Source organism: Lemur catta, chromosome 1, assembly GCF_020740605.2.
Source record: "Lemur catta isolate mLemCat1 chromosome 1, mLemCat1.pri, whole genome shotgun sequence".
In the NCBI taxonomy this organism is placed as follows: Eukaryota; Metazoa; Chordata; class Mammalia; order Primates; family Lemuridae; genus Lemur; species Lemur catta.
This window is the reverse complement of record NC_059128.1, coordinates 8,529,142-8,673,320: the sequence shown is the minus strand read 5'-3', so window position 1 is coordinate 8,673,320 and position 144,179 is coordinate 8,529,142. Positions and strand designations below refer to the sequence as shown.

General features: G+C 48.6%; 1 protein-coding gene and 1 long non-coding RNA gene across 2 annotated transcripts; one reads left to right on the top strand and one right to left on the bottom strand.

Moving 5' to 3' along the window:
* Positions 1 to 38,412: 38,412 nt before the first annotated feature.
* On the bottom strand, positions 38,413 to 46,488 carry LOC123644891. The gene is made up of 3 exons (XR_006737297.1): positions 46,322 to 46,488; positions 42,359 to 42,493; positions 38,413 to 39,956 (listed from the first exon to the last, which is right to left on the bottom strand). It is a non-coding gene; the product is annotated as an uncharacterized LOC123644891 (long non-coding RNA).
* A 26-nt stretch (positions 46,489 to 46,514) lies between these two features.
* Positions 46,515 to 89,735, top strand: C1H14orf132 (chromosome 1 C14orf132 homolog). The gene is made up of 3 exons (XM_045539191.1): positions 46,515 to 46,558; positions 46,659 to 46,893; positions 88,442 to 89,735. The coding sequence occupies exons 1-3, from the start codon at positions 46,515 to 46,517 to the stop codon at positions 88,664 to 88,666; spliced, it is 504 nt and encodes a 167-aa protein (XP_045395147.1). The 3' UTR covers positions 88,667 to 89,735.
* Positions 89,736 to 144,179: the final 54,444 nt, after the last annotated feature.

Sequence of the window (144,179 nt, the reverse complement as noted above, 5' to 3'; positions counted from 1 at the left end):
GCCGGACTTGGGGGCGTTATTTATGACTTCCCACTATGAAGTTTAACCCTCTTTCCCCAGCTCCTATACCCACCATGTAGACAATTCCTGCCTTCATCCTCCCCACAGGGTTGTGTGGTCCTTTTATTTAGACTGGCAGCCAGCACGGCACAATTGTGACTATGCAAATGCTACACCAAGACAAGCCATGCGGTGTGCATTATGTTTCCATTGGTGTGATGGCCACAAAACCCCAACCACTCAGATGTCTTCCTGTGGGGAGTCCAATGACTGACAGCCCCAGCTGCTGGCCAGGGTCCATCTCCGGTGGTCACATAGAATGACAAGCATGAAATAATCCAAATTCCCTACTGTATCTTTGGTCTCTCATTGTCAATTTGGAGTCTCCTGTACAAATGCAGGAACATGCAACACCACAGGGATGGGGACCCAGGTCACGCTCAAAGAAGTTGGAACAGATCTAAATGTTAGCAACTTACTCTCAAATGAATGCATGTTGCTGGGTTCACATGTGCTGGGGGTTCTTCCGGTTAAATTCTTTGTAGAACAAAATGCTTATTAAAGGGTGAATGAGCTCTAGAAATTTCACCCCAAAATATGACTCCCTAGTATAAAAAATATTTTGAATTAAAAGCTCTTAGAGATTAACAGGCCCTTAGAAGAGGCCTTCCCTCTATCTGCATAAACTGACCTGATCAAAAGATCAAAGGGGACAAATGGACTTCCCTTCCTCTCCCAGCTGTCTTAATGTAGTGCCCAAAGGAAGATCAAGAATGCAAACAGACCTGGCCCAAATTATTTTAAACACAGTACCTGTCTTTTACATTAATTTAATTTGCAAAGAGAATCATTTGCAAGTCAATCTTTCCCACTCCACCCCCATTCATCCTCCCTAGCCACCGTTTATGGCCCCTAAACAGAATTAACTATACTTCTCATTTTCTCCCCTCCCCTCTAAAAAGCATCTGAATTTCATTGAGACATTGGGTAATCACTCTGTGATTTCTTTCCCTGCACACAGTAAATAAATCTTTTCTCTTATTAATCTGACTTAATTGTGACTTGATCTTTCAGCAAACTTTCGGGGAAAGGGGCAGATCCTTCCACCACCTGCCCTTGGTACTTCTCCAGCTTCCCGTATGCAGCGCTTAGCAAATCCACTGTTTTCTGCCATTGTACCCTTGGCATCCAGAGACCCCCTCTTTACCCTCTGTCGGGAATAAGGCTCCACCCTCTGCTGGAGTGGGAAAGGGTCATGCCTGGGGCATGAAGTGGCAAAGGAAGCTGGAAGTCTAACCGCTTCTCGAACTTTGAACCAATCCTTCTGTTTCTAGCCCCAGATCACCCACTTTTCCAAAAGTGCAGTGCCACCACTTCCAGAGGCTTTGGGGTGTTCTGTGATGTTCATCCATTGTTTCTCAGGCCCGTTTTGGCTTAGGATTTAGTGCCTCCAATGTGCTGAGTTGGTTACCTCTCAGCCACCACTTTCCATCCTCCAGTCGCAGATTCCAAATCTGCTGCTCTCTCCTCTCCTTCTCTTTGGCCTCAAGGGTCTAAGCCTTCTTAAAAATCCCTATATAGTAATTTTGGTGAGATTTCACAAAGGAGCAAAACTAAACACGTGTTCAATCTGCCGTCTTTAACAGGCCTTTACTGGACTTTAATATGCATTATTTCACTTAAATGTTACTACAATAGATGAAATTAAAGACAAGGCTCTGAGCTGTTGATGGAGGTGAAGGGGGCATGTGGAAGTCTAGGGAGGACCAGCCAATGTAGCAAAGAGTGTCACTAAAATCTCCTCAAGGAGGTGACTTGGAAACTGAGTTGCGCAGGAGAAGTAAGAGTGGTTCATTTCACACCTGTCCTGTGCTGACAGCAGAGGCATAAAGCTTTCATTCGTTTATTGTCCCTCATCCAAATGGACACTTAGTAGCTCCCACCACAGGCCAGGCCCCTTGTAAATGCTGCTGAGTCCCCAGCACATCAAAGCAGCCCAGGGTCTACCCTTGTGCCCTCGGTTCTCTGAAACTACCCCACTCAGAGGCCACCTGCTTTCTGCGGTCTGGTGTCACGCACCCTGCTTCCACATGCTCGTGAATCTCCCAGATGCCCCTGACTGTCCGAGTGGCCCGTGTGTAACAAAAGCACCACAGTCTGACGTCTATAAAATGTCTAGAAAGTCTCTCCCTCCTCTCTCAAGTACGGAGGGTTACATAAAGGCCACACAGAAGATCTTTGACGAAATAGTGTGAGTGTGCAGAATTCATTATCAGTGACAACGAAACCCAGGACAGTTAATCCTGGAGGAGGCATCAGGACTGGCTTGAATCTCTGCCCACAGAGAGGGGATCTAGAATGCAGCCTGTGACCTTGAGTAAGATTTCAGTCCACTCCTGGGCTGAGCACCAACAGCACATAATTAATTGGAAACGAGGTCCTTATGACTGACAGGTTGGCAGTGATTAATTATCTTCGTATTTGCTCTGGGCTCTGAAGATATGAGAAGTGATTAAAGAGGGGTTTTGGAAACAGTGACTTGTTTGTTCTCTGTCCCCTAATTGTTTGCTAAATGATTCACCATAATTATGTGTAACATCTCCATGCTCCCCTAGGTAATACTTGCATAATATGGAAACAAAACTGAAATTCCTAAATCACAAACACAGCGGGGGTTGGGGGTGGACTGAGAAATTCCAGAAGGCATCACATATATAATGTGCCAATCCAAGGCTCCGATCTTGTGTATTGCCCTGATGTGTAGACTAAGCTGAACAGCGGCTCACACAGCTTTGGAGCAGTGTTGTTTCACAGTAGGATATCCATGCAGTGATTAAGAGACAGGCATGTGACAGCAGGGTGGGGAAGGGAGTTAGCTTCAGTGATGCCAGGAGACCAGGTTCTAAACCTGATATTGCCACTTTGAGTGTAGGAAAAGAATTAGAGGCACAGAAAGTCAGACCGAGTCACCAGGGGTCTTCCTAAGCTGAGGGCTCTGATCCACCCCCAGGCCTCTCAGCTGCGGGACCCCAGGCTTCCCTGCACAAACAGACCCAAGTCCTGGACCCGCCCTTCTCCTCTGATGTGCAAGGGAAGCCCCCGCCTCTCCCACCCTCCAGCCTCCACTGCTTGCCCACTCCAGCCACTGCTGGGCCCAGAGGGGGTCAGTTGATTGGGGTGAGGAGTCATGGGGAGCATCGAGACAGATGTTGGGGCTGTTAAATTCCTATAGGAAGCCCCATCCTGATTTCAGCATGCCTTTACCCGTCAGTACCAAGGACAGCGACAGTTACTTGTGGTTCCTGAAAACAAGACTCAAAGACACTAGATCAGGGAGGGTCTAAGAGCTCATGAAGTCCAGACTGTCCCCTTACAGATGAGGACTCAGACCTAGGGATCAGTGGGCATCTGCCAGCATCAAGCTGAGCCTCCCAGGCTCTTGGGAGAAGCAAGATCTAGCTGTTCATGGTGTGTGCTACACCTGGGATGCTGCCATTCTGCCTGGACTCTGGGTTCCTTGAAGGTGGTGGCTGGACCTAACTCACCTGTGTCTCCAGAACCCAGCACAGGGCTGGGAACAGGGGAGATGCTCAGTGTGCAGTTTTAACGTCTCTGTCAATCCAAATCCTCCCAGGCACATCCCCATAGGTCCAGGCCAAGGAACACCATCACCCCCTCAACTCCGGGAGACTGCTCCATCATGGTGGAGAAGGTTTCTGCGGCTTACAGCTGGCATCACCATTTCACACCAGCAAATCTTCTGTGTGTTATTGCTGCTTTTTATTCAACTATGCAGACTGTCTCCTCGATTGAGAATTGTGAATTCATAGTCTTTGGATCTTTAAAAACACCTGGCACAGACATTTGTAAGGTATCCCCATGAAATACTGTCTCAACAGGCAGAGAGAGAAAGGGAGGGGGAGAAAGGAGGAGGAAACAGTTAGAGGAACAGAGACTTGGAGAGGCAGAGACACTAAGAATAAAATGAGAAAAACACTATGCACCACGGAGTCACTACTGTTGTCCAGTGGCCCACAGAGAAAAAGAGGACCCCTGTGAGCAGGCAAGCAGGTAGGGATCACCGGGCAGAATTAAGACTGTGCTTCATGTGTCTGACCCGGAGGAGAAAGGAAACATCATGACTCACTGCTGGTGTAAAATCAGCTCCCCCACCCCAAAACCCAAAGCACAGGACAAGTATTGATTCTATTAATCTTCCCTCCAGTATACACTCTGGGCAACACCTTTGCATCCACACATTCGTCACTGACTGTCATTTCCGTCACTTCCCGGTGGTGGAGGAACACGCTGCTCAGTAAAGCTTCACAACAGGGAGCTTGACATCAGATCTGCAGAAGCAGCTGGCCGTGTGAGTCACAAATCGGGCCCTTGGGACTCTCCTGCAGATGGGCTGCTTGGTGGACACATGCAAGTGTTGGCAAAGTGAAGGACGACCAAGTCAGGACAGATGAGCCTTCTGCCACCCTTGGGAACTCTGCCTAGATGGTCAAATAAGGATCTCCAGGCACCCAAGAGGAAGTGTGGTTTTGTAAGTACACTGATCTGATCGTGTTTGCTTACTGCTGGCGGCCACGTGGCTCTGCTTTGCTCACCAGGTCAAGGCCAGGCTGCTCAACCAGAACGGCAGAGCACTGAGGTCTGTGTCACCTGTGACTGTGGACTTGCCTTCTTCTACCTTCCACCCCGCTGTTGCTCCAGCCCAGCTGAACTACTCAGCTGGGCACACCTCACATGGCCTTCTCAAACCTCTGTGCCTTGCCTCTGCTCTCCCTGCTAGGCATGCCTTCCCACCCTTCCTGCACTCTCCAGCTCCCCAATCAGCTGGGGACTCCAGGTGTCTTTGAGGACCCCAGGCTGAGTCAGCCATCAATCACTCCTCTGTGCCCCAGAGGCGGGCCTCATGTGGCTCTCTATCAGCTCCTGCACTAGAGTGACTTTTGCTCCCTCCATTAGGTTGTGGATCCTTGAGGACTGAGAGTCTGCGTGGTGGACACTGGCCAGCTGCCGACTGCCCCTGCCATCCCCGTGCCCCCCACTACACAGCAGAAGGAAATCTGAGGCTCAGATTCCAGGCCCAGGGCATGTGTTAGCCCAGGCCACCGTGGTAACCTCATCCCCTTTAGTGGTGACTGGTCATGAACCCAGGGCTCAGCCAATCGTTGCAGGGCACTGCCCTGGAGGTGGCAGTTGGTCAGGGGCTCCTGTGGCATGAGAGCCGGTCCAGTCAGGAAGACAAGGGCTTTGCCAGTAGAGTTGGTGGGGAAGAACTCTCTCTTTCTCCACTGGCCGTGAATGAGGAAGCACCATGGCTCGATGGCTCCAGGGCTGCGTGGGGAGCCAGCCTGAGTGTGCACATGGCACTGTGGGTGCCAGAAGACAAGGTGCTCAATTCCTGCTGCTGGTCAGGAAAGGAGTGAATGAAGAGGAGGAGAGAAGGTGGCCAAGGGCTGTGAGACCGTCACTCAAACCTGGGATGGACCAAGAGCAGGTAATAACAACTCTGTGCAGGTAATAACACCTGTGCAGATTCCACAGGGCAGCCGGCACCCACCTTGGTCTCCCTAGCCCCAGCGCCTGACTTATCTCTCCCATTGTCCTGCCTGGGACCCCAGGGAGGGCGCTACTGGGTGCATTGTGTATTCCACAGTCAAGGTGTTTTGTCAGAAAATGCTTTAAAGGTGTATTTTAATACTGGCTCGAGTAATACTGCTGTATATTCTTCTTTGGACTTCAGCATCACATAAAAATACAATTCAAAACTCCTTTATCCTAACGCAACAATCAGTCATATCCCTCCCGGTCCTCTGCCGCTCATTATCCTCACATCAACATTGTTTTTCTGTCTTTGTAATCAATATGTATTTCTTTTTCCTAAGTTTTCCACTTAACTGTTTCATTGACAGGTAGCAAAGGACCTTGTCTATATGATCATCATATTTATCATTTTAGGTGTCTGCACCCTGTTCCACCATGGTAATAGCTTGATTTTTCAGCCTCTGATGGTTGGGCATGAGGACTGTCCCTGGTTTTCACTGGAATAATCCGTCTGCACTCACAGAGCAGCGGCCACCCTGGAGATGCTAACTGCAGAATGAGAAGAAGGATCCCAGGCCCCTGCCACTCGTCTGTTTCAATCAGGGTGCATCTGTGTGCAAGGGACTGAAACGCACTCGAGCTGCCATGAGTAAAGAGGAGCTCAGTGGAGGGACAGAGCAGGACATTTGGGGACCGAGAGACAGGCCTCAGGGGACCTGCTAGGAACCATCTCTACAGTTTTTCTGTTCACCCCGTCTCTGTCTCTGTGTCTCTGTGTCTCTAGATGAGTCTCCATGACCACCAGGCCCCAAATCCACACTGCCCTGCTGGCCCAGTGCCTGCCACCAATTAACCCTGGGCTGAAATTCCCACAGGGCTGTGCTCATCTGTGGCCAATGGGGTGTCACGTGCTATAAACCTACCAGCTGACTTCGTCTCTTCAACCAGGACTGGGCAGGGCAGTTTCCAGAGAAGGGAGCTCTAGGCAAGGAAAGCCACCATCAGCCACTCTGCCACCCGCTGCTCTCTGGCCTTGGGTACGATGTGCCTCAGGAGTGAGCTAGATATATTCAAGCCAACAAACATTGACTGTGCTTAGCTGACGTTAATTGAGCACTTACTATATGCCAAGCACAGTATAAGCACTTCAGATGAATTAACTCAGCGAATCTTCTGAGATGAGAAAAGAGAGGCACGAAAAGATGAAGTAAGCAGGTCTGGATCAAACAGCTAGTTCAGTATGCATAGATGCAAATCAAAAAAGCACCACTTTCCATTCACCAGGTTGGCCAAATGAGAAAGTTGCAGGCATGGATGTGAGCAAGGTGGAGCTCTCCTGCAACACAGCTACGCGTGGAACTTGGAACAGTCATTCTGGAGAGCCCCTGGCCGTGTTTACACCGGGTGTGTTTACATTCAATGACCCAGCAGTTCCACTTTCATGCTCAAATCCCAGAGAAACTCCCCACAATACCCAAGGGAACATAGTCAAAGATGTTCATTGTGTGACTGTTTAGCAAAAGACCAATCACTGAGGAAATGAAAATAAAATGTACCATACCCATCTACATAGCTCTCAGTTTCATTTCAAAACCAGAATGTGGCATGAAAACTGTGAAGAAAACAAAGCCTAACTTAGTATCCATATTGTAACCAATATGCTTAAATCCCCAAATGATTGCGTATGTATCAGATAGACGTGTGCACACATTTCCCCAGATTGTACCACTTTCTTGAGATATATGACCAAGTAAATGTCTGGCAGGACATGATACGTGAGGATGCATGTGCACGGGAGGAGACGACACTTGGATCATGACTAGAGGATAAAGGGGAAGAAATAAAAATAAAATAGAACCACACTGGGAGTCACCCTGAGAACTCGGCTTCCCGGGGCTTCGGAGCATCACCTGGCAGGAGCGGAGCTGCCGCAGACGCCAGGTCAGTCCTCCTGACCTGGGAGATGAGGAGTCCGTCCAAGGTCAATGTCTCAGGGCCCCGTCCTCCCCATCCGTCCTCTGAAGGAGGCATTTCGCAGTCTGCTTGCTATGCTTGGCTGCCGCCTCGTGCTATTGTAAGTCCTTTTACCCACGTTTTGGAATATTTGACAATTTAGCAAACACTTAAAAATCTACTTTCTAGTTAGAAAAGAATGCAAACTGCTCATTTTTCACATTTTATGACTCCTCCAGGAGACCTGGTTGGAATGGAGACCTAAGGGGAAAATGAGACCTCTGGGAAAAGACGCTTTGGGAGAGCTTTGTGCTGTCCCAGCCCAGGGGCCCGTGTTGCCAGGAGGAGGACTCTTTTCATAACCTGTCCCCGTTCTCTGCCCCCAGAGGCAAAGTGTGGCCCTGCCCTCCGGCACTGCAGCATCGCATCAGCGGGGACAGCACCTGCTCCAGCCCCACGTCCCAGCTGGTGGAAGCTGAGGCCTGGAGAGGGGACGTGGGTGCAGTGGGTTGAATGGTGCCCCTAAGAAGACATGTCTGCATAGAACATGTGCATGCGACTTCGTTTGGAAAAAGAGTCTTTGAAGATAGGAGGAAGTTAAGGATCTTGAGATGAGATTATCCTGGACTAGGGTGGGCCCTAAATCCATGATAAGTATCCAGGGAAGGGAGGGAAGAGAAGGGAGGAAGACAGGGACACTGAAGAGAAGGCCACGGGAAGGCAGAGATTGGAGTCCACGAGCAGAGGAGGGCCGAGGAGCCACAGCCAGAGGAGACATGGGGGCTCATTTACTCCCTCAGAGCTGCCAGAAGGAGCCGACCCTGCAACTCCTTGACTTTGGATTCCAGCCTCCTGAACTGAGAGAACACACTGCTGCTGTTCTAAGCCCTTTGGTGTGTGAACCAGGAGACCAGTACAGAGGTCTACACGGCAAATGGTCTGACCATCCCTCCTCCTTCGAGCCGGAGGCTGGCAGTTCCGATGGATGGACACAGAGGCCTGACCACAAGGAGTGCCCCAATACAGGGGCATGAGTGAGACACAGGAGTGACAGAGCGAGAGCCCCTGGGCTTGGGCATGAGGAGTGGGGCTTGGTCAAACCCAGAGTGCACAGGAGGGCTTCTCGGAGGAGGTGATGCCTGGCGGAAGAGAATTTCAGGCAGAGACTGTGAGAGCCAGAGAAGGGCATCTGAGGGAACTGCAGGCCATGTGGTATGGCTGGAAAACAAAGCCCATCACATCAGGAAGCAATGGGAGAAATTATGAGGCATAAACCAGCCCCTTCCTCAGCACAGCTCACGGTAGCTCAGGACGTGATGCGGGCAGCCCTCCCGGGTAGATTCACCCCGAGCCCTGCAGGGAGAGGCCCTTGCCGCTGGCTTGCTTTCTGTGATGCAGGTGTTAGAAGGGGTGGCTGTCATGCCACCAGACCACCATCCCACCCACAAGCCATCGTCCCTTGCCCACACCCCACCTGTGGCGTGAGCTTTCCAGGGCAGTGATCCCTGGGCTCCTGGCGTTCGTGCACTCCTTGCTCATCCAATGTTTGTCAAATGGATGAAAAACTCTGAGGACTAAATAAGATGCTGTTTTAAACATTTCTGAATGCCAGTGTGTGTCTGTGAATTGTTTATTCACTATTATTAATAACAAGCACCTCCTAAGAACTCTGAATCTAGCCCCACAGCACAAGACAGTCTGGAGCGAGAGGCTCCCCGCATGTCCTCCTAGACTCTGGGCAGCGTTTCTCAGACCCGGGTCCCCCTGCACCAGAGCCCCCTGGGGCTGGCTAAAGAGCACATGCCCAGGCACCTCCCCTGGCCTTCTGCCTCTCGGGGGGTGGGTGTTGGCGTGTTGAACAGCTCCCAGGAGAGCCTGTGGGTGCCGAAGTTTGAGGACCTGGCTGAAGAATCCCCCACAGCTTAGTTAGGGTGTGGCCACCTTAGCAGGGCAGGCAAGCCCCACACCAGGGAACGGGCCCTTGATGCCCTGGCTGGCGTCTGCCAGAGTGACAGCCATTGAGAGAGAGCAGGTGGCCACCCATCCCAGTCTGCCCAGACACAGGCGCTTCAGTGCCCAAACCAGGAAGTCTTGGGCAAGCCCAGGAGGGGTCCCCGCCTGCACCTCATTAACCTGCAGCCCAGGCCATGGAGAGACTCCTGGAGCCTCCCGCTTCCACTAGAGCTTTGCGTCCCCTGCACCTCGGGAGGCTGATGAGGTTGATATAGCAGCTCTAGGACAAGAGGGCAGCACCTACAGAGGAAATTTCCACGGAGAAGTAAAGGAATTGTGATGATTTTTACCCTGGAAATTTCTGAAGTATTCCCCCTACACACACCTTCCTCCATCAAAATGTGGGGCCCCCAATACTCAAGGGGGCTCTAGGGCCGGAGAGAGCGTTTGGAAGCACAGTCACTTGTCACCCAATATTTGCCTTTCCCTCAGGGCAAAGGGCATGCGTGTGCATGCACGTGTGCACACGGTCACACACCGATCAACTGCTGCACTAAAGCGCCTCATTCTGGCTGCTTTTATTGCAACATTTTCTTCTAAGAAATGACTTCCGATCCTAATAACAATTACAGCCATTATTACAGTGTTACGGAGTGCTCACTGTGTGCTGGGCACTGGAATACATGTTTCTCATGCATTGTTGTGTTGCATTTAACTCTTGAAACCATCTCCATTTTTCATGTGTGTACCCCAAGGTTCAGAAAGGTGAATAACTCTCTTCAGCTAACACAGCTGGCGGCGGTGAGGCCAGGACTCACAGCCTGCATCCTTAAGGACTACATTAGGGGTTCTCTGGAGGGGGCCTCACAATGGTCTGGGGGTCTGGAGGAAACATGTTAATAGATTGCTGGGCCCACCCCCAGGACTTCTGGCTCAGTAGTCTGGGCGGGGTCAGGGAATTTGCGTTTCTAACAAGTTCCCAGGTGACGCTGATGCTGCCAGTCCTGGGACCACACTTGGCGAACCAGAGCATGACACTGTATTGCCTCCATTGAGCCAGAAAGGCTGTTATATAGTAACAGTAACAATAATGAAAATCAGATGCTTTCCTAGTACTTAACTATATTCCAGCCACTATTCTAAGCCCATTAAATAGATTAGTTCATCTAATCCTCATAACCACCCCATGATACCTATATGGTCATTATCCTCATTTTACATATGAGAACATTGAGACCAGAGAGGGTGAGTAACTTGCCCAAGGCCACACAGTCCGGAAGTAGTAAAGACAGGATGCCATCTATCTAATTGCACATTAAATTGACCTACAATTACCTGCTGTGGTTTCAGACTTCCTCCTGACTTGACCTGACCAGCTGCCATTCTGTTTTCCAACCTGTTCTCTAGCTTTTCATCTGGTCTTGCGATCTGATGGACCCAACACGTATCTGTGTTTCACATATCCGTGAAACAGAAAGCTCTGTTTAAACAATGCAGGCTAGGGCATTAACCCATGACTGTAGATTAATTTATCAGAAAGAAAAGTCACCTTAGAGGTAAACTAGAGGTACAGACTCTTCTGAGACCCTGGTGAAAACAGTAACCCTCTCCCCAGGAAAGGTAAATGCTCATATACACCCCAAATGCTGCATTTAACGTAAAGACAGTGGTGGGTCTTCTGAAGCCCATTCAAGATCTGTGTGCCCCAGTTAAGACTCTGCCTTGGAAAGCAAAAAACCAAAGCTGAAGCAAATGGTTTCCCCAAGTTCAGTTCCTCTTTCCCTGAGTGCAGCTCTGACCACGTGGATCATGTGGCCTTAAGGTCCCCTCTGCCTACAAAACAGTGTCCAACCCTCAGCCCGAGGGTACAAAGCTCTCCTGACCTGGGAATCACCCACCTCCCTGCAGCTTCACCCCAGAAGGATCTCAGGCTACCTTCTGACCCCAAAGACAGTCTAATTTCCACTGGTCTTTGGAGCATCCTGTTAAAAATGCAAATGCCCCAAGAAGGGAGCGTTGAGCACAGCTGGCCCTAATACAGATACAGAGTGTTATGAAATTTTATGAGCTTTTGGAACTTGAAGCTGATTATAAGGAGAAAGGAGGCATCTGCTTAATTCCAGTCATCTCGGGCCTCTGTGATTGATGCTGCAACGGGTATCTTTGCCCATACGAGCTTACGCGCTAGTGGTTTCATTTCCGTGGAATACATTCCTGAGAATGGGATTGCTCAGTCAAAGTTCACACGAGTTTTTAATTTTAACAGATGTTGGTAGATTATTTTTCTGAAAGGTTCTAACTGCACACTTCTACTCACAATGTAGGAGAGAGCCTTTGGCTCCCGTGGCCTCTGGCAGTATTTATCATTCTTTTAGATTTTTGCCAGGCTTTGAGATAGAAATGATATGTCATTGCAACTTTAATGTCTATATAGTACTTAAGCATTTTTCTTAACTGCTAGAGAATTTTCATGTAATTCATGGCCACTTGGATTTGCTGTTGTATATACCACATATTCATATAGCTTTCCCTTTTTTCTCTTGTGCTGTTTGTCCTTATCAAATTTCAAAGCACCATATATATCTTGTGTGTGTATATACGTAGACTGTTGCTTGTGCTACAAATATTCCTTCCAAACCTGAAATTTTTCTATTTACTTTGTTCGTTATGTGTACTTTTTCTTTTTTAGCATCCAGGTTTCTGCTCCTGGTTCTGAAGGTTTCATTCACCCCTTGATGGATTATATAAATGCATACAGTGTGTCTTGCAGATTTTTAATTTTATCTTTTTTAACATGAGTCTGTAATCCATCTACATTTTTTGGTTGATTTATTCAATTTGGTTTCCTTCCAAATGGCGAACCAGCTGTTCCAGTGCCATTTGTTCAAGTATCCACTTTCCTTACCATGTTGAGCCGCCATGTTTATTATATAATAAAATCTCATAGTAAGTGGATCAAGGCATGCTCTCTTCTCTTCCACTGATCTACTTATCTAGTCCTAAACCAGTGCCAGATTGATTTGATTACCATGGCTTTTCAGGAATTCTGATATCAGGCAAGCTGAGTTGTTCATTCTCCATCTGCACCTTTGACATGGTCAAGGGCTGGCCCACGGTCAGGCCCACACACATCTGGTATATGTGTGGAGACAGTTATCAGGCATTTATTTTTCCATATAAATGTATATATTATTTTATTCAATAACCTACTTCAGAATAAAAAAACAGCCTTTGAAATTCTAATCAAAATTTTATTTCATTTACATATTTATTTTAAGTGAACTGACACTGGAATGATGACATCATTTTATAATTCACTATGTCCTTTCATTTGATCAGATCTTGGTTTTATATCCCTCAAGAAGATTTTTTAATGTTCTTCATATATGTCCTTTCCTTTTTTACTATATTTATTTCTAAATATTTTAGGGTTCTTTACCATTGGTGCAAATTAAATATTTCTCCTCATTTCCATTTCCAGATGCTTATTACTGGAAGAGAGAAAGACTATTGATTTTTATATTCTTATCTTATAACCATTCCACCTTACTAAATTCTTTTTGCCATCCCTTTTGCATTAAACATTTATTACTGTCTTAAGCATAGCTTTTTGAACTCAGCATGTGGTTGGATTTTATTTTTTTTTAAACCAATATGAAAGTCTCTGCCTTCAGGTGGACAAATCAGCCGTTCACATTTAGTGTGATTTGCTCTATTATGTGTAACTTGTTTTATGTTTAGTATTAATATTGCTTCATTATTGCTTGCTTATTTCAGGTTGAATGAAATAAGAAACCTCACATTATTACTTCACATTATTACTCACCTTATTTCTTCCCACTGTTAATTTGGAAGCTGCCCTGTCTGCTTCCATCCCAGTAGTGCAGACTTTCCCTTTGTCCACTCTATTCACTGGGTGTACATTTTTGAAAATTAAGATGTTAACCATTCTCTTCCTCACCAAAGACGTGTCCCCACCAAGAAGTGCTGTGTTACCTACACTCGCTCCTCAGCCAGGAAGGTGGCTCCTGGAGATATCTTCATTCCTCTGTCAGCTTGATCCTCCTCTCTGCACCCTCCTCTTCATCTCCCCCGTCTCTCAGTGGGTTCATTTATCATTTTATGAACATTATTATCAAGTCCTTTTTCTGATGGATCATGTGAGCATATACTTCTGGCGAAGGACACCTTTGGCTGAGTCTGGGCTTTGCTGTCTCCATCCCTTTCACCCCTGCTAAGGCTCCTGGTGACAGAGTCCTCCCTGCTTTCAAGGCCTCCTGTGCCATCCAACCCTCAAGGGCAGGCAGAACTTTGCCCGCTGCTTCATCAACTTCTTCAGCACTCGATGTCCACGGGGACCAGGCCCATCATGTCGGTGAATGCCGGCCTTTCCTTTCATCCCCACCCCAAAGCCCTGGAAATCCTCAGACCTCTAAAGCTCAAGTTCTTTCCACTGGGTGTTACAAAATGCCTAGTCCTCATCCTGGAACTCCAAGAAGGTGATCCCTGGGTCCTTGCTCAACTCCGCAGGGGATAAGGCTGCAGACAGACACACCATCACCACAATGCCCAGGACCCCATGAGCACACAGCAGCCTCTGGATGTCACAGCCACGGCAAATAGAATGGGGAAGGGAGACACGGCACGGGCACGGCCAGATCACGTATGTCTGGATTCTCCCTCTTTATCATTATTAGTATTAAATATTAGAGGGAGGGAGGTTGACAAAGGGAAAAGAGCAGGACCAAGAAGCATTTTGCAATTCACAACACTTGGGAATTTAGAACTAATATCTATTAAGCATCTACTATGTGCCTGTCAGACATCAATACTTTTGTACATTATCTGACTTCATTCTCCCATCAACCCTATAATGCGACACATTTATCCCCAATTATAGATGAGACAATAGTTACGGAAGAGACTCAGGTAGATTAAATATCTTGCCCAAAGTCCAACAGCTAGAAGTGGCAGAGATGGGATTGAAACCCAGGTCTCCTGTATTCCAAGGTCATGATCTTTGTACTAAACCATGCTGAGCACAGGTACTTTTAAATTGTTTTCTTAAAAACAAAACAAACCAAGCCACACTGTCCAGGAGTGCCTGGTTATTTCATAATACTTTATAACAGTCACATCTCCCGGTGGTGATACTAGTTGGAATGAGCTTGCTATTTCTGAGCAGGGACAGTGTTCATTTTCCTTTTTTAAGAATCTGCTAGAACTAAGAATAGGCCAGGGATGACGTGTGTATTTAACAATGCTCCAGGTCTGGAATGCCAGCCTGGTGAAGCACCACCTTGGCCAATGGGATGCTTAGCCAAGGTGACAGGGAAGACGGGGAAGGGAGGCAGAGAGAAGGCTGTGGTCTCCACATTGAGGCAAGGCTGGGACCACCTGGACTTGCCCCTCAGGGGTGCTAGACACATGCTGACAAATACATGCACACACAAGCTGCTGTAAGGTCATCAGCATGGGGCCCCCATGGCAGGATTGGTGGCTTTATAAGAAGAGGATGAGAGACCTGAACTGGCACCCGTGCTCTGTCTCTCCATGTGACACCTCTCACCATGTCATGATGCAGCAAGAAGGTCCTCATCAGATGCTGGCGCCATGCTCTTGGGCTTCCAGCCTCCAGAACCCTGAGCTAAATAAAACTCTATTCTTATAAATTACTCCAGTCTGTGGTATTCAGTTATAGCAACAGAAAAAGAACTAAGACACATGCATACACACATACCATGCATACATACACTACACATACATACACACATACCACACATCACACATGCATACACATGTACTGTACATACACACACCACAAATACATACACACATACCACACACACACACATATAGTACACACATACACATGTATCACACATACACATGTACACATATCACACATACACACAAATGCACACACCACACACACAAACAAAACACACACACACACCATACACACACATATGCATACAACATACACACACCACACACATACACATACCATACACAGTCACACTGCACATATACATACACATACACACATGCCATTCACACACCCCACACACATACACATATGCCACATATACACACCACACATATTCACACTGCACATATACATATATATACACACACCACACACATACATACAAGTGCACATATACACACCATACATGCATACACATGCACACATATACACACATACAAATACACACATGATGTACAGTTTAATACTTTCTTCAATTTGAATGTATGCTGAACTCTAGTGAAACAGCTTTGGCATGGGAACAAAGAATAAGAACTTTCCCATTAAAGCTTTTGTATTAAAAAAAAAACTAGTCTTTTTTTACTCCTGGTTTTTATGTATTGTGCAAGCAGCTTTGTGCTGGCAATAAAGAGAATGAGAAAGACAGGAAAACATTGACCCAGAATCCCTCTGGCCCAGTCTGGTGCCTTAATTCTTCCATGTCCCTCTGCGTCCCTTGTCAGATGAAGACATATTTTTGCAAAGCTCAGATCATGTTTCATTTAGTCTTTTCCTGTGTTGCAGCATTATTTTTGGAATTATTGTTGTTATCAGCCAAAATTTATTCCATCAAGTGGAGATATCTTAGTTTACTTTGCTGTGTAAACATCTCTACTGCTGTATCTTGTTAGTTGTTTGCTAATTTTGCTGCCGTACTTTGCTGCAGTACAAAGAACGTTTTCATGGAGAGGGCGTCTACAGTTTAGGCGTATTTGGCAAGGCTGGCTGGCTGGATCTGTGGGTAGGGGGTGGGAGAGGTTGGACTAAAGCTGTATTTTACCAACTTCATCACTGTGGGACCCTCAGAGAAACGCAGAGATGGTGTGAGCTGCTCACAGAGTGGGAGGCTGAGCTGGGAGGATCCGGCCAGCCCCCTCCGCTCCAGTCAGAGCCTTGCTTGCGTCTCTAAGATGTGAGACTTCTCCATACAATTTTGTTTCAAAAAAGGGTGGCCTTGCTAAGCACGTTTGAGACTCAGAGGTCAGGATTATCCCTAAGAACATTCCCACCCAGCTCCCATTTGTTCATTAATGCAGATTTTCATTCATTAATGGGCATTTTCATTTAATCAATCATTCATCCAGCACTTTCTGAAGATCCATTCTGTACCAGGTTAGACGCCAAAGGTAAAAACATGAACAGGGAGTCCCTGCTTTATTGGGCCACAATTTAGTAGGAGAGAGAGAGAGAGAGAGAGACTCTAATAACGATCAGGATGATAAAAGTTCACATTTGCTGAGCTTTTGATAGTCACCAGTACATTATCTTGTTTAATTTGCACAAGAGCCTTTATAGGTGTTACCTGTGATATGCCCATTTTACAGATGAGGAGATCAAGGCTTAGTAAGGAATCAAAGGTCCCACAGCTAAGAAGTGCCATGCTGAGCTCTCTACTGCCATGCAGCCCTGTGTCTCCTACAGAGGTGACTTGTCAAACCACAGGACAGCTGCAGCACTATGCAGTATAAACCACGGGCTATGAGAGCCCCAAAAGGAAGGCAAGAGAGTTGGGGAGACCCAGAGGGTAAGTGGCTACAGCAAAGTTTCCTTCCTACAGAGGGAGGGAGCTGAAGCTGGACTCCAGAGCTCCTGCTGCGTCAGCAGGAGAGGCCCAGGCTCCTGTGCCCTCAGGCAGAATTGGGGGCGGGATGCACCCTATGCCACGGAGGTTCCCCAGACATGATGTACTTTCCAGGGCAAAAACAGCAGAAGTGACAAGGAGGAGAAATTTCCCTGACAAAGGACAATAGAAATGTGGGATTTTAAGCACGCAAATCCTCCTGGGCTCTTTGAAAACTGGGTCAGCTCCCTGAACACCATCTTTGCTTGGAGTTTGCTACCTGTAACCAGGTTTCACACACCGCAGACGTCATTACTGCCCCCGGCCCCTGGGGACTGAATGGTCTGACAGTGCTGCCCAAAGTTAATGATCAAAATTATGTGAAATCTCAAGGAAACCAGCGTCAGGGAAATTGTCTCTCCCTCTTTGCCACCCTCCTTCCCTCTGGGGCTAAAGTTCTGAGACATGAAAAACAATCCACCTTAACACAAACCCCATGGAAGCTTCTGGAAAGGATGAAAAGGGCTGCACTTGAAAGGAGATGAAAGAAGGCCAGGCGGGTCGTCTTTAGCTCAGTGTTCTCGCTGCGACAGACTTCTGAAAAGGCGTCATGTGGGGAACAGGAACGAGCCCAGGATCCACTTATCAACTCACAGTGTGACCTTGGGTGTGTCACTTCCCCTCCCGGCACTTGGTCTCTCCTAAGAAGTGCTGGGTGCAACAGTCAAGGCTGTTCAGAGAAACCCAGCCAGCGGGAGCTCACGTGTACCTTACGTTTAGATGCGAATCTCTAAACCGTGTGTGTACACACACACACACACACACACACACACACCCCTCTTAAAGATATTTACTTTAGGTATATCTTTATATAACTATCGTCCGTCTATATCCACATCTGTACAGAGACATAGACATCTTTATATATGTGTATGTTACCTATTTTATATATGCATATATAATACTTATTTTATTTTAATATACTTGCATGCATACATATTTGCATACATATTTTATATACTATGTATTTACAATTTATTTACGTGTATATGTGTGTGTATATATATAAACACATATATAAAGGGATTTATTTGGAGGAATTGGCACACACCATGGTCGTGGGGGCACCGGTCTGAAACCTGCAGGCCACCAGCAGGCTGGACACTGAGGCAGGGTCGATGCTACCGCCTTGAGGCCAAATTTCTTCTTCTCCAAGAAGCTTCAGTTTTTACTCTCAGGCCTTCAGCTGACTGGAGGAGGCCAACCCATATTGTGGAGGGTAATCTCTTTTGCTTGAAGTCACTTGATTGTGGATGTGAACCATGTCTACAAAGTATCTTCACAGCCACCAGTGCTCAGATTGTATTGGATTAAACAAGTGAGTACGAGAGCCCAGCCAAGCTGACACACAAGGCTGACACCACAGTGGGCGGGGATCAGGTGGAGACTAAGGTCCCTTCCAGCTGAGAAATGTCAGGGCCTTGCTGATGCCCTGGGCCCAGCAGTACACGGGGAAGCAAGGAGCCCCCGGGGGTGGCTGCATTTAGGCCCCTTCCTTTCTCCTGTCTCCAGATACACTGAGCCCAGTGCAGGCTCCACAGCAGACAGCCCGGCCCCAGCCCAGCTCTGCTGCCTCCAGCCAGGAGCTGCTCACCTGTCAACCGGGCCATAAAGGGTCCCCACCCCAGTGGCCCTCAAGGGTTAAAGGAAATGGTACTTAGCAGAGTGGCAGGCACATCGAAAGTGCTCAAGGGATCTGTGGTCAATAACCCAATGCTCCCGGCCTTCGATTCGTCTGCTCTTGTTCTCTCTTAAACCCCCTGCTATCAGGCTCACCCCCTGCCCCGAAGCCGCTGTGCAGGCCCTTAGCAGCATCTCCTCTGTCCCTCGCCTGCTCCTGGGAACACCCCCCTGCTTCGGTGGCCTGCGTCCCACACGTGGCCTCCTCCTCCTGCTTCCCCGCTGCTCCCTGCCCCTTTCCCTTCGTCGGTTCTCCTTCGTCACCCCCACCCTGCACCCTCACACCACTCCCCTGCATAGTTTTTTCCACTGTTATATGGAACTTGTTTATTTTGCTGGACTCCCCCCACCGTGAGTCCATGAAGGCAGGTAGTTTGACTGTTTGTTGATTGTTTTATCCTGGTACCTAGAAGAGCGCCTGCCACATAGACACTCACCTGTGGATGAACTGATAAATGTGAGTGACGATGACAATGATGACAGCAGTGATGATATGACTAAGTGTGCAAGTACCCATAGACGCAGCTTGAACTACACCCAATTCGGACAGGACAAAGATGTGCAGCAGAAATGACATAAACACACTGTGGTCACATCTCAGTTCTCACCCCAGGCCCATCACTTAATAGCAAGTACCTTAACCCACTTGATCCTGATTCATCCCAAAGACTTAGAAGATGCTCAGCCCAAGAACCAAGAGACAGTCATACTCTGCCTTGGACTGGCTGCCACACCCCACGAGGGAAATTTCAGCTCAAAAAACAGGCAGGCAAACAGGCTTTCATGACAAGCTGAGACCCCGGCTTTCAAACCTGATGAAGGTGATGCACCCACCATCCCCAGAGAATTCCTTCTCTGAGCTCAGTTGGCTGGACAGCCCTTGAGCCGGGGTGGCCTGCTCTGTGCCCACACCCCGCCCGCTGACGGCGTGTCACCTCTCTGCGTCCCCTGCCCTGCTGCTCGCCCCCTCATCTGCTTCCCCAGCCCCTCAGAGACGTTGCTCCCGGCCCTATCCTTCCCATTCCATGTCTCTCCCTGCCTTGTTTCGCCTGCACGTGTGCTGTACTCATTTTAATTACAGTGAGCTTAAGGTTTTGAATTCTACTTTCACTCTTAATGTCACGGCCTCCACACTGTACTTAGTCGCAGCATGTCCTCCTTTTTATGCCCCAGTAAGTGGCTGATTGGATTGTTCGTAACATGCTAAGTGCTGCACTTGGGCACTGGGCTAGGTCCATCTCAGCTTCCAGCGAGCTTGCAGCCTGGACTCACGATTTCACACCCACACTTACTCAAATATTCCTTGTTATTGGGTGTTTGGGATTTGTTCAGATTTCCCCTTTTGTAAATGATTCTAGGATGAATACCTTTGGGCATAAGAGTCTTCCCAGTTAGGGGATCGTTCACTTCTTCAACCTTCCATGGACACTGTCAGGTGGTCTGTTGTCAACTGGGCAACGTCCCTGCCCGTCCCCTTCTCTCCTGCATCATAGCCAAATGTCCCAGGATCTTCTTCCAGTATGGTTTCTGTTTTGTTTCTACAGATGAGAGTCCCTTGCGTGAGATATGGAAAAGAGAGACGAAGCCATTATTATTCGAAGGAACCTGGGGGCAGGCGGCTGGGGTCCTCCGTACCAAATGCCCTTTGCTTCTGCGAGTCCACTGGGGTCTTTCTGCTCCCAGGTGTGGGCAGCTGGAATCACTGATGGTGACTTTGCTGTGAAACACTCGTAACCCTCACTGGGACTTGCCCTCCCAGCAGGGTATGGCCCCACCCGAGGTTACATCCTGGCCAAGGGAATGGCCAACAGCCAGTGGTGGCCAGTGCTGGACACAAAGGCCCAGCCTCTTTCTCCAGTTTGAGACAGTGCTGAAGGACGATCCCAGAGTGCCCCACAAAATTGGCTGAGGCATCACAGCAACCACATTCGAGTAGGCTTCTCCCCTCTGCCCAATCCTTCCTTCCTCGTTTCCTTGCTGGTCTGTCCCCAAGAGCACCCTGCAGTAAACTTCTGTACACAACCGCCCTGCTCTGAGCTGTTTCCAGGAAACCCAATCTACAACACTGATCTCTGCGGTCTGAGCCCGTGCAATGATTGCAGAAGCCGTGTGATTTTAGGGCTTATTTGCTGTGGCAACTGCACTAATTATCTTGACTAAAACAGAAGCTGGGACTGGAAGTGGAGTCCTGCCATTGCAACAAACTTAAAATATGTGACACTTGCTTCACTGGGGGGTGACGGGCATTGAGGAAAATTATAACTTAGGATGGAAATATGTCAATTCGTGTTGTCATAAAATATGACACTGCATATGGTGAAACCTGCCTACGGTTATTCAGGAGGCAGGCCACATGCTTACTGAATTGACAGCTCCAGGGCAGGGCTTGCAAAACGTATCTATAAGGGTGTGTGCTGCTTGCTACTGGCTGCATTTGATAAGGTATTATAAGAAGAGATGAGCTCAGAGCTCAGGGAGATAGAGTCCAGAAATGTGGAGATTGCAGGGATGAAAACCCAACTGCTTCTAGATCCCAAACAGGAAGACATAGGATCAAAGACACTTTAAGGCACGAAAGCCCATAAAGATTAAATTCACAGCAAAGCTCAGAGTGAGGGTGTGGGTTTCCCACCTACTGCTCCAGGTCACCCCGATGGAGCCTCCATTTAATTGCATAGGGCACAGGGCAAGAGAGAGAAGAAATAATGTAGATTGGGAACTAGTTTCAAAAGAAATTTTGGGTGCAGTTACTTGGCTGGCAGCAAATAAATCAGAAGTGACAGGCACATCTCAGAGATATTGTGGGTTTAGTTCTAGAGCATGCAATAAGGTGACTATCACAATAAAGTGGGTCACGTGAACTTTTTTGTTTCCTAGTGCATATAAAACTTATGTTTACATATATAGTAGTCTAGTAAGTGTGCAACAGCATTATGTCTAAAAAATGTACATACCATAATTTAAAAATAATTTATTACTAGAAATGCTAATGATCATCTGAGTTTGCAGTGAGTCAGAATTTTTTTGCCGGTGAGTCTTGCCTTGATGTTGATAGCTGTTGACCGATCAAGGTGGTGGCTGCTGGAGTTTGGGGTGGCTGTGGCAATTTCACAAAATAAGACAAAAATGACGTTTGCCACATTGATTAAACTTTTCCTTTCATGAAATATTTCTCTATAGTAGTCAATGTTGTTTGATAGCCTTTTACCTCCAGTAGAACTTCTTTCAGAATTGGAGTCAACCGTCTCAAACCTTGCCACTGCTTTAACAAGTAAGTTTATGTAATATTCTAAATACCTCATCGTCATTTCAATAATGTTCACAGCATCTTCAGTGACTGTAGATTCCATCTCAAGAGATTGTAGCAATTCAGTCATATCTTCAGGTTTCACTTCTCTTGCTATTTCCACCACATCTGCAGTTCTTTCCTCCACTGAAGTCTTGAATCCCTCAAAGTCATCCGTGAGGGTTGGAATCAACTTCTTTCAAACTACTGTTAATGTTCATATTTCAAGCTCCTCCCATGAATCATGAATGTTCTTAATAACATCTAGAATGGTGAATCCTTTCATAAGGTTCTCAATTTACTTTGTCCAGATCCATCAGAGGAATCATTATCTATGGCAACCATAACCTTAAAAATGTATTTATTAAATAACAAGACTTGAAAGTCTATCCACAGGCTGCAGAGTGGATGTTGTATTAGCAGGCATGAAAACAACATTAATCTCTTTGTACATCTCCATCAGAGCTCTTAGGTGACTAGGTGCATTGCTAATATTTTGAAAAAAAGATTTTTTTTTCTGAGCAGTAGGTCTCAATAGTAGACTTAAAATACTCAGCAAACCATGCTATAAACAGATGTGCCATAATCCAGGCTTTGTTGTTTTATTTATAGAATGTAGGCAGAGTGATATAGCATAATTTTTGAGGGCCCTAAGGATTTTCATCATGTTAAATGAACATTGGCTTCAACTTAAAGTCACCAGCTGTGTTAGTCCTTAACAATGGAGTCAGCTTGTCGTTTGAAACTTTAAAGCCATTGACTTCTCCTCTCTAGCTATGAAAGTCCCAGATGGCATTTCTTCATCAGAAGGCTGTTTCATCTACACTGAAAATCTATTGTTGAGTGTAGCCACCTTCATCAATGATCTTAGCTAGATCTTCCGGATAACTTGCTGCAGCTTCTACATCAGCACTTTCTGCTTCACCTTGCACTTTTATATTATGGAGATGGCTTCTTTCCTTAAACCTCATGAACCAACCTCTCCTAGCTTCAAACTTTTCTTCTGCAGCGTTGTCACCTCTCTCAGCCTTCACAGAAGTAAAGACAACGAACTGGGGACTTGCTCTGAGTCATGCTTTGGCTTAAGGGAACATTGTGGCTGGTTTGATCCTCTATTCAGACCACAAAAACTCTATGTCAGCAATAAGGCTGTTCTGCTTTCTTATCCTTCACGTGTTCACTGGAGTAGCACTTTTCAAAATTTCTTTCAAGAAGTTTTCCTTTAGATTCACAACTTGGCTCACTGCTTGGCCCAAGAGGCCTAATTTTGGCCAGTCTTGGCTTCTGACATGCCTCCCTCACTAAGCTTAATCATTTCTAGCTTTTGATTTAGAGTAAGAGACATGAGACTCATCCTTTCACTTAACACTTAGAGGCCGTTGTAGGGTTATTAATGGGCCTAATTGCAATACTGTTGTGTCTCAGGGAGTAGGAAGGCCTGAAGAGACGGAGAGAGAGGGAGAAATGGCTGGTCAGTGGAGCAGTCAGAACACCACACACATTTGTCAAGTTTTCCATCTTATGTGGGTGTTGTCCATGGCACCCCCAAACAATTGCAGTAGTAACATCAAAGATCACTGACCACAGATCACCACAACAGACATAATAATGAAAAGTTTGAAATATTGTGAGACTGACGAAATGTGACGTAGAGACATAAAGTGATCATATGCTGTTAGAAAAGTGACACCAGTAGACTTACCCAATACAAGGCTGCCACAAACTTTCAATTTATAAAAAAAATGCAGTATCTGTGAAGCGCAATCAAGTGAAATGCAATAAAACGAGGTATGGCTGTACTAAGTTTTCAAGGGTCATTTTACCAAAGAAACCACACAGCCAGACTGAATGAGCCTTCACAGTTCAAGTCTTTTTTTTTTTGATAAAATGATTTCTTTTTTTAAAATTTCAGAGTATTATGGGGGTACAAACGTTTTGGTTACATGAATTACTTTTGTACAGTTTGAGTCAAAGTTATAAGTGTGTCCATCGCCCAGATGGTGTGCACTGGCCCTGTTAGGTGTGAATTTACCCATCTCCTCCTCCCCCCTCCCACCTGCTTGATTTCCATTGAATTTTACTACCGTATGTATACCATGGAGTATTAATCAGCCATTAAAAAATGGTGAACTAATACCTTTGGTAACAACCTGGATGGAACTGGAGACCATCCTCCTAAGTGAAGTATCACAAGAATGAAAAAACAAACACCACATGTACTCACTAATACATTGGAACTAAATGATCAACACTGTTCAAGTCTTAACACATCCGTGCACCAAACTTCTAGAACAGCATGCGGGCCAAAGAGCCAAGAGGCCCTCAAGAAAGGCTTATTTCTCAATGCCCAGTTCACACACTACCAAGGAGGCTCACAAACAAGGAAGAACGTTCCAGTGGTGGAACCAGGGCCCATGGGGAACAATGAACAAAGAAGCATCTCTCGGAGAGCAGGGTCAGGACACAACCACAGACACCTACGACAGGGGCTTTCAGGATGTCTTCCCAGTGGGTACCAGAACCACCATGGACCGTGACTCTGTGTACCCCACACCCTTCCCCTTTCCAAATGTGAGTGCATATGGGGGTCACATTGTCTCATTTCCATCCTTATATATTAATGTGTGGTTGGTAGGTGACTTTGTTTTTCAGCTCAGAGATCCTGGGACCAAGAGGAGCCACATGTGGATGTGATGGGAGGAGGCTAGACATCACCTAGAGCTGTGCGTGTGGACTGGATGCAGTGACTGGGAGGGAGTTCAAAGGAGGGGTTGAGTGAACTCTGTGTGGGGAGAAGGGAAGGAAGGGATAGTGATGAGAAGAGCACACTTGGCAGGGATGGTGCTCGCCAAGGATTCCATGTGCTCCCCTGTATCCAAGCCACCCTTGCGGTTGGGTTGGGGCCATGTGACTAGCTATGGCCAAAGGTCTGCAAATGCAAGTGACATGTGGCTTTCTCTCTTACAGAGGCAGTCTGCCCCAAGTGACATACTACAGGGTGGAAGAGGGCCCCATGAGCACATTGAACTTTACGTAAGAAATAAAATAAACCTTTATTGCCTTAAGTCATAGAGAGCCCTGGGTTGGTTTGTTTCTGCAGCAGACCCTAGCCTGTCCTGGCTAATATTCTGACTCTGTTGATTTTCCTCAAGTCACTGAGTAGAAATAGGTATTGAATAGCAAAGTAACAATTTAAGTAGTCATAATGTTTTCAAAATTTACAAAATTTTGATGATGCTGGTTCCTGGACTTCTAGAACCTCTTCTGAACCAGTCTTCAGGTATGGCTGGATTTATTTTTTCTGCTTTTATTTCCAAGTATGAGGGAGGGGCTGGGGGACCCCTGATATCCCTCTCCCCTTCCTGACTCAGCCCTTCAGTGTGGGCCAGATTTTATTTTATTGCTTTGATTTATATTTTTAAATTTACTAGAACACTGTGTATAAAATGTCCTATCATTTTAGAGGACAAACTCGCCTGTTTCCACTGCACTCCCCACTCCCACACTGGCCACATTCAGGCTGGAGGTTCCCTGTGGGACCAGGTTGTTTCAGTCCTCCCTGCTGTGGCTGCAGCACCTGCTCTCTCTGGACACGCCCCTCCCTCTTCCCCCTTGCCCCAAACTCACCTGATGTACAGATGTCCATTTTTCCAAATTGGAAAAGCAAACAGTGACTAATTATTATCTTTATTTTTAGCTAGGCCTTTGCCGTAGTTCTCGCCTTGTGCCCGGTTATTGAAGGGCGGTTTCAGAGGCAGTGTCCGCGGACAGCACCCTGACCCAACCCCACCTTGGCCAGCCATGCTTGGTGGCGTTTATTCTATCATCTCCTAAAATCAAGCTTCAGGGCCCCTGTGAAAATAAGGTCCTGGCTCATGGTGCGCCTCACTCAGAGACAAGGCTCCCACAGGGGAGCCTGCCAGCCGTCGTGGCCCATGTCCGCCAGAGGCAGAGCTGGGATTGGAAGCCTCGCTCTTTCCCTGAGCCACAGGGCCAAGGCCACAGCCAAGACAATTGCAGAAAAGTCGTCAGGCAGGGCAGGTGAGCTGATAGAGCCCCTGCTGTTTTTCCTGCAGGGCATTTTAACTGAATAAAGCGCTCTGGGAGCCCTGGAATGAATCTGCAGGTGCTGTGAGCAGAGAGAGTTGGGGGCAGAGAAGTTCCTTCCCGCAAGGGAGCAAGGGAAGAATCATAGCACAAAAGAGTTAGTCATCGCTGAGAAAATTTGAACAAAGAATGTCATTAAGCACTTTGCATCTTCAAGAGGGTCTTTAAGTACACTCACATATATGAAGCCACCCTGGAGTGGCATTAATGGTCAGACCTTGGCTCTACCAAAGGCTGATAGAAGTGTTCTGGGAGCCTCTGAGCTCTTCCAGCAACAGGAAGCTCACCATTCCTTAAGACGGGGATACTCCAGAGTGGAATTGAAACTCCTCTTCCCCAGACCCTTTAGACACGGTCTCTAGACCATCCACAGCAGAAAGAGGCCTTTCCCCCTGTGGACTTCAGTCAGGAGCTTGGGAGAGTCACTGTGTTCACAGAGAGCAACTATTTATTGGGGGAAACAGCCAATTAGCAGAGGCCCATTTCTTATGCACCAGAGCCCTCTGCTGGCTATATATAATATCAATCTTGCTGGTCCTACAGAAGGACCTTCTAGCATTGTTTTAATTTGCTAAAGCACTTTTTGTTCATATATTTACTGATTTATCCCCCCATATTTTGTGATTTACCTAGTCAAATTCTTTGCTCCTCTTCCTACTAAATAACTCTGGTTTCCCTTTAAAGTGGGAGTTTGCATAACAACCAATCTACAAACGTTACTTGGGAGCAAAATGTAAGTTGAAGGCTGGGTTTTCTTCCATAATCATCGTTATGAACCTTTCTAAGGATATTCTTAAGAACTTAAAAACTGTACATTCTAATTCATTCTTTCCCTCCATTCTAACCAGTTATATTTAATTTTTATTTCATTTTCTTCCTTTTTCTTAAAAGCCTGAAGGTAATATCTTTGATAAATGCTGGCTGGTACCTGCTGAAATGATAGTCAAATTTTTTTGAGAGAAATTTATCTTTTTTCAAAAAAGCATTTAGTTCCACTTGTCGATTTTCCAAAATCTAGGTACGATTTCTGAATATTTTAGATCCCTAAAAGTTCACATGAACATGCCTCAAAAAAAAAAAAAGCCATATATTTTTAAAGATCACTTCCCTGGAAAAAATCATCATGTTATCAAGACATGAGACTTTTCTTTATAATGAACATAAATTTCACGTGTTGGTGTAGTGAAAGAGTTTGGAGAAATACTATTGCTAAAACAGCCTCAAATAGGCTGAAACTGTGAAAATCACCTCCCTCTAAGTAAAAGACCATCGACGATTCAAGATAGAAATAACGAAGCTTTCCATTTTTCACATCCATTTAATTCAAGTCACAAGTAACTGTTCAGTGTCCACCCTCTGGAAGCTACCAGGCTGAGCTTGGGGGATTCGTGTCCATCTTCCTCAACACGCATTCAAGGCCTTCATGTTCCTGCTCAATCTATGGTTCTAGATTCTTCTCCAGCCACATCCACCGTGCCCCTTACAATGCAGCCACACAGGACACTGGGTGGCCCCAGAATGTGTCTCCGGCTTCCCACACACTGTGTTAGTTGATGGAAGTCCCTCCACCTTCCCCCTTCTCTATCCCGGAGCCACCGCTGAGATTCCAAGCTGCAGCTCAAACCTTCTTTTCTGAGTCACTGTTCACTTGCCCTCTGTCCCCAGCAAAAGCTCCCCTGCCTTCCTTAGGTGTCTACAGTACTTTGTCCAGCGTCAACCATGGCCTTTCTGCAGCTTTTGACAAGTGTTCTCTCCCACACCTATGAGGCCACGCAAGAGGGAGTTGTGCCTCCAATAGTGCAACCTGCAGCCTATGGGCACCATAACGAACGTGTGTGAACGGACAGATGAATAGATCTGGAAAGCACTTTGTAGTGTACAAAATATTTGAGGCAATTTAATCATCACAATAGCTCTGCAGGCTTGATACTGTTGTGTCTCATATACCCCATTTTATGTTTGAAATGAGAGAGAAAGAGAGAGAATATTAAATAGGCCCCTGCCCTCAAGAGGTTTACAAGCTAGTGAGGGAGACAGAGATATAGTAAGCACTGAACAGTAATAAAAATCTAAATGAGATACTTCAAAATCAGACGTGGGGTCAAGAGGTAAAAGAGATGACTTCCAATTTAAGGAACAAATAAATAAATATCCACTTTGGTTTTTTTCTGAGTGAGACAATTCCTAGCAATAACCTCAACACACCACACAGGGGCAGAAGAAGCCCATTATAATTAGGATCTAGTATTCCTCACCAAGCATGTGCCTGCTCATAATTCTACATTGGGTGGAGACACAGGAGGAAATAAGGGTCCTCAAATTTATTAAGTGCCTTCTGTATACCAGAGAGTTTACACGGGATGAATCACTTAATCCGTTCGCACAATTAATCCTGTAAAGGATTCTTACCTGTCTTCCCCATCTCCTCCCCAGAACTTCTCCCCTCTCCCCCTTCCCCCCACCGTGATTTGGCTTGTCCAAGGTCACACACATGGCCAGCAGTAGAGCTTACCTGTGGCTAATGTCACCAGACACTGGTAAGAAAAAGTCAGCTAAAATGTTTAACAAATTGCTCAAGGATAAATATGGGCAGGTGAAGGATGTAGAACGAATGAGGATCCCGGGCACAAGGGGATGCACCTGCTAGCAAGCCATTCTGCAAGGAATCATTGTGTGAAGAAAGATGGAAGCAGAGCACGAACCCTGGCAGGCGTCCCTGGTGGTGCAGACCCAGGAGAAAGGCACGGGAGCCACAGTGACAAAGGCGTGAACCCCCATCTGGACTCTTTCCTTTATGTCTCCTACAGAACAAATGCCTTAAACCACCCAGGAAGGGCAATATACACTCTGCCACCCTTAGGACAATATAATATTTTCAGCCATGAAAAGAAATAGTGACACACACTGCAACACTGATGAACCTCGAAAACAAGCTAAGTGAAAGAAGTCAGATACGGGTGACATATTTTGAGTCCGTTTATACGAAATATCCTAAATAGGAAAATGAATAGAGACAGAAAATGGATTAGTGGTTGCCACGGGCTGGGGGGAGGAGGAAATCAGGAGTAAGTGCTAATGGATATGGGGTTTCTTACTGGTGTGATTAGACAGTGGTCGTGGTTGCACAATTCTCTGAATAAAGTAAAAACTACTAAATTGTGCAGTTTAAAATAATGCATTTTAAGATATGTGAGTTATTGCTCAGTTTTTTAAAAATCTGTCTATGAATGTTTATAGTGGTTTATTTGTAAGCCAAAGTAGGAAGAGGAGGGGGCAAGGGAGGGGGGAAGAGAGAGAGGGAGAGAGGTGGGGGAGGGGGAGAGAACAACCTCAAGTTCCTCAAGTGGGAAATGGATAAACAAACCAGAAACCAGGACATTCATGGAATGGAATATTCCTCAGCAGTATAAAAAAGAATGAACTATTGAAACACACAACAACACGATTGTATCTCAGATTCATTATATTAATACTAAGTGAAAGTAGCGAGACTCAAAAGGCTACATGCTGTGTAATTCCGTTTCCATGACATTCCTGCAAGACCAGATCATAGAGATAGATTACCCAACCGTGGTTGCTTGTGGCTGGGCTTGACGACAAAGGAACGCGGGGGAGGCACTTCAGAGGGGGCGGCGGAACTCTTTTATATCTTCATAGTGTGGTAGCGATTACACAACTGCCTGCATTTCTCAAAACTCACAGAATTGTATCCTAAAAAGGGTAAATTCTACTTTATGTGCATTATACCTTGGAAAACATGGGTGATTTTTCTGTAACGTCTTAGATTTCTTACATGGCAGTACATGGAGTACTACCTCCTTTTTAGAGTGCTGCATAGATGCCACACTATAGGTATATCCTAGTTTATTTATCTATGTTTTAATTGATTGTCACTGAGGTTATTTCTTTTGGTTCTTTTTCTTTCATTGTCTCGCTGTTGTACCATTGCTTCAGTAAATATTTCTGCACTTGCCTCCTTATGCCGTATGTTTTTATTTCTCCAGGACACACATCTACAAACGGAACTCCTAGGTCAAGTCTTACCCTTAGTGTTCTACTGAACACGGACAACCCTAAGGGACTCTTCTCCCCAGTGGCAGCTGGGACCTTTCCCCTGCAGCCCAACGGGGGGCTGAACACTGGGTACCGCTGCTCAGCGTTTCATCATCTAAGAATCAGTTACTTTTTGACTCAGAACCTTGTCTCCAGCATCTTTGCCCTGTTTGGTGAATTGAACTGGCTGATAAATGTCCCTTCTGTGGCTCATTTATCTTGTTTTCCAACAATCCTCCCTTTCAGAGGTGGCCGATAGATTTGATTCTAAAGCTACACAGTATTTCTTTGGCAGAAATATTGATGATTTTTTGAAGCAACGCTGAACAACCTTATGATTTATGCCACAATCAATGTCCGTCTTTACTTTGTACAGAGGACTCATGCATTTGCCTGCGTGTGAGTGTCTGTGTGTCTAATTGGAAAGAGGGGAAGCAATGATTTCCCACAGCAATGTAAATACTGTATCTTCTTTTGTATAGTGTTACCCTATACAAAAGGGTACCACTAGGTCACCACTAGACCCAAAGGGAAGGAGCCATGGTTAAAGTATTCGCTGTGGAACACTCAGTGTCTAGCAGTCCCTGGCGTTCAGTGGGTAGGAGGTCAGTGTTGAATATACAATCCCTCCGTCATTCCGTCTGATCCAGCCAGACCATTTGAGTATTTGCACCCACAGGGTTTGGAATCAGACAACTGCTGTAGCCTGGCAACTCCCACATCTCTTTCTCCACCCTTGGATTCTCTTGTGAGCCCTGGAACCGCAGGACTGCCTGCCTACCAGGATCTCCACTGGGCTGGCCCAGCTGTACCTCAACTGCCACACGTACAAAACTGGACTTGGTTTCCCCTGTCTGCTCCTGCTCCAGCTTCCTCACCTCAGGAAATGACAAAACCACCCACTTCATTGGCCAAACCAGAAGCCTGGGCATCGTCCTCCTAGGTCACCCCTGGCACCCAACCAGTTCTCAGTCCTCTGGAAACCATGGACTCCTGTACATCCCATCACCACAGCCACTTCCAAGCCGTGTCCCAGAATAACTACAGCCTCTTCTCAGCTGATCGCTTAATTGACGTCTTCCTTTTTGCCATTCTCTAATGAGCAAGGGTGTTAACTTTTGACAGGAGCCTGATTAGCACCCATAAACACCATCCTTAGAATAAAGTCCCAACTCCTTCCTGTGTCCTCCCAGTCTGCTGCCATCTGTCCCTTGTCTGCCTCTCTGGCCTCAGTCCACACCCATCTGCCTTCCTCCCTCCCTCCCTGTCTGCCTTCACCTTCGTCTTCACCCAGTCAGCTTTCAGGTCTCACTTAGATATTTCTTTCTCCAAGAGGCCTTTGCTGTCCCCTAATTTTGGGTTATTTGCCTGCCTTATTTGCTCTTGTAACCCCTGGCACATTCTAGCTCTTTTCACAACATATTGTAATTGCTTATTTCATTATTTGGTTCTTCCACTTAACTATGAGCTCTATGAGGGCAGAGAGCAGAGTGTGTCCTTAGTAATTTCATCTCCGTAAGTTACTACAATTCCTCTCAGAGTAAGTAATAATAATGTAGTAATTGGAAGAGGAGGAGAAGGAAAAAGAAGGGGGGAAAGCAGCAAAAAGGAGGAGGAGAAAGAGATGAAAGAGGGGTAGGAAAAGAAGAAGGGGGAGAAAAAGTACTCAAAAATATTTATTGGGTAGACAGATGAATGGATGGGTGGATGGGTGGGTGGATGGGTGGATGGGTGGGTGGAGGGGTGGGTGGATGGATGGGTGGGTGGATGGATGGGTGGGTGGGTAGATGGATGGATGAATGGATGGATGGATGGGTGGATGGATGGATAAATGGATGGATGGATGGACAGATGGATGAATGAATGAATGAATGGATGGACAGATCTGGATTTTGAATCCCTGATTGGCCACTTACTAATCATTGGAATGTGATGGTCATTGGTGCCATGCTACTCATGGATACCCAGCTTTCTCCTTTTTCTGGCTATCTGGTAGAGACCATACTTCCTGGCTTTCTGTGGTTAGACGGGGCCATGTAGCTACTTCTCGTCAATGAGTTCTGAGAAGGGATCTATATCACTTTTGTTCCAGAGCAGTGTGAAATCTAATGTCCCCTTCCATCTGGCATGGCAACTGGCAACATTCAAGATAGTGGTTGCTCCATCAGTCTAGATCTTTGGGTTCTACTTCTCCTCCTCCTCCTTGATAAGCAGAACTCCCCTGATGATTTCCTATGAATATGTAGTATTAATGAGAAATGCCATTTATTGTTTGAAGGCACTGAGACTTTGCAGTTGTTTGCAGCATAGCCTACCCTGTCCCGGTACATACAGAGCCTGAGTGAGGCAGCTAAACTTTGTTGAATCACAACTTCCTATTCTGTGAATGGGAATAATAATAAAGCCATAAGGATTGAATAAAGCAATTCTATATGGTACGTAACCCAGTGCCTTTGCTGCTCTACCCTCCGGGGCCTTCTCTCTTCTCTCCAAGGGCTGCCGTCTGCCTGGGTTACTCTTGGGGAGCCAGTCACGGGTTCACAGGTTCTGGGATCTCCCCAAAACCTCTCAGAAACATCAATACTCCGCTGCCCCAGCCCTAGCCAACATGTCATTAAGTCTCTCCGGACGCTTCTTTCCCTTGCCCGTCGATTTTATCTGCTTTTGTCCAGAAACTAGGTCTCATATCACCCTGCATTCTTCCAATTTCCACTGTTTATGAGATACTGTCTGTGTACCGAGTCTTTCAGGTTTTGACTCTTAATGTTCAAAGACAAACTTTAAGAACTTCAATAAAAACACAATGGATTGAAGCTTTGGTTTTCACAACTGTTTTGTCAGCTAAGAGTGTAAGAATAATGGACTTAGAAACCCGATTGACAGCTTTGTCCTCCCAGAAATCGGTCATTCCTTTGAGGCTATAAGCCTTAGCTGCCTAGTCTACTCTTAGTATTGGAAGACTGTGGGCAAAGAGGAATTAGCTAGAATAAAAAATATACGTGTCGATATTTCAAAATAAGAGCCGCCATCCGATTTGGCGGTAGACGGATAAACAGCATCAGTCCACGTCCACGTAACGGACAAGATGAGCCTGATGCCTGAGCTGAGACACTCAGTTCCGCTGAGCGTCTTCACCATGGCAGGTCCGTTTCTGATTCTGTTTTCAATTGTGGAAGAAAAACTTAAATTTGATAAAATCTGATCCATTCATATTTTTCCCCCTAAGAATTAGGATGTGCTGGAGACATATTGACTTCAGGGAATAGAAACCTACTCAGATGACTCAAATACAAATGGACTTACTGAAGTGGCCAAGGGCAGCTCGCAGATATAAAGCACAGGGAGCGTCTGGAAACTGAAAGGCACCAGCCTCCTGCTTCCCACCAGCCAGTGCACAGACCTAGTGGGGCTGCCTCTTGCACCGAGTGGCTGAGGGCAGTGCCAAGGGAGTGACAAGACGGACGAGGCCTGGACCCCAGTGACTTGGCAAGTAGACCCCAGCAAACCAAGTCCTCCCCAGTGTGGAACGGACAGATGTGCTGGCAGGTGTGGAAAGGTACTTATGATGACAATGCAGGCTCCCTTGAATTGAACGCAGCGGTAGATATCCAGAGTGATAATTTTCAGCCTGGGAAACCATTAGCTAATTAGCATAATTATCCATCACTGGAAATCAAGGTCATTGCCCTGGGATTCTCTTCTCCTGCTGCCAGGCCTCCTGGGGTGTACAACTCTGAGAGAAGGCAGGGTGCCCATGGAACCTGCTTGTGCCCTACCAGGGAGGGAGCTCCTCCCAAAACGATGCAAGCTGGAGCCTCTCTGGCAATGTCAGTGGTGCAAACACTCGTGCCCAAGCCCACCCCTCTCGACTAGGTGGTGTCAAGCTTGGTTTACTCCAGGTGTGAGACAAAGAGCTCCCTAAGGACAGTAATGATTTGTGGTGGCCTGGGCATTCACTGGGGGCATCTGGCCATCGAATACTCTGAGCCAAAGACCACAAAGTGGGTCCAGCAGGCTGTACGCTTTAAACACATTGAAAAGAACAAAGGCCTGGAGCCCCATGAATGAATCAAAAAGTCAGTCAATTAACTACTAAACTAAGAATAGTAATAGCCTATTTTGCTGGATGTGTGCTGTGCACAGGTACTGGGACTGGCACTTTCCATTTAATTTCCATGACAACTCTGTGATGTGCTATCCTTGTCCCCACTGTAGGAAGGAGGAAACTCTCCGAGTTCTAGGTCTTGAGATGTTTCCACTTCTACACCCAGGGGTAGGCATGGTGATGCCACATGTCTAATCTCAGCATAATATGTTTATAAAATACGGAAAATTCCATATGCCTTTGGACATCCCTCTTCAACAAGAGAACTCTTTTTTAAAAAAAACCCTATATGCCAGGTATAAATAGCCCCCCAGGACACACATGACCACAAAATTTCATACTTAGAAAATCAAACTTTAGAAAATCAAATCAGATCCTGCTCTGGGCTCCTCTCATAAAAGTTTCCAAGAAGTCCAGTGTCCAACACTGGAGGATTCTCTCTCCCTCCCTGCAGTTACAGTAGAGTCCCCACCGCCTACTCAGGCCATAAAGCTGGGGAGACTTGCTCTCTCCTTTGTGGTACCCGTGCTCACTACGCCCACCCACGGTGGCTGTTTGTAGGAACAGAGCCCAGCCATCCTCCTCTCCAGGGATACCTCAAATCAGCCCCTGCCTAAGCTCAGGGCCACTCCACACCCTTCCCCAGAGCTCAGAAATAAACAACTCCCCCCTTTATGAGAAGAACCAGCTTAATCATGAAACAAAAAGCTATAAATTCTCTTTGAGGCAGGAGAGCTTCTTACTTGGAACCGAAAGCCTGGCCGCCACGCCACTGGGGTGCGGCCGGAGACAAATCCATTTTCACTTTCATGGCAGAGTCTTCAGCAGCCAAGAAGCCAAACACCAATTAATTTCTCACTCACTCACTCTGTCACATCTGTCTTGTCCATGGGGCTTCTTTGAACGAAGTGTACCATAGGCAAAAATGAACTGGTTGAAACAACTGGGCCCACGGTTTGCACCTTGTAGATGAGAGACCAAGAGTTACCCTGAGACCTCTGAGCTGCCAGAGAAGCTCATCACATCCAAACGCTGCCCGAAGCTAGAGCAGCAGTTACTAGATCTTGGTTTTTAAATACCAATCCCACTAAAGGAAACCAAGCCTCCTTGGAAAAATGACAGTCCCCAGGCCAGGAAAAGAAACGTACGATATGGGCCTGTAACATCTAATTGTGTCTCAAGAGCAAATGCTAAAAATAAAAATAAAAAAAAAAGATGGGAACATTTAAAAAGGACACAGAAACAAACTTGAATCAATTAGAAGGGGTTCACAATGTGAGCATCAAAACAATGATAGTTGCTGTGGACTGAATTGTGCCCTCCCTCCAAGTTCTTTTGTAGGAGCCCTAATATTCAATGTGATGGTATTTGGAGATGGGGCCTTTGGGAGGTAATTAGGTTTATATGAGGTCATGAAGGTGGGGCCCTCAAGATGGGATTAGTGCACTTATGAGAAGAGACACACCAGAGAGTTTTCTGTCTCTCTCTGCCCTGTGAGGACACGTTAGGACGTGGCCATCTGCAACCCAACCATGCTGGCGCCTGGATCTTGAACTTCTAGTTTTCAGAACAGTGAGAAAATAAATTGCTGATGTTTAAGCCACCCAGTCTGTGGTATTGGGTTATGGCAGCCCAAGCCGAGTAAGACAATAGTGAAAGACTGTAATCCGTTGACTAAAATAAGAATCCGAGAGTCCATACAGATAGGAAAGGAAACCAGCCAGGAATTCCAAAGAAAGCATTGCTCGACTCTTATTGCAAAAATGTGTCTTTCCCTGATAGATTGTGGATATAATCAGGTCGTGAAGTGACCCCTAAGACTGAGAAGTTGGGAGGTGGAGGAGTTGTCAACTTGGTCTGACCACTCTGTGTGACCATTGGGAAAGTCTGTCCCCCAAGAGAAAAGCAGGTTTTTAGAGCAGAAAAGGCAAGGATGGCTGTTAGGCAGACAAAAACAACAGACATCAACTACATCCTGCCCTCGGACTGCCCAACTTCCATGTATCGCCTTCTCCACATACCTTCAAAAGTGCCTGCACCTAAGAGCGTATAACAAATTGTGTACAATCAAACACAGCCCTCTCTCCCACCCCGAAATAGAGACAACCTAAAATCATGTCCATATCCATGTCCAAATCCATGATCTCTGCGAGAATGTTGTTAATTTCGGTTAGATCTGAATGCAGTTTCTGCAGGTCCAGCAACCTACGGCTGAATAATAAACTAACTCCTCCACTTAACATATTTCTTGTACAACAGTGGAGAGTAAAAAAAAAATTGTAACAAAAATCCCTTTGGGAAAGGGAAGAGAAGGAAACAACATAAGACTGCCACTTGGCATTATCTAGCTCATGCCTAAGGGCGAGGACTCCCTCCTGGCCATGGGTAAGTCCCTTGGGTAGCCACTTCGGGCTCTTCCTGCTCCTGCCACCTCCATCATCTGCTGACCGTCACTGCTGGAACATGAAGGATGTTCTTGGACAGCTACCTGTCTTTGGCAATCCAATTCCCCTTGGTGTAGGTTCAAGGCTTCCTGATTGCCATGATGGCCTCGGGGGTTGAGGAACTCAAGCTTTTCGTTTCCCGGGATTGGGGTTTCTCTAGAAGTCCGTTGACCTGTGAGCTCATTAAGATTCTGGTCTACTTGGTTTAGGATAACTCATCGGACCAACACTCAAAGCTAGAACTCCGTTTGAGGTGTAGTCCTTGCACCCAAGCCACGGCTTGGGAAATTCTACAGATTAGAGCCAGGCGTCCCTCTACTCTCTGTCTATCCCAACCCTCCGTCAGCGATGTGGCCTCCACCTTGGCCAGGTGGCCTAGCAAACAAAGCAGGGAGGTGAGTGTGCTCATCTGCTCTGTGTCCAGGCTAAGTCCTAGTGATGGCTCTTTTCCTGGGGCAACTCTCACCTTTGTCAGTGGCACATGTGGGACATGAAGGTGATACTTGAGAGGGATTGTGGGGTGAGGCGGATGTTACACTTTTCGGGGATATCTACATGTCTTGCTCTGTTTACTTTTCCCAAATTAACTTGAGAATGAGAAAGAGCAGGCTTTTCTAATTCTGTAAGGAGGAAGATTACCTAACTCTCAGTCAACTTGGGTTATTGACCACAGGCAGAAAAAGCCTTTTTTAAGAAAGCAAACTTCATTCTCTCTCATCACTTGGACGTGCCAGCTTCCACCAAAGCTCATCTCTTTCTTGTAAGAACTTACTAAGGTCCACAATATGCATCCAGCGTATTCTGAGGTCCTTTCTCCTGCCACGTCTCTTAAGGTCCAACGCCAGCAGGCACATGGCCCCCAGTTTCAGCACAAGCCAGCAGCTCTCAGCCTGCCGATTTGCTCCTGCATAAGGGACTGCCAACTTCCCAGCTGCGGATGGGGAAATTATCTTTGTTGTATACCATTCCCCATCCAGCTGATTCCTCATCTCAGATTCTATCACTTGCGACACCCCATTTCTGCTACCAAATTTAATGAGTCAGATCTTTTGGTTGCAGGAGATAAAACTCTAATTTATTTTCTCTGGTAACCGAAAAGTCCAGGGTTAGCTATGCCTTCAGGCACCATAGGATCCAGGTGCTCAAATGATGCTACTGAGAACTGTCTTCAGCTCTTAACTCTGCTTTCCTATGTCTTTTGTAGAAATATGGCTACTAGCAGCTCCCAATTTATATCCTACCAGGTTAGCAACTTCACACAAAGACAGCTTCTCTGTCCAGTCAAAATTCTAGGGCTAACTTTCATTTGGGGTTATGTGTCCACCCCCAAATCTAATTCCCGTGGTAGGGGGGAGGGGATCAGCCTCAGCAGAGCCCCATGGACAAAGAGCCGGGCTTGGGGAGAATGAATGCTTGACAGGCACAAACAACACACGGCCAATGTAAGTGTCCAGACTTAAATGGCAGCTGTGCTTGGAGAGCACAAAGAAGCAGGGAATGAGTGATTTTGGAACATGTACTATGTGTCTTTCATCTGCTGATTTTTTCAACATAAATTTTTGAGCACCTATTATTACAAATAACAATAGAAGCTAATTCTTACATAGCATTTATTGTCTACCGGGCTTCACACCATTATTAATAACCCGTTTAATCCTCCCAGCTCCACAAGGTAAGTATCGCAATCTTCATCCTCATTTGACAGGAAACGGCAGCACAGAACACAAGCAAATCATCACCGATTACGTAGTATCTGTTGCAGAGCCAGGTCTCAGTATTGGCTTCCCAGGGTTACTGTAACCAAATATCGTGAACTGGATGGCTTAAAATGCAGAAATTCGTTCCCCACATTTCTGGAGGCTAGAAGTCCCAGATGAAGGTGTCAGCAGAGCTATGCTTCCCCTGCCACCCTGGGTGGCATCCTTCCTGCCTCTTCCTTGCCCTTGGTGGTGGCCGGCAGTCCTCGGCGTTCCTCAGCTTGCAGCCGCATCAGTCCCACCTCTGCTGTCACGATCACGCGGGCTTCTCCTTGTGTGTCTGCTTTTCCTCTTCTTATAAGGACACCAGTCATATTGGATTAGGGCCCACACTAATGACCTTATTTTAACTTTATTACATCTGCAAGATCCTATTGCCAAGTTGGGTCACGTTCACAGGTACTGGGGGTTTGAACTTCAGCATGTCTTTGTGAGGCACACATCGCAGCATCCAAGCCAGGCCTGGTTCCAGAGCCTTTGCTCACCTCCAGCCCCCGGTCAGTGAGACAGCTATTGGGGTCCCCAGGGTGAGGAAACCAGAGTGTACCTTCCAGGGACTTTCACAGTGTGGGGAGATGTACATGGCATGGTAAGCAAAGAGACCTCCACGCAGGGCAGGCACAGAAACCAGGCACCCACCCAGCCCTGGGCAGGTTCTAGGGGAGGTGAGGAGGCAGCAGCTGGGGTGGGGAGGAGGAAGAGTGGGCTCCAGGGGGAAGGGACATCATGCCACAGGCCAGGGGGCAAAAGGGATTTAGTCAAATCAGTTCAAAGGGACATCAAAGAGGGCAATGGGAGAGAGGACCCTGAAGAGGTGGCAGGGGCAGAGCCCTCAGGGCGGGGTTGCTGTGCTGAGGAGCTTGGATGTCAAAATGTCAGGATGGCATGTCCGGGACATCGTGAGGGACCATCCCATCGGGGGCAAGCGAGGGGCTCGAGCAGAGGCACTGATGTCTTGATCACATCCTCACTGTGCTGTGAGGTCAGAGGTGCTAGCACCGTATTATGCAATGTAGAAAGAAACTGAGGCTCCCAGAGATCAAGTCAGGTAGGTCTAGAGGCAGAGGCAGAATCTGGCCCAGGCTCTCACCCTGCAAGGTTCCCATGGGACTTGTCATACTCCAGGGAGTTGAGGGACAGGTGGCAATGGGCAGGTCACCAGGCCGGATGCTGAGTTCAAGTCCTGCCCTTCCACTCATTAGAGTGGGGCTTAAGGAAAGTTGCTTTTCCTTTGTGAGTGCAGACACCTCGCCCTGGCTTGGGCTGCTCTGGGAGTCCCCAAGAGGTGAATGAGGAGGGCCTTGGGGAAGTGACATGCAGGACGACAGGAGCAGCCTGGAGACGGAAGCATTCCTACAGTCATTGTCATCGTTCTGTGGGATGACGGGATGTGGCTGCCCCGGGCAGGCAGAGCTGGAGAAAGAAGGACCTTCCAATTAGCTTCCTGCCTCACCACGCTGCCACCCCCCAGCAGGGCTGCATGTTCTCCCATCGTCTCCTCCCAGTGCAATCAGCGCTTTCATTAAAATGAGCTCATCAGACTCTTCAGAGGCGCAGCCAACAAAGGAAGCAAAACCAGCAATTATCTTCTGGGGACAGAGCCTGGAGATTGGAAGTTTCCAAGGAAGAAGAGCAAGTGTGGGTGGCACGGAAGGATTTAGCTGGGGGTTTGGAGAAAGGGAGACACTCTCCTCTCCGTGTGAGAGATGCTGGCAGACACGCAGATGGATTTCTGAGGGGCACGTGGGATTTCTAGGGTGGGTGTTCCACATTCCCGCTCCCGGTGGAGGCCCGGGGACTGGGCCTGGGATGCCAGGGAAGGAGACTGCTCTCTTCCCCACGAGCAAAATGAGGTGGCTGGGCTTGAAATGACTCTCTGCTTTGTCTACTTGGGAAACAGGGGCCTAATTTGGGTTAGAATTGCCCGTGCCTGGCCCCTTGCTGGAGTATCTTGTCTGTCCCCCACTCACCTGCTCCCAACCAGCCATCCCTGAGGGCCACAGAGCCTGCCCGGACCCCTCCAGCTTCCCTACACCCCAGCCCAACCTCACAGCCGAGCTGTGCGCTCTGGGTGGACTAGGCCAGTATTGTCAATGGAAACAGGGCGCAAGACATGTACACAATTTCAAATGTTCTAGTAGCCACGTTAAAAAAAGTAAAAAGAAACAGATTAAATTGATTTTTATAGTATTTCATTTAGCCTAGTATATCCAAAGTATTGTTATTCAACATGTAATCAATATTAAAAATCATTACATTTTTTTATACTAGGTCTCCCAAGTCCTGCGTGTATTTTGCACTTACCTCTCAATTCAGATGAGCCATATTGCAAGGGCCCATGTGGCCAGTGGACACACTGTGTGCACACATTGTCTGCACTGTGTGTTAGTGGTGGGTGGAGGCCTCGGTTCCATTTCTCAACTTGGTGCATTTCCCTCCTGTGGAACTGTGGCCCAGGAGGGTGTATTCACCCCTCAGGGAGCATGGCACGGGTCCTCGTTCTTGGTGGGAACTTTGAAATTGTTTTGGAGTGAACGAATGATTGCGGTGAGAGTCCCTCTGCCCTCAAAGTAAGAAATGATTCTTGGAGATGTGAGCTTCTAATTCTCTGGGCATCCTGCTCCACGTTCCCTTTTCTTTCTTAAGCTGCGGGAACCCAGCACCAGTGAGGAAACCATGGGACCAACAAGGGAGCTTCTGTCCATCTGACAGTCGCTTATAACAAATACCAGCCCAGACAGGTGTGCACAGGCAAAGGAAAGCAGATGAGGCCATCGAGGGGGACAGAGGAAGACGGTTTACTTTCTACATCCTTCTACTTACTTTCGTCCACTCATTTACTCAACCATAAATGCTTATTAGCTCATGAGTTTGCTCATTCAGGAAACATTCCCAGAGCCCTCCATTTAAGCCCGGCGTCTGCTAGATGCTGGTGTGTTTGGTGGGCAAACTAGAAACCATCCCACCTCACTCTGTAATCCTCTGATGCAGTTCTTCTAGCAGAGCATTTGTTAAAACTAGAGCAAACATAAGCACATGAGCAATCCCTGTACACAACGACACCCTCCCTTCCCCCCACACACTCTAACTAACCTTCCTTCTCTCCTCCCACCCACAGCGTGCCTACTCAGTGCCAAGCGCAGCACTAGGCACTCTTGCCATCATCTCTTCAACACTCCACTTTTAAGGATGAAAAAGCTCTGGCTCAGAAAGGCTAAGTAGCTTGCTTGGTGTCATCAGCTACCAGGGGCAGAGCCAAGATGCAAACCTGAATCTTCAGCCTCCCAACACAAGCAGCTTTTGGCCACACTTCAGGTCCTTGTCATAGCCGTGGAAACTCTTCGCAGCTCTGGCCACCCCTTCCAGGCACACAGTGCCCATACAGCACATAGTAGGTGCTCAGAAAACATGTACTGAATAGATGAATTAAAGGACGAATGGATGGATGAATGAAATAATTCTCCCTCCCTTTATAATTATTTGTGTTTTTGCACTGGTCTGACTAAAATGTAGGAACTGTAGCATGAAAGGCAGATGGGCTTTGGAACCATCCGGGTCTGGATTCACACCCTGGCGCTGCCCATATTTGCTGAGTGACCTGAGCAAGGTTAACCTCTCTGAGCCTGTTTTTTGTGGTTTAGAGCGGACGTATGTGAGATACGATGCCTGTGTGTGGCATAGTGTTAGGAGCTCGGGAAATTTGAGTAGCAATTGAATTGAATTGAATTGCAGTTTCATAGCAGAGTGCTAGGGAGCCCCAGAGAAGAGAAGGTTTAATTTGGGTTGGGAGAAAGATGCCAGGGCATTAAACTCACCTGGGCAACGTGTAGAATCCAGATTGCACAGCCCCCTTCCAGAGAATCTAGTTTGGGAAGAATCTGCATTTTAACGAGGTCCCTGTGATCCAGTTACTAGCAGTCCAGGGGTCACATCTGTCCCTGGGGGAGATCCTGTAGTGAATGATCAGAAAGAAAGGTGTTTTACTGAGTGGACAGAGGACAGAGCACTGGGGCCAGGCCTCAATGGACAGCAGGGTTTTCTGTTCATTTTGCTGCCCCTGCAGGCCCCCAATTTTCCAGCCTGTTAAAAAGGGGTGGGTCCTGGGCCATGTCCAGTCCCGTGATACGCCTTGAATAATTTATCAAGTCTCTCAGCAAAAAGCTCATGAAATCTTAAACCCTTTCAAGGCTTCCCGGGAAGGGCAGGCATTCACCGGAGGTCTCTGTGCACCCCACCTTCTCCATCTGGGTCCCAGATGAGGCGAGGTGACAAGGTCATGCCCCCCTGCTGTGGCCTTCAGGCCAAGAGCCTTTAAGGAACAGAATGTTCCTTCTCGCTGGGTCTCAAGTTCTCTGCACACATGAATTATGTATCTAGTACTTGGCAAAACAACAGCCTGGAGACTGTTCCCGGAACCCAGAGTCACTCCCCTCACTCCATCCCCACGCCACGATGCCAGCACCGACACCATGCAGGTGGCCGCCACCTGAGTCCCGGCTCCAGGGCACTTTCCTCTTGCTGCTAGTCCTCACCAGCTCTGTGTGGCCGGGTTAAGTCACCTCACTGCTCCTGGCCTCAGGTGGGGATTGTCAGACCTCCGGCCTGACCGCTGTGAGCACGGTCAGCCAGCGCAGGGCCTCGTGCACATCAAGGACTATCACTCCTGACATCTCACTGTCACTCCTGACAGTTCTCCCTGCGCCCCTATGTCCCCAGGGAGGTGACGCTGGGCCCATAACAGTGTCACACACGCAGTGGGCAACATGGAGCCTCGAGGATTCATGGCGCTGAAAGTAAAGCAGTGAGCAAGTCTGACCTGTGTCCGAGAGGAGATATGACCTGGCTCCCTCTAGGTTACTGGCTAAAAACACGATCCTGAAAAACAGCCTCAGGAAAAGAACCACCAGAGCCTTGCGTTCTTGCTGTCCCCTGTAAGAATGTGCAGGAATGCTCAGGACCCACGGCGGAGTGAGGTGATGAATTTAAATGTCCTGTATCTTTGCCATGTCAATGCCAACATCCTGGTGCAGATATTGTGTAATTTTGCAAGATGTTACCATTGGGGTCAACTATGTAGAGGGTACATGAGACACATGAGATCTCTGTATTATTTCTTACAACTCCACGTGAATCTACAATCATCTCAAAATAAAAGTTTTAATTGAAAATCATAATGAAATATTTCAGCAAAAGATTTGCAAGATCCTAACATTAAAATATTAAACAACAGTTAAGTATGTAAAGAAATATACCTTGTTCTTGAAGAGATATATTTTTTATCTTTAAGACATCAATTTTCCACAAAAAGAGTTAATATAATTGCGATCAAGTTCAGGTTATTTCAGGGAGCTGACGAGGTAATTCTGAAATGTATCCAGGAGAGCAAAGAGGCAAGGGTAAGTAGCAAGGAAACTCCTAAAAAAGAACAGAGAGGAAACTTGCCCTACTATATATCAACTAGTATGAAGCTATAGTGTCTAAATCAGAATAGCATTAGTGCTGGGATAGAGGAACAATCAATGGAACAGAACAACCTAGAAACAGACCCATACCTAGATGGACACCTGACAAATTTGGTCTTGCAGATCAACAAGAAGGAGCTGGTCTGCCAATAAGGGCTGAGATAATTGAATATTAATATAGAGGAAGTAAAATTGTTTCTTTACCCCATACTAAGAAAAATCAGTTATCAAAGGGCTGAAATATGAAAAGAAACAATGTTTTAATTATCACTAAAAAACTATAGAAGAGTATCTTTATGGACTCAAGCTGGGAAATGATTTCTTAAACAAGGACTAACTGCAAAGGAAAATATTAATACATTTTGGTCGAAATAAAATTAAGAACTTCTGTTCATCAAAATATACAACAGAATGAAATAAAACGTAAAAATGAAAGAAGATATTTAAACACCTATAACCAGCACAATTAGTATCTATAATATATAGATACTTTTAGAAAAAGTCAATAAGAAAAACATCAACAACCGCATTTTTAAAAAGAGCACAAAGACCTTGTGACAGGCATTTCTCATCAAAGGAAATGGGACTGATCAACAGATGTATAAAAAGATGCTTAATGTCATTAGTAATTATAGAAATAAGAATTAAATTCAAATGAAACACATTTTATCATATTTGCAAAAATTTTAAAATCTAACAATACAAAGTGTTGGTGAAAATTCAGAGCAATAAGAACATCTGCATACTCTAGGTAGGACAGTAAAATGGATAAAACCTCCTTGGAAACAGGAAATTGGAAAGCAATGAGCATCACTTAGCGAAAATGCAGATGAGCTGACCACACGGCCCTACAGGTCCATCCCTAGCATATTCCCTGAGAGCCCCTTGTACCTGTGCATTGGGAGACACGTTTGAGAACGTTCATAGCATCAGTGTTTGCTGCAGCAGAAAACCTGGAGATGACCAAAATATCCACCAAAGGCCTAGTGCATAGATACACTGTGATACAGACATGCACACGGGACATTGTATAGCAGTGAAAAACAACAGACATCAGCTACACAAACAATGCCGAATAAAAAGGGGGAGGGGAAGTCACCTAACAGCAATTTTATTTTATAAAGATTTGAAACAGGTAACCTGTAAAGGCAAAACTCTAAAGAAAAGCAAGAGAACAATTAACATGACAACTTAGGATGGAGGTGACCCTGGAAAGGAAGCGGGGAAGAGATGCCTTTGGAGAGAGACACACAAGGACTTGAAGACTGTTGCTCATTGTTCTCGTTCTTAAACTGCAAGGGGCTTTCTTATTCTTTAAACTGTACATACACAACATACACGTCCTTTTGCACAGATGAGACTTCAAGATAAACGTACATAATATTTTCACAGCAAACAAGGAGCCATGAAAGGTCCTGAGCAGGCTGATGGGCCACTGGACACAGGAAGGATGGGACCGAGGGAGGCAGCTTTTGCCGTGGTCTGTCTGGGCAGGCACATGGGCTAGGCTGGGGGGCGGCAGGATGATGGGTGTGGAGGCACAGGATTGGCTAAGGCCGGGGAGGGGAGGGAGGGCCAGGGGACTGGAAGGTTTTGAGACCCATGAAGAAAAGGAGGGCACAAGCAAGGTGAGAAAGGAGAAAGGCAGGAAGAGAGAAGCAAGGAAGAAAAAAGAGCAAAAGAGAGAAAGAAAGAAAGGGGCAGAGAAAAGGAGAGAGAAAGAAAGGGAGAAGAAAAAAATCCAGGGAAGATAAGACATCTTGAAAGCCCTCTGTGGGTCAGTGAGGTCCTGGTCCCATTCCCACAGCCCCTCCTGAGCCCCCAGCTGCTGGGTGACCTTGAATAAACCTGTCCATATCTCTGTGCCAGAGCTTCCTTGCCTGTGACAAAGTCTGGGAGTCCTGGGCTGCAATAGGCCCCTTAGGGCATCTCTGCTGTTCTCATTTTAGCTATGGCATCTGCATGGTTTTGGATACTTGTTTGAGGTAAGAGAAAGTCATAACAGAGCCACACAGTACCAGTTGTGCAAGTTGTGCACTGTGCAATCCTAGAAGACAACATTCACAGGTTGGTCTCCATTATATCATTAGCCATGTTAGTGCTCACATTTATTGAGTACACCCACGTGCCATACATGTTATCTCATTTAATTCTTAGGTTTTGTTACCCTTATTTTACATTATAAGAAATCTAGGCTCAAAGAGACACTAACTTGCACAACAAAGTAGAGCTGGGATTTAAACCCCGTTCTGCCCAGTTCCAGAGCCAGGAGCACCCCTGACTCTGGGAGTAGAGTTGGCATGGAAAGCCGCTCACCCTGATCCTGGTCCTCAGCCGTCAGGGCAAGGCAGGCCAGCCTCAGGAAAGCGCTGCCCACAGCCCCAGGCGCACTCAGCTAAGCTGCATGCGTCGGGCGCTAACAGAGCTGCACCTGGGTTCTAGGCTGGTTCTTCCACCAACCAGCTGGGAGACCCGGGCCTCAGTTTTCCCTTGCAGCCCACCCAGGGAGATGATTGCGAGCGCTCAGGGATTCTGGCTGGCCCCGCCCCGGGGGTGGGGCTAGGAGTGGTCACGTGGAGGGGCTCCCAGTTCCCCCGAGCCCCGCCCCGCCCCGCCCACCGCTCGGGCCCCTCCGCCCAGTCTGTGTCTGGAGCCCCGAGCCCAGAGCCGCCCCAGGGCACCGTGCAGGCTCGGGACGCACCGCCACGCCAGGGCTGGTGAGGTCGCCGCCGCCGCCACCGCCACTGGGGCCTGGGCGCGCCTGCTCACTGCTCGGCCCGCTCCCGGCCAGCTGTGCAGGTGGCTGGACCAGCAGCAGCAGCAGCAGCGAGGACTCGAGCGCGGGCGGCAGCAGCGACACCATGGATCTCTCCTTTATGGCTGCGCAGGTAACGGGCGCTTTCGCCACGCGCTCTGGGCCGCCAAGTTTGGGGAGATTCGGGGCCACCGTCTTTCCCTCCCCGCCGGACTGGGCGCACTGGGAGGGCTCTGGCTGGCCAGTGACACACGCCCGGGATCCTGTCCTGGTCCTTTGTCCCAAGCCGGGCACCCCCACCTGGTGCGCGCGTCGGGGGCGGCGAGCTCAGCTGTCCCCAGGTGGGGCCGGCGGTGCACCCTACGCGCCCGCAGCTCGGGCTCTTCCCACCTGGGGTGCAGGGAGGCTGCGAGGAGCCTGGGCGCCCGAGTCGCCCCCTCCCGGCCCATCCCCCACCGGACATCCCCCTTCCTGTGTCCTGGAGCCCTCCAAGGCCGGGCAGCCCAGACCCGCGCGGACACGGGTGGGTGCACGTCCTGGCTCTTCTACGCTGGTTCCCCGAGGCGCCGGTAATTGTCACTTGCTGGTAACCTCGGATGCCCCCCGACCACTTTTCTACCCTGTGGGTGGGGACCGTAGCCCCTGCCGCCTGAGGAAAGCTGTGAGACCCGTGATGTGTGACAGGCCAAGCATCGAAGTGCAGCGGTGGTTTTATCCCTGTTCGCTTTGTGCTGAGGCTAAACAGCCAGCAGTTCCCATCGCGACTATAACCCGTCCCTCCACGCAAAACAGGCTCCCCATGGCAGCAAAAACAAATGACCTCTCACTGCTTGGTTTTTGTTCCGCAAGAATCCCTTTGAGTTCTGGGCTTGGGTGGTCATTGTGTTTCTGTGCCTTAACTCTCTTGAGCCAGAACGAAGATGAACACCCAATTTCTCGTGCTTTGGTGGCCGTTGGGAAGACCCAGTGTTAACCACAGCCTGGCTCTAGGAAAGGGCTGCATTTGGTTTGGGAGAATAAGTCCCAGGGTACCAAATTCAGACCTTGCACCTTCCCCGGTTATGTGGGTCGGTTATGTTGGAAGCGGAGAGGTAGGGAGGCCACCCAGGCTCCCTTCTGTCTCCTGGGGGTATGGCAGGGACCCCACTGGCTGCTGTTTTCTTTTACAAGGAATGAAGTTTGAGGGGACACTTTCCTCTTCCCCAAACTTCACCAGTGGTGGAAGCCTGTTTAAAAAGTAACAGCAAAATCCAGACTGTGTGTGGACATTGAGTCCCCAAACAAAGGCATAAAAGGATGCAGAAGCCCCAAGTTGGCTCCAGGGAACCCAGATCCCAGCTCTTTGGCGGCCTCCCAACAAGTTGTCAATAATGCTAATCGCTCTCTGAGTGTTGCAGGCCCTTTTTTGCCTGATTTTCCATCTCCTGTTTTTAAACCCGTGCTTATAAATATTGCCGTGCAGACACCATTTTCAGTGGCCGCGTGATAACTGAGGAGGCTTTCCAGAATTTATTTCTAGAGGGGAAAAGAGTGCACACAATGTCTGTCTCTGCCTCCCCCCTCTGGATCCTGCTGAAATACTGGAGTTTCCATGGCTACAAGATAAATTGATCATTGCTAACCCTGGGGCTGGCTGGAGCATCAGGAGTTGCTATGGTAACTCAACAAAATAAACAGGGCTTTGTAGCGCTTTCAGCAGAACCTGCACAGAGACTGGGTTCTTATTTTTCTTTTTTGTTTACAATCCAAATTCCACCTGGTCAATATATTCCCCTTGACAGATGTTTGGCGTTGGTTACATTCTCAGTACTGTGCTAACTGCAGGGAACAGAAACATGAAGTAGCACACAATGGGAACAGGTGCTCAGGTTTGCTGAGCACCTACTGTGTGCTAGACCCTGGGCACTTGGCACTTTGTTACAGGAAATTCTTACAAGTCTGTGACGTAGGCCCGGTTTTGGATACTAAACTTAAACTAGATTAAATAATTTGCCCAAGGACACACCATTAGTAAGGAGAACTGGGTTTCCAATCTGGGCCCGAGTATTTTTCCACCTTATTGTTTCATCCAGAGAAAGACACAGTACAAGGGATGGGACAGACATGTTTTGAAATGGTTCATCTCTTCCCCCACCCCCCAGGAGGTAGTCCTGCTGTTGTGCCTCTCTCTCCTAGCCCCTGCCGAGTTGTACTCTAGTGCATTGCTTTCTGGTGTTGGGTCTGTCCCTGCTCATCCCCATAAGGGTGGGAACTGTCATTCCTTTCTCTGCAGCACTTAGCAGTGCTTGGCCAGAGTGAGTGCTAAGCACCTGCTCTGGGTGTGCACAAGGACCACCAGGTGTGTGTGATAGTCACTGCCCCCCCACCACAGTCTTTCTCTCGGCAGAGGGCAGTTCCCAGAGAAGTGTTAGTGGACCCACGCACTTGTTCAGCAAGTGCTGAGTGCCTGCCTGTGCCAAGCTCTGTGGCAGGCACTGGGACAAGGACGCGGGGGGACAAAGTTGAATGGGATGTAGATTTTCTTTCTGGGTGCTTTAGAGAATTGGAGAAATGATGGCCCAGGCCAAGGCCAGTGAGGGGAAGGGCTCAAGTGCTGGCCGGGCAAGGGACCTGGCACATAGTAGGTTCTCAACAAGTACTTGTTGGATGATTGGATGAGGACGAGACAAGATGTATGTTCATAAAAAGACATTAATGGGAAAAGACAGTGGATTCGAGGTGTCAGATGCCCTCCCCACTGACACCTGTCATCGTCAGGACTTTGAGAATGAGGGCTCTAGATGGATTGGAACTACAGCAGATTCCCCCTGGTGGGCCTGGGAATTAGAATATTCTAGGTGGAGTGGCATGGAGTTAGGGCAGCCCAGAGCCCTTCAGAGAGCTGGACGGTTGGGGGCACAGGAGGGCTGAGAGGGAGAGAGAGGCCAGGGCCAGGTTAGAAAAGGTGCTGACTGTTGGGGTGAGAAGTTCCCATGTAATCAGTAGGCAGTGGGAGCCATTGCAGGTTATTGAGCAGGGGAATGGCACATATATTACTAGTTGACACAGTGCCTTGGGAAGGCCAGGCTCCTGTAGGGGATAGAAGCTGGAGGGATGAGCGAGGTCGGGAGTGCATTGTTGGGTGAATGAAACCAGATCCACGTGATTCCAAAGCCCAAGCTGCTTCTCCCTCCCTATATCATTAAATGTGATTCCTGTTTTGGGCTTAAGACCCAGAGAGCGTATAAACCATTCTAGAAAGGTTTCGTCTCAGATGCTAAGCATTAAAAAGACACCCTTCGTGGATGAATATAGCAGACACCAGTTATTGGCAAGTCCTCCTGTGCAGAGGTGCCCTCCCTGGCACTGCACACGAGGCTGTGTGCGAGGCGTGGGACAGGGCGTGGACACTGATGGTGTGAACATGCAGCTGGTGGACCCCACCTCGCCCCAGAGCCTGGAGGCTCCCAGTGGCCCTTTGCCCCACCCGGGAAGCACTCCAACCCCCCTCCACACAGCCCCGGGGCCCCTGGAGACCCTCGAGGGTGTGAACAATGAAAGGGGCCATTGTTTCTCTATGGCCAGAAGTGGCCAGGAGGGCAGGGCCACCCAGGCCCCCAGGAGGCTGGGGAAAGGGGCAGTATCACAGACTTAAAACTGAGCCCAAAACCCTTGTGTCACTGTTGGGGGAGGCTGTGTCCAAAGACAGCCACCTTCCATTCCTTCCCTCCCTCCTGCGCTCACAGACTGCCCTCCCCCTCCATCAAGAGTCATAGTCTGACTCCCCTCCCCTAATGACCTCATCTTAACTTGATCACATATTCAGAGACTTTATTTCCAAATAAGGACACATTTAAAAGTACCAAGGATTAGAATTTCATCATATCTTTTGAGGGGACACAATTCAACCCATAACGGGTTCTGAAGACCCATATTAAGATAAGGATCTTGGCCCTTGTGTTAGCAGCTGCTGGTCTTGGAGAGGCAGTGATCAGAGCACTTTCGGAAACCTTCATTTCATCACCTGTGGCATGGGGACAAAACCACCTTCATCGTGGAACTGTTCACTTAGTCATTCAGCAAACATTTCCGGTGTGCCAGGCCCTCCCTACGTGGAGTGCTCAGGAAGGGGGTGTGCCACAGGCCCTGCAGGTGACACATGAGAGGATGGGGGTACACACAGGGCCCCGGGAGCCCAGAGGTCAGGGAAGGCTTCTGGAGGTTTGACTTGAGCTGAGTTTGAAGGGTGCATAGCTGTTCTGCAGACCTAAGACTAAGGACATTCCAGGCAGAGGAACTGCGTGCACAAAGGCAAGGGGGCTTGAAGCAGTGTCTCCTGTTGGCGGTGAGAGTTGCAAGTAGCCATTTGGCTGGAGCAAAGGAGGCAGGTGGTGAGGGAGTGGGGGATGAGGCCAGGGGACCAGGGAGCCTGAGGCCAGCCAGGTGAACTCAAGGAGTAGAGCAGGGTGTGGTGGGGGCTAGGGTGCCCTGGAGAGCTGGGCCTGGCCTAGAGGGGGCCCCCCCGAACTCCAGCCCCTTATATGTGCCCTGCAGACACGCAGGCCTATGGCTGCAGGTGCTTCTGGATTTTAAAGAAAGCTGAGATTCTGGTTTTCACATGCAGTCTGGATTTTTTAATGTTGGCAACTAATTAGAAATTTTAACAAACCATCCAACCGTGATGTGGACTGTTGCAGTTACTTACTGCTTATTATTTCAGTTACTTAGTGGCTTACAGCAATGATTGATTTTGCTCATGATTTTGTGGGACCAGAATTCAGGAAGGACTCGGCTAGACGGTTTGTTTTTGCTCCGGTTGCATCAGATGGAACAGCCAGGGCTGGAGTTTAGGCTTCCAGCATGAGTCTTCCTCACACTCTCCACTTGGGATTTCATCCTGCAAGGGTTTCTTCAGGCGTCTTGGGCTTCCTCCCAGTATGGAGGTCTCAGGGTGATTGCACTTCTCGTATGGCACTAGCTTCCCCCAGAGCCAATAGTGCCAGGTGCAAGCTGCAGGCTTCTTAGGACCTAGCCCTGGATGTCCCAGAATGTCGCTAACATTACATTCTCTCGGTCAAGAAACTCCTAAGGCCAGCCCAGACTTAAAGGGAGGGGCGTCGGATTCCAGCTTGGTGTAGGGGGCAGTGTGCACGTCCAGGAGGGAGGGCCGGACTGGACAGTGGCCGTGTTTGGAGACTGGCTACTACCCGGACCAATCAGAACAGTTGTGTGGGCTGGATTCGTGCTGGGGCTGCCGGTGTGTTATCTCTAGACTGGACAGGTGTGGTAGAGGTTGGTAAAACCTTGTATACTGCCATGCCCAGGAGAGAGGGAGGTAGGCCATGACTTCATTAGGCTGAACCATATGAAATTGCTGATATTTGACCTACAAAATGATAGTTTCATTTGGTTCAACATCATATCAGGGAGATCTGAGAAGTATTTCTGTGTTTGAAGAGCTGGGAATACCCCCTCTTCTCCCCCTCAGCCCACCTCTCAGAACCTTGGCCTGCTAGGTAGGAGGACACAGTCACACCTGGAACGGCATGTTAACACTGGCCCTGTCCTTCTGGAAGGTGCTATGTGTGAGTGTGCTCATAGCTGAGTCACCAATAAATCCCCTGCCAGCCCTTCCCATCTCCCGACTTCCAGACCTGAGAGACTCACAGTTAATTTGTACTTTTTTTTTTGAGACAGTCTAGCTCTGTCATCCCAGCTACAGTGCAGTGGCATCTTTGTAGCTCACTGCAACTTCAAACTCCTGTGCTCATGCAATTCTCCTGCCTCAGCCTCCCGAGTAGCTGGGACTACAGGCCTGTGCCACCACGCCTGGCTAATTTTCTACTTTTTGTAGAGACGGTGTCTTGCATTTGCTCAGACTGGTCTCGAACTCCTGAGCTCAAATGATCCTCCCACCTCCACCTCCCAGAGTGCTAGGCTTACAGGCGTGAGCCACCACGTTGGGTCTCTAGTTTGCATTTTTAATAATTTTTCACAGAGGGGAAAATATCACAAAAGACATCTGGTAGTACTGAAGAAGCGATTCTCTTATCTCTTGAAACAGTCTTAGCCGCCCTTGAGGGCCTGTGGGATCATTGTGACAGATCTATAAGAAACTAGCAGTTTTCAGTCCCCAGAGAACACTCCACTACCCAGAAAAACAGAGTTCCGGGAGTCTGGCAATCTACTGCTTAGAGAATGTTTTCCTCGGGCAGTGGGTGCTCCTGTTTCTTAAAGCAAGAATCATCATTAAAATACAAATTGTCTATTATTTCAAATGTTTTTAACCAAACGGCCTGTGTCGTTGTGCTTCCAATTCCCATTGCAGATATTTAAGTATTTTATCATTCTAATTAAATTTGCTTCAGGAGAGGGTGTAAAGCTACATTTTTGCAGGGGTGTAATGAGCAGTTAAGGAAGAAGAAAAAATCCTGGTGATTTTTGTAGACCGCATTTCTAGATAGCGTTTTAAGATGCCGGACTTGAAACAATGGAATCTCACAGAGCTAAGGGAAGTGGGGCATCTGGAGGTGGATTGAAAGTCTCCAATGAAATGCTCGAGTGCTTATGGAGGCCCTGCTGTGCACTCCATCCTCCTCTGGGGCCTGAACCCCCGCTCCTTCTATGCTGAAGTGGTGGAGACCCATCTCTGTTCACTCCCTCCCCCTCCTGGCCCTACAGGATGTCCCTGTGCCTTCCCATCACAGCTGCCATTTAACAAATGCATTTGGGTACCAGGCAAGCCCTGTATTTAACAATACACAGAATCTCACCCAATCCTTGCAATGGCCCCATGGAATAGGCACTTTCAGATCCATTTTAGAGGTGAGGAAACAGGCTTAGACTGGCAGAGTCCCTTGCACAGGTCTCTGTGCCACTTGAGGCTATTCTTTACAGGCTTTTGTTTTTCTTTTAGAGAATTTTTAGGTTCACAGAAACATCGAGAGGAAGATACAAAGATTCCCCATAGACCCTCTGTCCCCACACATACACAGCTCTCCCACTGTCAGCATCCCCACCAGAGTGGCACATTTGCTGTAACTGATGAACCTACATGGACACGTCATTGTCACCCAAAGCCCATAGTTTACATTAGGGTTCACTCTGGGTGTCGTACATTATGTGGGCTTAGACAAATGTCTAATGACAGGTATCCACCATTGTGGTATCACGTAGAGTATTGCCACTCCCCTAAAAATCCAGTGCACCATCTGTTTATCTTTTCCTCCCTTTAGTCCCTGGCAGTCACTGATCTTCTTACTGTCTCCATAGTTTTGTCTCTTCCAGAGTGTCATAAAATTAGCATCATATAATATGTAGCCTTTTCAGATTGGCCTCTTTCACTTAGTAATATGCACTGAAGTTTCCTCCAAGTTTTTTCAGGGTTTGATGGCCCATTTCTTTTTAGTGCTGAATAATATTCCATTGTCTAGATGTACCGCAGTTTATTAAGCCATTCACTTACTGAAGGACATCATGGTTGCTTCCAAGTTTTGACAGTTATGAATAAAGCTGTTATAAACATCTGTTTTGCAGGTTTTTTATGGGGACATAAGTTTCCAAGAGCCTATTTTAAAATCCAATCTGACAATCTGCTTTTTAATTGGAGTGTTTGAACCATTTACATTTAATGTGATTATTGATGTAGTTGAGTTTAAATCTGCTATCTTTTATATGTGTTTTCTATTTTTCCTACCTGTTCTTTGTTCTCTTTTTCCTCCTTTTCTGCCACTTTTTGGGTTAGTTGAGAAATTTTTATTTTTCCATGTTATCTCCTATGTTGGCTTATTAAACACAACCATTTTATTGTTTGAGTGGCTGCTTTAGTATTGACAGAATAGATCTTTAACTTATCACAGCCTGTCTGCTAGTGATATCATACCACTGCACATATGGTAAGAACTTTACAACAGTATACTTCTATTTCTCCCTTCTCGGTTTTTGTGCTATTGTTGTTACATATTTTAACTATACATCTGTTATAGAACTCACATTACATTGTTATTATTTTTGTTTGAAGTCAGTTTTCTTGTAAATGATTTAAATAGTAAGGAAAAAATACCTTGTATTTTCTCATGCAGTTATTTTACTTCCAGTGCTCTTCCTTCCATTGTGTAGATACGTATTTCTATATAGTATCATTTTCCTTCCACCCGAAAGACTTCAACATTTCTAGTAATGCAGAAGTGCCAGTGATGTATTCTTTCATCTTTTGTATGTTTGGGGAAAAAAAGGCTTTTTTTCTTTTGCTTTCATTTTTGAACTGTATTTTTTACTGGGCATAGAATTCTAAGCTGCCAGTTTGTTTAAAGATATCTTCTGGCTTCCAGTGAGAAATCTACTGCCATCCTTATTTTGTTCTCTGAACATGATGTGTCTTTTTGCCCTCTGGCTGCTTTTAAGATTTTCTCTTCATCACTAAATTTGAGCAATTTGATTATGATGAACCTTAGTGTCGTTTCTTCAAGCTTCTTGTGCTTGGAGTTTGGACAGTATTTTGCATTCATGAGTTTATACTCATGAAAAAGTTCGGAAGCTTTTCTGCTATTATTTCTTTACACTTTTTTTCTGCTCCCCATTCTCTGTCCTCTCCTTCTGAACTCCATTTACACATATATTAGGATGCTTGAAGTTGTATCACAGTTCACTGATGCTCTGTTCATTTTTTTTTTGTCTTTTCTGTTTGTGTGTCATTTAGATAGTTAGTATTGTCATGTCATCAAGTTCACCAGGTTTTTTTCTGCAATATCTAATCTGCTGATAATCCCATCTAATGTATTTTTAACCTTAGACATTGAGTTTTCATCTCTAGAAGCTAATTTGGGTCTTTTAAAAAAATATTTCTCTTCCATTCTTTCTTTAATATGTTCAGTGTTTCCTCTAGCTTTTTGAACATATGGAGTATAGTTATAACAACTGTTTTAATGTCTTCATCTACTCATTCTAAATCCAGGTCTGTTCTGGGTTGGTCTTGATTGATTGCCTTTTCTACCCATATGGTTTATACTTTCTTGCTGCTTTACGTGCATAATAATTCTTCACTGGATGCCAAACATTATGAATTTTAGCTTGCTGGGTAATAGATATTTTTGTATTCCTATAAACATTCTTGAGCTTTGTTCCAGGATGTAGTTATTTGGGAATCATTTAAATTTGGGGGGGTGGGGAATATTGCTTTTAATATTTGTTAAGCAGGACCAAACCATATTTAATCTAATTATTCCCCACTACTGCAGCAAGGCTGTTGTGAATATTCAACTCAATGCCCCATGAATTATGAGATTTTCAAAATGGCTAGGGGAAACAGGCCCAATTTCTGGCCATGCATGGGTGCCAGGCACTGTTCCCTGTAATCCTTCTGGGGGATTCTTTCCCTGTCTCGGGTAGTTTCAGCACATGCATGCACTCAGCAGTTCTCTGTTAAATGTGTGAGTGGTCCTCTGCAGACCTCAGGGCTCTTTCTCTGTGCAGCTGTCTTCTCTCCGTGCTCTGACCTGCAGCGTCTGACTGCCCTGAGCTCCCCAAACTCTCAGTTCCATTTCTCCAAGTCAGGGGGTCCACTGAGCTCTGCCTGAGTTCCCTGCTTCCTGGCCTGGACACCTTCCAGGAGCAGTAAACTGGAGCAGTTGTATGGCTCACTTGGCTTAGTTTCCACCTCTCAAGGGCCGTTGTCCTTCACTGTCTGATGTCCAGTGTCTTGAAAACCATTTTCATATATTATGTCTAAGTTTTCAGTCGTTTCGGTTGAGAGGGTATATCTAGCCCCTATTACTGCATCTTGGCTAGAAGTGGAATTTTTTTAAGCTTGTGTTTTTAACAACTGTATTGCCACCTTTTCTCCTTTCCTTCTGTTGTGGAAAAAGGAATGCGACACTTGAGTCTAAATCTGGACCACTGTCCCCACCTCCCAGCTCTGAAGCCTTGGTGCAGCCCTTCCCTCCCTCTTCCCAATGCCGTGAAATGTGCGTAACACACGTGCGTACCTTGCACGTGAGCCTGGGAACACCAGGCTGGAAAGTCACACCACGCACGACTGGCCAAATCCTTTTCTGGCCTGCCATTGCCACCCGGGGCTCCTTCATGTGTCCTGTGACAGGACGTTCCCCGAGACATTGAGGGAGCCAGTCTGTGTGCCGGCAGCCAGAAGTCAGGCAGCTTGGTGAGCAGATCTGGGTTTCTTTAGGCCTCCGTCCCAGGCACCTGGACCCGAGGAATCCTTGTTCCCCACAAGGATGAAAGCGAGGGCTGGGGTGGGAGCGGGCTGTTCCGGCCCGAGGCCACCCAGGTGGCAGCCCCGGTTCAGCCAGCAGCTGGAGCCCTGCTCTTCTCCACCAGGCCCCGTGAGGACCCCTCGTCCATCTCCTGTGCATGAAGTTCTGGAAGCTGATCAGAAATGCAGTGGCTTCCAGTGGCTTTGAGGGAGACCTGAGAGGGCTTGACTAAGGTGCTCTCCTGGTTGCCCTGCGCCCCCGCCTCCCTCCACAGACATAGCAGCGCCGCCTGGGTCTCCTGCCTCCTCTCTGACTTCCTGCCAATCCTCTTCCCTCCCATGAAAGCCCCACCTGGGCCCCAGTGTGCATTTAAATAATCGAATCCATCAGGAGGGCCACCCAGGCAGGCTGTGTTGGGGAGTGTTGGGAAGCCAAAAAGAAGCTACTGCCAGCCTTCGTCATCTTTGTCATCCTCCCCAATGTCATAAGAGCAGGCATTACACACAGAGCATCGTTATTAGGCATGAGACTAGTGGGGCAGGAGCCCCAGCCTCAGGTGGAAGAAGGGGACAGAGGGTGTGGATGAATTTGAGCACCTGCTGAGCCCCAGGCTGTGTGCTGCACACCCTCCTGTGAGGGTGGTACTATATGCATGCCGCTTTTAGAGAAGAGGATACCGAGGTTCAGAGATCCCTAGGGTCTTGCCCAAAGTCATCCAGGTAGTAAGAGGCTAAGCTGGGGTCAAGGCTAGATCTGAGCCCAGAGCCAGGTACCAGCTGAGTCACAGCTGATGGATCTCAGAGTGTTGGGGTGAGGGAGATTGGAGCCCCAGACGGTGTGGTTCTGTCACAGCCCTCTCCAGCCCACCCTCTCTGGAGCCTGTGTGGGCAGAGTGGATTGTGGCTCAGACAGGCTGGTGCCGGAGGTGGGAGGGAGCCCACAGGAGGCTGAGAGAGCCGCAGGGGTGTGGGAGGAAGGGAAGCTTGCTCCCCACACCGGAGGGCTCGTCTCTGCCCCCAGCTCTGTCCAGCTCTCATCAGAGCATCCCCTCTGTCTGATGTTCCCTAAGGGCAAAGCTTCTCGTTCTCATCTTGTTTATGTCAGAATTGCTGCTGCCCAGCCTGGGGCTAGACCCGGTAGATATTTAACAAATGAATCTAGAGAGAGCAGGGAATCAGTAAAAGCACAAGAGAAACTGGATAGAAAACCACAGCTTGCGTGACCTCCTCTTTGGATGTGGATTATAGCTGTCCCCAAGGCCACTGTTTCCTGACAGCACCAGGGCCCCACCCTCATCCCATATCCTGTCCCTCAAGCACCCGTCCTTCGTCCCCTGCAGGGTACGCGTGCCAGGCCTGGCACTACAGGCTTCGCAGACAGCGTTTGTTTCACCCTCCGACAGTCCCGCGGTGTGCACCTGGGATCATTCCCAGTTTACTGACAAGGAGCATGGAGCCCAGAGAGGTTAAGACACTTGCCCAAGGTCTTGCAGCAGATAGACTTGAGGCTTGTATTTAAGACAGGGCCGACCCCTCTAAACCTCTGGACTTCACTGTCAAAATGGTGACTCGAAGGTAAGGTGACCAACCACCCTGGTTTGCTGAGACCTGAGGGGCCTCCCGGACTGGGGACTCTCAGCACCAAAATTGAGACAGCTCCAGGCAGACCTGGACGGTGGGTCACTCTACTCAGAGGCCATCTGGGATTCAGAAGGCTTTTAGGATCCCTCGGGGAAGACAGAAATGCTGTTCCAGGGTTTTGTGCACATCACTTTGTGTTTTGCTAATATTTTTCTTGCTCTTTAAAAATGGGGATGATTGAAATGTTTCCTGAATCAGCCCCTTCCCCCACCCCATTCATTCTCAAATGTTAACTGGCACCGCCTGTGGGTCACATGCTGTTCTGGGCCCTGCAGACCCTGGGGAACAAGCACTAAAGTCCCTGCTCTCCCTGAGGGTGCCTCGTCCTGACACCTGATCACCTCCCATGAGAGGGGGCCAAAGATGGGGGATACCATACAGCCCTGCTGTCCACTCTCCTCTGTGTCCCTGCAGCCATCCAGAGGGGTGCCCGGTAGGTGTTGACTATGATAAATCCACTGGGAAGGCGGCAGAGGGTGAGCAGGACCTGGGCAGCGTGGAGCAGCAGGCACCCCCTCTTCTGCAGTCCTAGAAATCCCAGACTGAGCCCCGACAGCAGGTGGTGGTCTCATGGGGGGAGCAGAGACCCACCTCCGTGGTGGCCCCTGGCTCCTTCCATCTCCTCCTGGCCACCTGCCATGCAGAAGCCTCCCAGTGTTGTGGAGCACTGTTAGGGGAGCACGCCCAGCCAGTTCACCTTGTCGGTCCCCAGCAGCCCATCTGAGGAGGAAGTCCCAAAACAAGGAAGGACGTCATCCCAGTCGTGAGGCCTTGTGGGGAGAGCATCCCAGGCAGGTTGCACACGGCCCCCACCATAGCACTCAAGCCTGTGTCCCCCCTCTGTCTGTACAAGTGCGTCTGCCTTCCCTCTGTCCAGGGGACCCTCAGAGGCTAATGGAGCAAGCTGGGCTCTCTTTAGAGCCCCAGGGCCTGGCCCAAGGAGGGTGCTAAATAAATGCCCTTGCAGTGGCATAATGAGCCCCGCCTTGGGCAGCCGGGTGTGAGTTCTGACTGGCTTGTTCTCATTGCTGTAGGACCTGGCGAACCACCCATGTAGAACCATGGGCTGTCATGTGCCAGATTCCTCCCCGGCACTCCTTATGAAGGGTGAGTCACCCACTGTCGTATCTTCAGCTCTGGGGGACTCACCACCTCACAAAACAGCGACTTCCATTGGAGTCGGGTCGCCCTGGGCTCGCATGTGGCCTTGCCGCTGTGCTGCCACTGCCAGGGAAGTCAGTTAACCACTCCAAGCCGCGGCAAGCTGTGCAGTGATGGTAGTTATGACAAGTTCTGACGAGCCTTAGCATTTGGAGGCTTAAATGTGATAATGTGGCACCTTGGAATGGTCAAAACATTGGAATTATTCAGTACAATCTTCCTTTCTTCAGCCAAAAATCTTCTCTTTAGAGAAGAAGAGATTCTTCTCTAAAGAGAAGATTTCTTCTCTTTCTCTTCTTCTTCTCTGTCCATCGGTCCTAGGAAACAGGTCTGACCCTGCTGGCACATGGTAGCAAGTCCTGGGACTGCCCAGGGCTGTGGACAGCACCCGAGGTGGGAAAGCAGGAGGCCCCAGCACCAAGCCTGGCTCTGCCACGCCTGCCTTGGAGCAAGGTGCTTACCTTCTTGGAGCCTCAGTTTCTTTGTCTGTTAAGTGGGAACAGTAATAACTAGCTATAGGGTGGGTGAGAATCATGTGGGATGATGGATGTAAAAGCACAAACTCTGCAGAACTGCACAAATGCCAGTAATTATCATAAATATCCTCCCTCTGCATCTTCCTTTTTTTTGGAATAAATGTAGCCCCTTCCCTCAATTATATTCCCAAGTGCATACTCTGTCTGGAATCTTCACCAATCTTCTGGTCTGTCAATAATCTTATGAAACAGTTTTCTCAGAACAGGATATGATACTCGAGGAAACTCCATCACCTCCTTGGATCTAGTCCTGATACACTCATTGATGTGGCCAGTGAGAGACGAATCTCGCCTTGCATAATGCTGAGCCTTGCTTAGACTCCTTCTGATGGGAGGGCTCTCCTTCCTGAGTGCTGCGGCTCAGCCACGTCTCTCCCCCAGAGTGTGTGCAGCTGATATTTTTGAACCTTGGCACAGATATGTCAAGAATTATGAAGGGTCTGGAATTTTACTCGGCTTTCAAGTTAGCCTGCTGCAATTTCAAAGATGCTGACAGAACACGCGAGACTCCTGGATTAGAGTCAGAGGACTTTATTCCTCACGCCACAGCGAGCAGCTTGAGTGTCGTGTTCACATCGGTGCCTCTGCTCCGCAAGTCCCATGGGGGCGACGCACGGCGGCCTGGGTGGGTTCCGGGCACTCAGTGTGTTTGCGTGACCGCTGAGGAAGCTCTGCTTAGGAAACCCCAGGCTTTTAAAGGAGGCTGCAGATACACTGTACAGCCTTTGCCTCAGAGGGAGAGATGTCATCTTTATTGTCCTACTCTGGAAACCCATGTGCCCTCTGCCCCAGCAGGGACACTATTTCATTCATCAGGGCTGTTTACTGTACAGACGTCTTTGAAAGAATAGATAGTCCAGGACAAAAGCTATACATCCGTGCCTTCCCCCAGAAGGCATGCAGGACAGGAGAGACCCACTGTCTTCCAGCAGTGTGTTTATGCTCACGTCTCACAATGCAGCTGCACAAACCTGGGCTTGCAGCTCTGCCCAGCCACTCCTGAGCTGTTTGTCCTTGGGAAAACTCCTTAACCTCTCTGGTCCTCGGTTTTCACAGCCTGCAGAGGAGGTATAATTCCTCTCTTTCAGAAGTGCTGTAAGGGATTCCTTCAGGTAGCGTTTATGAAGCCTCCTCCCCATGCCTGGTACGGAATAGACCATGGAGAGAAGGCAGGTGGACAGAGGTCACTGTAATTTGGAGCCCATCCCCCGACCACTTAATTCCCTACCCTGTTTGGGGCTCCAGCCCCTTCCCTGTCAAATGGGGCAGAGTCACCCTTGAGGCCCGAAGCCCACTGGGTGGCTAGTATTGGAAGGCCGGCAGCAGAGAGCTCAGAGCCTGAGTCACACCTGGGCTCCAGGACCAGTTTCTGAGCCTCAGTTTCCTCATCTGTGACACAGAACCCACCTCCTGGGATTTAAGGAGGAATTAAAGGAAATAACAAACATGGAAGGTTTGGAATGTTCCTGCATATGACAGGAGCTCAGGGAAGCCATTCTGATGCCATTTGGGTAGTCTGAGCCTCAGGGAAGGTGCGAATGGGGCCCGTCTAGCTGCTCCCTGGAGGGAACTCCGTAGGAAAAGCAAAACGATTTGCCAGCCTCTGGCAGATCGCCCAGCCTGCTGGTGGCTCCCTGCTTGGGGAATGCAGACTCACCCAACGGCCCTTACTGGGGAGGCCGGATGGGGAGCTGGGCTTCTTTGCTTTTGACAGTGATGTTTACACATTGTGTGACCCTCAGGGAGAGGTGAGTGGTGACCAGTGTCCTCTCTCTGAGCTTTGCTCAGGGGTTCAGCACAGCACGGTGATTAGGGGTTTGAGATGCAGAGTCAGACAGACCTAGGTTTGAATCCTGAGCTCGAAACCAGCTGGGTGACTCAAGCACATCATGTGTCTTCCTGAAGCTCAGTTTCCTCATCTGTAAAGTGGGAATAGTGACCTTTCCTGCCTTGTGGAGCTATGAGAATTAGGCCATGCGTGTGCAGAGCCTGGCCGGTAAATAGCGCCTGTTACAATGTTGCATTATTTTCTGTTTCTTGGTCTGCAAAATGCGGGTTGAGTGGGTAGGACCATAGGAGCTCTTACTGCATGGAGAGATGGGAAAAATCCTGGAATCGCAGCCGGAAAATCCCAGTCCACATTCTCTTTAGCCTCCCCCTGGTCGTGTGTGACTTGGGAAGTCACATGATTTCTCTGCACCTCACCTGTCAATGGCACCAGCTAATCACCTCTCCTGTGATGGATGGCAAAAACACTGGTCACCGTGCCTGGCATGGACTTTGGTCGGTGCCCAGGGTCCCTCTCTGCTCCAAGGTTGTCAGTCACCAGGGCTGGTGGCCTCAAACAATGCCCCGTCTAATCAGGGCTCAGCCAGTATGAAGGTTGTTCAAACGCCAGACACTTGGTAGGGCCCAGGAGGCACCTGGGCACAGGGTTCTCCTGTGCTTTGAATGTTTGTGCTTCCTGCAAAGCTGATGTTGGAACTTGATCCCCAATGCAACAGTATGAAGAGGGGGCCTGCAGGTGGTGATTAGGCAGTGAGGGCTCCACTCTCATGAATGGGTTAGTGCCTTATAAAAGGGCTTGAGGGGGTGGATCGCCCCTTCTGTCCCTTCCACCTTGTGGGGACACAGCAATCGCCCCCTCGGGAGGATGCAGCCTCACGGCACAGAAGTAGAGAGCAGAGGCCGCCCTCACCAGACCCCAGACCTGCTGGCACCTTGATCTTGGACTTCCCAGCCCCTGGAAATGCGAGAAATAAATTTGTGTTGATTATCAGTTACCCAGACTGTGATATTTTGTTATAGTAGGTCAAGTGGACTAAGAGGTTCCGGTGGCTGGAGCTGCCCAGTGCTGTGTTCCGATGCCTGGGATTCGTCCCTGGGATGCCCACTGGTGCGGCTTAGGCTGACGGAGCTCATTGCACCCCGCAGCACGCAGGGTGGACCGGCCCATTGGCAGACTCCTTCTGCCAAACGCTGCAGGAGGTGCAATGTCTTCTGCAAAGGGGGAGTTTGTTCGGCCTCCTGTTGAGGAATGATGTCTATTGGCCCTCGGAGGTGGAGTTCGTTTTTGTTAATTTTGGTCGGGAAAATTAAGTGGTGCTTATGGCCATTCTGAGGAGGAGCATGGGGGCTGCTGTGTTTCACTTCGCAAGCTGCCTCCACTCCCGGGATCCCTTGGTGGAGAGCAGCATGAAGCCACCAAAGCTGCTTCCGCCTCTGGGTTCACACCACGGAGGTTGGAGGTGTTAACCTTTCCTCTGGTCACCATAGCAGTGCCGACCACAATAATGCCGGCCTTCTGCCAGGCTCCCTGCTGAGTTCTTTACCAACGTAGCTAAGCCTTATCTCCATGCTCTGAAGTAGAAACTACAATTAAGCCCATTTTTCAGATGAAGTAACTGAGGCCTGGGGAGGTGAAGTGACATTCAGTGGCAGAACTGGGATTTCACTGGCCACCTGGCTCCCACGTGCTCTTCCTCGGGGCTCACTCCCTCAGCTCAGGGCCTCTGCTCTCTGCTCTGCTCCCCTCCCTGCCAGCAGTTTTTGGGGCACATCCTCCTCGCTCAATCACTCAACACCTCTGCATGCAGCTTACTCACAAACACATTTGTGGATCCTGCCTGCTGGCCTACTGCTCTCTTACTCCACGGGCAGAAAGTCCCTCAATGACACCATTTCTACCTCCCCCCTTCCCTGACTCCCACTCCCAACTCCTCCTTCTTTAAAAATCCTGTGGACATTGGCTTATTTAAATTGATGCCCCTTATCAGGCCTCCCAAAGGGTTCTTGCTGGAGACTTCTTAAAAGGCTCCAATCCCTCACCTGCTCTGAGAACGTTTCAAGCAAAGCAGGGTGCATTGCAATGTTAATTGAAGTTAACACTGGTTTTTCCCACCCAGCCAGACACTCCAGTGTGTTGGAGAGATTAACACGTGAGGTTGGAAAAGGCTTCCCTGAGTCTGTGCTCTGGAGCAGCAAGCAGCAGCCCCGGGCTCACGCTCAGACAGGATGGAGCCAAACAGGGAGTCGGGAGGACCAGCCCTCCCAGGTGCCTCTGCGCCACAGCTGCAGGGCTGAGAGCAACTGGCAGGCTCTTCATCTGCCACAGGGGTGGCCACAGGTTTCCCAGGGGACTCTGACTTCTGGTCCTGGCTCTTCCAGGTCCCGCCTGGGTGTCCCAGGAAAGCCATGACTCCAAGTCCGTTTGCATATCTGAGGAGGGGCTCACTAATTCCTGCCCCAGGAGTTTATTTTGAACATCGGATGGGCTAATGTGGGCAAGCAGCTTTGCAAATACAACAGATAGTAATCATTGTGCAACTGGACATTTATATTGGGCACTCATGAAGGACCGGGCACTGCTCCCAGCACTTTATGTGTGTTATATATATGCTAATGTGATAAGTACTCTATCATCATTGTCATTCTACAGATGAGGAAACTGAGGCCCCAGGGTTACGTCACTTGCCCAAGTCACACAAGGCGCAAGTGGCAGGGGGATTTGAGGGTCTGTGGCTGGGCATCTTTGCTTTCAGACACCGTGCTGTGCTTGCTCACCTGTCACACTGCAGCACAGTTCATGGAATATTCTTTAACCTGGGGGTAGTTTCCACTGGAGGCACCCTAGCCAGGTCGGGTATTTCTTGACATGGAAACGTCCATCCCCAAATTCCCACGCCACTGTGGCAGCCCTTGGCCAAGCCTGCTTTCCTACCTGCACCAGTGCAGGTGCCTCTCCCCCCGGGTCTGTCTCCAGTAGCTTCCTGCTCTGTTTGCCTTTCCTCATCCTTGCCAGAGGGAGCTTCCTCTTGCTCAGGGTCTTCAGTGCCCCCATCCGTAAGATAAGGTGCCACGTCCTTGGGCTGACTTTTTTCCCACGACCAAACCTGGGTCTCTAAGCCTGGCCGCAAATGCGCCTTCCAGGCCCCCACACCAGCCAGGCTGAGACACGTACAGCTCCCCGCGGTGGTGGCCCGAGCTTTGTCCTTGGGATACCCCTGTCTCCCCTTCAAAGCCAGATTCGGAAACCCTCTCCCAAGAAGCCAGGTGCCCTAGACCCCACACTCTAAGATATTGTCCTTTATTCTGAGGACCAGCCCTCTTCTGTGGCATTCTCGTGGCCTTCTCCCTTCCTGCCTGCTAGGTCGTCATTTGTGCAGATGACTTTGCAGGTTCTTGTGTGTCTCCGCCTAGCATGGGTCACAGGGCTGGTAGGAGTCGATTCTGCACGGACGGTGCAGCAGGTGAGACTGGGGTTGCAGGCCCATGTCTGAGCTGTCCCCCACACTTGCCATGGGGACTTTGGCAAGCCACCATCTCCTCAGTGCTAAGATTGGATTGATGGCCATCCCCATTGATGCAGCCAGCACTGGACAAGCCGGGCGGCCGAGACGTGCTCCATGAAGTGTAGAGTTCCGGTATTGTCCATGCTTGTTGGTCGAGTGGATAAACAGAATGTTGAATTTATTCAAGCAGGTTGTTTCCATACTCTGCACCCTCATTCTCATGCTACTGGCTGGGGATTCAGGGCTCAGCACCCCCGCCGAGCAGTGTCCTTCTTCACTCTGTCTCATGCTCCTCCCGCCCCACCCACCCACCAGATTTTCTCCCCAGCCGCCCCCAGTTCCCCTGCTGCCTGCAAGGAAGAGGCAGGAGCTCCACCCCCATCCCTTGAGCCAGGGCATCTTCCCTCCCACCCACACGCAGCACCAGGGACTCTGCCCACCACCAGCAAATTCAGCAAACACATCTGTCGGAAAGGAATGAGCCCCGTGCCCCTTGCACCAAACATCCGAGGAGCCAAGAGGGGAGGGGCCTGGGCAAAGGGTTCTCTGATCCCCAAACACACACCCTGCCCATTTCTCTAGTCCATTGCATATTTGTAGACTCTTGAGTTGAAAGGAAAACATTAAGCTCATAATTCCAGAGTTTGAAAAAGTTCTTTCCAGAACATGCATCATCTTAAAGCAGTGAAAATAAAGATACTGCCACCACCAACTACTACTAACACCACTAACACTAAGATAGATGGTAGTTTATTAAACTATTATTTGGCTGGTGCTAGAGACTCTGTATCATGTGCTGGGCCTTATGCTCCAGTCTTTATATCTATCAGCTCAAGAAGTTCTCCCAGCACCCCAAGGAGGGAAATATTCTCATTAGCCTCATTTACAGATAAGAAGAAGAAGGCACAGAGAGGGTGAGGAGTTAATCCACAGTCACACAGCTCCTTGGTAGCCAAGTCAGACTTGGAGTACGACGGCCCACCTCCCTGTCCCTGCACTTTCTCTCCATTGGAGTAGTAGGGGTGGGTATTTCCTGTTGCCATTGGGAGTGTACATCGGCACCCCTTATTTTGGTTCATAAGTTCACTTAAGGAACTGCCGGGGGTGTTTGACAAATAGCAAAAGTGGCTGCCTGTCGTTACTAGAGCTGTGTGTGGTGAACTAAAGCTGTGTGTGGTGAATGTCTGGCCTGCAGGAGTAGCTGTGACTCCCTGGGGGTCCAACTGGTGTGTGTGTGTGTGTGTGTGTGTGTAACTTACTGTATTTTGTTTTAAGCAGCACTTGTTAGCCACCAAGTAAGCAGCATGTAACAGATGATGCATGCCCTTGGGTGAGCAAGATTTTAAGAAATAAACATCTCAGCATAATCCCAACGCTCTCTCATTAATCCTCAACAGAACAATTTTTCTAGCACAGCATCTTCTGTCTCGGTCGCCACATTCCTCCTTAATGAGGACTTGCTCAAACTTCCCAAGGACAAAGCGTATCTCCGGCTGGCCTGGCCCCGCAGCACAATTTGAAAGTCAAAGCCCTCACAGGCAGTTTTTCTTGTCTGTTCGAGGCTTTTCTCCAGCAAGTCTCTGCACTGATTGAGTGCCTGCTGTATGCACATGTCATCTCTGAACCTTCCGCGGTCTGCCAGCCAGGGTGTTTAACCACGGGCCAGGCAAAGAAATGGGTAGTGTGTCTGTGGCTACACTGCCAGTGGGTGACAGAGCCCCGAATTTGCCCCCTGGCCTGAACCCCCAGGTCTTTCCACCTCAACCGCGGCGTGAGCTCCACCTTCTCTAAAAGCTGCCAATTAATGAAGAGAACGGAAGCAGGACCAGGGATCTTTGTGTTTTCATTTCGTTCATCTACTCTTCTTTCTTCCCTGCCTGCTACAAAAGCTGACATAGAGCTGACAGCCGTCCACATGTGACCCTATGTTGATAAGCTGAAACACCAGCACTGTCTTCTCCCGGTGGGCAGGAAGCATTTTCTAGCCTGTCTGAGGGAGAAGCCTCCTGCCCGGCTCCCTGCCAGCTGCCACTAGCGCTCCCGTGCTCTCAGCGCCACTTCTCTGAGCAGCGTCCTTGTCAGACCCCTCGGGGGACAGGCCCAGATCCCTTTCCCAAACATTTCTCTGGATCTGGACGAGGCTTTTTCAACAGAGGATTAGAAAATCTGCCCCCCAGGCTGGCAAGCAGATCTTTTCTTGGGGTGTCCCGAGCCCTTGGAGTGCCCTTAAGGACTCTCGGGATGAATCCAATCTTGTTTCTCAGATGATTTTCTCTCCAATAGACAGGTCACCTGTGGAGCATAATATGGCTTGATTTTGCCCAAACAAGCCAGGGAGGCTTCCTGAATACCTGCTGTGTGCAAAACACTCAGGATCAAAGAGACAGCACAGACCCTCCCTGGCTTGAATCACAAAAGTCGTGGGTGTCAGTAGCTTTATTATATAAAAAGAAAATCTTTCCATCTGATACTTGCAAAGCATCTGGGAGGTGGATGGGCAGGGATCATGGGGTCTGTTTGTTTGAAAGCTTGGTAAGTGGAGGCCGGGGACGTTGGTTTGCAGCCGTGGGGCGGCTCTCAGCTCTCCTGGTCCCCAGCTCCATGTGCTTTGCTCCTGTCTACCTCCCCGCCCCCAGCCCCCGCCCCCAGCCCCACCCAAGATGGTGGATGGTTGCTTTCAGGAACAGAAGGTGAGAAGGATTAAGGTTCCTTATAAGAAATGACCTCTTAAAAAGTGCTCTCCACTCAAGGAATGGGACTATGGCATCATTTTGAGGGATAACAAAAGTCTAATCCTAGTCTTTATTTGCTTTCCTGGCAGGGGTTCATTCAGGCCAACTCTGTTGAACAGCCTTACTGGTCAGCCAGGATCATGCGCGCATGCACACACACACACACACACACACACGCAGGGATCACACACACACAGGGATCTCACACACACACACACAAGGCTCCAGCCTCCCTCATCTTCCCTGGCCCTGTTTTCCTCCTAACCCAATGTACTTCTCTTCCTCCCATGCACAGGCTGGGGGCTTTGACATGGCTTCCTGAGTCTTTGTGCATATTCTGGAACCAATTGGATGTCCCAAAGTAACTGTGAGTGAGGCTGCACTTGTCTTGGCTTGTGTCCACAAGGGACAGCCACCTCTGTGCCTTCCTTTCTGCTCATGCAGGTGCCCCTGTGGAGGAACTTGCAGTGACGGCGCCTCTGTGCCTCCCACTCTGCTCATGCAGGTGTCTCTGTGGAGGAGGGTGCAGTGACAGCCACCTCTGTGCCTCCCACTCTGCTCATGCAGGTGCCCCTGTGGAGGAACTTGCAGTGACAGCCACCTCTGTGCCTCCCTCTCTGCTCATGCAGGTGTGTCTGTGGAGAAGGGTGCAGTGACAGCCACCTCTGTGCCTCGCTCTCTGCTCATGCAGGTGCTGGTGTGCAGGAGGGTGCAATGGTCACCCGGTCTCCAGGTTGGTTGGAGGAGGTGCTGGCATTTTATGTAAGTCCTCCTGTAGAGTCTCACGTGCACCTCCAGTGGAGAATCTGGCCTTTTGTTGTTTGTTTCATGCCATGAACACTACTGAAAACAATTCTGCAGTATAGCAGAGGTGAAGTTAAAAAATAATCCAAAAAGATCCCCTTCGGGAGGTAAACACACTGGATATGCCATGGCCCCGGCCTCCGTGCACTCTGGGATGTAGAGTGATGCTCTAATTCAACCCTGTTTGTTTTGTTCTCTCCCCGTACCCCTCTCTTTCCCTCCTTCTCTCTCTGTCTTTCTCTCTCTCTCTTCCTCCAAAATAGGGATTACATAGTTTTTCCTTTTGTACCTCTGGCTTCCACCCTGACCCCCTGGCATGTAGTAGACACCCAGTAAATGCCCATTTGGTCAATGAATGAGTGAACAGTTGAATAAACTGATTTCTACCCATCCCCCTAAGGCCCGGAGTCTTCTCCCTGCCCAGTGAAAAGGGGCCACCGGCCCACACACAGGACACCCATTTGGTCCCAATGATGCTGTTTGATCGCACCAAAGATGATATCAAATTAATTGGGGTAGAATAAGTACTAATTTATGACAACCTTTGCCAGCTATTCCCCGAGGGAAAACTCAAAAACTCCCCGTCGTCTTGCACTTGCTCCACTGCTGACATCTGGTGAGAGTGGCCCAAGCCTCTCATAGCTGAGCCAGCAGGCACAGCTGACCCCCCCGCCCACAGCCACGTAGAGATGGTCATCAGGTGCGGCCCAGGAGATGGGGTCATCCCAGCTGGTGTTGGCTACTTCTCATTGAGGTTCAGGCTCCTCTAAAAGCAAGCTGTGGCTCTGGGGCGTGTGTGGGGCCCCCTGAGTTCTCACTGCGGACTCCGGGATGCAGTGTGGAGGTCGGAGACCCTGGCCCTCACCCTCTGAGCATTTCTGTCCTCCCCAAAGCAAATGTTCCCCCCATTATTGGTAATCAGAGATGATGTGCTCTGACGAGACAGCATTTTCTCCTGCTGCGTTGTGCTGAGTTACTATGGCAACGGTTTCAAAAGGGGTGAATTTGCTTTTCCCTCTTAATTCTGTAATGCTCTCAGGCTTTCCAAAAATATTCTTATTTTCTTGGGTCCTACTATGGAGCTAGGCATGCTGGGCACCCAGCAAACAGAGCCACCTCCTCTACCATGGATGTACTGCATCAAATAGCTCAATTCTTAGCAATTCACTGAGCAAGGTTTTTTTAAAAAAATAAAGCATGTTTTTAACATCTACTCTATGTAAGTAGATGTGCTAGCCACCGGGATTCGAAGAGAAATTAGATTCAGCTCGTATCCTTAAAGAGTTCAAATTCCTAAGAAAGATTGACAAGTACACAGCTGACTATGATATAATGTAACATAATACAATATAATATTATAAATGTAACATAATAAACATAGCATAATGTAATGTAATATAATAAATATTTGTCAGTTGTAGAAATAAATTAACATGGGGCCCCAGGGAAGAACACTATTAATTCAGCCTGGAGTGTCAAGGGTTATGAGTCAGCAGACCTAGTGTTTAATTCCGGATCGATTACATAAGAGCTGTGCAAGCTCAGGGAAATGACCTTACCTCTCTGAGCTCCAATCCCCCACCTCATACTGGGCTGTTGTGAAAGTGAGGGGAGGGGACCCCACGAAGTTACAGCACCCAGGCCCAGAGCTCTTAGGGGTTACTGCTCCTCCCCACCCCTGGGGCGCCCAGGAGATACACGGAGGACCCATAGGCAGCACCTCAGGCAAAGGCAGCTAGGTGGCCCCATGAAAACACCCCGAGCATTCAGTGCCCCTGCACTGAATGCAGATCGGAAAGCCAGGATGGCCAGTGCAGGGGGCTGGATCTGAACCCATCGCCATCCCTGGGATCTGAGTGGGACCCCCTTTGAGAGCCTCTTCTGAGCAAGACCAATGTCATGGTGGTTAAACGCTACAGGGGAGGCACGGAAACAAGCGCAAACATTGCTCCAGAGGTTCTCCGTGTGCACTCAGTGCGGGACCCAGTGCCACTGTGCCTCGTCACGTTTGAGTTGCTGCAGGCGTGGCCTCTACCTGCCCCACTGGCTCAGGTGCTCTTTGAGGGAAGGAGGCATCCCTCTTTGTCCCGTGCCGTGTTGGCACACGGAGGTGGCCACTTACGGTGGTTCTGAAGAGCGCTTTGGGGTGATGCCTCACCACACTCTTCCTTTCCATGTGTGCCTCAGTTTCCTCACCTGTAAAACAGGGGTGATGATAGTATCCCCTTCACAGCGGTGTTGATAAAATCCAAGCATGCCCATAAAGTGTCCAGCACATACCTGGCATAGAGCAGGCTCTCAGTAAATATCAGCTTTTATTTTTATTTTGTACACCCTGTTCTTAATTGAAAACTCCCCAGCGTGAATACATTAGCCAACGAGAGTGGCAGGTATCGACATTAGGCAGCAAATCTTGCCGTTAACCACAGCCTACATGGAAGAATAACACAGAAAGGGTCAGTAGCTCTCTGTGTGTTGGAAAATTTAATGAGAGGACAGAATTCTTTTCTGCATTGCATTCTTTCAGCAAAATAGCCAAGTTCGGAGGCCCGTTCTCTGCAGGACATCACCCCAAAGTATTACAGGGCTGGATGACTTGACGAGAAAGCCTTTGGGGCCTGGGGATCTGGAGGAGGCCTGGGCGCCATTCCCACGTGTATAAATCCGGTGATCGTGGGTGAGGCGCTCAGTGCCTGGCCCAGCGGGGACTCAGCACAGACCAGTTGGCTCTGGTTCTCGCCTTCGACTTCTCCATCTGCAGAAAAAGCCAGAACCCACCCACTGACACCCTCGCAGGGAGCAGAAAAGGATTCCTCACTTCCAGATTAGACCAGAGCAGGGTCTCTGTGAGCTCTTTCTTTCCCCTCCATCAGGACGAGCACGTGGCTGCAGGGAGCATCAGTGCCACTGGTGGGGCGGCACAGTCACACTTGTCAGCTAAGGCCTGTGCACCAGGCTTCTGGAGAAAGGTGGCACTTGTCACCTGTAGCGTGTGATGCGCTCAGGCACTGTGCTATGCACTAGCAGACTGTGATGGTTAATTTAATGTGCAACTTGACTGAGCCATGGGCTGCCCAGATTGAACATTACTTTGGGGGTGTCCAGGACAGTGAGGGTGTTTCTGGAGGAGGCCAGCTTTTGAATAGGTGGACCCAGGAGAGAAGTGGCCCTCCCCAGGGTGGGCAGCACCAGCCAGTCTGGCGAGGACCTGAATAGAACAAGAGGGGGAAGGAAGAAGGAATCTGTCTCCTTTCTTCCTGCCTCACTGCCTGAGCTGGTTCATCTCTTCTTGTCTTCTCCTGCTCTGGGACCAGGATTTACACCGTGGGCCCCTCTGGTTCTCAGGCCCTCAGACTTAAACTGAATGACACCACTGGCTTTCCTGGGTCTCCAGCCTGCAGGTGGCAGATTATTGGGTTTCTCAGCCACCATAGTCATGTGAGCTAATTTCTCATAACAAATCTCTTCCCATATATATATATATATATATATATATATATATATAGGCACTGTGGCAAACCAGGGCAGGCACGGGATGGGCATGAAGCCAGGTGACACGAGATGGACACCTGGCAGCCGGGGTTGGAGCTGGAGCAGCCAGCCTGGGCAGGTAGGTGGCTTTTGAAGGCTTCCGGCCTGACGTCTGACCATGGCCTTCTGGGAATCACCCACGTGATGGAGTGGGAGGGCATCAATGGGGCCGAGTTGGGTGCCATGAAATGCTGCTTTTGTGTTAAGTTTTAAAGGACCTCGGTGTGCATCGTTTTAGAGAGGATGGCTCCCTGCTTGATTTTGAGATCTCTTCTTCCCAGCATACGCCAGGCTGACCTTTATTTTTACAACCTGGAAGTTTATATGGTGCTCTTGGTGCAAACACCTCATTAAGAAGATGCCTTCAAACCTGTGCTCGTTAGCATTTCTTCCAGGGCCTTCCAAAGACAGAGCAAGATACAGTCCTGCTTCACTTAGGATCCCACACCTGAGAGCCCTGCCCCGGGCACCAGGGGCACCTTCGGGACTAAGCAGCGGATCTGCTTAGTGTCTCACCCCCACCTCACGGCCACGTGTAGCCGGGGCTTGGCCAAGCGCTTATGCGGTACAGACCTTTGGGCAAAGGAGGGATTTCTTCTGTGGCGAGTACTCAGGTTGTGCCCCGTGGGCTTGTCCATTTTCCTTGGCGATTAAGTCTAAGTGCCCAGAGTCCTGCACTCTTCACCTGGTCGGTTACTGTTTAAATAAGCGATTGCTTACTCCAGTGCCCCACAGCACTCCAGTGCCTAGAGCCGGTTATGGGTCACCTCCTCTTTCTCTTCCTTCTGAACTCCCTCCCTTCTCTCCCCCTGGGGAAGGCTGTGGCAGATAAAACTCAGTGCATATTCATGGAAATGCAAGTCCTCAGGGAGGAGGAGACACTGAAGGTGTGTCACCAGTAGACCCAGATTCTGAGTTTGAACTGATGTGTGGATTCGTTCACTTGTGCACAGGAATGCTCTCATTTGTCTTCTTTCCCTCCCCCCCCCCTCTCACACACACACACACACACACACACATATACATCTTCCAACTCTGCTCGAGGGACTGACCTCGGGCAAAACACCCACCTTTTCTAGAGACCGTTTCTGCAGCTAGGTTTGGGGGGGTTGTTTGTTTTGTTTTATTTTTAATTTCAGAATATTATGGGGGTACAGATGCTTTGACCACATAAATTGCACCGCCTGAGTCAAAGCTACAGGCATGCCCATCCCCCAGGCAGCCAGTTTTGTGAAAGGCATTAAGAAGTTATGCTACCTGAGTCACTGGCAGTTCTGAAGATCCAAACAGGGGAGTAGGTGCACGGGCTGCTGTGCTGGCCTGTGCCCTCAGCTGTAGGGTCCTTGGAAGGCAGCTAAACAACTGTGGGTAGTGACTGCCATATTGTGACGCTCGATCGTCACCCACAGTTTGCAGGGACAGCTGAGCTCACTCTGAGCCTTCTTCTCCGATGTGCTGAGGGTTGAATAGTCTGAATAGAGGTTCCATCTCAAAAGTCATTTGGGTCAAATTCGAGATACCCGTGCAAGTGTGGCTATTCCCTCCGTCTTCCTAAAGGACACGTTTTGGAGTGTAAGATAAAGTGTGCAGCTTGATGCGTTTCCTCAACGTGAACACGCCCATGTAGCCAGCACCCAGATCAGAACCGTGGCCAGCGCCCTTCCCCGAAACTCCCTCATGCCTTCTCCCAGACTTTACCCCTCCAGGACCAACTAATAGCCCAACCCTGACACCAGATACTAGCTCTGCCTGGCTTTGACCTTTATAAACATCAGAATTTCTTAAACAGCACACTGTTGGCTTTTGGGACTGGACAATTCTATGTTGCTAGAGGCTCTCCTGTGCATCGTAGGGTGTAACAACAACCCTGACCTCAGCTCTCTGGAAGCCAGGAGTGTCTCATTACCGAGCCGTCATAACAATCAGAAATGTCTCCAGAGGTTGCTAAAGGCCCCCCCGGGGGTCAGTTGAGAACTACTGACATAAATGGACTCACATGGTGTGCTCTTTTTTATGCCTGGGTTTTTTGGTCGTCATTTCGTTTGTGGGATCTGGGCATGTTGTTGCGTACAATTGCAGCTCAGAACTCACACTGCCGCGAGGGATTCCACTGTGCGACTGTGTATCCGTCACCTGTCCATTCTACTGTTTGTGGCAGTTGAGTGGTTTCCAGCTTGGGGCTGTTGTGGACAGTGTTGCTGTGGATATCCGTGTACTGGTCTCTTGTGACCACATGCACACGTTTCTGGTGTGTGTACAGTATGTTCTGTGAAGTCTTTTGGCTTCCTCGCCCTCCAGTGCCCATGTGGCCCCCCAGCCTTCAACACAAGGGGCGTTCTCCTGCGGTGAAATGCTCCAAACAAGCCCCACCGCCCCTCAGCCTTCCCCAGGTTTGGTGGCATCAACTCAAATGTTCTGATGGCCATGATCACTGCTGCTGTCACTCCTGTTAGCCCATTAACACACAATCACCACACTGCACGCTGGGGGTCCCCAGGCTTTGGCCAGCTCACCACTGCCCAGGCCCTCTCTCCTGATGGGGGCTGGGTGGACCCACCCCGTAGCCAGCCCTGAGGGATGGTGCCATTCAGCCTTGGGAAGCCGCCAAGGTGCACGAAAGTCCCAGATGTCTCAGCAGGAGGTCAGCTCTGGGTTGGTGGTGGGGGAAGTGAGGGGCAGCAGCTCCCAGTCTGATGGCCTCACAGCATTGTCATTTTCCTTGGTCAGAAATGTTCTTCAGACCCACAGTTGTATGCTAACCCAAGCAGCAGGATTTGGGTACTAAACTTCCCAGTCCTTGAGTCAGTTTACACTTCTCTCTCTCTCATGTCCGTACAATTAAAATGGATGAAGTGGGTTGAACTGTGTGAAAAACCCAGGGCATTGCAGGAGGCACAGGGAGAATAGCAGCTCTCCGAGGTGTTCATGAACCCGAGATGGCAGGCGGGTGGTATGTGTGTGCACGTGTGCGCCTGTGTGTGTGTGTACATGTACACTGTGTTTTCTTACTTACTCTTTTTTTTCTTTGAGACAGTCTCACTCTGTTGCCCGGGCTAGAGTGCCGTGGCATCAGCCTAGCTCACAGCAACCTCAAACTCCTGGGCTCAAACAATCCTCCTGCCTCAGCCTCCCGAGTAGCTGGGACTACAGGCATGTGCCACTGTGCCCGGCTAATTTTTTCTATTTTTAGTAGAGATGGGTCTTACTCTTGCTCAGGCCACCATGCCCAGCCATCATGCACACTGTATGTTAAGGGTGTAGTACAAGGTGCTCATTCAAATTATGAGTAAAGTGATTAAAGATACTTGCACACAGGTTTTTGCGTGAACATAAGTTTTCCTTCCTCTTGGGTAAATATATACCCACGAAGAGTGGGATTTCTGGGTCATATAAGCGCATGGTTAGCATTATAGGAAACTGCTAAACTATTTCCCAAAACGGCTGTATCATTGCTTCCAACCAGCAATCTATGCAAGGTCCAGTTGTTCCACATATTTACCAGAACCTAGTAACAGTTTTTTAAAAAAAAAACATTTAGCCATTTTAATAGTGTGTAGTGGTATCTTGTGGTAGTTTTAACCATTTAATTCCTAAATGGTTAATGATGTCGAACATTATGTGCTCATTTGCCTCCTGTATATCTCTTGTTCAGTAATATCTCTCCTGTCCAGATTTTTGCCTATTTTTTAAAGTGGGTCGTTATTGTTGAGTTTTCAAAGTTCTTTGTATATTCTACTTACAAAGTCCTTTGTCAGATGATTTGTAAATATTTTCTTCCAGCAGGTGGCTTGTCTTTTCATTCTCTTAACAGTGTCTTTCACAGAGAAAAAGCTTTTAATTTTGATAAAATGTAGTCTGCCAATGTTTTCTTGTATGGATTGTACTTTTGGTGTGGATCCAAAAACTATGCCTAATGCAAGGTCATGAACATTTTTCTCCTATGTATCTTTCTTAAGATATTATAGTTTTATGTTTAAATTTAGGTCTATGGTCCATTTTTAGTTAATTTTTGTATAAGGCATGAGTTTGGGATTTTTGTTGTTGTTTGTGATTTTTGTATAAGAGATTGGGTTCCAAGTTCATATATCTACATTCAAATATGTGTGTGTGTGTGTGTGTGTGTGTGTATATATATGTATATATATATATATATATATATTGCAAATTGATGTCCATTTGTTCAGCATCATTGTGGAATGGCTATCCTTTCTCTATTGAATTGCCTTTGCAAGCTTTTCAAAAATCAATTGGCCATATTATATAGTATAAATCTATTTCTGGACCCTCTACTGTGTTCCAGAAATGTATAAATATTAACTTGTGCTAACACTACACTGTCTTGATAACTGTAGCTTTATAGTCAGTCTTGAAATAAAGTAGTCTGAGTTCACCAAATTTGTTCTTTTTCAAAATTATTTTGGCTTTGCTTGGTCTTTTGCCTTTGCAAATTAATGTTGGAATCAGCTTGTCAACATCTACAGACATTCCTGCTGGGATTTTCACTGGGATGGCATTAAATGTCTACATCAACTTGGGGAGAATTCACATCTTAACAATATTGAGTCTTCCAGTTCATGACTATAGTCTCCATTTATTTAGATCTTTGCTTTATTTCATGAATGTTATATTGTTTTCAGCATTCAGATCATGCACAGATTTTACTAGATTTATACTAAGTATTTTATTTTTGGTGCTATTGTAAATGGTACTTTTACTTGAATTCAAATTGTTGTTTGAATGTCAAAATGCACTAATCTTGTATTCTGTGACCTTTTAAAACTTGTTAGTTATATGATCATTTTGTAGATTCTGTAAGATTTTCTACATAGATGATCATGTCTTCTGCAAATAGAGATAGTTTTATACCTTCCTTGTATATAAAGAATCTATATGCCTTTTATTTCTTTGTTTTGTTTTGTAGATACTCTTTATCAAATTTAGGAAGTTGCCTTCTATTGCTAGTTTGCTGAGGATTTTTATCATGAATGGATGTTTACTTTTGTCAAATGCTTTCTCTGCATTGGTTGATATGATTATGTTTTATTTCTTCTTCTGTTAGTGTGGTATGAATTACAATGATTTTGGGATATTGACCCACCCTTGTATTATCTTTTTTATATATTGCTGGACTCAGTTTGCCAATATCTTATTGACTACTTTTTGTATATGTTCAATTGGATATTGATCTGCATTTTTATTTTCTTATATTAATAATTCTTTGATTTTGGTAGCAGAGTAATGCTGCCTCATTAAGATAACTTGGGAAATGTTCCATGAAATGAGTTGGAAAGTGTTCTCTCCTCTTGTTTTCTGGAAAAGAATGTGTAGAATTGGTATTATTCTTCCTTATATTTTTGGTAGAATTCATCAGTGAAGTAATTTGGAGATTTCTTTTTTCAGATCTTTGCCTATATATTTAGTTTCTTTAATATATATAAGGACTGTTCAGTTTATCTTTTTTTCTTAAGTAAGTTTTGGCAGTTTGTGTTTTTCAATGAATTGGTCCATTTCATCTACATTATCAAATTTATGGGTATGTAGTCAGTTTTTGTTTGTTTGTTTGTTTTTGTTTTGAGACAGTCTTACTCTGTTGCCTGGGCTAGAGTGCTGTGGCACCAGCCTAGCTCACAGCAACCTCAAACTCTTGGGCTCAAGCAAGCCTTCTGCCTCAGCCTCCTGAGTAGCTGGGACTACAGGCATGTGCCACCATGCCCGGCTAATTTTTTCTATATATATTTTTGGTTTTCCGGTTAATTTCTTCCTATTTTTTAGTAGAGACGGGGTCTCACTCTTGCTCAGGCTGGTCTCAAACTCCTGACCTCGAGCAATCCTCCCACCTCGGCCTCCCAGAGTGCTAGGATTACAGGCGTGAGCCACCATGCCCGGCCAGTTTTTAATAACCTCAATAATCCTTTATTATCCTTTTGATGTCAGTAAAGTCTGTAGTAATATCCCCTTTTTCATTCCTGATGTTGGTCATTTGTGTTTTCTCTCCTCTTAGTCTGGCAAGAAGTTTATCAATTGTATTTTCTTAAATAACTGGTTTGTAGATTCATTAATCTTCTCTGTTGTTTCTTCTTTAATTTTATTGAACTGTATTCTTATCTTTTATTATTTCCTTCCTTCTGCTTGCTTTGGGCTTAATTTAATCTTTCTCCCTCCCTAATTTCCTAGAGGGTAGCTTAGATTATGAATTGAGACCTTTCTTCTTTTCTAATATAAACATTTAATACTATAAATTTTCCTCAGAGCACTTCTTTAGTTGCATCAACACACTTTGATACATTATATTTTCACTTTTATTCAGTTCAAAATATTTGCTATTTTTCCTTGAGACTTTCTCCTTGGCCTATGCATTATTTAGAAGTATGTGGTTTAACTTCCAAGTTTTGGGAGCTTTTCCCAGTATCTTTCTGTTATTGACATCTGGTTTAATCTCATTATGGTCAAAGGACATATTTTGTACAATTTTAATTGTTTTGAACTTGATAAGGTTTGTCTTATGGCCCAGGATATGGTCTGTCCTGGTTAATGTTCCACGTGAACTTGAAAAGAACGTGAATTCTGTTGTTGGGTGGAGGATTCAATAAATGTCATTTAGATTCTGGTGGTTGATGGTGGTGTTCAGGTCTTTTATATCCTTGCTGATTTTCTCTTTCTATTACCAAAATAGAAGCAGTGGAATATGATAATGTTGGGTTGTATTCTGGGCATTTTGAATATCGTGTTGTGAGATGCTGGGTTATGGGTTGAGTTGTTGCCTCCCCCTCCTCCTGCCCCAAATTCATATGTTGAAGCTCTAACCCCCAATACCTCAGAATGTGACTGCATTTGGAGTTAGAGTGTTTAAAGGGATGATTAAGTTAAAATAAGGTCACTAGGGTGAGCCATAGTCCAATTTGACTGATGTCCTTAAAAAAAAAAAAACAAGGAGACCAGGACACAGACACGTACAGAGGGAAGACCACGTGAAGACACAGGGAGGAGGTGGCCATCTACAAGCCAAGGAGAGAGGCCTCAGAAGACACCAACCCTGCCAGCACCTTGATCTCAGACTTCCAGCCTCCAGGACTGGGAGAAAGCAAATCCCTGTTGTTTAAGCCACCCAGTGTGTGGTACTTTGTTATGGCAGCCCTAGCAAACTAATACACTGGGTCTTGTTAACGTTCTTTGGAGAATGTTGTTTTGTTTTAGCAGGTGGGGTCTGGTCTGCAAATTCTCTCACCTTCCGTGAGCAGTGGTCGCATGTGGTTCAGACTGTCAAGCCTTGGCAGTGCTGCTGGGACAGGATATGGGCGGGGATTGATGCCACAGTTCAGTCCTCTGTGCTCCTTTGGGTCCCTTCCGTGCATGCATAGTTTGGGGTGAGCCCAGAACTTGTGCAGGTCACACACAGACTTAGGGGGTTCCCTTCTCCAGCTTCTGGCCCCTGGCATTTCCCTGACACTTTCCAGCTCCCAGGGGACTTTTTTCCTAACTCCTTGGCTAGAAAGTCAGTGTTTCTGCAGCCACATCCTCCTGCACTGTCCCACAGGTTTGTGCTGCCAGGACACCCTGGTGGCAAAGCAGCAAGAGAAAACAGAAAGAAAAGATCAAGGGCGCCCCCCGGTCTTGAGACCACAAGGGCCCTTCCCTGGGTCCCTCTGGGCAGCAGGAAGGGTCTTCTCTTGTGTTTAGGTCCCTGTGTCACTGCTGCCATCACTGCCGTGGCAGTATAGCTTGGCAGTGGCCCTGCCTGGGGGCAGGCCCAGGAGAGAAAAAAGAGAAAAAATTGAGGATTCCTCCCAAACTTCAAGTGCAGGAGCCCCGCTCCTGAGTCTTCTAAGGGAGGGGGTTTCTCTTAGAGCTGTTGCGCTCAAGGCTGGGAGATAAGGGAGGAAAACCCCCAGTGAACTCACTGCACCCCTGATCCTCCTGCTGCTGACTTCTTGTCATTGTCCTCAGGTTGTAGCTTGTTGTACTCTGTCTGGGGTTGGGTTCGTGGTTGTCGTCTGTAAGGGGCTTACTCCATCCGGGCTCACAGGACTTCTCATTGTATTCTCGCTTTTTCATAATGATCCTGTGGGTCCCCGGCTGGAGTCCTTATGCGGAGACAGGGAACAGATCCGGCAATAGAAGTGGTCCAGTCCTGCAGGCAGACTGGGCCAGAACCAGGGCCGTGTGTCCCCCTGTGGGCTACCTCCGGGCCCCGCCCACCCCTTCATGGGACCCGCCCTATGGGAGCAGCCGTGGCCTTGCCAGCGTGGCACTCAGCACTCGGCCAGAGCAGCCTCCTGGCAGACCCTGCTGATTTGTGAGAGTCCGGGACCAGATGGGAATTGAAAGCTCGGGCGCCTTTCATCTCTGCAGACCCTCCTGCTCTGTGGCGCTCCAGCCCTCGGAGCGCATGGTGAGGGCGTTTATCCTGCAGTGGGCTTTCCATTTCTCTGCTCATGTTCCCAAAGCAATTCCCATAAAGTTAACCAGATGCAAAAATGGAAGATGGAGAAATGCAAAAAAGCTCCACTGTGGCGGGACCTTGAGACATCAGGTCCAGCTCCCTGCGCTGGGACCTTGGGTCCACGCAGCGATGACGACAGTCACGCTGATGCCTCACAGGCATCCTGTCACCCCACGGCACCACGGAGGTGGTTCCTACTCTGATCCTCATTTACAGACAAGGAAACTGAAGTGTGGGGAAGGTTAGTCACCTGCCCTCATCGTACAGCTGGGGAGGAACCGCACTGGGGCTCAGTCTCATGCCTGAGTCTTCAACCCACGTATGTCCCCAGCCTGTCCCACTTCCGTCTAACTTAAGTGTCTCCTCACACCACTGCCATCCCATCGCCTTGTTTCTGTCTCTGTTAATGTGCATGTGACACCATTATATGACCATGTGTTTAGATCTAAACTCTTTTTAAGTGTTGACCCCTTGACAGTCAGAGGTCCGGGTAACCCCTTGGCATCCCTAATGTCTGCCCGACGCCCCTGGTGCAGAATGGGCCTTTAGCGCTTATTGAATGAATAATGAATGGACGATGGCCCTCAGAATCTGTCCAGCCTTTTATATTTAGACCGTAGAGATCCTACAGGAATCTAGTGATGAGATAAATTATCTCTGTAATGTTTGTGTGCTTACTGGTGGCTTCTCTGGAATTTTCTGATGAACTAAGGTCATCTAGTGACCCTGAGCTGCAGATTACGTGCCCTGCAGAGACAAAACTGAGGGTGTGGGCCCTTGTACAAATTCTGAAATTGCTGCTATTTCTCAGATTGGCCGTGCACAGAGTTGTCAGATGTAGCAGATAAAAATACAGGACACCCAGTTAAATTTCACTGTCAGATAAATTAATCATTTAGGATAAGTATATCCCAGGCAACAGGTGGCATGCACTAAATGCTAAGAAGAAAATTGTTGTTGTTTATCTGAAATTTAAATTTAACTGGGTACCCTGTATTTTATCTGAGGATTTTATCACAGGGTTTATCTGACTTCCTTGCAACACAGGCTTTCGTTTTAGGCCCCTCTACAACGGACTCCGGCCTTCTCGGTATTTAGCAAGGACTTGTGAGCTGTGGGTAGGACCTTAGAAGTCTCCCCGTCCAAGCAGCTCCCCAGTAAGGCTCAGAGAGGGGCAGGGCTGGACCAGGCCCCAGGGCAGGGGGGGAGCACAGCTCTGAGCCCTGCGCCAGCCCTGGACGTGGGACAGCTGGAACGTTGTTACTCACGTTCAAATCCAGTTTTAAAATCCACAGCCCAGGAGCATCAAACTGTAGTTCTGGCTGGGCCAGGACTCCGCGGGGCAGGCCAGGCCGAGCTGGGCCCTGAAAATGGCCTTGTAGGGGAGGAGGGTGTGGTGGTCTCTGAGGGAGACCAGGACAAGTCCCCCATCTCCAGTCCTCCGCACAAACATGCTCCATTCGCTGTTTCCCCTCCTCTGCGTGAGTCACCTCTGGTGAGCGTGCTCTGAAGGCCTCCTTTTGCAGCATTTTCTGTTCCTTTCTCCGGAGAGTCCCGGCTTAGGGGAGATATATGTAACCACCGCCGCCTCAGCAGCAGCAGATGGGGACCTGGAGGCCACCCACTCCTCGAAGCAGCTCTGCTCAGGGGGCAGGGTGGACACTGCTGGGACAGACAGGGCTCTCTGGGCAACCCCCCTCACCCCCCGGGGATGCTGCTCCAGGGTCCACAGTGGCCCTGCCCACCGGGAACCCCTCCACACCACGCTCGGCCACCATGTCCCACATGGTGACCCCGATTCTGTGGGATGGGGACCCCCAGGTTGGGTTCAGAGAGCACTTGGTCCCACAGCCATGCTCATAACCATCGCATGTGGTGCACGCCAGTGTTCAAAGCGTTGCTGTTGATTTTATGAAGTTCAAAAACACCAAAAAGTAACAGAGACCCGCATACCCACTGACCAGAACAGACCACTTTTAATATTTCCCCACGCTCGCCTCATCGTTTGTTACAGATGAACTCAGTCTCCCCATCCTCATCTCCACGTTTCTCAGAGGCAGCAGCCACCGTGAACCTGGCTTCACGATCCGTGTTGACACTTTTCCTTACATACACGTGGATCTGTGCATGACATATGATATTGTTATGCATGCGTGTTTTTAATTTCAGGAATGCTCTCTGAGTTTAGTTTGTGGCTTGTCTTTTTCCCCAAAGAGCATTTTTCACCCAGTGTCAGAACCTCCCAGCAGGTTCTGTGAGGCAGCCTTTACTCTTGTCCCCATTTTTAGATGAGAAACTTGAGCCTCAGAGAGGTTAAGTGGGCCTAGATCACACAGAGAATTGTTGGCCCCGGAGCCAAATGTCATCATGCCTGCAGGGTTTATGGCTGATGGTCCTAGAATTAATTCATTCACCAAATACTTTTTGAGTGTCTGCTCTGGTCCAGGCACTGGGGATACCATAGCACACAGGGAGGAACCCACCTTCTGGAAGGTATGGCCAGGAAGCACAGCCTCTTTAGATAACATTGACCTTGAAGTTGTCTGGCCACTCTGTTCTGGTGTCCCCTCTTCAACAAGCCAACAAGTGTTTTTCTGATCTTGACATGAACATTTCTGATGGGGAAACAAGTTCCCCAAGCCCCTACACCCCACCCCACCCTGTGTTATCCTGATTACTAGTGTCTAACGCCACGAGAGGAAGTTTGTCTTCTTGTTCTGCCTCCTTGGGCCACACTCTTTGGCATCACAGCCCTTCTAGTGTTGGAAGTTAGGGGTCGTACCCCTCAATCTGCTCTGAGCCAAAAGCTCATCCAGGGATCCCATTCTCAGGGACAGGGATACACCTGCCCACTGGAATGAGAAAGCCCAGTTGCTCATTTCAACAATGGCATGCCACGAGAAGGCCATCTCCAAAAGTGGCTAAAAGTTGACCAGAGCTGGCTGGGCTACCTTTGAGAGTGACCTTCCCTCACCACCTGCTTCCAAGGTGACTTCAGCTGATGTCCCCTCACTCTAGCCACAAGCCAGCCCTTGATCAAATCTTCCTAACTTCCAAATGATGGAACTGGCCTTTTTTTGAGACTGACCTTTTTTTATTTTCCAGTCATGGGATTTTGCTGTTTAAAGCTATTTTCATGTCTAACCCAGCACTTCCAATTTAGAATCTATTTTACAAAGGAAAAAACATCAAACAAAACTAACAAACCTGAGACAGATGGATTGAGCAACGGCGCTGGCCAGATTTGGAACATCTCTCAGCAGCCTGCCTGAGCATAAGCTGGGGGCGTGGGCAGCCATCTGCTAACAGTTGCCACTGAGTATCTGATTAATTGATCACACAGAAAGCTCATGACTAGAAATGCCTGCTTCCTGATTTCCCCACTGTAGCTTAAGTGGTTGGATACAAGATGTTTATAATAAATACTCCTGGTTTTGAATTACTACAAGAATGATAGAGGGAAAGAATACTAGTAATTATTGATTACTAAATACTATTGATTATTAGTCATTATCTTTGACCATGTTTTATCGTATATGATCATATTCACTCCTTGCAACAATCGCGCTAGGTGGACTGTGTTCTCTTCATTACTTATGGGAGGAAATTGCGGCAAGTGGGAAAGTGACTCACCCAAGGCTCCATCCACCCTTTTGCCCCACGCTCTGAGGCAGCAGAACCGGCAGAACCAGTCCCAGACTGACCATACTCCTGGCAGTTCTGTGCTCTCGCTGCAGGTGCAGGGCAGAGGGACTCACCTTGGGGACTGTCCCCCCGCTGGGAGCCCTGGGATTGGGGTTTATAAAGTACAGCCTGGGGGGAGCCCTTCTGCTGACTTCAGATTCATGAATTCCACATGGTTTTACTTGTCACCCTTTTGTGTGTGTGTTAGGAGTGGGCTGAGGGAGTTTGTGGTGAGATGGCTGTACCCCTGCCCGCAAAGGCGCTCTCTGTCTGTGGGAGACGGACGTCCAGTGATGCAGGTCGTCCTGAGTCCTCTCTGGAATGAGTCCCGCGTGTGGCAGGGGCAGAATGGTGCCCCTACTTTCAAGGATGTCTACACCCCAATCCCCAAAATCTGTGGCTGGGTTGCCTTTCCTGGCGAGGGCACTTTGCAGATGTGGTTAAGTTCAGGACCTTGAGGCGGAGCCGGCAGCCTGGAGGATCCAGGGGGCTCAGTGTGCTCACAGGGCCCTTGTGAGAGGGGCAGGAGGGTGAGAGGTTGAAGATGCCACACGGCTGGCTCTGGAGATGGAGAAAGGGACCACAAGCCAAGGAAGGTGGGGGCCTCTAGAACGCTGGAAAAGGCAGGAGTCAGAACCCCCCGGAGCCTCCAGAAGGAGCGCAGCTTGGCAGACACCTTGATTTTAGTGCAGTGAGACCTCCACGCTGTAAGATAATAAATCAGTGTCATTTTAAGCCACTAAGTTTGTGGTAATTTGTCACAGCAGCCATAAGAAACTAACCCATGCAGACATTAAATAAATACCTGCAGGGAAGCAGAGAACAGTGAGGGGTACAGAGGTGAAGGGAACCCCCAGACAGGCTGTCAGGAGGGCCCATGTCCGTCCCACAAAGGGCTCTCTCTGTCCAGACTCTGCCTTGTTTTCCAAGGTGATTTGGATGAAAATACTCGTCAGACTTGTATATGCCCTAAGGAGAGGAGAGACCAGGCGCATGCCCAGAGATCTCCACGGGGTGGGAGAGTGGATCAGACCCCACAAGTGGAGTCCGGGGGGCACCTGTTTGAACAGCAGCAGCACGGCCCTAGCTGGGAGGGAGAGATGGAGAGACAGCCAGTGGGAAGGGGACGGGAATGCCGGTTAGTTCCGGGGAGTCCAACAGGGGCAGCCATGGGATGTGGCTGCATAACAAGCTCTGCAGCCCAGGCATGCTCAAGAAGGAGAAGGGGCAGCGTCAACTGGCTGAGCCCGCCTTCTAAGAGGCCACCAGCAAAGAGAATTGGTGGCCTCCCCTTAGCCTAGGAGGCTTCGCCCTGTGGGTGGGTCAGGCAGAGGCATCAACGATGCAGCCCAGGGAAGGAGAGGCCCCATTAGGCTGGCATGTGCCTGACTCATTCATACCCCATCTGACCTGCATCACCAGCCTGGGGGCAAAATGAGGTCGCAGTTCTTTTAGTTCCACTTTTAATTGTACTTTTAATATAATACATACAAACTGTTGTTACATTCCCATTTGTATTTGTCATTATATTTATTTGTATATACTATCATATTAAATATTAATATATTAATAATGTGAATAAATCAAAATGTTAATTTAGCTCATGCCTGTAATCCCAGCACTTTGGGAGGCCAAGGTGGGAGGATCGCTTGAGGTGAGGAGTTGGAGGCTGCAGTGAGCTCTGATCACGCCACTGTACTCCAGCCTGGGCAACAGAGGAAGACCCTGTCTCTAAAAAATAAAAGGACCCAGATTCCTCATGGCCTCCTGCTCCACCATCCTTATCTTAAAGCTTGAAAAAAATGTTCATTTAAATATTTTGACAGAATATGTTGTACATATAACAAGATATTAACATCTTGAAAAGATGTCAATTTAAATGTGTTGAGAGAATACATTACACATATAAGGAGTACACATATCTAAACGTGCTGCTGAGGGGGGGTGCCGAGTGTAGTCCTGTAACTGCAGCCCCCATCAAGCAGTGACACCTGGCCTGCCCTGACCCCTGCAGGGGTCCCTTCCACTCTCTGCATCCCCAAGGTCAACTGCCCTGTTGCCACCGGAAGGACAGCACTGTGTTGTGAATACAAATGCCAAGCACCTCCCAGCACGAGCCCATCACATGTCGCTCTTCTCAGCCGAAGCAGGTGTCAGGAGCCACTTGTCTGAGTAATGATCATACTTTATGAAGAGGCCATTGACATTCAAGGCGGATCAAGCATGGAGCTATTGAATGGCAGCTGCCCGGGCACCCTAAATCCTCCCTGTGTCCCGGGGCCCAGCACAGAGTCTGCCCCCGAGTCTGCGAGGCTGGGTGCAGAGCAGCAGCGCCAGGCTCACAGTCTGAGACACCCTTGGCTCTCAACCCTGACTCCACCTTGACCTCTGCTTACCTATCTGAAAAACGGGGATACAGTACCCTCTAGCAGGGGCTCCACATGGATAGCAACGGTGCTCAATAGATGTGTATCCAATGACAGTGTCACTGTTTTAGTGTTCATTCATTCAGATCCCATTCAAAAGAAACGTTTATTATAGGCCAGATAGATACCAGAGCCAACCTTGGGGCTGAATGCATCCATTTTCTGGCTCTGGAGCGGGTCTGGAAGGGCCTGGGACCCTGGACATTGCTATTCTGGGCTGGAGAAGGGAGGGGCCTCTTCACTGCTGTGACTGAGGTCACCCCATCCCCTAGAGCAAGCCACTCCCCCACCCCCAACCTGAGTCTGAGCAGCAGAGAGCCTTGGTAAATGGAAGTAGGAAGTCTGATCCCTGGATGCAAGCATTCTGGCATCCTTACATGCTGAGATGTGTGGTGCAGGCGGTAGGAATTAGGATTGCTCTTCTGGGGGAGTTTGTCCCTGTGCCACCAGAAGCTATATTCATACCTGCTGACTCGGAAATTGTGTGTCTGAGAGTCTGCACTAGTAAACAAAAATGTGTGTGCGAGGATGTATGTAAATCCAAATGGATGCACAAGGATGTTTACCAGTGCATGATTTTTAATAGGAAAAATGGAAATTCCTAAATCTCCAGCTGTAGGGAAGTGGTTTAATTATGGCTTGGATTTATGGCAGAATATTATACAGCCATCAAAATGGAATTTGGAATTTTGATGGACTTTTTACTATAGGGATAAAAAAATACATGTTTAAATGTGTTCTTTCTCTCATATACACATGCAGAAAAAGAAAGATTGGAAAGGAAAAATTGTCAAAATGTTAACAGTAATTACGTGGTGAGATCATGATTCTCAGATTTTTTTTTATCCTCTTTTATATTTTCTGAGTGCTCTGTGCTGAGCACATATTATTTTTAAAATTAGAAGAGAAACAAAGGCATTTTACAACCCATGCTGTCATGGAAGGGGCTGACATGGGGACAGGGCGGGGCCTATGTGGGTCACCAGTCAGCTGTCAGGTGACTTCCTTGACGCCTTCTCACGCAGAGGGGCGTGAGTATTTGCCTCAGAAAGCTGCCACGAATTCTAATTTGTGTAGGTTAAAATACGCGTTGTCCCTTATAAAAACACAAAAGCAAAGCCCTGCTTTGCAGCCCCAGAAATTGTGATTTCACGTGGGCTTGCTCGGTCAGGCCAGTGTCGTTTGGAGGGCACACCTGCCCGAGCTACCACGGGCCCTGGTTAACGTTCTCTGTCCTTCTTTGCAGCTGCCCATGATGGGAGGAGTTTTCATGGACTCGCCCAACGAGGACTTCAGCACCGAGTACTCCCTGTTTAACTCTTCCTCCAACGTCCACGCGGCCTCCAATGGCCAGGGCCCGCCGGAGGAGCCGCCTCGGTCGTCCAACGACGCCGTGTTGCTGTGGATTGCCATCATCGCGACGCTGGGGAACATTGTGGTGGTCGGGGTGGTGTACGCTTTCACCTTCTGAGGGAGCGCGGAGATCGGCAGCCGCCAGGACGGCTCGCCCTGCGTCGGGCTCACCATGGGGTGAGGCCCTGCTCCTGGCACTGTCTTGCTGTTGGTCTTCAGCCACTCCTACGTCCTAAAACCAGGAACTTTGACCACTTGAATGGCCTCTGTAGGGGCAGCAACTGTGCATCCGGAACTTCCCCGGGCAGCCCTGATTTCAAATATTCCATGCCGTGGTCAGGCTGATCCAGAAAGCGTGGCCGTGTGGGCTTCCTGCTCCCGGAGGCGAGACGGGGCAAGGCTTTCAGAGAGCAGATTGGGGAATTCTTGAAGCTGCATTCCCAGAACACGACCCCGGATGCAACAGCCAGTTAGGTGTAAAATATAGATGTGGCTTGGTGATCGCTTGCTGGCAGTAAATAATCACCTGTGTGTCTTGTGTTTATGCAAACTTATCAAACCTCGTGTGAGGCTGCTGGGCCCAGAGCAGCCCTCAGAACTTCGGTGTTCCCAGCCCAGTCTCGGTCCCATATTCAGCCCCTTGGCCCCTAGGTGGCCACAGGACAGTCCTAATTTGACTTTGAAATGGCACCTTTGTCACAAGACACCCAGCCCCTTATGAAACCCAGTCGCATCAGGATAGCCAGGAATGGGGGGTTAGCAGTAACGTGCTGGGGTTCCTGGGGGTGTTGCTGGTGGTTTTTTTCTGCTGGGTGGATTTTCTCTTCTTTTTAAGGAGAGGAGAGGATGTCTTTAAAAGTTAGATCTGCCAGGCGGTGAACTCTTCCAGCCACCCACATGAAGATGCTCTTTCTTCTTTGAGGGATCCTAGAATGTTAGAGATGAATAAGCTCGTGTCCACTGAATTCTTTGGTGGATGGGTTGGAGAGGGGCGTGATTTGCCTGCGGTCACAGGGCAGGTTAATGTGGGAGTCAGAACAGGAAGATGTTTCCTAACCCTCAGCTCAGTGCTCTCTCCGCCCCAGCGACGTGCTCCCCTGAGCAGGTCCCTGCCTTCAAGGCCGTGCAGCAGAGACGCCACCCTCGCCCTCGGGAGATCATCCAGGGAGTCTTGAAGCTGGTGCAAGATCGAGGGCCATTCGAGTACCTGTATTTGACACTCATTCTGGACACTGTGCACTCTCCTGCGATTGTGAATGTGCTTCTGCCCCAGTCAGTTTCCTTAAAGTCTTAAAAATCAGTGTCTGGGGTCCAGGAAAACAAGGAAGCTCCCAAGTGAAGACCAGAGCAGCAGGGAACGTGCCGGGGGAGCAGCACTTAGGAAAGGCCATTGCATGGCACCCCTGCCCCTTCCCTGCCTTCCCAAGGCAGCTTCCCCTGCAGATGGGAGCAGGAAGGATCTCAGACCAGCTCACTCTCCTACGGCCCTGGAGCGGCTTTCTTACACTGCGAAAAAGAAGACAAATGGCATAAATTCCCCTTCTGGGGTAGAGAAATGTAAAAGGCTGGTTAAGAAGCCCTTGTGTGTATTTGGGGACAGTTGCCAAAAGGCTGAACTTGCCACTGCAGTCTCAGGAGAAATGAGAGCTCTTGATGATGGGCAAAGGGACATCTAATTGTCCAGAGGCAGCACTCGACTCTGGGAGCTGCCATGGTAACGGGAGTAGTAGCCTGGCGTCCAGACAGTGCCTGCTCACGCCCGGCCGCCAGCTCTTACTGGCCACATCTGTCACCATGGCCACGCGTCCATCAGCCAATGCTTCAGCTCAAATGGAAGTCGTGAGTGCAGAGAGCCAGCCTGACCTTGGCTGTGAGGGAGAAGGGACATGGATCGGATGCCTGGGACTCCTGGAATCGTCGGCGGGGCGGAGGCTGGGCTGGGTGTCAGCTGTTGTGTGCACGGGGCGTTCGTGGATGTTCACCCCGGCTGCTTCTCCAGCAAACTGCAGGTCTGCCCCGTGAGCGGGGTCTTTAGTAAAGAGGTGTCTCCATGAGAGAACCCAAGGAGAGAAGTCCAGGGCCAGGGCGGGGCCCGGGGAGGTGCGCGACATCTGTATGAGGGTCACTCCAGCCCGCACACTCTCTGATTCTCCACTTTCTGGCCCCGCATCCCCAGGAGGGTCCGCGGTCCCGGAAAGAGGCAGGTGGGCAGCTCCCTGGTCTCCGCGTGGCCTATGAAGATGGCAGTTGGGAGAGAGGGTTCTGTGTTTGCCGCGATGGAGGGAGGAGGGGGCAGGAGAGGAGACAACAGCTTCTGGCCCTGAAGGGGACGCCGGCGTCCCAGTCACTGGGTACTTCTGGCTGCAGGGGTCTCTCCTAGGATGTCCCCCACATCCATCCCTTGACATGGATGTCAGTTAAGTTTGATTTTCAAGTCTCTCTCCTTTTCCAGTGTCACAGCCATGGCCGGTCGGGAGCTCTGGAGTCCACCTTGTCTACACGGTGTTACACAGGCTGCAGGGTTGCTCGGGGCGCTCCATCTCATCTCCTGTGCTTTCCTTACCAGTTCTTTCCCCACCATCACTCCCGTAGCAGTGAGGGTAGATGTGCCTGTTAGTGTCCACGGAGGGAGTAGGGGACAGATTCCCGGCCAGAGAGAGCTGTACTCTCCCTCCTGCCCCGCTGGGGTCTGTCGCAGCCGTCAGGTAAGGGAGAACTAGAGACCCGGCCCCGTTGCTTGAGTGTGGTGTCCAGGTACTGCTGGATTCACGCGCACACACCTAGTCCCTCCAATCACCGCACAGCGGCATGGCTCCAATGCATGGGTAAGGAACCGTATACGCGAGGCTCAGAGGAGTGAGGGGTGGTCCCTGGTGCCTGGCTCCTTGTCTAAGGTTGAACTCAATTCTCCTCGTTAGGCCCCGGCAAAGCTCCCAGAGGCCAGTTTTCCCAGGATGCGTGCAGAAGGGGGTCCCTGGCCACAACCTGGGGGCCCAACAGAAGCGTCCACACACGGAAAGCTCATGCAGCCAGAATTGAGAGCTACACTCGAGGGACGGTCCTGCTTTGCAAGTTGGTCCCAGCCTGGCCTTGGGCTTTTCTTTGGGTCCAAGGGCTCACCCAGACAGGGGCGTTGGAGCCTCCTCTCTCAGACTCCAGCCAGGGGCCCTGCCCTGGCTTCCCCCTGGGTGAGGTGGCCCCAGCGCCCCTTGATTTGAGGAGTCAGCGCTGAGGGAGGAAGGGGCTGGCCTCTTCCGCAGCTGCCACTCAGAGGAAGGCGCCTGCGTTTGCTGGGATATTCCCTGTGTTGCCCCCCCGTGGGCCCCCTCTTCCTGCTCTGCAGGCCGTTTGGTGTCCCCCGCCTGTGGGACTGCCTGTGGGACGCTTCCGGTTCAGAAGAGCAAGTCGCTGCTTTGGGAGGTTGTGAGTTGCCGTCACTGGAGGCTTTTGAGGAGAGACCAGATGCCACTTCAGCCGGGCCTGTCCTGGGGGAGTTTGTGCCTCTGCAGGGGCCTGGGCACGAGGCTGGTCTGCATCATTGCTGTCCCTCCCCTTTGTGATAAAATCAAGGTCAGAGACAGAGGAGACTCCCCCCACTGAGAAATGCGATCCCCAGGATGGGGACAGGGTGGTAGCACTTGGCGGAGAGGAATGGCTCTTCTCCAGCCCCGGTTCAAATGCAAGGCTTGGAGGCCTGCCCAGGCCTGGCGTATGGCAGGATCGGCACCCGGAGACCAGAGAGGCCCAGCCGCTTCTGTCTGCCGTCAGCACTGCCGCCTGACTCCTTCAAGACAAACGGCGCCTTCCTTCTGCAGGAGCACCCCCTCCCTTTGTTATTATTATTAGGAGTGGTATCAATAATTATTGTTCTGACTGCTGCCGGTTTTGCACACCACCCTTGTATTGTGTGCTCGGTCTCATTTACTTCTCAAATCACCCCAAGGGGGCAGGAGTGAGGGTGCAGAGAGGTGCACGTTGATTATTGTGCCATTTTTCTGTTTAGAAAACTGAGGCCAGGCCATGCCCATGATTGCTTGAAGCCAAGGAGCTGTGACTCAGACCCAGTTCTGTCGCTCTAGAGGCTGGGTCTGTGCCCCCGTCACCCTGCGTCCATGCCCTGCAGTGAGCCTTCTGGAATGGACCAGGCTGGGGCTTAGGTCGGGTCCTGGAGAGCTTGTGGTCCGACGGCCACGTCCCAGTGTAGGTCCTGGAGAGGGGGGAACAGCAGTGCACGTGTGTGTTTAGGTGTCAGAACCTCACAGTGATGACAGGTTTCAGAGAGCATCTATTCAGGACCTTTCGTTTTTGGACAGAGCAGGGGAGGCCGCGTGGAAAATTAGCAGAGAGCTGACAGTCGCTGGGTGCCTGGCCCGGGGCTCCATCCTCTGGGCCGGGTGCGTCTGCCAAGAAGCAAAAGGGATTTCCCTGGATTACCAGCTCAGGCCTGAGACGGATCGTGTGCTCTGCCAGCTGCCACCTGGGCCCCTCTGCTGCATCCTGGCAGATGCGCAGTGATCGCCCCTGAGCAAATCTCAGGGGTGGGCTGAGCTGCTGCGGTGGGGAGGCCCACAGAGCTCTGCTCAGGGGGCCAGAGGGAGCAGTCGTGCCCGAATGACCCACATCCACCTGTCCCCACACCTCCCCCCTGCTCCCGGCCCACTCCACGCACCTCTGATCAGGGTCTCTCAGTGAGAGGGATGGAGGAGAGGGTGGGCCAACTGCATGCTGAGAACCCAGAGGGACAGAGCCCCCAACCTCCAAGCAGGAAAAGGGGCCTCTCTGAGAAACCCAGATAACCAGAATTGTAATGGCACCAATATTCCCAATGCTCCTTCTGAGACTGGAGCTTGAGCGTTGGCTGAGGTGTTTTGGGGTGGGGAGCAGATTTGGGAGGGACAGCGACAAGAGATGAAATAAGGATGCAAACCCTAGTGCCGGAAGAAGGTAAAAGATCCCCCCGGAGAGAGAAAACGACAGCCATCTGAAGCATAATGAATGGTCAAAGGTACACAAAATTGACTACATAAATTTTGAAACGTAAGCCTGCGTTGATAAAAGCAGAGATGACTTGGACACTCCGTCTTGGAGAGGCTGCACAGGTGGCAGCGTACCAGGGTCCTGTGTGCCAATCTTTTTGCCCACAGTGGTCATCTTGCGCCTGCCTAGACCGCTCCATCTGTGCCCCTGGTGAGGCTCATCACCTGCTCCTGGGCCCTTCTTCAAGCTGACATCTGCCTCCCCTAGAGGAGGTCTGAGCCCCACTCTGCCTTGGGAATAAGTTCTGGCAGACACAGCACGTTTGCAGAGAACTTGTGGGCCTCGATTATTGGGGAGCCAGAGCCCATCCACCCCAGCCCCCGTCCACGTGGCCGAGCCGGCCCTGGCAGCCCCCAGTCTCACAGGCCGTCCTTCTGCCAATGTCTTAATAAACCAGAGAACTGCCACATTTACAATTCCAAGTGCTGTCCAACAATCCAGATGACAAGGGCTGTGTAAGCTGGCAGGAAGGGAGCTTCCAACCATTTAACTTGAGGAAACTGAGTCTCCGGGGGGTGGGGAGAGTTGGCAGGTGGAGCTGGTCAGCAGGAGAGCAGGGTCTTGAGCCCAGGACACCTAACTACAAAGTTGGCACCAGGAAGCTAAGTGGTCAGTGCCATTAGGCCAGTGGTTCTCAGCTGGGAACCAGGGGACGTTGACAATGTCTGGAGACGTTTTGGGCTCTTGCATCTTGGTGGGGAGGGTTACTGGCATCTAGTGGGTAGAAGCCAGGGATGCTGCTGAATATCCTTTAATGCACATGCAGGACAGGCCCCCACGACAAAGAGTTATCCAGCCCCCAAATGCCAGTAGTGCCGAGGCTGGGGAACCCTGCACTAGGCTATACCGTCTCTGATCCCAGAACTGTGCATGTTTTCAAAGCTCCACTCTTCCCCCGTTTGTGATTCATTGGCTAAATCAAAGCTCTTCTGAGCAACAGCAGTGATCGTGGTTACTGCCCGAGCTCAAGTAGTTCCAGCTGAGGGCAACGATCTGGAACCCCCAGCACATTAGATTAGTCTTTTGGAAATCCATGGGGCTCTGTTTCCACTGTCCCAGGCTTCCGTGGGGATGCCCACCCCTCAGAGTAGATGGGAGGGTGGGGCTGACCCTGTCTCCACCAGTAACTTTGTGTCTCTGGGACCCCCAGGGTCCTGGCCCCTCACCGACTGCACCTGAGAGGAACCGCTTGTGACGGAGCTGAGGAATGGGGTGGGGGTGGGTGACAGCCTTCGAGCAAATCTGGGTCTTGTCTTACCTCTACCCGATGTCCCCAGATGAAGGCATCCTAATATTCTTTATTGAAACTTTGAAACTACTGAAACTTTTACAGAAACCTTATTCTTGTAACTTGCCACTCTAGATACCAGTTCTTCATGCCTAGAGAAACGGAAATGTTTCTGTGTCTTACTGATGTTTTCATAATCAACTTGTAAGTGCAAGCCGTTTACTTCATAAAAAGGTATTTTAACTATTCTTGTAGTCCCTTTGCTACTCAAGCACCCGGTTTCACCGTGAGGTCACTGACTTTGCTATACTAAAAAGACTCTTTCTTAATGTAAGATTTCAGTGTGCTCTTTTGATTAAACATATCTAACCTTAACGGATGTGAAAATGTGGTTGTGAAATCTTCTGTGTTAGCATTGTTGCTGTTGTTGTCATTTTCTATTATGGTAATTTCAAAAAAGAAAACTTGAACTCCTCGGTGTCTGGTTCCAATCTGTGCTTTATGGAAAGGGTACAACCTACTGGTCTTCGAAAGGCTTGGCTTCAGTGTCACCTCCAGTCACGCGCCTCCTGCCCCACTGAGGCAGGACAGGTCCCCTCCTCCCTGTGTCCCTCCCGAGGCAGGTCTGCCATTGCACCTGTCACAAACCACGGCAGGTGCATTGCTCACGCATCAGTTTTCCCAACTGTCTGAACCACCTGAGAGCACAGTTCATCTTATTCAATTTTTTATACCCAGCACCGAGCACAGCCAGCGGAGATGCAGTGAGTGAGTGAACGGTACCTGGAGGACCAGCTCAGCACATTGCAACTCTACAAGAAGCAGTTTTAGTCATTAACTCACTAATGGTAGCAAACGTTCCTATAGCACTTTCCAGGTGTTTGGTGCCATTCTGAGCTCTTTACATATGTATTAACTCACTCGATTCCCACAGTGATTCTGTAAAGTCAGTACTATTATTATCCCCATTTTACAAATGAAGAAACTGAGGCACAGAGAGATTTGGTTTTTTTATTGCCCACGGAAACTGGTGAGCCAGGCCTGGAAACCTGATTCTGGGTCTGCCCTGGGCTCAGGCCTCGAGGCTTGCAGCCTGCTTCCGTGCTGACTTTGGAAGCCCGAGGGGCCAGGGCTAGCCTGCTGGCTGCAGGGAGACCAGGGCCTGGCCTCTCCCGGCCTGCCAACCACCTGATAGGTAAGTGGGCCAAGGAAGAGGCTAGATCAAGAAAGAGAAGATGTCCTTGTCACAATGTCAAATGCGGCACACCAATAGATCACTGAGGACTGCCTGGAGGCGGCAAGACTCATCCTTGCACAGAATGTGGAGAAGCAGATGCACAGCGGGGGGTTGGAGTTGGGTGGGAAGGCCAGGCAGGAGCCCGAGGTCGAGGCAATAGTGGGATGGGGCTGATGAGGGGATAAAGCTCCTAGAAGGGCCTTGGAGCATCAGGGTGGGGAGCTGTGGTGGGCAACGGGCCGCCACCAGCTGTACAGAAGCAGGGCTGTGCTCAGGGTAGCGGGGTGCGGTGTCTGGGCAGGGAGGCAGCAAGGGAACTGGGACGTGACTCCTGATTTTGCCTCTCAAACCTTCCCCTGCAGCTGTCTCCCCTGCCTCAGGGGACGGGCACCTCCACCTGGCCGCCAGCCTGGCCGGTAACCTTGGGCCCTCCTCCCCACCTACCCCGCGAGGGTGGCAGAGGCTTCCACACAGCCCGGCAGCCTATGTTATGTCCTCAAGACCAAGGAACATCGTTTTGAAATAAAAAGGAGGCGGCTTCCACTGTCCAGTGCTGCTGACTTTGTACTTAAGAAGCCATAGCCAGTCCAGCCTGCACCAAAACACACCATGCTCCGTGCCAGAATTTATACTAGATTTTTGGTTTTACAAATGCGGTTTCTATTTGCCTGTCCCTTCAGCCTTGGTATTGTGATGGTGTGGCGTGGCTTTCCTGGAGCAGAATGTCAGCATGTGACATGGGGACTGGAAAGAAATAGAGGTTCATCTGGCGCAGCCTCCCTCTGGTGCCGGGTGGAGTGGCCATTCCCTGCATCCACTCCTTAGAGCCACCTGAGCCTTTAGGGGTGGAGGAGGAGGAAAGAGAGGGGGAGGGACAGATTCCTGGGACCAGGACGGGACCCCTAGTGATTCTGGCGAGGCTGGCCTGTTAATACAGCTGCTGCTACCCATGGTCTCCAAAACCTGCCCTCACCGGGGATTTTCCACTTGGCTTCTAATTGCTCCGGCTCCTGCAGGGCGCTGGCCTTACCAGGGCAGCAGAGATGGCCCCACGATTAATGTTTATACGAGCCAGGCTGCTGAGGCCTTTTCCGCAAACAACACGAATAACATTAACTACTATGGGAACGGGTACTTGCACTGTGCTGCCCCTAGGGTTTGCAAGCACTTTCCGATCCAGCTGCCCATCCTCTGAACAGATGCTCCCATGTGGGCCCCTCCCAAGCCCCTAGCACAACCAGGCAGGGCCCCTGTTCTTAGCCTCGTGGGGAGGGGACAAATGATCAGCTGAAGATAGCAGTGTGGCAGGGTGTGACAGAAACCTGGGGTGGGCCCCGAGGTGGGGATGGGGAGAGAGGAAGCAGAGGGGGGCCTCCCAGCCAGGTGAGCACCCCAGGCCAGAGAGCCGAGTCTCCAGTTTTTAGAATAGAAAACGAGTTCATTTACTTGTTCGCTCAATAATGACTGAGCACCTGCTACAAGCCAGGCGCTATTCCAGACACTGGGGGTGTAGAATGAACAGAACAAAGTCCCCGCCCTTCTGATCGTGGAGGTAGACAAGCAGATAAAGAAATAGTTAAAGATCAAGTCTGACTTTCTGAAAAAAAGAGATAAGAAGATAATATTAAATAGTGACAGGTGTTGGGGGGAACAAAGTGTGTGCAGGCCAGGAGGGGGGCACGCTGTTGGGGAGAGGCTGGCCGAGAAACTCCTACCCCTAGGAGAGGTGGGGGCGGCGGCTGAAGGGTGACAGTTCAGAGAGGTGACCCGACATGCCCCAGCCACCTCGAGGAGCAAGGTGGAGAGAGTGTCGTACCCAGTTCTTACCGAGTATTGTCTTGCCCCGAAAGTGCCTTTGGAATAGCACCATTCATTCATTCGTTCACCCACTGGGCCTCCACTCTGAGCTGGACCGACAGGAACACGCCCTGGTTCCCGCCCCCAAGGAGCTCCCAGTCCAGTCTCGGAGTCATGGCTGGGGCTGAGCAACCCAGTCCTCCCCTCAGATTAAGCCTCTGAAGGCAGCTGGTTGCCAGCCACGGTCTACACATGGGCGACACAGGCAGGGCACGGCCGCCCTTGGCGAATGCCTGGCTGGCACCCTCTACTTCACTGGGCCCTTCTTCTAGGTGGAGAGGGCACCGCCTGTGCGGGTCCTGCAGGTGCCCCTCGGGAAGTCAGGCTTGGCTGCGGGTCCTGGGGTAGACATGTGTCAGTCTTGGACTGCCCAGCATCCATTGCCACTCATTTGGCATAGCCCCCCATCTTCGTGTGGGGAGCCACACCCCTCAGCCTACCTACTTGGTCCATCCCAGGCTCAGTGGCCTGAGTACCCATGACCCTGTGATATGTCCAGGGCGGGCTCACGGCTCTAGCCTGGGCAGCAGTGGCTGGGTTGGGAGTGACGACCTGACTAGGCAGGTGTGTGCAGCAGAGCTGCCCTAGGTGGGCACGGGGATGTGGTGCTTGCAGAGACTGTCTTTCTTCCTGCTGGCTGGCGAGTCCCGGGGAGGGAGCCCGCAGCGGCAGTGCCCTCTCGCCCCTGCTGAGAAGACGCAGCCGAGAATGGAGCCACAGAGAAAGGAGAGCCCAGAGATGGAAAGAAAGAGATGGGTCCCTGAGGGGTCTGCCTGGCCCCCTGGGGATCAAGCCACACCTGACGGTCTACCCATAGGGTCCTCCCTGTGTGAGCCCATGGGCTGCCTGTGTGAAGCAGTTCGAGTTGGGTCTCCGCCCTTGTAGCAGAGTCTTGACAGACACCCCATCCATGCCCTCTGACCTTACCTGAACAGGTATGGCCCACCCTCAGGTGGGGACCTGCAGTGCCCCCGTCCTATTTGCTGTCGGCCATCCTGGACTCTCTTGCCTCCTGCCACCTCACTGTGTCCTGCTCTCACCGTTTCCCGTTGTCCTTGGTGGCTGCACATTGACACGCTTGGAGGGGCTTGGGCACTGGGGTGTGCCCCGCGCCCGCTGCAGCGTGCTCTCCCCCCCAGCTGCACACCGCGGGCTGCCCTCTGGCTGTGGGAGCCGTGGCTTCGCCCACGTGGAGTTTGCTCCCCGTCCTCCCCCCGCCCCCACCAGGGGCCCTTAACCACCGACTGACAGGTGCCCTGGCCCCTCTGCCCCCGTGGGGTTCGACTTACACCCCAGAGCTCCTGCAGGGTCAGGCTGAGGCTCCCCCTGCAGGGCTTTGCCTGAAACTTCTCCCCCGGCTTTGCTCCCTGCCGCCCCAACGTCCCCCAGCAGCCTCAGCACCACTCCCTTGCTAAACCTCTTGCACATGGGCTCTCGTCTCAGTTCTGTTCTGGAAACACGTCTAAAGCAATCACCATAACTACCTGAGCGATAGATACGTTCATCTCCATTTTAGATAGGGAAGCTAAAGCTCAGAGAGGTTAAGCGATCTGTACAATGTCACACAGCCAGTGAGTGACAGGGTAGACTTCCAACTTAGTTCTTCTAGACCCCACAACCCAAGCCACCCCATCCTCCACTGATTAATTAGGTAGCTGAGATTGCCACTAGCAATGGGTCTTCATAAGCTAGACGTTAGGACCAGAGGGTTCTCTGCAGCCCAGAGTCACGGTAGAACACTGAGAGCAGCCACGGCCCTGGGTTCATCCTTCCTCTCACCTTAACCTCGTGCATTCCTTTTCTTGCTTTGGAAGCCAACAGTGTGGATCCTGGGGCCATCACCTGTCCATCCCAAATAGGCCTGAACAGGAGCAATATGGAGCAGGAAACTATAGCCCCACTGCTACAGGGTCTGAGCACAACTGGGACAGCTTCCCGCCCAGAGAAAAAGATGCTTGTCACGAAGCCACTTTTCTTATATCCACTCCAGGCTTCCCCCTCCTTCCATGTGCTTAGGGTTGCTGTTGTTTTGGAGGGGGAGCACTGCTGAGTGAATGTGAAAATGCAAGTGCAGTGTGACAGGGACAGGCAGCACGGGCACACGACTGTGCGATGACCCCTTGGGGACCTCACCGGCACCAAGTGCTTCCAGAAGCCAGCTCAGAGGCGGAATCCCTGGTGTGCGCTTGGAGCTGTGACCTCAGGGGCTTCTGTACACCCCGGGCCTGAAGGATCACGGGTTGTGTGAGTTGGGGCTGCCTTCGGAGGAGCATTTGGTGAAGGCCGAGACTCCCTCTCCTCCTTCCTACCTGCAGTGGCAAGAAGGGAGTGTGTTTCCCTGCACCTGTGTTGACACTCAATGTTCAACTCTCTAGAAGCCCGTTCACAATCCTGCCTTGACCAGGGATTCCCAGGGCACTTCATTTATCCCCAAAAATTGTCCCCAGAGGGCAATGTGGAGTTGCCAGAGCTGGAAAAACCGCGGGATGGAAACACGGTGAGCCCGCACCAGCAGGGGTCAGCGTGGTGTTAGAAATGGGGCAGACCTAGGGTCTGTCCCGCTGGGTGGGTTTCGGGCTCATCTCTGCTTAAGAACTATGTGAGCCCCTCACCAGCTGACCCCTCACCAGCTGACCCTGCTGGTGGCCGCAGGAAAAACCAGTAGAAGCTCTGAGATGCACCTGCCCACCCCGCATACCTTTCAGGAGATCATGTTCCCACACAAGGCGCAGCCCCTAAACCACGGGGTCCCAGAAGGACATCAGCTGACAGTCCTTGCGAGCGCCCTGCCCTGCCCTGCCCTCCTGAGTAAATGCCTTCAAAGCCGCTGTCCAAACTGCTGGTCCACAGGCCGAATCCAGGCCTCGGAAATCTGATGGGCCTGGGCATATGGCCCTGCTTTGTTTTAATAAAGCTTTTTATTGAAGTGTGACCCCCAGACTGAAAAATACGTGTACAGTTCAATGAATTTTTACAAAGTCATCATACCCATAAACCCAGAAATCGGGTCAACAAGCTGCACATTCTCGGTCCATCCAGAAACCCCTTCAGCCCACACAATGCTCTAAAATTCACTTTGATTAGTTGCCAACAATGACAGCAACAGAGGATCCGGATGCCTGGGTTTTCTGGACAAAATGGGAAGGTCCACACAGCGGCTGCCTGCCGAGGGGGTTGGGGGTAAGTTGGCTGGAGCTGAGGGTGGCTGCCCTGCCAGGCAAGAGGCAGCCTGCCCTGGGACCCAGGTTTTTAGGAGTCCGTCCCTACACGGCTTTCCCTGTGAGCCAAGGGCTCCAGAGACCAAAGGCTGTGCCCACCTGGATCCGTCAGCCCCCTTCTAGACCACACTTCAGTACTCAGGACCCTGGAATTCTGTGCCCTCCTCTGGCCCATGTGGGTTTGTGTCTGTGAGAGCTGACTGGCAGGCAGATGTGCGGGCTGTGGGTGAGAAGGCAACGGGGCAGACTGGGGCCAGGCCCCCTGCACCTGGGCACACACTCCGGCACAGAACCGCACAGAATCACTGCTGGTCAAGGTTCACCAAAGAGACAGACCAATAGGGTGTGTGCATGTATATATATGGGGGAGGCAGACTTATTTTAAGGAATTAGCTCATGCCATTGTGGGATGCAGCAAGTCTGAAATTTGAAATTTGTAGGGCAGGCCAGTGGGCCACAGGCTAGAAATTCAGGTAAGAGTTGATGTTGCTGTCCTAAGTCCAAAGTCCACAGGGCGACAGGCTGGAGACTCAGGCACGGTTTCCGTGCTTCAGTCTTGAGAATTCCTTCTTCCTACGGGAAGCGTCTCCCTCAGTCTTTTCTCTTAAAGCCTTCAACAGATTGGATGAGGCCCACCCACACACGGAGGGTCATCTGTTTACTCACAGTCTGCTGATTCAGGCTGGGCACAGTGGCTCACGCCTGTAATCCTAGCACTCTGGGAGGCCAAGGCAGGAGGATTGCTTGAGCTCAGGAGTTTGAGACCAGCCTGAGCAAGAGTGAGACCCAGTCTCCACAAAAAAATAGAAAAATGAGCCAGGAGTGGTGGTGCACGCCCATAGTCCCAGCTACTTGGGAGGCTGAGGCAGGAGGATCGCTTGAGCCCAGGAGTCTGAGGCTGCAGTGAGCTATGATGACGCCACAGCACTCTACCCAGGGTGACAGAGCGAGACTCTGTCTCAAAAAAAAAAAAAAAAAAAAGTCTACTGACTCAAATGTGAATCAGATCTAAACAATACCTTTACAGCACCATCTAGACTGTGATCCAATAACTGGGCCACCATAGCACAGCCACGGTGACACTTAAAAGTAGCCACTGGCGCCCTCTAGTGGCTGGAAAAAGCAAGGGCGCAGATTCTCCCCTGGAGTCTCCAGAGGGAAACAGCCCTGGCAACACCTTGACCTTAGCCTGGTGACACTAGTTTTGGACATCTAGTTCCGGAACTGTAAGGTAATAAATTGATGTTGTTTTAAGCCATGGAATTTGTGGCAATCTGTTTGGCAGCTCTAGGAGACTATAGCATGAGCACCTCCCTCGGAAGACGGTGTAAGGAGGAACTGAGAGGACACCTGCAGCCCACCAGTCCGTGGGGTGCAGGGGCTGCTGCCACCGCAGTCAACACTGAGGTCCCCTAACCCCACCGCCCCTCCTGCCTCTCTTTCTGGCCCCAGGGAGGGCTGGCCCCCCGGGGAGCTCCTGGGGAAGCTGGGGGTGGCCTCTGATCACATGAGGCAGGAAGGAGCAGAGAGAGCCACATGGTGGACATTACTGTGATTGCGTCCTCCGGCCCTTCCAGAGTTGCCAAACTGCGGGAGGTGGGCCCGGGGGACGGTGAAGTCATTATTTACATGCCTCAGCTTGCGTCATCAGTGTCAAGCACTGCAAGCTGGTGAAAGCAAAAGTTGATCCCGGCTGGTCACGGGTGGCTGGCAGGCCAGACCGTCCCCTGCAATGATAAACCACGTGGGGTGAGTCGCCCCTGGACATACTTTCCCTCGGCTTTTTCACCCCCAAAACACCCCCGCTGGGCCCGGCTGCAGCTCCTCTCTCCTCTGGGAGGCTTTGCCCTGTGACCCAGCCCCAGGGGAACTAACTCGTTCCCCACAGAGACCTCAGAATCTTCTTCCTTCTGGTTGGTCATAGCTGACCCCGTCCCGGGGCCCTCACCACCCCATTTTCTTGGGGTCACTGCTCCTATGTCTTTTCTGTCATGAACCTACACCCACTACATGTTCGTTTGTCCCCCGCTAGACTGGAAGCCCCAGGAGGGCAGAGACCCCTCTGCTTCAGTCAAGCGCCTGCATCCCCAGTGCCCACCGCAGTGCTGGACAAATTGCTGACACGAAATACTATTTTTCAAAGGAAGGAGGGGAGGCAGGGAGGAAGGAGAGAAAGAGGGCCGGAAGAAGGGCAGGGGGAGAACCCTCCAGGTGTCTGAGCACTTCAGACCCACCCCCTCAGTGTGACCGATGCCACGGAAAACACACTTCAGGCAGAAGATGGGTGGCTTGGCGTTTAGCTGGTGCCGTTGGAGAATGGCCTGACCTAGCGTGTGAGTCCAGCGGGCTGTGACTCACCGTGTGCTCTGGAGTTCAGGCTCCCAATTTTCAGGTCACGTAGACACAACCTGTCCTGGAAACCATCTGTACTAGGACTTCACACCAGGCCCCATCATGCGTGGGTGCGAACCAGAGCAGCTGAGAAGCCCCCGGCCCGGCCCTAGGCAAGGCTCTGGAGTGCAGCCAGAAGGCCAGGGCACATGAGCTTTGATCCCCCGAAGGGGAGCTGCCCCCATCCCAGAGACTTCCCCCCCACATCACTGAGGCCTGTCCTTCCTCTCCCCCACGGACATTAATCCTAGTGTCCATGGCAATGACTGTGGGCATCAAAGTCCCTCTTCCCACCCTCCTGTGAGACTAGAGGGCCATGAGCAGGGGCATGGGGAGGGTCCTCTCTGGAGCTGCAAGTGGGTCTGCAGGGGCTCCCCTGGGAGTCTCAGAGCTGCAGGCCGTGGGGCAGCTGTGCCCTAGCAGGCTGCAGGCCAGGCCTGGATAACAACGTCACTGCCCACGCATGTCCACTGAGACTTACTGAGCATGTGCTGTGTGCCAGGCACAGGGCAGGCCCTGGGGACAGAGCTGGCGCACAGAAGCAGAGATCCTGCCCTCTTCTAGACCAGGAGAAGGGCGATAAAGCTCTTAGCAGTAGGTAGTACGAAGAAGAGAAAAGCAAGTCACGTGGAGCCACTAGCCCTTGACCTGCTTCTGACAATGAGTAGCCCTGTGATGCCAGGGAAGCTTTTTCACCTCAGTGACTCAGTTTCCTCCTCTGTGCATTGGGCATAATAACCCAACTGTGGCACAACCCTGTGAAGACCAGGCAGATAGCAGGGCCAGCTCCCCCATCATTCCTGGAGGTTCCCTCCCCTGCCAGGCAGATGCAGCCTAAAGGGTAACTGATCAAAGATTAGGGGTCACATTGTCTGTAGGAGAGGGGATGGGGAAATGCAGTGCATGTGTAAGTAGACGCAGCCACCCTGCAGGGCAGATTTGAAAGAGCTATGAAACTCGTAATTATGCAGACAGCCCTATCACCAAGAAATTCCACCCCAAGGTAGCTGCCCTGGAGAAAGCCCTACACGAGTGCACAGAAAATATGTATGAGAATTTTAATTACAGCATTGTAATTGATGGATCATAAGGTAGTTGTGTTTTTAGTTTTTGAGGAACCTCCACACTGCTCTCCACAGTGGCTGCACTAATTTACGTTCCCACCGACAGCGCATGAGGATTTCCCGTTCTCCACGTCCTCACCGGCATCGTCATTGCCTGTCTTGTGGATAAAAGCCAGTCTAACTGGGGTGAGATGATATCTCACTGGGTTCTGATTTGCATTTCTCTGATGATTAGTGATGTTGAGCATTTTTCATATACCTGTTGGCCACTTGTACATCTTCTTTTGAGAAATGTCTATTGAAATCTTTTGCCCATTTTTAAATAAAATTATTTGTTTTTTTCCAATTGCGTTGTTTGAGCTCCTTATATTAATATATTCTGGGTATGAATCCCTTGTTGGATGGGTAGCTTGCACATATTTTCTCCCATTCTACGGGTTGTCTCTACACTTTGTTGATTGTTTCTGTTGCTGTGCAGAAGCTTTTTAGCTTGACGTGATCCCAGTTGCCCATGTTTGCTTTGGTTGCCTGTGGGTATATATCCAAAAGAAAAGAAATCAGTATATCCGAGAGATATCGGCAATCCATGTTTATTGCGGCACTATTCACAATAGCCAAGATATGGAATCAACCTACGTATCCATTCATGAATGGGTAAAGAAAATGCGGTACATACATGAAATGGAATATTATTCATCCATAAAAAGGATGAAATCCTGTCATTGGTAACAACATGGATGGAACTGGAGGACATTATGTTAAGTAGAATAAGCCCACACAGGAAGACAAGTTTCACATGTTTTCACTCATGTGTGGGAGCTAAAAATTTGAAAAATTGGACTCATGGGGATAGAGAGTAGAATGATGGTGATCAGAGTCTGGGAAGAGTAGCAGGGAGAGGGGAATGAAGTGGGGGTGGTTAATGGGTGCAAACATACACTGGGATAGAATGAATAAGGTCTGGTATTCGGTAGCACAATAGGGTGACTATAATTAACAATAATTGATTATATGTCTTAAAATAACTAAATAGTGGGATTGAAATGTTCCTAACACAAAGAAATGATAAATGCTTGAGGTGATAGATAACCTCAATTACCCTGATTTGATCCTCACACATTGTATACCTATATCAAAACATCACATGTACCCCATAGATAAACACAACTGTCATGTACCCATAATAATTCCTCTACCAGAGGAGTATTTATGGCTTGCTGCATGCAGGAAGAGACAGGTCAGCTCACCCTTTCTGAAACTACAATTTCTTCAATGTTTCCAACTTGAAATAATCAATAGACCAGTTTGGCATATTTTGGGATGGCACGTCCTTCACTCCTTCAGTGGTGCATGCGAGGATTACACGGCCACCATGAGACAGGGGTGAGAAGAGGCACCACCAGTCCCCATCTGTGTCCACATGGTGCACTGGGGACCTGGCCGGGTGCATGGGCAGCTCTCCGTGGATACTGGCTTTGTTATGTGTCTTGTGGAGGTGGTGTGGGAGGAAGGGCACAGCTCTGGGAGCCTGCATGGGTTCCAGCTCTGCCACTCGTCCCCACACGAGCTTGGGCTGGTTAGCTAGCACCCCTGAGGGGCAGTTTCCCCATCTGTAAAGTGGGGCTAACACCCAATTTCTAGACTGTCACACAAATCAAGTTTGGTTCTGTTGATTAATTGTTTGGTGTGGAGCCCAGCAAGGGCTAATGTCCTCTCCCCAGACTGGATCCGGAAGGTGGAGGAAGAGGCCAGAAGTCCCACCACCTCCGGCTGCTCAGGGCCCGATGTTCACAACTCCCTGGCTCTCTCCCAGGAACCTGGGTGCTGGTGTGGGGATCCCTCAGCAGGAAATCCTCCAGGGACTGGATGGTAAACATCTTAATCTGCCCTGGCAATAGTAGGTGCCAAGTCAAAGGAGGGGAAGTCAACATTTTGGAAACAAGTGTGTCAACAGTGGGTCTCAGAGATATTTGAAAGCCTCTTTATCCAGCCTGGGTATGGCCTTTCCAGAGGTGAAAATGCTTCTCACTTCCCAATATTCCCAAAAAATCATTTGTTTGTACTTCCATGGAATGAGCCTGCAATTGAGCACCTACTGAGTGCCACGCCCAGCACTAAACACTCAAGAGACGAGAGCACCCTCCCCCCCCTCAGTCACTTGTCCAAAGCACAGTTCTTGAGTGCCTGCCATGCTCTGATCGCAGAAGCACAGTGTGAGAACCAGAGGACACAAAGATGAGACACCTGGTCCCTGCTCCAAAGGACTCCATTGTCTCCAAGTGCAGACAGCAAGAAACTCAGCAAGCACAGAAAACCATGCCTGTCTCCCACCTGTCCCCCAGAGCCTTTGCTGCAGAGTGTTGATAACATTTGAAAAGGAGCAAAATGTTAAATGAAAGCAATCACGGAGGAATTCGATATTCCAGGAAAGGCAATGGAAAATTTGGGAGGCAGAGTGGATCTTCTACAATTCTCCAAACATTGGACCACACAGGTGATACCTCAGTGCCGATTCATCCATCTATTCGACAAATATCCGTTGAGTGCCTACCGTGAGCTTACTGTGCAAGTCTTGCTTTTTGTTTGTTTTTTCCTCATTTCAGATGGAGCAGAAGCTGCAGTTCTGGGTAGCTGTAGGCACGTCCCCCGCTCCATGGGCATCTGCTCCTCGTGTGGGTGCCAAAGAAGCATATTGGAGGCCCTCGGAAGAAAACAACCACTTTCCTCCCAAGAGAATCATCGCCATTATTAATTCAAGAACATCTTGGAGAAATAACTCCCTGTCTGGGATGTTGGCTTGTGGAGACTCTCTCCCTCTCTTGTGCTGTGCGATCACTTGCTTATCTTTGCAGCTTTGGATGAGTAAGCTGCAAACCAACTCGGCCTCCGTTTCTGTAGCGATCGAGGTGGGCTCTGGCTGGGACCGCACAGATGTGGGTTTCCCCCCACCACGAGGTTAAGTGGTAGACGTGTAGCCTCAGTGTATACAGGAGAAATAGGGAGCCGAAAATGTAAATTATGGAGGTGTACCATGAGTGATTCTTTGCTCAAAATTTTTTTAAAAAAAAAGAAAAGAAAAGAAAAGAAGAGTGGGCGGGGTGGGAGGAAGAAACGCCAATCAGTTCAGAGTTTGCAGGTGGTTCCCAGGAATAGCTCCATCAGACACCTGTCGTGAAGCCCCAAGAGGGCAGGTCGCTGATAGGACCTGAGGACAGGAGCTGAGGGTAACCATAGTAACTGTGGTGCAGTGTGTGTCGCCTCCTGCTGCTCCCAGAGAAGTCACCAGCCAAAATTTGAGGTCCTGATGTCTTGACACAGGAAGGGAAAAGGGGAGAGAGTTCCTAAAACAAAGGGGAGGACAAGAGAGCCCCAGAGAGCAGGAGTCCTGAGGGATCCTGGGTTTCCTGAGAAGAAACAGAGGCCAGTTGAAATGGCCAGTAGTGGAGTGGCCCATTCGGGGGCAGTGGAAAGCTCTTGACTTCTAGAAAGAGAACCCACTGCCCTCCACCTGCCCCAGCTTCCTGGCCATTGGTCTGTAATTTAAGTAAGACACTAAGAATATGGCTTTGGTGGGACCTCTAGGTCTGGAATGCCACTCAGTGTTCTGTTAATTAATCCTCTCTGTCCTGCTTTGACTCATGATGCTTGCAAGGGGCCAAGGAAGGTTCCAGAACATTCATCAGTAGAATAGCAGATATCCACATGGTGAGGGGGCATGCACTGGGACCCACATGTAGGCCCAGGGTTAGGCGGGGGGAGTGAGGAGTGCCCAAAAAAGTGGTGGTAACCAAAAACTATTTTAATGCAATGTTCTTTAAAAAATCCAGTGAATGCAAAAAAAAAAAAAAAACCATGACAAATAAAATATCAAATTTTTCAATTATGCAGATAAATGTTTGGCACCATGCCTGGAATGCACGTAAACACTAGTAAATGGCAGTGTTGTTCGGGAGCAACATGGAGTTCGCAAGAATCGGGCAAGGCCCCTGCCTTCCAAGGGCTCCCTCTAGCTGGGAGGACCCCACACTCAGGCCCCAAGGACCCAGGGAAACAAGAAAGCTTGTTTCAAGTACATTAGGAAGGAGAATATTCCTCTGTGAAAATGACATTCTTTTTATTTTATTTTATTTTTTTTACTCCAGCCTCTCACCCAGCCCTACCGCATAGTAGGTGTGTCATCACCTACTTTGTCAGTGTTTGCTGAAAGAAAGAATAAAAAGACAGAATAAGGCAGTTCCCAGCTGATATCGCCCAGCGTCCAAGCGTAGTTCTGGGCAGAGAGGGGGCCGTCGGGGCGGGCACGATGCCCAGGGCACCCCCACCTCTCTGCAAGGGCCACCTGCTCAACCTGGGCTTTGTGCTGCTTTTTTCCCCTTTTCATTATAAAATTCTAAAAATATACAAAAAAAGTAGAGAGAATAGTACAATGACGCTCTCCCTTGTATCCATCATAATTATCAATAATTATCACATTTTACTAATCTTATTTCATCTATTTTGTCCCTTTCCCGTTTAACTTTCCCCAGAATATTTTAAAGCCAATTCATTTCGCCCATAACTACTTCAGTTTGTATCTCCAATAGATAAGGACTTTAAAAATATAGCGCTGCAAAATTGTAATCATGTGTAACAAAATTAAAAGGAATTCCTTAATGTTCATTAATGCATAGCCAAAGTCCAAATTTCCCCAACTGTCTCAAAAGTGGTTTTCTTAGAAACAATAATTTAAATCAGAACCCACATAGGCCCATCCAGGCATTGCATTTGGTTGGTATGTGTCTTAAATCTCTTTTAATCTGTTAACAGTCCCTCTGTGCCTCTTAACCCCTGAAAAACCCAGGCTGTTTGTCCTGTAGAATTTCCTACGTTCTGGGTATGATTGAGCACATTCATGCAATTAATGTCCCTTAGTGCACTCCTCTAACCTTTGAATTTCCCGTAAGCCAGAAATTTGGTCTAAAGGCTTGATTCGATTCAGGCTGAGTGACTTGGGCACAGACAGTGCATAGATAGCGCTGGGCACTTCCTATGGCCTCAGAGCAGGAGCACATGATGTCTGCTGTCCCACAATTAGTGGGAGGATTAAGGTCCCTCCATATGAAATCCCTCTTTAACCTTTCATCGGATGAAAGCATCAGTCGTGTTTGTTAACTACTTCATTAGAGGTCGAAAAATCCCAGCTGCCATTTAGAAGACAGGATTCCTCTGAGCTCTGTCTCATGTTCAGCCTCTGCCCTCACACTTCCTAAAGCCTCCTCTCGTCTCACTTGATGTCTAAGGTTGGAAATTAGTGGCTCAGCCTCTACACACAGTCTGAAGATGTGTTTCATTTGAACTTCACAGTGTTTTTTAAGTAGTTGAGACAATATTCTGAAGTGGGGACAATGTATAGTTAAAATGTGCATTTTCAGCTTCCTTTGAAATACCAGAAATCCAGCAGCATGGGGTCAGCCCTACTACGTGGTGGCAGTCCGCGAGAACTCGCCAGTGACCGGCCCTTGTGCAGTGTGCACCCTTGGCCGTGCACGGCCGCTGCCCCTGGGCCCCCGGAGCTGAGGCTGAGCGTCAGTTGCATCCACCAGGCATCTGCAGGGCTGTTTTTCTTTCCACAGAGAAATAGTTCTAAGTGCTAAGGCCGCCATCAAAAGTCTGCAATCAAAAGATACATAAGAAGGGAAGCTCGTTTCAAGAAAATTAGGAAAAAACCTTTCTTTGTTTTGACATTTAAAAAAAAATGAGAATAATAGTCAAATAAAGTGTTAAAAGAATATGATTGGAGATGCACTTGTGCATTCTACTCATCGATTTCCATGACACGGAGTTTTCGACCCCTGTTTTATCCTCTCAGTGAGATCATCCACTCCTACAACTTTAGATATCTTCTTGTTATGGACTGAATTGTGTCCCTCTCCCCACCAGCCAAAATTTATGTTGAATTCCTAACCCCCAGGAGCTCAGAATGTAACTGCATTTAGACACAGGACCTTTAAAAAGGTGATCAAATCAACATGAAGCGTTTAGGGTGGGCCGTAATCAAACGTGACCGATGTCCTTGTAAGAGGAAACGTGGACACAGAGTGACACCGGGCGCTTGCGCACACAGGGACAGCCATGTGAACAGGCAGCAAGAGGGCGGCCGTCTGCAAGCCCACGAGGAGGCTTCAGAGGAAACCAGCCCTGCCGGCATCCTGCTCGCGGACCTCCAGCCTCCAGAACTGTGAGCAAATAAATGGCTCTTGCTTATGCCCCCCAGTCTGTGGAATGTTATTATGGCAGCCCTAGCAAATTAATGCCCATCTCTACGCTGAAGATCCCAAATCCAAGTTCCCAGCCCACACCACTGCTCTAAACCCCAGACCCGAACAGCCAGCAGCCTGCAAAACAGCTACGAGCAAAAACATCGCAGGGCTGGGCAGAGCCGCGGAGTCAGGAATTGACTATGGCGGGAGGATGCAGAGGCGGCTATGTTAGCAAGTGTGGTTGTGTCCCCTTATCCGCAGGCGATACGTTCCAAGATGCCCAGTGCATGCCTGAAACTGGGGATAGTACAGATTTTTTCCTGTACATACATACCTATGATAACGGTTTAACTTATAAGATACACACAGAAAAAGATTAACAACAATACCTAATAATAAAATAGAACAATTATAACAATATGCCAGCATCACTAAGCTTGTGCTTTGGGGCCATTATTAAGTAAATAAAGGGTGACCTGAAGACAAGCCCGAGAAACTGCCACAATCGACCAGATCACTGAGATGGCTGCTAGGTGCCTAAGGGGCAGGGAGCGTGGTGGCTGTGGATTCGCTAAACAAAGGGATGAGTCACGTCCTGGGCAGGACGGTGCAAGATTTCATCACACTACTCAGAACAGCACACAATTTAAAACTCACGAATTGTTTATTTCTGGAATTTCCCATTTAACATTTTCCAACCACAGTTAACCTCAGATAACTGAAACCATGAAGGCAACATCCCGGGTGAGGAGGGACTGCTGTAAAAGGAAAGAAATCTGAACAGTTAGGTTGTGACAAGATTGTAGAACGCTAACAAGCGGTAGATTTCCTGAAGGCCACTAAAGAGCTTCAAAATGCCACTTTGGAAAGATTAATGATGCAACTGTTATCTTCCCTTATTAGGAATGATCAACATGCCTTAAGGAGGCTTTGTTGTTATATTTTCATTCTCAATTCCGCCAACCAAACATTAAAATGACCACAATAAACACTGTTGACTTGAGTCATTCCACGTCGGAGCAAAGGGGCAGCACAAGCCAAAATTGGCGTTTGGCCAGGTTGTGCAAACAAACCTCAGTTAGTGTCCTCAGGGGAAGAAGGCCTGGGTCTTGGCCCAAGTCAGGGTGGGTATGTAGCACACAGCTCACAGACAGGAGGGGGGAAACGCTGACCTCAGCAGGGAAGGATTGCCCCCTAGACCCTTTGGAGGGAGCCTGGCTCTGCCAACACCTTGACTTTGGGCTTCTGGCCCAAATCAAGATCACTGAGAGAATAAGTTTCTGCTGTTTTCAGCCACCAGCTTTGTGGTCATTTGTTGCAGGAAACTAATTCCATAGAGAACCAGAATAAAACTATGCACATATAGTCAACTGATTTTCAACAAAGGTGTGGTGTAACTCAATGAGGAAAGAATAATCTTTTCAAGAAACGGCATTGGAACAATTAGTACCCAAACGACAAACAAAACTAAACCAACCTCAACATCTACTTCACAGTATACATGAAATTTATTTTATGAATTATAGACATAAAACTATAGAACTTCCAGAAGAAAACAGAAGAGAAAGTTTTTATGGCCCTGTAGTAGGCAAAGACTTAAGACACAAAAAGCACTAAACATATGAGAAAAAAATTGATGAATTGGACTTCATAAAAATTCAAAACTTCTGCTTATCAAAAGATACATTAAGAAAGTAAGAAAGTAACCTACAGGCAAGGAGAAAATATTCACACCTACTGGAGTGGCTAAAATTAAAAAGACTGTGAACACCCAGTGTTAGCAAAGACAAGGAGTAACTGGAACTCTCACGCACTAATGGTAGCAGTGTAAAATAATGCAGATGTTTGGGAAATAATTTGGCAGTTCTTATAAAGTTAAATATGTACTTACCATATAACCCAGCTGTTATACTTCCAGGTATTTACCCAAGAAAACTGAAAGCATATATACACACACATAAAAAAAATACCTGTACACAATGTTTCTGCCAGCTTTATTCATAGAAACCAAAGCCAGGAAAAAACACCAAGTCTATGAACAGATGAATGGATAAATAAATTGTAGTATAACCATACAATAGAATACTACTCAGTAATAAAAAGGATGAATTACTGATACAAACAGCAACATACATGAGTCTCCAAAACATTATCTGGAAGGAGAGAAGCCAGTTAAGAAAGGGTATATACTGAACGGTTGCATTCGTAAGAAGTTCTAAAATGGGCACAGTTAACCTACGGTGATGGAAATCAGACCAGTGGTTGCCTGGCATTGTTGCTGGGGGTGGAATTGACTGAGAAGGGGTACAGAGGAAACTTTTAGAGTGCCCGAAATGCTGTTATTTTGATTGGGGTGGTGGTTTACCTGGTAAATTCATTTTTCTAAACTCATCAAACTGTGCACTTACTGTAGTATAAACTATATCCCAATAAAGTTGATTAAAAAACCTTTTACTTCTGAGTTTTTCATTTCTTTACGGGCTTAAACCAGAAGGAAATTTTACATAATGGATGTCACAGACGTCATGTATGTGAAAGAAGATTACAAGGAGCAGCAGCACATTAAGAACACAGGCAGGGCCTAGATATGACCTTGAAGAATTTTGCCAGTCCTGCCAAGATGTTTGGACTCTATCCTGTGTTAGAGGCAGTAGGATGATGGGTAAGTTTTTATGGGTTCTTTTTGAAACATTCCATTTATACTGTTGTTATGTCATTATAGGGGAACATATTTATTTTTCAATATAGGTTCTGGATGCTGAAGCTGATGTGATCTAGCCAGGAGGTTTGCAATTTATGGGTACCTAGCTGGATTAGCAGTCCATTCAAACAAATTCTGCTCATCGATATGTATTGATTCAGGTATTTTATGTGTAGTACCTAATTTTATTTACACAACAGCACTAAAAGATAAGCATATTATATCAGTTAGTTTTGCTGCATAACAAACTACCCCAAAACCAGTGACTTAAAAAATCAACTAATTATTTAGCTTTCTGTTCTGCAGGTAGACACTTTGGACTGGGCTCAGCTAGGAGATTGTTCTAGCCTTAGCTGGGTTCACTTGTTTCTGCACCCAGCTGCTGGGTCAGCTGGAGGCTGGCTGATGGGGAATGCCCTTCATTGAAATGGTTCATTCCCACTCCACATGCCTCTCCTCCTCCAGCAAGCCAGGCCAGATTGCTCACACTGCAGCTGGTCAGGGTTTCAAGAGAGAGAACAGAACCATGCAAGGCCCCTGGAACCCAGCAGAACTGGTACCTATCATTCCATCAGCCAAAGCAAGTTAAAAGGCCCGTCATTCAGGGAATAGGAAATCAACATCACTTTTTGAAAGGAGGAACTGCAAAGCTCATTGCAAATGGTGAGTATTTGGGGAGGAGTGGAGGGTTGTGACTGTTTTTACAATCTACTGGCATTATTATCCCCATTTTATGTAAAACGAAACCAAGTTTCAGAGAGGTTAAGTAACTTTTCTAAGGTTACACAGCCAATAAGTGACAATGAGCTTCTGGGCTCCAATTCCAAACCATTTCCACAACAAAATGTGGATCCTCATTTTACGGAACTTATAGTATTTTATGCCATTTAATTTATTATTCCTTCCCTCTACAATGTTATAGAATCAACAGATCAGAGGATGAAGGGAACAAGAAGTTTATGAGCAGTAGATATTTCTGAAATGATTTCAAATGCGACAGATTATTTCCCGAGACCTAAACAGAAAAGACGTTCACTTCCTTTGGGCAGCATCAGGGGCTGAGAATGTCTCCAGTAAATATTCCGTGTGTCCCCACATTTCCTCATCCTTCAGAAAAAGAAGCAACAGAAACACCAAGCCGGCTGTTTACCCAGAGTGAATACACAACACCCGTCCATGGATGCAGCCACAGTGTTTGTCTGTGTCGGGGGCGGGGGAAGGGAGGGGAGAAAAGCCTTCTCCGTAGCTAGGCGACCAGTTCCTGTGTAGTCATCTCGAGATTCAGACAAGAGGACGCATGGAAAATTTCCCGTGTTTAGAAACATTATCAGATGGTTGCCAAAATAAGGGAATTTGGAACTGAGCATGACAAGTGAACATTTGGGGTTGAATGCCACCAGGGGAGGCCCCTCTTCTTGAGATCCCAACAAGGCGATGGGACAAAGCAAGCAGAGAACCCGCTCACTGAGTGCCCCGTGGCCAGTCCAGGTGGTAGGGGCACAGCCAGGCCAGTGCAGGACGTGAGTCTGGAAATGCACACATACACATTGACAGAGGGAGGAGGTGCAGAGGGAAGAGAAGTGGAAGCCACTACGGCTGGAGGCTTAAGTGTGACAACTGGTGAGAGTTACTGTTGCACCCCCAAATTTGAAGGAATCATCCTTCTTACCATAGCAAATGGAGTGGCTTGGCAATCCCCAAGCTCCCCGTCGTGCTCGGCCCTAGAGAGCTCATGCAGGGCACGCTTTCCTGGGCCCCTGCCCAGAGATTCTGATTCTGCAATAGGCGGGGTGGGGCCCCGGAGTCTGTGTTTTTACCAAGAGCTCCAGGCAACTGTGATACTCAGGCAAGCATGGGAGGTACCAGTGTGCAGTTGGGGACAGCTTCCCAACCTTTTCTCAGCTGGACACATAGAGAAAATATCTGGGGGCAGGGGAGTGCACTATTCTTGGCGGAAGGCAACACAATCAAGGGCAATCAATATCTAAGCACAACTCTAACGGTGTGGTGTTCAAAATACGTAGCTGCAGTAGGGTGCGGTCTCTGGCCACTCGCACCGGAGCCAGTTTCTGGAGCATCCCTGTTCTGCCAAGTGCTGCCGTTGCACAGTTGCTGCGCTGTGGGAGCAACTGGGGGTTCTGGGGTGGGAGCTGGGGTGGCAGGGTAAGGCCAGCAGCCTCCTCTGGGCCTTGGTTATATAACACCTTATAAGGAAGAATTCCAGCATTCAGCACAGCTAGACTAGGGTGTCCCTCTGAGTAGCAGCATGGCCTGAAACACGTTCACTGGACACTGCTTAGGAGGCTTTGAGGTTACAGAAAAAGTCTGGCTTTCGCAGTTCCCCAGTTCTCACTCAGGCGCCAGCATTTCCTGATTGTGGGATGTCAGCCTCGTGCAAGCCTCAGTCTCTCGTCTGCAAAGGAGGGTGGTGACGAGTCCTCCTTTATAAGGTTGTGAGTATCAGACAGTGGAGCCGCAGGTACTCTCGTCGGGTCTCATCCACTGCATGAGTGTTGGTTTCTTTCTTCCCATTAAGAAATTTAAAGGCAGGTGTCTCAGTTTAAATGCTATTTGGGATTTTTGTTTTTTCTGTTTTGTTTTGTTTCAGGTCAGTGAAATGCTTTGAGAGTTCACATCACATCCATAATTCCTTTTCTGAAATTCCTAAAAGCTTTGAATTCCAAAAGACTTCGCATATTTGGGGGACAATGTGACCTGCTCTGAGCTTGTTTCCCAGCAAAACCTTCCATGAGGTTTTCATGCTTTTTATTTATCATCTGCATAAGGCTTGCTCCAGAAACACTCGTGTGTTTTATTTTGGGGTGTTTCCCCAACTCTCTTAGTGGTGTTACATAATGTTGTACATTATGGAATCTGGAAAGTCCTGAATTCTGGAATAATCTTGTCCCAGGGGTTTCAGAGAAGGGGTTGTGGACCTGTCTCCCCCTCCCCACTGAAAGTCACAGAATTGTTAGCCTTAAAGGGAGTCTTTGAGATCACTGTCCTCATGTCAGCAATCTCTTCTCCTACATCCCCTACAGATATCTTCTGATTGCTGCTTGGAATCTTCCAGAACCAGAACCTCACTATGTAAGTGCTGTAAACCCGTTCCATTGTGGATCACTTCTGGCGTCTCCATCAAATCCCCTTTGAACCCCCTCAGGGGTCCCCGTTCTGTCGCCTAGAGCCCAGAGAATCTGGCAACCCCTCTTCAGCCAGAACCAGCTCTCAGGGCAGCCTACATAATTTGTGGGACCCAGGGAAAAATGAAAACATAGAGTCCTGGTTAAAAAGAAAAAAAGTAAAAAACTGCCATTAGAAGTACTAAAATATAAAACTTTTTCATTTCTTTCTCTCAATTTTCATGGTGTTTTTTACTTGCTATTTAATATTGTAAACAAAGAAAAATGAAAATGTGAAATTATCAGCATGAATTTTGTTGATCTCCACATTGTGCATTTCCAGTTTCAAATGCAAATATAAAGACATTTAACTTATGCTTGGAATTGCTGAAATCATGCAATTTGCATTTTATAGCTCGTACGTGCATACGTATTTTGTTCTTACCAGAACAGCTGAAACACTGCACAAAATGAATTCAATTATTTTAATTTTATTTCTCGAGATGTGCACATCCTACCCAAACTCCCTTCCTCTCACTGAGGAGTAAGGAAGGACTAAAAGGAGAAGGCACCCTGGGTGCCCTGTCCCCCCCTTTCCTTCTGCGGCGTCATCGTCACCTTGAGTGGTTGGCCAGCACAGGGAGAAAGAGAAACAATATGGCAGGATTCCTTAACCATCCTGCTTCTCAGAACACCACTGCCTACTTTGTGCTTCCAAAGCAAGTTCTGGTTCAAAAGGAAAGTGTGGCCCCTTCAGGGTGTCAGACCCCCCCTTATTCAGCAGCTGTGTCACACGTACCTCCTAGCACTCTGAGTCTCACTGAACTCTGAGACATTGTGGACGCACAGGGCATCTCGAACACAACATGTAAACGTGCAGCAAGGGGCAGGGACACACGCGTTGCACTTACCTCCTCTGCTCATGACCTGCTCCAGCGTCCCATTTATAAAATATAAGTTTTAAGATAAAATTATTAAGAATTTCAAGGTAGCAACAGCAGAGCATTAAACCAACCACAAGGTCTTACCGAGCACAGGTCCCTGTGGGACTGCCCAGGTCACCCACCCATGGAGCTGGGCCTGCAGAGTCTACAAGACTGGGCTGTTCCTGTCCTTTTTACAGTGGGACTATCCAACTTTCGAGCCTCTGTGGAGCCCACGTCCAAGTCACCTAAGGGTTCCAAATTTGTGCAGTTCACAAGTGCAGTGTTCAATGGCTGAAAATGGCTTCCTGTGCTGGTCCTCACAGATGAGGATGAAATGGCTGGAGTTAGGGCTGCGCTCTTGTGACCGTGAGGAGACAAGCATAGGGTCAAAGCCAACGTGTCAGAGATAGTCAAGCAGGACGATGGAAAGAGCTGGGTCCTCATCACCAAACCACTGGACTAACCAACCCTCCAACTGCCCTGCCTCAAGGGTTCTTACTGTGTTAGATGATAAATGTCCTTAATGTTTCAGCCACTTTTGGTTGGGTCTTCTATTAGTGCAGGCAATTGCATCAAAACTGATAAATACTACGTCAGCGTAGACACAACTTCACTCTTGCACGAGCCGTGTCCACCCCATTGCCGCAGCCCCTATTCTGGGAAGTGTGCATGCCAGCGGCCTGGTTTAGACCCCTCCTGGGTAGAGAAGGGGCGAGGTGAGCACTTAACCCAGGTCTCTACCTGCCTACTTGCCAGCTTCCCAGATCAATAACCACCTCGTCCTTCCAGTTTCAATTCAGGCACCTCAACCTGCCCAACAGGAGCTCAATCTGTGTGCCATTGACCCAGGCCCGGAGGGCAAATAAAGCGTAGGCTCTGCCCTCAAGGCGCTCGCAGTCATGCTGGAAAGAAATCCTACCGAAGATTGTTGTCAGCATCCACACTTCAGTTCCCTGGAAAGGAACTCTGAGACGGGGAACGGGATTCAGAAGGGTTATTGAGCCGTGCTCTTGGGGGATGCAGGAAGGCAGGATGGGGGAAGAGAAGCTGAGCCGCACAGTGGTGCACCTGCGACCTCGGGCAGTCCCAGCTGGAGCCCTGCAACTGGGATGGCCCCTCAGACTGGTCCCAAGTGGAGGCAAGTGGGCTGGACTTTCGTCTCCTGATCAGCCAGTCGCTGGCGTGGGCTGCTCCCTGGAAGGGGGCGTGACAGTGGGTGAGACAGAGGACAACTCCCAGTGAAGGGCTGGGCAGCGCTGGGGGCACCAGAGGGCAGTGGGGCCATCGTCCAGGCATGGTTCCGACTGACAAAGGAATGTGGTTCTGACGCCAATGATAGCTGATACTGCTATTTACATTAATGAATAAGATGAAAGTAATTCTCCCAGCTGGGAGATGGACGCGTTGCCTGAAGACAGAACCTTGGTGAAGCCCCATAATGTACACATCAGTTAGGTTGACCATTTATCATCCAACCTTCGATATTTTTGAGAGAGAAAGGGAACATTCTTAATAATTATGTCAGCATAAAAGGTTTCTGGGCTGCTATTCTCATTTTATGGACAAGGAAATTGAGGCACAGAAAGGTTGAGTAGCACACACCACCTCTGGCGGCCAAGCAGTGGCCCTGCCGGGCTCCACACCCCGGCGCTCTGCGGCCAGAGATGAATCTCAGCACATCACAGAGCTGTAACCGGCTGACTTGGTGACGGGCTGGTTATGGGGTGTAAACTGGAGGGTCAGAAGGGACCCAAGGAGTCAGGCTTGAGCAAGTGGGAAGATGGTGAGGCCACTGACCCAGAAAGGTGTCAAAGTGGGGGGTAGAGGAGGGAGGAGGGGAGTCTCAGACCTTCAGTGAGTGGTGTTGCAATTGCTTTGCTGTAGTAAGTGGAAACGGAAAGATGGCTTTCTTAAATTACTTATATTTACTATAGAATCATCGAAATTAAAACAATATCCCATATAGAATTATTCAATCTATCTAAACCAAAGCTTCCTATTTATGCACCACACACACACACACACACACACACACACACACACACTCCTTAAGGATGGGGTGGACAACCACAGACAGACACTAGCCGTTAGGCGAGTGTCTGAAGAGTCCGTTAGTGACCCTATAGCTATGGGTTCTCTCTTCTCACATGGACTGTATCTCGTATAAGGGTTCCCTCGGAGCAAGACACTTCCAGCCAGAGCTCGCCCTGCAGCCCTGGGGACAGGGACAGCACACAGCCCTGTGGTGGCAGCAAGAATCCCTGGGCTGTGAAAGCTCAGAGTTCTGCTCACAGGGGGACACTTCCTTCTGGGATTGGTTGGTTACATGCAAACTGGTGGCCGCAAGTGAGTTGATCTTGTATGCCATGAGTGCACACATTCACCTGGCTACCTCCACCCGTTTGGCTGTGAGATTTCCTGATAAGCAAATTAGACAGCCTTTAGAGCATGGGCTGATAAAATGCCATGGCCAGAATGGGAGTTACGGTCCCAAATGATACACTTAAGCATGCTGCGAAAGAGACTCCAAGAAGAGAAGCAAATTTGGAGAGGAAGACTAAGGATTCAGCCTTGTACTTTATGAGTTTGAGGTACCAGTGAGACATTCAAGGAAAACGTGTGTTCATGGGAGGTCGACCATTTGACACACACTAGAATAGCTATAATCAAAGAAATGGAAAATAACAAGTGCTGGCAAGGATGCAGAGGAATTGGAACCCTTGTATGTTGCTGGTAGGAGTGCTGTAAAATGGTGCAGCCACTGTGGAAAATAGTTTCATGGCTCCTTGAAAAGTTAAATTATCATATGACCCAGCAATTTCACTTCTAGGTAGATACCCAAAAGAATGGAAATAAAGTCAATCAATAAATACTGGTACTTGAATAAATACTCTTACCTGAATAGTTATGACAGCGCTATTCACAGTAGCCAAGAAGGAGAAACAATCCAAATGTCCATTGACAAATAGGTGAATAAACAAAATGTGGAAGATTCATACAATGGAATATTATTCAGCCATAGACAGGAGTGAAGTGCTGAGACACGCTACATATAGTACAGCTGAACCTCAAAGACCTTATGTCAAGTGAGAGAAGCCAGATCACAACTTATATGGCTCCATTTATTTGTTTTGTTTCATTTTTGAGATAGGGTCTTGCTATGTTGCCCAGGCTGGTCTCAAACTCCTGGATTCAAGCAATCTTCCCGCTTCAGCCTCCTGAGTAGCTGAGGCTGCAGGCACATGCCACCCCACTTGACAATTATATGGCTCCATTTATGTAAATATCCAGGATAGTTAAATCCACAGGGACAGAAGCAGATTGGTAGTTGCCAGGGGCTGGGGGGAGAGGGATAGGGAGTAACTTAATGGCTACAGGGTTTTCTTTTGAAACTAAACAGGGGTGGTGGTAGCACAACAATGAGGATATACTAAATGTCACTGAATTGTAGACTTTAAAATGGTTATTTTTACATTAATGTGAACTTTACCTTAATTTTGCTTTTAAAAAAAGAAGAAACAATTCTAGAATCAGTTCATGACAGAAGAAAACCTCTGCAGCTACTTCCAGCTGCACTTGGAACTAGTCCTGGCCACTCCAGGGACATCTGACTAATGGGCTTGGAGTCCGCAATGCCAGACATAATGTCCCTTCCAAATGACCAGCCCCAAAGGTCTAATCGTCCCTCTGCCTTTCCTTCCCCCAGTTCCATCCCAGGATATCTTTGTCCTTTTTGGAAGACGCCCTTCCCTCGGTGAGTAAAATGGAGCCACTTCCCGAGCACCTATTTTGGGAACCAGCCCAGATATAGGAAAACAACCGCCATATAGGGAGACATTCTTGGGCGAAGGCATTCGGTGGCCAGAGGCAGGAGGTGGAGCCGCTGCCCAGAGCTTGGAGGAAATGGACACTTTAAAAGTTGGCAGGGGCTGCTGTCCAGGTTTCCTGTGGCCTGGAGAGTGGCGAGGAAATTGGTGTCCCACCTTTGTCCAGCCATGTGGATGAGGATGGAAACCAGTCACAGCCTCACTTGGTAACCAAAAAAGGAAACCTTTGAGCGCATTGATTCTCAACAAGTTCTCCTGAAGAACTCTGAAGAAGGCGTGATTTCCAGCCTTCTTTCTGAGTGCAAATGTCAGGCTAGAAATCAGGGACAGAGAGTAAAGCGGAAGTGGGGGTGTGGGCTGAGCTGGACCTGTGTGGCTGACTCCTTGGCTGACCTTGAGCAAGCCCCTCCACGTCAAAGTTAAATTGAGGGGGTTGTGTTAAACTAGAGAAAATGAAGAAAAATTTAAATGCCAGTGCAGATGAGTTTGTGGCTAAACAGACGCAGTCACGCATCCCCGGGAAGGGCAACAAATCTGTGACCTGGGTGTCCCCAGGCCGTATCAACTGAAGGTGGCTGGGGTCCAGTGTGGTCACAAACTGTAACACCAGTGAGCAGGAAAAGTTCATTTCAGGACAACATTGTGCGGTAAAAAGAGCACAAACGTAGAAGTCTGGAGGGTCTGGATTTGAACTGCTAGTTTAATCACTTCCCGGTTGTGTGGTTTTACTTTCTCCATCTATAAAATGGGATACATCTACGTGTATCACACACACACACACACACACACCCGCTGGAGCTGTGAGCATGAGAATAATGAATGCAATGTGACTGGAACGCAGTAGGTTGACAATAAAATAGCGTCTGTGTCAGCCCTTCAGCTCTCTTGGGGTGAGTTCTGTTCTAGAGACCAACCAGACCGCCATGTGTCAGGACCCTGGGGGATGCACCCCCTCTAGACCCCCAGGCAATCAGAAATGTAGGATGAACAAAATTTAGCCACCTCCCCCAGCACCCCTTCTCTACATATCAAAAGCCAAAAAATATGTATATTATTCTTGTTAATCCTATTTCTGTGAACGTACCCAGGTGAAATTACTAGGGGAAAACGGAAAAATCACATATATACAAATGATCCTCCCCTCATAGGATGTTTCGACTTAATGATTTTTTGACTTTATCATGGGGTTTATTGGGGTAGTAAATGCATTTATACTTACCACATTTTTTATTTGTGTTAGAATTACTGGAACGTAACCTCATTGTAAGTGGAAGAGTTGTAGTTATTTTTTATAATGTTATTTATCATACAAAACAGAAATGTTTACTAAAAGGCCTGGGAAATACAGCTTGCTGATACCATGGAATACTAAACACTTACAATGATCAACTTGATGTCTCTGTAGAAAGATGAAAGCATGTAAATGTCAAGTTTTAAAAAGTTGGCCACAAAATTGCGTATACAGTAGGATAATGGCCATCCAGCTTATAGCTAAAGCACAGACAGGGCTGTGGAGAAACCGAAATAGTTAATGTGTTGGATGCATGGCATTATGGGTACAATTTTTTGACATTGTAAAGCTATTTACTAATAAGCATTCTTTTTGTTTATCTCTTTTAAGACGTAGTTGAGGCCAAGTGCAGTGGCTCATACCTGTAATCCTAGCACTTTGGGAGGCCATGATGGGAGGATCGCTTGAGGCCAGGAGTTTGAGACTAGCCTGGGCAACATAGCAAGACGCTGTCTTTACAAAAAAAAATTTTTTTTAATCAGCCAGACATGGTGGTATGTGCCTGTAGTCCCAGCTACTTAGGAGGCAGAGGCTGGAAGGTTGCTTGAGTCCAGAAGCTTGAGGTCACAATAAGCTATGATGATACCACTGCACTCCAGCCCAGGGACAAAGCAAAACTCTGTCTCAAAAAAAAAAAAAAAAAAAGACATAGTTGAACTAGATGATTTAGTTCTAAGACTTCATCCATCTCTAGCACTCTACAGGTAATTTGCATATGTTTATTTCAACTTCTGTTTCCTTATCTGTAAAGTTGTCTACAGGTTTTCTAACCACAAATCCTTAGACTTCATATTAGTTATCTACTGCTCCATAACAAATTATCCCCAAATTTAGCAACTTAAAACAAACATGAACTGTCCCCTGCAGTTTCTGAAGGCTGAGACCCGAGGCAGGGCTGAGCTGGCAGGTGCTGGCTCAGGGTCCCTCAGGAGGCTGCAGTCGAGCTGCTGGCCGGGGCTGCAGTCACGCCAAGGCTCAGGGGCTGGAGGGTCCATTCTCAGGGCCTCGCAGTACGGGCCTCTCGGAGGGCTGCTCACGTCTCTCAAAGGGAATGACTCAAGAGAGAGAGAGCCCAAGACCAAAGCCAAAGTCTTCTGTAACCTAATATCAGAAAGGACACACCATCACGAAGTAAATTCCTATAATTTTTATGTATCAGCATCCATTTTGAATCCAAGGTGGACTTTTTTGTACCAGAAGCAGGGCTTGGTCACTTGTGACACAGTTTCCAGTTCTCCACCGTCCAGCTCCTCACTGTGGTCCATCCATATAACTGCCGTATGCCACTGCCTCCTGGTGCCCACCTCCCCGAGTAGCAGCTGGGTACAGCCTACTTCACTCACTGCACGGACCCCAGGGGACCTCACACAGACTGTGCAGATGTGCTGCAGAGACCACCTCTCGGCCCCAGCATGCTCCAAGCCCCCCAGTGAGAATTCCCCGAAGGAAACATGGCGGGGTAATGCCCCGGACCCCAGCAGAGGCTTTGGCCCATAGGCCTCTTGCATCCCCTTTCTGGCTGAGTGCACGGGTCCCAGGTGGCTGTCCCTTTCCCGCTGGCCCTGCCAGGCATGCTGCCCTCTTTCTCATGGATCTCTGAATGATAAACTGCTTCTGTTATTTCGTGTGTTTGTTGAGTTGCCTCCTCCATGTCTCACCTGACTGATGCACCCAAACCCAATTTCTTCCCCCGTCGGGGCTCTCCTAGAGAGTGGCTGTCTTGGTAGGAATAAACTGGACACAGGTCAGACAAGAGCCGCCAGGGTGTTGGCCAGCACAGAAAAACCCCCTGTGAGAGGGAGTCCTGCTCGTGGGTCAGGCATGTAGGCACTTGGCTGTCTGCCAGGGAAAAGGAGTATCCCATGAAAGGGACGCTGTGAACATCCATGGCCAAATCCCTGGAGCCCGTGAGGGAAGGGCTAGAGTTTACAGCCACCCTCTGGAGACAGAGAGAGCTCAAGCCCTCATCGGAGAAAACACAACACATGGCCCCTACCACGTGCTATTGGTCATAGAGAACAACTCCAGGATGGTGTGGGAGGGAATCACACAAGGGTGTGGGGTCACCAAGGCCCGGTTCAGGCTACCCCATCATACCACAATGTCATCCTCTTGCCCTGCACTCGTGGTGGTGTGTCCCGCTATGTCTCCCATGTACCGGCAGTCCATTTGACAGCACGTTATCTAACACACTGTACCAAGTAGGTGCCCAAGAAATCCTTACTGGATAAGTGAGTAAATGTTTTCCTTACGCATTCAAGTCGGGTGAGGATACAGACAGTGTATGTAAGGCGCCTGGCTCACCAGACGCATCCCGTGTAAAGGCAGAGACAGTGGCTGTCCCCACTTCCTGCAAGTGAAGACGTCAAAGCTCAATGTACCCAGGCTATGAACTGGTAGGTTGGAGAGCATAGGTTCAGACCCAGGCAGGTTTATACAAATGGTCCCCGTCATAGGATATTTCGACTTAATGATTTTTTGACTTTATCATGCTATTTCCACCATCCAATGCTGGTTCCCAAATATAAACAAGCTCTCTTTCCAGCAGGAGTATAGGGCTGTCTGTGGGTTCCCTCTTTCCTACTTGCCTCCCCCGACTCTTAGCTACTGCCAGTGATGTGCTGGTAACGTTTAACAACCGGCTCTCTGGGGAAAAAGAAATCCTGATTTGCAGCATCTGCTGATTGCCGTGGTGTAAATATTCCCACCAGGGCCACTTCCGAGCTGTCAGCCTAATGCCACTGAACACAGGGTTGGGGAGAGAGACACGCCATCTGCTGTCAAAAGCCTGTAGGAGCCATTGGCAATACACCACTCAGAAAGTGTGTGAAACTTCCAGAAAGAACACAGAATGGCCCCCAGCCCCATTCTGAAAGTGTTAAAGTGGTTCCACTTCTCTAGTTGTTCCTCTTCTGTCTCTTCCTGTGTGTGCTACCTGATCCATGGTGTGCACATGAAACTTGGAGCCTGTTGTCAACCTGGCTCCCCTGGGCCTAGTCCATCCCGCGGCTCTGACCCCAGGCCTGTGTATGTGGGGCTTGCAGGTACAGACCTATTCCTCAGCCCCCCTCATAGCACGTTCTCGATAAGACCTCCCACATCTGTCCCCGCTGCCCCTGTCTCCTGTTACATTGCCAGCTTCCTCAGACTCAGAACCCCAACACCAGAGCTTCATTTGTGGAAGGCTGAGGGGGTGTCCCTTATTAGACATCCTGATACCTGAGCAGTCAAGGACACACACACACACACACACACACACACACACACACACACACTCCAGAAGAATGCACAAAGCTGATAGTGCTTCACGTTGGCTTTGAGTCCTATTTTCCAACCCATAAAATCCACAGGCACATGGGGTCGGGGCAGGAATAGCTCTTTCACCCTGTTCAACTCCCCTTACTCTCGTTCCTTAATGCACACAAGCCTCTCCAACCTGCTACTGGGGACAACTCCACCAAGCCACCCCACTGCAGACACTTCACTTTAACCCCCTGCCCATGTTCCCAGGGGCCTGCTGTTGACCTGCCAATGGCGACCTGCCTCTCTGGGCCGTGGGCACTCTCAGGGCCATCTGGTTTCAGGATCAAGAAACAACCTGCAGGACCTGCTAGAGAAAAGTCTGAAAGAAACCCAGACCTGGCATGAGGCCAGCAGGGGTCTGCTGTGTCACGTGTGCTTTGACTGGAAGAGTCTCTGTTACTCTGTTCCTTGGTCATGTTACTGAATGTCCCAGCTCAGGGACACAGCCAACCCCGAGAAGAGGGTGGAGGGGGACAGGAACCCGGCCTGGCACATGCTGCGCAGACACTGCCAATTCCCAGCCGCTCCCAAGAACATGTGTCTCCTTCTGAGACTCAACGAAGGGATGACAAAGCTCAATGTGAGGACGTGGTCTAGTTTTCTACTCGAGAAAACAATCCTGAATCATTTTGCATGTTGAGTTTACATTTTCTGGGCTTTTTTTCCCTGCCATTTCTTTTTCTCTGGGCTTTACAAAAAAGAATTTGTCTTGGAGAAATTCTTAAAAGGAAACAGAGAGGATTTGACTTCAAGATAAAGCTTTATGGAAGCGCTTTGATGTTCAGTTTAGGAAACCCTGCACCATCTGGTATTCTCGACATCTGAAAACGATTGCTAGGAAGACATTTGGTGGACCTTGGAGTAAGTCAGCTTCCTGAAGGACAAGGGATGCTTCCTCTGCAGCCGAAACCGGCTTTTCTGCCCTTTCCAGGAAATCCCCCTTGTCACCTTAGAGAGGAGTGTCATTGTTCTCCTTATCTGAAGTTTTTGTGTAAAACTCTCAGGGGTTTTACCACACGGCAAGCACACCAGGGCACCAGAAACAGAGTTTTAGAAATAGAACTAACTTAGCCCAGAGCCTCTAGTCTGGGCTTCAACAGCCTTGGGGGAGCTGACCAGGCCTGAGTGAAGGAGGGAGGAGGGACTAGCGAGGAGGGCTGGTGCCCTGGGGAGGAGAGACAGCCAGTGGGGAGGGCGAGACAGCCAGAGGGTACAGGGGGTATAACGTGGGCAGCCCACGTTCCCAGCCAGAGGCCAGCCGGACTCCTCGCTGCTTTAAAAAGTGCCCAGGATTTTGTTATAATCATTGTAAGTTGCCAGACACCGAGACAACAGCCTTGAAGGACAAGTTCACTACCTACAGTTCCCAAGAGGGAGGGACCTGCCACACCATGCAGGGCCACATGGGAAGCCACCAAGCCTGGTGAGGAGGTGGCAGGAGGGGGGCAAGCCTGGGCCAGAGCCCTAACCGTGGTTTCTGTGGGAAGGAATGGTCAAAGCCTGGTAGATTCAGGACTGGGTGGTTTGAATAGTTCCAGTGGGCTCTGGACTATGGGGTGGTCCCTAGTTAATCCGTTATCTGGCCTTGGCATGATTTAGGGAGGGGGACACTGGCTTGGAGTGGGAAAGTTTGACAAAGGAGGTGGTGGTGGGTGTGAGCTCCGACTGGTTGCATATCAGGCTCCTGGCAGGCAAGTTGTCTGTTAGCTCTGGAAATTAACTAACCTTGGGAGGGGCAGACTCTCCCACGTCTGCAAAGCCCCAAGACATCCAAGCATCATAGAATATAGAATGTAACAAATATGATTAATAAACTCATCTTGGCAGAATCCAGGCCCATCTGAGACTTCTCAGGTTCTAGACTCAGGTAGACTGGGTTTCAGATCCAAGTGGTATGGCCACAGAAAGCTTCTGGAACTCTCTGAGGGTTGGCTTTGTCTCCTGTATGTAGCAATACTAGTGTCCGCCTGCAGTGGTGAGTCCCCAGAACGGCGTCCGGCACGTGTGGGCACTGGAGAAATGGTACCTGCCATTATGATTATGCAGGTGAGCGCTGTCTCCTATGGAAGGTTTGTGTCTAACTCCGTTTCGTTTCACCTTATGAAAGATCACAGCATTGTTTGTAATGACAAAGCACCACAAACCACCTAGATGCCCATCAGTTGGGATTTAGTAAATAAATATATTATGGAAACATCCGTATAATGGAAGGTTTATGCAGTGTAAGTAGATGAGGAAATGTGACCACAGAAAATGATATCTATATTTTACTATTGAATAAAAAGGACAGAACCGGAAGTGTAGTACCACCCCATTTAAATGTGTACACACACATAATACTGTGTGGGAGAAGATATAACAAACCATTAGGGGTGATTCTCTGCGAGGAGTGGGAGATATCTTTCTGTTTGAATTTTTTCCAACAAAATAATTGTACATATAAAATAATAAAAATATCTCCATTTAAGAAAATAAAAGTCAAGTTGTTAGAAAGAGCTCCCTCTTTCAGCCTGCCCCCATATTGGCAGGTCCCTGGTTGAAGCAGGGAGATTTGTCAAAGTGGATAGAAACTACCACATGATGCTGGCAGGGGTTGAGGTCACCACTGGCCACCTCGTGGGGGCAGGCCAGGGAGCCTTCCCTGCTCAGGGAACCTGCCCTTCCTGCCAGCCCTGGCGGAGTCACCTGTCACGTTGGGCTGGCGGGCAGCTCTATTTTATCTACACGGTGGACATTCTGTGTGATGATGAGCACATCTCCTCCCAGCTCTGCATTCAGGACGGTCATCAGCAGCTCGAAATGGTCCACAGGCGAATTTACACCACAGGAATCAGCAAATGCTACAAACTTATTTATTTTACTAATTGTCTACACCTAAGAAATTAATGGATAAATCTTAATAATGCAGATTCAACTCAAAAGAGTGCTGTGTCCCTACCTATTAATTTGCAAATTACACCAAAAAGGAGAAAATTTTCTTCCAGTATTCAAAACCCATTTTCTAATTCAGCAAAGAAGTCACTTATGTCATAGAGAAATGAATGAGTGAAGTTTTGACACGTCTGTGTTGTTTCACTTTTGTCTTACTTATTAACATAAATGGAAACATCAGCCACCATTCACGATTGCAACTTTAGCTGACTGTGGTTTGACGAGAGCTCTCTGTAGGAATCTGTTGTTATTATGGAATTTGCCATAAAGAGTGCTGCATATTTTTAATTATTTGTAAATTATGTTCTACACATACTTTATACCAACAAAATTTATAGTAAGCTTATGTACATGTATAATTATATGTACTTTTTTCGCTGCTGATTGTTAAATATTTACCAGCACATCCCTGCTCAGGTTCCGTTCCTGGTGATTAATGATCAGCCTTGGCATTGGTATTTCTAAAATCTGCCAGCTGAGACTAACACACAGAGGGGCTGAAGACCACTCCCCTAGAAGGAGGTATTGATAGAAAAGAGGAGGCAGCTGCTAGTACCTGGCCCAACGTGAGCCTCCTCCCTCCAACAGGTGCAGCTCAGGGCCTGAGCACTCTGGGGTCAGAGAGAGGTGGCAGGTTTTAGGGAGAGCCTCCACCCATTAGAGAAGTCTGACCTGTGGGTTCTTTCTGCTCTAGTGTAATGGATCACAAGATATTCCCCCCGGTCTGGGAGCTTCTTAAGGGCTGGGACTATCTTATGTATCCCTGAAGACCTGGCACATGGTTGATGCTTCCTGGATGTTTGGCAAATGAATTAATGAATTATATTAAGATATATTTTTTCCAAATATTCAACAATAACTTTGGATAAATCAGTTATGGTGTGATAATTCAATGAAGTTCTCTGCAACCATTAAAAATGGTACATTTTCTTAAGAACATAAGAAAAGGCTCATGGTATATTGTAATTATAAAGAGAGAGCTACAAAATAAGATATAAATTATGAGCACAGCTTTGTTTAAAAAAAAAAACATACAAAATGTATTCCAGAGCCTGACAGGGTATTAATCAACTTCTGGCCTGTGTTTGATTCATTTTGGAGAAACAAATGCTTTATGACTCTTTGGACTTTCACTGAAAACTCATACTCCGAGGGAAGATTATTTTTAGTTCATGATGATTTTCATAGCCATACAATGGACTACAAAGGGGTGATGGGATTTGGAGCAATGTTTTGCCACAAGAGAGTAAAAGAGTCCTCCCTGAAGATTGATGCCAGCCCTGTGGTCCATTCAGGTGGGACATTTTACCAATTTCTACCTTTAGACATGACATCTACATGGTGTAACAGAACATGATGAAATATGATACTGACACAGAATGGATTAGAACTCATTTGTGATTGCTCTTTTATATTTTCAGTCTTTTGAATTTTTAAATATAATTTTTTAATTTACATAACATTGATTGTTCATGGCTAAAAGGTCGGGAAGCGCAGTCATCATTATTATCCAAGGTCTAGGCAGATTGAAGGGAAAGGCAAAATAACTCCTTGAAAAATTGTGTAAACTAAGTGAAATTCCTCCTGGATGTATCCAGAAACCACTGGCTGGGGCTGAGGAAAGAGGACAGCTATTTAGCATGCTTAGCAACACTTTGGAACTCAAATACGCTTTACCAAATAAATCATTCACCATTGTTCTGGGCCTGTGGTTCCCCTGGACATTGCAGGACAAACACTCCTCTGCACATGTGCCAAGAATGGGAAAGCACAGCCGGCCAGTTCCCGCTGGACCAAGACTTTAACGGGTGTATGTGAAGTTGGCCTTAGCTCATTCCTCGGTACCTCCCCCGCCCAGCCACAAACGGTGCTGCTGCGGTTCGGTTCGGAAGTGGGGAGTGTTTAACAAACAGGGTAGAGCTAGCTTACAAACAGAAGTAAAAACTCCCAGGCCACCCTCAGCCCGCATCCTGTGGTGCACAACTACGGGACTCAACACGGGCAGAACACCGCCAGGCACTCAGAGATGCAAGCAAGAGTCGAGTCTGGCCTCACATCTCCCCTGGCAAGCAGCAGCTCAAACACACAGATTAGATACTTTTGAAAAGATATTTTCTGATAGAATTCTTGCCCTTCTGGGTGACTCCAGAAACTCTGGACCCTTTACAACGGTGAGAAAGAAATGTGCTTTCATGCCCGTTTTAGGCTCTGGTTCATTTCATCTGCCATTTTAAAAGACATTTACTGAGTGTTTACTGTGTGCCAGGCATGTGATCGATGTTTGGGATACGGAAACCAGATGCCATTTCTTTCTTCTTGGAGGTCATAGTTCAGAAGGAGAGACAGATAAAAATAAACATTGAATCTTAAAAAAATTAACCAAGTAATCATAACCATTGTCACCCCACCATCATCATATCCACCAGCATTAATGCAGAGCCTGTTACGTGCTGGTGCTAGAGTACTTTACTTGTATCACTTCATTCAATTCCCACAACAACCTATGAGGGAGTTCCCATCATTAACCCCACTTTACAGATGAGAAAGCAGAGGATTAAAGAGGCTAAGTAATTGCCCCAACGTCTTAAAGCCAACAGGTGGCAGACCCAGGATACAAACTTGAGTTTATTTATTTATTTATAAATAGTTATTTCTACTATTTTATGTTAAGAGGATATGAGCAAACTTCCATGGGGAGGCATGGGAGCACCTCTGAGAAGGAAATCAAGGAAGGCTTTATGGAGGGGGAGGCACTGAAGCAGGGCTTTGAATGATAGTTCAACTCCAAAAGTGAGGAAGAAGGGAAATGGCATCCTACACAGAGGGAACTGCTGGGGGCTGGATCCTGGGGGCCCTGCAAGACTAACCCAAAAGTTTGGGCAGTGCCAGAAAAAGTCAACTTTATTTAACAGTCAATGGCTATGTGGTTATTGGTCTTCAAGGAGGTGCCTCCTGCACGTACTCTCTCGTTCTGTAACTCCTACAACTTGTCAAAACATAGTCTCCAGTTCATCTTCAGGAGCTGGAAAGTAGTCTGTGTTGATAGCCTCAAGGTGTTACATTGCTTCTCTTTCGCTGTCTGTCTCAGTGTGAGGAATGGCCAGAAACCACAGGTTGACACATCAGGAGAGTGATTTGGCAGCTGAAAACTGCCAGATGACAGGTTTGAAATGGGGTACTTTTCAAGTGCCAATAAAATTAAATCCCTGGGAACACTGTGGTGTGTCTTGCCGTGCTCAGGAGAGAAGGCTGAGAGTACATACTCTGCTCACTGGCCTTCCCCGTGCCCCACGTATGTTCACAGCAGGAGAGCCTTCATGGACACTTTGATCATGCTGTTTGGGAAAGGCGAGGCCAGAGAAGTAGGCGGGAGTGGATGCTGGGGGGCCTACCCAGCCACGCTGTGGAGTTTGGCCTTGCCCTGCAGATGATGGGCAGCACTTGCCAGTTTTTGAAGAGAAGGGTAGCATGAGCTCAAGTATGTTTTGGGAAAAGAACTTTGGGTGTAGTCTAAAGAACTTTAGCATCCCTCTCTCTACAACTGATAAAACAACTTGACAACAAATTTGACAACTTTGTCAAAGTAAGACACAGATGATCTGAATAACACTGTCAATCACTATGTTCACCAACTGGAGAATCTACCTTTATTTCAAGTGTTCACTGTATATTTAACAAAATAGACCTGATGCACTAAGTATTCATAAATTTACAGTGATTTAGACCAAGCAGAGTGGAAGTAAATAGAATTACATTAGAAATCAATGATAAAATTATATATAGAAATTCAACAAGTATTTGGATATTAAACAATAAACATCTAAATAACCCATGGGTCAAGGAAGAAATTACAAATGAAATTAGAAAATATTTAAAACAAGAAGAAACTTTGTGCAAAACAGCTAATACACAGCAATTGGAGATAATTTATAGCTTTAAGTGCTTTTATGAGAAAAGAAGAAAGGTCTCAAGTCCGTATTCTAAGCTTTTGCAGTAAGAAATTAGAAAAAGGAAAGCAAAGTCAAAGTAAATAGAAAGAAGAAAGTAATAAAGATAGTAGCAGAAATTAATAAAATAGAAACAGATATACAATAGAGACTATTAACCAATCCAAAAGTTTGTTCTTTGAGAAGATAAAAGAAAAAATGATAAACACCTAGCTAGACTAAGGAAAAAAAGTCAGTATAAACTAGCAATATCAGAAATGAAAGAAGGGTTATTATGCAGACAGAACCAGCCAGTGTAACCTTAACACCAAAACTTGAAAGATATTACATAAAAAGAAATTACAGATAAATATTCCTTATGAATATAGACACAAAAATCTTAACAAAAAAACTATATGACTCCAACACTACATAAAAAAGATAATGTATCATGACTAAGTGGGTTTTACTGCAGGAATGCAAGGTTGGTTTAACCTTTGAAAAATCAAACAATGTAAATTGCCATATTAATAAGATAAAAAGAGAAGAAAATACAACTTTAATGGATACAAATAAAGGCATTTGACATAAAATTCAGCACCCATTCATAAAACAATTCTTAGAAAAGCCCAAGAAAAGGGCATTTATGAAAATACTACAGCTAGCATTATACTTCATGGTGAAGTATTTAATGTGTTTCATTTAAGACCAGGAGCAAGGCAAAGATATATGCTCTCATCTCTTCTATTTAACCTTGTACTGGAGGTTCTAGCCATGTACTAGGCAAGTAAACAAAAAAAGGCACAAAGGTAGGAAAGGAAGAAATAAAACTGTTTTATAGGTGACATGATTGTTTCCATAGAAAATGCTAAGAAAGCCACAAAACAACTACTAAAATTACTAAGTGGATTTAGCAAGGTCACAAAGCACAAAAATCTAAATATCTAAAAATCAATCATATTTTCATATGTTAGCAGCAAACAATTTGAAACTCAAATTTTAAAAAGCAATGTCACTTATAACAATATAAAAAAACACAAATATTTAAGAATAAATGTGAAAAAAAAAAAGATGTGCAAGACCTGGATGCTGAAAACTAAAAACATTGCCAAGGGAAATGAAAGACCTAAAAAGGCAGAGAGCTATACTATTTTCATGGATTTGAAGACTCATGTTTTATAGATTTATAGATGTCAATTCTCTTTAAATTGATATATGGATTTAATTCAATCCCAATCAAATCAATTACAAACAGGCTTTTTTTTCAGAAATTGACAATGTAGTTCTAAAATTTGAATTGAAAGATCAAGAACCTAGACTATCCAACCAATCTTGAGAAGAGAGAAGAAAATGGGAGGATTTATACTATTTGACTTCAGATTACAAGATTTACTATAAAGTTACATTCATTAGGAGAGTATGGTGCTGACATAGGATTGACAAATAGATCAATGAAACAGAATAGTGAGCCCAGAAATAAACCCAAACTTTAGGTGATTATTTGATTTTTGACAAAGAGCCAATGCAATCCAATGGAGAAAGAAACATTTTTTCAATAAATTGTGGAAAAACTGAATAGTAACCTGGGGAAAATAACCTAGACCTTTACTTCATATCATTAAGCAAAGTTAATTTAAGATGAATGGCATGTCTGAACATAAAGGCAAAAATAAAAATTATAAAAGAAAATATAGAAAAATATCCACATGATTTGGGGTAGGTATAAGTTTCCACATAGGACACAGAAAACAACCAGCGTAAATGAAAAAACACTGACAAATTGGAAGTTATCAAAATTAAAGCTTCTGCTCACCAAAAGGCATTATTTCTTTAAAAATGAATAAGCAAGCCAAAGAGTGTAAATATGTACAAAACATATATCTGATGAAGGACTGGTATCCACGATATATTTTAAAACTCCTACAACTCAGTAACAAAAAGACAACACAATAAAAATCAGGCAGAAGATTTAAACAGACATTTCACAAAAGAAGGTATACAAATGGTCAATAAGCACTCGACAAAGTGTCCAACATTATTTGTCATTAGGAAAATGCAAATTAAAACCACAATGAAACACTATTCATACCACTTGGAGAGCTAAAAGGTTAAAAATCTGATCAGATCAAATGTTGGCAAAAGTGAAAAAACCAGGATGCTCATATACAATATACAACCATATGGTATAAACTAGTGCTATATTCATCCAAGCCACACAGTTTCATATTAAGGTCAACCTATACTTACCTTATAACCAGGAATTCTTCTCCTAGATATTTACCAAGGAAAAAAATGAAAGCATATGTTCACAAAACTCTTGTACAAGAATATTTACAATAGGTCTATTTAAAATATCCCCAAATTAGAAACAACTCAAATGTCCATCAACAGGTGATAAATAAATGTAGTATTTTCTTACGGTGGAATACTGCTTAGCAGCAGAAATCACCAATATACATAACAATGCGGAAAATTCTCGTAGTCATTATACTGAACAAAAGAAGCCACACACAAAAACCCACACAATATATTAGTCCTTTAATATGAAGTGTGAGAACAGGTCAAACTAATCTATGATGATAAAAATCCAACAGTGGCTGCCTTTGAGGGCTGCAGGGTGACTGACCAAAAGAGGCTCTGAGGGAACTTTTTGTGGAAATACAAATAATGGTTTTCTTGATTGGAAGTTGGTTACACAGATATATACATTTGTCAAAACCCATCAGATTGAACATTTAGGAACTGTGCATTTCACGGTATGTAAATTTTACCTCAATTAAAAGATAATTGCATATATAAATACATATAAAACAAAAAATTTATGTATACAATAAAATAATTGACCAGCATAATAGGGAGGAAAAAAAGAAATATGAAAAAGGCATGACTTCCTCCAGGCACTTGGGCCCATGCCAGAGAGCGCGGCCTGGTGAGTAGAAAGTGTGATTTTCACTCACTCCCTTGACTAGACATCCTTGGGCAAGGTGCCACCTGCATGACTCTACAAAGCACTTGTACCCAGTTCTCTCCTCAAGGGGAAGGACGGATGCACAAACCCGGTTCCCAAGCTGGTTAGAGTACTAGAATGGGACCGTGGAGACCGGGTCCCTTTTCTGCCTGTTCCATAAACTTCATGCATGGCCCTAAGCAGATAGCTTCCATCTCTCAGGTTCATTGTCATCACCTATGAAGAAGCAACCCTGTGCCTATGGGAGGGCTGTACCTGGGAGAAATAGGTGCTGGAATCTCTAGGTCATTGGCTCTTATTGTGTCCTGGAGGAGTGTGGCATTGAAGCCCAAGAACCTTCCTTTTTGACCAGGAAAAATAGGTGCTGGAATCTCTAGGTCATTGGCTCTTATTGTGTCCTGGAGGAGTGTGGCATTGAAGCCCAAGAACCTTCCTTTTTGACCAGCATCACAGTTGACTCCACGACTTAGATCCCCAAGTTACCCTCCCCAGTTCCAATATTCTGTGATTTCACCCTCTGCGAAGTGTGAAAGAGCATCTTTGCAGGGAGTCCATGGGTAGATGAGAAGGCAGCCCTGGCTGTGGGCCTAATGCGCATTTAGAGAGAACCCTGGAGACCAATAGCCTGTGTAGGGGCAATGGTAGCAGAGGCATAAATAATCACATTAGCGTCGGGCGGAAAGGGTGCTGCAAAACCCAATCCTTTGCATAGCTAATTGCTTTAGGGACTTGTGCTTCCTGGATTGCAGCTGGCAGTGGCCCAGGATGTGGAGTCAGATAGCTGAGAGCTATGTGGCGGCTTCGTTAGCTGGGAAACCTCCCCACCCGAACAGTCAACTGTGCAAGGCCTGGAACCTGGAGGGCAGGAGAGCCAGCCACCTGCAGCATGCCACAACCCCGTTCCCAGGTAGACACTAGCTGGCACGTGCGGAAATGGCCCGATTATGGGTTGTAATAGCACACAGAGCAGACGCCACGAGGAACTTAGGCATCTGATGGAGAAAATAACTCTACTCCTGTTCATTTAAATATTTACAGCTCCACAGACAATCTTAGTGCTGCTGTTACCATCTGGTGTCCTACGGTCACGTGGAGGCTTAAGAAAATTATATTTTGAAATACGGCATTATTGAGAAAAAGATCTGGAGGCCCAAACCGCAGAGTTAACTGACTTGGGGTTCTGAGACCAGTGCAGGGAGGCGGGTTGTAGGTGATAGAGACAGAGGCTGGTGGCCTGGTTTCCAGGGAACTGGTTTCTGCTGGAGTTTGACATGGAACTTGACTCAAGAAGATCTGAGTTGGAGTCTTTGCAAACATAAAGCATGGCCTAGAATGAGGATGGACAGAAGCAGGAGGGCTCAAAGGAGGCATCTGGTAGAACCGAGATTGCTGCCCCGAGACCCAGCCCACCCCAGTGATGAATTTAACCATCAACACAGCGTCCCCATGGTGACGACTACCTACCTGTCAAGGGGTGCGCATGTGCCCTAGGTTGGCCCAATCAGGTTGAAGGAGCAATTCCTAAGGGTGGGAAAAGAGGTTTCTCCATCTTCTCCTGGTGGGTGTGAATGAGAAAGCACATTGCCTCAGCCGTCACTGGCTGCCAACCTGTGACCATGAGAGGGACCAGCCTCAGAGTGACATCGGTGCCGCGAATGGCAGAGTAGAGAGACTAGAAAGGACGTGGTCCTGACGACAGCATCAAGTCATGGAGTGTCCTGCACCTGAAGCCCACCTGCCACACTGCGAGTTACGTGAGGTATGCATGTCCCTGTCACACGAGCCTCTTGGACTCAGCTGTCCTGTCTTTGTACGAAGCCTCCTGACCGGCGCAAACCCTGCGGAAGAGGCTGCGTGCAGGAATGGGAGCAGGAGCCCCGCAGAGAATCACATGCGTGAAATGGGCCAGGCCATAGGCACCCGTCATGTTTGTGTCAAACTTTCACAAAATGTCAGTTTTGGTGACATTCTACAAAGACACACTTGATTTGCAAACGAAGTGTGAGGAGTATTCTGCAGTTCTACCAAGAAAAATGTTCTCTTCTTTGTTTTATGAAACCCAGAGCCTTCTCAGTCTGTCCTTCATTTTCCATTTTTGAAAAAAGTATTATAGGTAGGAGAAGTATCTCATACTTGTCTTAAAAAAAATCAGCGTGGGTGCCATGGTGAATGGTTACTACCACCTGGTCTCTACGTGAAGGAGCAACAGAGAGTGGTGGGGACTGGGGCAAAGGGAGCGCCCCTGTGCCTTTTAAATGGCTTCAGCAGCTGGTGACATGTGGATTGTGGGCCCAGGGTCACCTGACCTTCTGATTCTTCAAAAGAAGCTGTAAAATCACATACAAAATTTGCATGTGAATTCTCCAGACTTTTTAAGTTCTGTTTTAAAAAAATGCAGACCCACACTGTGTGGGCCAAACAAAATATATCCATAATTGTTTATGTTTGGCAGAGGCTCAGCAGGGTGGATCTCAGACTGCATGGAGTGGGCCCTGCATTTCCAACCCAGCTATGTACAAAGCTTGTCATCACACGGTTATTTATTGCATTGACAATGTGGAAACAACCTTAATTTCTAATAACAGGGATTAAGTAGACTGGCAAATCCACTTAGTGGAAGATGATGCAACTGTTGTTAAAAGATATTTACAGAGAGTAACTTGAGAGAAATGCTTATGATACAATGTCAAGTGGGGAAAAGGAGTCTAAGGAGTTGTATACGTAACACCATTACAACTCTAGCAAAGAGTACGAGATAAAGCCTTGCATTAAAAATTAACTCTAAAAGCAAATGAACCAAATATTAACAGGAATTGTCTCTAGGTAGAGAGACTATTGCTTGCTCTTCTCTTCCTTACAGTTTTCTGAACTTTGCAAATTGTCTATGAATTTATAATCAGGAAAACATAAACTTTGTTTTCAGGTTTCTGAATCTCCAGGATGATGACTTTGCAGAGCCCTGTCTTCCATATCAACCTCAGCAGACCAAGTTCAGTTGGGTTCAGGTCTGCAAACTTTTCTGGAGCAGCCGTTTTGTGCCATACTCTTGGCCAGGCATGGAGGGTGGGGCTGAATTAGAGCCAGTCCCCGTCCTGGGGGAGCCCACAGACCACTGGCACAAGCCAGACAACTTTAAAACAATGCCATCAGAAGATGGACAGCACAGGCCACCACCTGCAGCCCAGAGGACAAATGCTGGCCCGATCTGCAGATGAGAAGACAATGTCCTAGCTAAGTCGCGAGGGCTTGTGAGAGCTCTCTAGCTGAATAAAGGTGGGAACGGGATTCTAGGACGGGATCTTTACAGCACAAAGGCACAGAGGCAGGAACCAGCCCGGCCTGTGCAGGGGACCCAGGTCACCTGGGGAGTAACGAGGACGGTGCCTTATGGGCGGGCCTCACACCCCTCAGACCTGTCCGTCTGGGCTCAGATCTGGCCGTTAGGGGTGGGTCAGGTTGTGTGAATCTCTTTCACTAGGGTGGGGATCACTGGGTCCACTTGAGGCTTGAGTCACCTTCAGGACACCCTCAGATTCCAGGACAGAGACTCTGGGGCTGGTTGGTTCAATGATGTCCTTGCATCCAAGGGCTGGGCCAGGGCACAAGGCAAGAAGCGTTTGTTCCCGATACAGCTGACTGTTTGCTGGGACAGGGGAGCCTGACTCTGGGGAGACCACTGGTGTAGTGGTCCCAGCCTCCGTTCCGGATGGGAAAGAGAGAAGGAAGGAAATAAACACTTGGGAGCACCTACCATGGGCTGGCACGTTGCTAATTGCTTTGAGACGTGCCATTTCGCTTAACCCTAACAACTCAGTGAGACAAGTGTGACTGGCTCTGCTTCACAGCTGGAAAACCAAGGCTCAGAGAGGTCAGGTAGCTGCCTAAGGTCACGCAGCTAGTAAGTTATGGGATCAGAACTAGGTTTGAGCTGCCAGCCTCTCAGGCACGGGCCTTTCCTACCATGCACATTACCTCAAGGACAGGGTCCATGCTTATAGGCTTCCCGAGCTTTCTTTGTACGCAGTAAGTGCTCCATAATCCAGTGCTCACATGTACTCCTTTACCAAGCATTTTAGCACCAGAGCTGCTGTGCATGTCGCCTGTCTAAAGCAACCTGGGCTTGCGAGCCACTCCCGCTTCCAGTTGTCCCTCCGAGGCCCGCAGAGCGCCTGCCTTCTGGGGAGGGAAAGAGCAAGGTGGCACAACTGACAGTTCCCCAGCCCAGCTGATGCCAGTCCTGTGAGCCCTGCGACACCGGCTCTCGGGAACAGCACAAAGATTCCAGAACGCTCCATCTCTACTTTCCTATGGGTGAGAGGTAGTCCTCTCACTTGTTAGCAACGCAACATTCAACCCTTCTAGGAAAAGACAACTGATGTGGCAATAAGATGAGGAAGAGGCACCGGGGAGGTGGGGGGTGCCCTCGGGGCCCCTACGCCGAAGGCCTTCACACGGTTCTGCATGCCAAGCAAGGTGCGGGCCTCCCCCAGCCTTGCGGGCCAGGGCTGAGCTGGAGCCAAAGGTTGCAGACTTGAGGGGCAGGAAGTCACCTGTGGCACTTGTTAAATACTCGGAGCCCTTGGCCCTGTCCAGAATGTACGTTTTAAACACTGTGCCCAGGGGGTTCTCCTACAGGATTGCTCATAAAGAATCCTGCTCTCTGGTCTGAGCTCCTTCCCGGCTCCTGACCTACACACAAGTCCGCACGCTCCACTCATCTCCCACTGGACGTGTCCCCATCAGCACCTCCCCTAGGCCACCGTGGACCACCGGCCAGACCCCCTCCCACAGGCTTCCCCGGGGCTGTCTCGGCTCCTCTCTGCTGCACACCCCACACCCAACTCATCAGCAAACTCCACGGCTCTTCCTCCCTCACCTCCCCTGCCACCCACCCTGTTGGAAGTCACCAGGACTAAAGCAATGACCTCAGACTGGTCTCTCAGATTCTACCTGTGTCCCCTAAAATCCATCCTTCACACAGAAGCCATGCTGATCCTTTTAGAGGACCTGTCAGATCAAGCCATGCTTCTGCTTAGGGCACCCCTCAGCCCCCTGTGACTTCCCAGTGATGCGGGCACAGGTTCTGCAGCCAGGGATGTCAGGGCCTTCATTTCTATGTTGTTCTTGGCCTTTTCCTCATGGTCACAAAAAGGCTGCCTCATCCACACGGGAAATGCTTGGGATCTGTGGCTTTCCAGCTTCCAGGGATCTCGTGCCCAGACCCATGCCCAGGGGCACTTCTGTGGCTTCCATGAGCCCAGCGAGCAGCAGGACACGCTTCTGGCTAACACAGGTACTGCTGTGAAGGGACCTTGCAGAGATTCTCCGCGTAGGCCTGGCCTGGTCAGGGGAGCTCTTTAAAAACACATTTTCTCCAGTTGGAGGCAAAAGAGAATGTCAGGGATCGTAGAAGTACAAGACGGACTCTATGCGCCACGGCTGTCTTTAAGGATGAGGAGAGGTGCATGCCAAGGAATGTGGTGGCCTCTAAAAGCTGAGGGTGGTCCCTGGCTCACAGCCAGCAAGGAAATGGAGACCTTGGTCCTACAACTGCAAGGAACTGAGTTCAGCTGACAACGTGAGTTTGAAAGCAGATTCTTTCCTAGGTCTCTACGTAAGAGCCCAGCCTGGCCAACACCTAGATTTTGCCCATATAAGAACCTAGGCTGAGAACCCAGCTGGTCTGCCTAGATTTCAACCTACAGACCTGTGAGCTAACAAACGGGTTTTGTTTGGTGCTGCTAAATTTGGGATAATTTTTTACACAGCAATAGGAAACAAACGCACTCATAATCCTCAACCTTTTGTGTCCATCAACCCTGCGGGGTAGATGTTTTCACCTCCTGTTTTACAGGTGAGGCTCAGAGAGGTTCCTAGCATGCCAGGGTCACCCAGGGGACCCAGGACTGGAACCCCACCTCTCGAGTGTCCTTCCTCGGCTGCCCCCTCTTTGGAGCACTCACCATGTGCAGTGCCCAGGGCTGGGCACTGCAGACTCAGAGATGAACCCGACAAAGTCTCTGCCCCAAGGGAGCTCACAGTTTTGCGGAACAGAATTGCCAACGAGATGGGAAGAGGGCAGGAAATAATTAATGGAAGAGAATCATGGATCTCAATCACAGCTTTCACAATAAATTAGAAACGTAAAGACCAAAGCCTGGTCTTTGTTCCAAATCATTTCCTGGAACCCACTTCTCCTCCCTGTTTTTCGTCCTTCTGTTGAGGGGCTAATGGTGGGCTCTTCTGTCCCTTGGGAAAAAAGCAGCAGTGAGAACCAGCTGCCACATTGCTGATTCCAGAGCTTCCAAGCGCAGCCCCTCCTTGGGAAAAAGCGGCAGAGATGCTGGCATGCACGTTCAAGGCCGGGAGGGAAAGAGGGAGGGAGGACCGTGTGCCACCCATCTGCCTCCTCCCTCTCCTTGCCAGCACCTTCTCCCTGCCCCGCCCACCCCAGATGCCAGGACAATTGGGGGTGAATAGGGGTGGGGTGGGATGACATGAGTGACAAGGGATGGGGCCAGATTGATTCATTTGTTTGCCTGCAAGGACCCAAGGACAGACTCTCAGGGTGACAGGAGCCTTGGGGATTCCCAACTCCCTCCCCAGCCCAGTGGTAAGAAGAAGATGGAGAAGATGAAAAAGCCCAGACCACAAGTTCTCAAGAACTGCCGCCTGACCGCACAGCTCCTCTGACACCACATCAGGCTGCAGTGGGATGGCGCCAAGCCCCTGACCACAGGGGCCACACAGCCAGATGTCTTCGCAGCCCAGATCACCCGCCAGGAGCCAGAAGAATCCACAAGCACCAACGTGGAACAAATGCCTTTGTGGTCAAGGATGGAATGTGAACGGCACAAAGAGACGCTGGGTTGTCACTTCCCTTCCAGGCTGGCACAGAGTGAGAACACAGTGCTGGCACAATGCTCTGTCCAGGGACACATGGCTCTATGCAGGCCAAGAGGAGACCGATTTGGGCTCCATATAGGAATATGGGAGCCCCAGAGTCGGGGGAACTGCCGTTCTCCAAAGGGGAGAAGTCCTGGTCTATGAAGGGTGGGCTAGGACAGGTGAACGTGGGCTGGGGGGAGGCAGACACCCTGGGACCAGCAGGGAGCTGGGGTGAGGAGGAGGAGAAGGGGCCCGACAGAGCCGTGACCATGCAGGCTGGTGGGAAGCCGGGACTCTGTGGGCTGGGCAGCCGGAGACAGACAGGGGTTGGCCAAAGGGGGTTGCAGATGGGTCCCTCCTTCTCCCCAGACCTCAGCCTCAGCCTACACCCTCCTGCCCCCCTTGTGTGAGCATTGTCCCATTTGTTCTGTCTGCAAACGGAGGGAGAGGCCAGTTCCTCATTGTGTTTGACACAGCGCAGGTGGGACATGGGGCAGCACGTGGGGCCAGAGGCATCCATGGGAACTTAAACACCCAAGAAATCCCGGGAAAAGCTTAGGATTTCCCCAGGGTGAGCAGTGAGGGCTCCAGCTAACGTCACTTGGGTGGAAGACGAGGGGAATCTCTGCTGACTGCGGCCCCGTGACGAAGGCCCCTTCATCACTCTGTCCCACGAGCCAGGGGAGAGCCCTCCTGTGACCCCCACGGTGCTACCCACCACACGATTCACCTCCCGCCTCCCTGTCCAGACTCTGGGCTCCTCAGGGCCAGGGGCTGAGTTTTATTCATTTCGGACTCCCCCCCCAGAGCCTAACTCGAGTCTCGATAAAAATTGGGTGTTAAGTGGAAGAAAACTAGATGGACGTGTCTAGAGTGTGACACCAGGCCAGGCTCTGAGGGCACAAGTCACACAAGACCTGCAGCCTGTTCCCAGGGTGTTCGTGGCCTCAGCGAAGCAGGTGTCCTGGGCGGCAGTGAGGTCCCCGTGCCCGGACGCGTGGGGGCACAGCTAAACCACAGCTCAGCAGAGGACCAGGAAGGACACTCAAGCTCCCCTGGGTGGTGGCCTCCATGGCTTCCATGTCCCCGCTGGTCACTGGATTCCCTGACTTCCAAGATCACGGTCCCGTAAAACATGGGCTCCAAACTATCTGGCTGCCTCTCCATGGCCTTCCTGTTCCTAGCGGGCGTCCCCGAGCGGAGGCGGGTAAACAAGCGCTGAGTCACCCCGTGGAATCGGAATGCCGGAGTAGAAGTCATCTCCCTTCTTAATAACCATTATAAACACATTACCGGGCAGTTCTGTTTGTTTGCTCTTTGGAGTTTATGCTGCCGCACGAAATGTAATAGCGAGGATGAGCCCGTGAACATCTGATCACCCCATATTTAGTCATCTTTGTATCTGGTCCGCGCGTCACCCCACACTTGGCACACTCGAGGAGGTGAGGGTGGTAGTAGTCCCCATCCCCTGCCACCC

Coding starts and splice junctions, on each gene's coding strand:
- C1H14orf132 (XM_045539191.1), top strand. CDS start 46,515: ATGATTGCGAGCGCTCAGGGATTCTGGCTGGCCCCGCCCCGGGG. Junction 46,559..46,658: donor TGGCTGGCCCCGCCCCGGGG/GTGGGGCTAGGA, acceptor CTGTGTCTGGAG/CCCCGAGCCCAGAGCCGCCC. Junction 46,894..88,441: donor TCTCCTTTATGGCTGCGCAG/GTAACGGGCGCT, acceptor CCTTCTTTGCAG/CTGCCCATGATGGGAGGAGT.